Source organism: Neofelis nebulosa, chromosome 5, assembly GCF_028018385.1.
Source record: "Neofelis nebulosa isolate mNeoNeb1 chromosome 5, mNeoNeb1.pri, whole genome shotgun sequence".
Taxonomy (NCBI): Eukaryota; Metazoa; Chordata; class Mammalia; order Carnivora; family Felidae; genus Neofelis; species Neofelis nebulosa.
The window spans coordinates 85201384-85323279 of NC_080786.1; the positions used below are offsets into that span (position 1 = coordinate 85201384).

The 121896-nt window shown below is 39.4% G+C and overlaps 2 protein-coding genes across 12 annotated transcripts; both read right to left on the bottom strand.

Moving 5' to 3' along the window:
• Positions 1-14015: 14015 nt before the first annotated feature.
• GP5 (glycoprotein V platelet) lies at positions 14016-18996 on the bottom strand. 3 transcript variants are annotated; one of them, XM_058730880.1, is made up of 3 exons: positions 18880-18996; positions 18197-18341; positions 14016-17912 (listed from the first exon to the last, which is right to left on the bottom strand). In XM_058730880.1, the coding sequence occupies exons 2-3, from the start codon at positions 18322-18324 to the stop codon at positions 16199-16201; spliced, it is 1842 nt and encodes a 613-aa protein (XP_058586863.1). In that variant the 5' UTR covers positions 18325-18341; positions 18880-18996; the 3' UTR covers positions 14016-16198. The 3 variants fall into 3 exon arrangements, with proteins under 3 accessions (XP_058586863.1, XP_058586865.1, XP_058586864.1); XM_058730882.1 differs by lacking the exon at positions 18880-18996 and having other exon boundaries at positions 18243-18347; XM_058730881.1 differs by lacking the exon at positions 18880-18996 and having other exon boundaries at positions 18226-18347.
• Positions 18997-22523: 3527 nt separating this feature from the next.
• Positions 22524-113747, bottom strand: ATP13A3 (ATPase 13A3). Of its 9 annotated transcripts, none has more exons than XM_058730889.1 (35): positions 111820-112324; positions 111011-111054; positions 86117-86215; positions 84537-84710; positions 83391-83573; positions 83032-83102; positions 81288-81368; positions 80043-80112; positions 77683-77817; positions 77153-77225; positions 74302-74433; positions 72840-73019; positions 72550-72707; positions 71430-71618; positions 69424-69485; positions 65768-65918; positions 62442-62558; positions 61797-61814; positions 61551-61704; positions 61336-61456; positions 52121-52245; positions 50381-50556; positions 49299-49421; positions 49136-49215; positions 48281-48323; positions 48084-48193; positions 47690-47786; positions 46697-46769; positions 44694-44871; positions 42890-43077; positions 37886-37974; positions 34415-34495; positions 32826-32915; positions 28410-28429; positions 22524-25994 (listed from the first exon to the last, which is right to left on the bottom strand). In XM_058730889.1, the coding sequence occupies exons 3-35, from the start codon at positions 86165-86167 to the stop codon at positions 25838-25840; spliced, it is 3750 nt and encodes a 1249-aa protein (XP_058586872.1). In that variant the 5' UTR covers positions 86168-86215; positions 111011-111054; positions 111820-112324; the 3' UTR covers positions 22524-25837. The 9 variants fall into 9 exon arrangements, with proteins under 9 accessions (XP_058586872.1, XP_058586869.1, XP_058586868.1 ...); XM_058730886.1 differs by lacking the exon at positions 28410-28429 and adding an exon at positions 93428-93487 and having other exon boundaries at positions 111820-112323; XM_058730885.1 differs by lacking the exons at positions 28410-28429; positions 111820-112324 and adding an exon at positions 113654-113726.
• Positions 113748-121896: the final 8149 nt, after the last annotated feature.

Below are 121896 nucleotides of genomic sequence, written 5' to 3' on the forward strand. Positions count from 1 at the left end.
TATAAAATCAAGTTGCCTAAAAAGAAGTGCCCAACAAAGAAACCACCTGGTTAACCTGAGCGAAAACAAGAATTCCTCCAAAAGAAAGGAAGATGCAAGAATTGGTTTTCAACTGGGCATTTCAGTGATATCCCAAAACTCAACCTATAAACCAAGTCCAAAAGGCTGGGCTGTTTAAGAGGCTGACACTGCCGGGGCACCTGGGTGGTTCAGTCAGTTAAGCGACTTCAACTCAGGTCATGATCTCGCGGTTCATGAGTTTGAGCCCCGCATCGGGCTCTGTGCTGACAGCTCAGAGCCTGGGTTCTGCTTCGGATTCTGTGTCTTCTTCTCTCTCTGCCCCTCCCCTGCTTGCGTTCTGTCTCTCTCTTTCAAAAATAAATAAAAACATTTTAAAAATTAAAAAAATAAAAAGAGTCCAGCACTGCAGGCCTGTCAGGAGGATGACATTCTCGGGAAGATGTGACATTTCACAGGCATGTGGAGCAGCCCCACTTTCCTCACAGGCACCTCGGGAAGGGAGGCTTGGGGGCAGCTCAAGCAGGGGTGTCCATGGCCCTTCTGGCCGCTCATCCACTCACTGCTCAGACCACCCTAGTCTCCCTGCTGCCTCAGCCTCAGCCACAACTCCAGGGCAGTGTGGACCAGGAGTCCCAGGTAGGCAGAGAAGATCCTTGAGTTCACAGAATCTCACCCACACTAAGGATGTGTGGGTGTCTATGGCATCGAAAGGAAACTTCTCAACTTACAGGAAACTGAAGAAACTGAGTCCAGAGGGGAGGAGAACTTGCCCAGGGTCATACAGTGAGGGGCACAGCCAAGTCAGGAGTCCACAGGCTTTCTCTCTGTCTCTCTGTCTCTGTCTCTGTCTCTGTCTCTCTCTCTCTCTGTGTCTCTCCAGGAAGCACCTGAACTCAACACTTCTGACCCCAGGTACAATACACCTGCTGACATGACACACCTGTGCAGATGTTACTAAGGAGAGACCAAGTCCAGGGGAGGACCTGCCCCCGGGGGAGGACCAGGGGTGCCCAGTGGACCTTTTGGATTCAGTAATTGCTCACACAGAGTTTTGTTGGTCACAGAGCACTTTCTCACCCGGGTCTCACCATGATTGTTCCAAGAACGCCTATTCCCGGCCATCCGTGGGGGTTAAGAGCAGGGTTGCAGCAACCGGGACGTTTCCTGCTGTCGCAGTAGGAAAAGTGACACTCCATGCTCAATGGCAGAGGATGCGTCTTCTCTCCCAGGCAGCAGGGAGCCTTGGGCCCAGCCCCAGCACAGACTGAGTGAGTGACTCCGACAGAACCTCGCCAGGGTTCCCCACAACAAGGAGTCATGAGAACCAGCCAAAGTGCATTCCTGCAAAGCATGGTGAGGGCAGTGGGAATGCGTGCGTATGGGGACAGGGACACAGGAGTGGGCGCTTACCCTGATTTCCCATGTCCCAGGAAAGGCCCTTTCGATAGCCGCTTAAGTGTTAGGTGATGAGCAAGGTCAGCCATTCAAGTGCGGCCTGAGGGTGGGAGGGAGGGTCAGGTGACAGGGATATGTCTTTGAAAGGACAGAGGTAGATGGATGGACAAGGGAGGGAAAGCGATTTGATTCAAGACGTAGATTTGGGGTTCTGTAGCATCAGAGTGGGAAGGACTTTCTGGTCCAGACCTCCATTTTATGGATGGGGGTCTAAGGCCCAAGGAGGGGGAAAAATGGACTCAAAACTACGCAAGCTGGTCAAGAGCAGAGCGAAGATTTGATCCCTGGGAAGGCAATCCTGGCTATCTTGAGGGAGGGCAAAAGGAGATGTGAGAAAGCCAGACACATGCTTTGGCTAGGGGCCAGCCCTGCACAGGATCATGTGGGAACCCAAGATTGAGATTTTTCAAAGCAATCTGGGAATACAAAACCCAAGGAAGCCTCTGTGGGCCAGTGAGAAGCCCCCTTCCCAGAGCAGCCAGCTGCAAAAAGCCTGCTGTTGGGGCAGCTGGTTTTACATGTTTGTTTGAGAACATGGATGGATCCCAGGGTACTAAGCACCCACGCCAACACAATGCCTCCAAATTGGTCTTCCACTCAGCACAGGTCAGCTCAACAAGGCCGTGACCAACGTCTCCAGTGGCCAGTGCCCGGGCAGAGGGTTACACCCATATCCACCCAGTTCAACCCAGGGCTGGGTCGATTAATCACAGACCGTGTGAGGGAAAAGGGACCTTAATGAGCATTTACCAGCCTCACACCTATCTCTATCAAACACTGGGATTCCTTCCATCTTGGGGTTGCTCAGACACCGTCTGAACTCCTCCAAAGACAGCTCACAGCCCCAGGTGGCGGGCCACTCCAACCCTTGATGGCAGCCGGCCAAGTTCTTGGACTCACCCCAAATCTCCTCCCCTGCTCACTCTGTATTTCCTAATCGATCCTCATCCTATCCCTTGAAACCATATGGAACACATCCCTTCCTCTTCCCTATACCAACCCTCTAATTGGTTAAACACAGTGACCAGGACCCCCAAATCCTCCCCTTTCCAGGCTGAATCCCCTTGGCTCTCTAAACCAGTTCCCACAGGACTGCGTTCAGCCCTTCTTCCAGCCCCTCTCCATCCTACTTATTTCCGACTCTACTCTCTCCACTCGACGGATTGTGGATCCCCAGGATTGAACATGACGTTGAAGTTGAAGGCCAGCATCTCAAAGCATTACACACGTGCCCGTTCTGCTTTCTGTTATCTGGTGTTTAAACTCCCTGATCCAAGCTTCCGAGACCCAGACGGGGAGGCCATACTTGCTCAGAGAAAGCAGAGTTACGGGCACCCCGTAGCTCATACTTGCACACGTGTGGCAAACCCTGATTTTCCAAAACACCAGTAAGGAAGAGTATATAACTCTGCAAAAGGCCGTGAGGTCCGGGGTGAAATCCCCCAATAGCACAGTGTGTGCTGAGGCTAATCTGTCAGGTCCCATTCTGGAGGCCAGCTGATGCCTGCACCCAGAGCTCCAGGGTAGAAAGACTATTTAGTATATAACTTTTATCCCAAGGAGCCCAACTGGGGAGATCAGCACATGTAGAAGTCCAATAAAGTGTGCTAGAAGCTATCGTGGAGGCATGAGAACCGCGAGAGGTCAATCTTATTACTGCTATAACAAATGACCACAAACCCAAAATGGGTCTCACTGACCTCAAATCAAGGTGTGAGCGGGACTGGGTTCTTTCCAGAGACGCGCGGATCTTCTTTGCCAGCTTCTGGAGGCTGCCTGCCTTTCTTGGCTCATGGCACTTTCTCCACGTTCAAAGCCAGCAGTGTTGCTACTTCTTCGAATCTCTCTCTCTCTAACCTCCTGCCCCTTCCTTTCACTTAGGAGGGCCCTTGTGATTACATTGGGCTCCCCTGGGTAATTCATGATAACCTTCCCATCCCAAGGGTCTTAACCCGACCACTTCTGCAAAGTCCCTTTGCCCTGTTAGGTAAAATGTATTCGTGGCTTCTGGGGACTAGGACCTGGACATCTTTGCAGCCCCAGAAACAACTAACTCCACCTGGGGGAAGACGTGTTACACTTGAATGGATCCTTTAAGGCTCTTCAAGGACAACCCTGGCACAAAAGGAAAAAGGGACTTACACAAAGAATGTGCTCCTACAAAGCCTGGAGACAAGAAAGCACAGAGAGTTTTTTCCTTTATTTGATTTATTTTCTGAAAGACCCAGCCTCTGCCTGATTGCCACTAAGGTTTAGAGACTCACTCATTACCCTTCAAGGCAGCTCCTGTCTTCCCGTTGACAGCTCCAGAGAAGAACCTTCCTTAAATTGAACCCTCCTGTCTTTGTCATCACTGGAAACATTAATAGATCTCTCAGTGCCCAAGAGTTACCTTAGTTGGACCAGAAATGGGTACTGGGCAGTGGGAGGGTCATGGTACACAGGGGTCGGATACATCCAGAAGATTCTCTGAGGTTCATCCTTGTTCCACCTAAATGCCTCAGAACAGGTCATGAGGCCAATAGCTTATTAGAACAATATCAGTCCCAAAGATGGATGGTCTCCAGAATTCCACTGAGGCCACCTCCTCTACTCCTGTGCTACAAGTCAACTGAGAAGAATTTGAGCTGAGGCTGAATTGGAACTTGAGTGTGAAAAGACAATAACGCAGAAGTGCTGACATATTCCGCTTCTCTTTCGGTGTCCCTGCAAACGTAAATTGCTAGAGGTTTGCAGCCAGGAAGGAAGCCCAGCTTTCTGCCTTCTGCCTGAGGCGACCTTGAGTTCTGGCAGCCTCCATCCAGGTAGTCTTTGCTGTGGCCATTGAGGGGATAGGGGTGGGCAGGAGCTCCGGGCTGTGGGGCCTGTGGAGGGAGGACAGTGCCACAAAGAGGCTGGCTGACAAGACACATCCTATATCCTTGGTATCTTTCTACATCCTCTGTTCATGTCCTTTGTCCCTGGGTCTCCTCTATGTCAGGCACTACTGTTCCTGGTGATGCTCTGGGGTGTGAGACAATGGAGCAGCGGCCACCTTGCCCTCAGTGCTGAACAGAGCTTTAGTTTACAGTGCATTTATATATCCATTATCGTCTCTGACTGTTGTAACACCCCAGTGAGGGAAACTGAGTCGGTGGCATGGCTGGGACCCACATCTGAGACCAACTCTCCTCTGTTCCCACCACATGTGGATGCCTCCTGTGGACTCTGGATCGCTCCTGCTGGGTCAGGGCCAGGCCTGCAGCAACTGTCAACAATGGCCTACACTTAAGGTTTCCCGCTCCTGGGGCGCCTGGGTGGCTCAGTCACTTGAGTGTCAGACTTCTGATTTTGGCTCAGGTCATGATGTCATGGTTTGTGGGAACAAGCCCCGTATCAGGCTCTGCACTGACAGCGCGGAGCCTGCTTGGGATCCTCTCTCTTCCTCTCTCTGCCCCTTCCCCAAGCACATGAGCTCTCTGTCTCTCTCAAAATGAATAAATAAACTTAAAAAGGAAAAGGAAAAGATTTCCAGTTCCTTTCTCTCATTCCTCCCCTCTCCTCCACCTCTCTCCCCATGCCTTTTTCTTCTGTATCTGTATTCCTCTCTTCATTTTCTCTTTTTTTCTCCTTCTCACCAGCCAAGAGTGCCACAAACGATGTTCAGTTCTCAGGGGCCCCTGCTAGGTTGGAGGGACTAGAACCCCTGAATCAGGATGCCTACAACCACGAACTTGAGTGTGCTCCCAGTGCCTGCGTCCCCAAGTCAACAGGTTCCTGTTGAGTAGCTGAGCCCATCCCTACCAGAAGCAGCGGTAGGGTCAGGATCTTGGAAAGCTCTAGGCCTGAAGCCAGGAGAGGGGTTCACATGACAGATCTGCCAGTCATAACCTCAGATATGTTACTGCCCCACCCTGGACCTCAGTTTCCTCATCAGTAAAGTAGGATAATAATACCTACCTCCCAAGGCAGTGTGAGGGCTTGAAAAATTGATTTCATGGTGCCGGGAATGTATTCGATATTTAATAAAGGTTGGTAGAATGCGTCAGTAGCTGAAGTACAGAAGTCTCCTGAGGGACTTGGAAATATCAATATCTGTGTTGGGGTAATAAGAGCCAGGAAGGACCAACAGAGGGATAGAAAGTGATGGAGGGAAGGGTGTCACGAAGCAGAGGCTGTTCATTGCTCTTCCCCGAAGGCATCTCAGGCTCCCGGTACTCTGGATCCAGCCACTGAATGCAATTAATGCTTGTCTCTTTATGATGTTGATGAAATCATCTTGTAACATTCCAGATGCCTAATGAGGGTGTGTGCAGCTACTGGGCAGTGAGTCCTGGAATCTCCCTGCCTTCAGCACGCCCTAGCAGTAATGGTGATTTTTAAAGGCTGGGAAGCCCAGAGTGACTTCTCCCCAAACAGACTTGGTCAGTCCCAATGTCAGCAGAGATTCAGAGCCCAACCTGCAATGGTTCCAGGAAGAGAAGCCAATGATAACGGGGGGGGGGGGGGGATGGGAGGGATTATGGGACCCCAAAGTATAGGAGGAACCCAGGACCCAGGACAAGGAAGACCCAGTTTTGCCCAGGGGCAGTCAAAGAAGCTCCAGGGCTAGAAACTTATAAACTAGAAATGGATGGGCTTTCAGTTAAATGTGTGAATTTATCATACCCAGTTGTCTCCTCTCCCTCCTTGGATCCTACTTAGATGGGAGTAAAGGAGTTGAAATGGTATAAACCCACAACATCAGAGAGAATGGGAGAGGAGTATCAGTGGACTGGAGAACTCAGCAAGTTTATTGAACTGAACAGTTGTAGGTGAGGAGGAGGAAGCCACGGCCAGCGTGAGCCATTTTCCTTAACAGAGCCCCATGGAGGCCTAAAGACTGACCACACCAGGTACAGTGCAGGACAGGTGAGATGAACTGTGGAAGTAAAAACCAGGAAGTTATTTGAAAGCTAGTATGTGGAACAGTTGCCTCTACTCCCATCCCTATGAAAACAAACAAAAAAGTTATTTAAAGAATAAGGTCCTGGAGAAAACAACCCTCCACAAACATCCCTGCTTGTAGAGATTCCCAGCATAGTACTCAGCTTGCTACCCCAGGGCCCTAAAGTGAAGCTTGCCAGTCAACAACACTTGCCTGTGTGTACAAAAGTCTCAAAGTTGGCTACCCCTATTGCCTCACTTTTAAAATATGAACCAACAAACAAGGATTTAAGGGAAGCAAACAACAAAGAAGTGCAACAACAAATCCCAGAGAAAACATACAGTTCAGAAAATAAAAGGGAACTTTAAAAACTATAAAATGTAAGCTCTAGTATCCTAAGAAAAACCCAAAAGAGACTGCATTCATAAAACAAGAATATGAGTCTATGAAAAGGAACAATTAAAGAATAAGAATCATGGAAATTAAGAATACAATTGCAGAACTTAAAATTTTAATTAAAGTGTTAGAAGATAGAGTTGAGAAGTTTCCAGAAAGTACAAGAGAGATTAAAAACAGAAGGAAGAAATAAAAGAAGAAAAATTAAAAGAGAGGACAAAAAATTATAGATAATATAATTAGTAGATAGAAATATTAGAAAAGAATTTCACAAAACTTAAGGACACCAGTCTCCCGAGAACCTGGATGTTTCCAGCAGTGTGAATGAAATAAAGAGCAACACATGGCACATGATACTGAAGCCAGAACATAAAGGACATAGAGAAGATACTAAAGTCTTCTAAAAAGAAACAATGAGTCAACTATAAATAACAACAAATGCTCACCAGCAACCTTGGGGGAAGAAGATAATTTGAATTCAGAATTCTATTTCCAGCTAAACTAGCAATCAAATGTGAATGGAGAATAAAGTTTTACACAAGGATTCAGAAAAGAGGATACTCTCTGTATCCCCTTTCTTAAGAAGTTACAAAATAAGGGAGTAAACTTGAAAGAGGAAGATATGGAATTTAGGAAACAGTGGAAGCAACTGAGGAAAGCCATGAAGAGGAGCTCCAGGAAACAGCTGGGTAGCAGGCCTAAAGTGATTTCTCGAAATTCGAGAAAAACGAAGGAATTGCTAGAAAGGAAGTGTAATTACGATGTACTACCTGACACCGTAGTAAACAATCTTTACAAAGAAGCAATAACATCAATTCTTTTTTATTCATGTTCAAGTTTTTTAACAGACAGCAAAAATTTAATTAAAATAAGAGAATATAAAAGTCATCACTTTTTAAAAAAATGTTTATTTATTTATTTTGAATTGGGGGTGGAGGGACAGAGAGAGAGGGAGACAGAGAATCCCAAGAAGGCTCCTTGGGGTCAGCTCAGAGCCCCACGCAGAACTTGAATTCATAAACTGTGAGATCATGACTTGAGCCAAAATCAAGAGTTGGACACTTAACCAACTGAGCCACCCAGGCACCCCTAAAAGTCACCACTCTTAACAGCAATTGGCAGGCGGAAGGAAGAAGTCGACGTGGGACAAGTTGGAGCACTGATGGCGACTTACGGGAAGAGGTGTCAAGAGAGACTGTAGCTGATGGACCAAGACGGGAAAGTTGCAATGTAAGTACAAAAGTAACCTTTGGAACAACTACATGGTGCTGGAACTATACAGCTGAATCACACAAAGCTGTGTGTGTGGTTTTTTTTTAAAGCTAAAATGGTTGAATATCAGAAATTTCATTTGTTTCACACTAATGTATATGAGCATAAATGCATAATGCATCAGAAGATTAAGTTCAATTACAAAAAAAAAAAAGCATAATACATCAGAAGGTTAAGTTCAATTACACACACACAAAAAAAGCCTTCAGGGTGCCTGGGTGGCTTAGTTGGTTAAGCGTCTGACTTCAGCTCATGATCTTGCGGTTTGTGGGTTCGAGCCCCACATCAGGCTCTGTGCTGACAGCTCGGAACCTGGAGCCTGCTTCGGATTCTGTGTCTTCCTCTCTCTCTGTCCCTCCCCCGCTTGCACTCTGCCTCTCTCTTGCTCTTTCAAAAATAAATAAACATTAAAAAAAATTTTTTTTAAAGCTTTAATCAAGTTTGTAAAGGTCAAACCCAAAGTTAAATTGTGTGTTCACTGGGGAGCGAAGACAGTAAAATCCACGCCATGTTTAGAAAGAGAAAAGAAAGACTGAATACTTTAAAATTTGTTGGAAAATTTTATAATTTATATAATTTAATTTTATAATTGATTACGCATATTAAAATAACCACTAAAAGAAAGACAGCAAACAAACAAAAAAACCCCCAATGTATATGAGAGAGAGAGAGGGAGTAATATAAATTTATCAATCCACCAGAGGGTGTGAAGAGAGGGGACAATAAAGCAAAGAGAGAAAATGGGAAATAGAAAACACAGAATAACTCCTTAGTAACAATACATCAGTGAGAAGCTAAAAAAAATGTAAACAGATCAGCTTCAGTTATGGACAGAAAGATATTATCTAAATAAAATTTAGAAAAATCCAACTATATGCTGCCTACAAAATTTACACCTAAAGTAAAACCAAAGAGAAAAGGTAAAAATAAAGAATGAAAAAACATGTGTCATAGAGATGGTAACCAAAATAAACTGCTATGGCTAAAAAACCAAACAAATCCCACATAAAATAGTCTTTAAAAGGAAAATGCTATAGGGACAAAAACTAACACTACATAATAAAACATTTTTTAAAACCTAATAACGTTAGAACCTTAAAAAGACAAAACAACATAAATAACCTTACAAAATATTAAGTTAACCAGGAATTTAAAATTTCCATGTGGCTATATACTGTTAGATGATAGATAGATGATAGACAGATACATGATAGAATTGTAATAGGAACTTAAGAAATTCACAAACTTTTTTCTGTAGGTAAGCAAACTAAAACTTAGTAAGGTTATAGAAGTGTCAAACAACACAATTAATAAGCTTTATTTAAGGGATGTTTAATAACCTGAACCCTATTTATTTATTTATTTATTTATTTATTTTAAGTAATCTCTACAACCAACATGGGGCTTGAACCCAGGACCCCAAGATCAACAGTCACATACTCCACCGACTAAGCCAGCCAGGCACTCCATGAACCTGATTTAAAAGAGAATTTTTTTTTCTCAAGCACATAGAAACATTTACAAAAACTGCCTATGTACTAGGCCAGAAAATGAGTCTCAAAAACGTTCAAAGAACTGAGATCATAGGGGCGCTTGGCTGGCTCAGTAGAGGGAGCGTGTGACCCTTGATCTCAGGTCACGAGTTTGAGTCCCACATTAGACATAGAGACTACTTAACAATAAAACCTCCAAGGACGCCTGGGTGGCTCAGTCGGTTAAACAATTGACTCTTGATTTAGGCTCAGGTGATGATCTGAGGGTAGTAAGATAGAGCCCCACATCGAGCCCTCCGCAGCCTCCATGCTGAGCATAGAGCCTGCTTAAGATTCTCTCCCTCTCTCTCTGCCCCTTCCCTGCTCATACATGCATGTGCACGCACTCTCTCTCTCAAATAAATAAATAAGAAAAAATATCTTAAAAAAACAACAACTCGACACAAAGAATTGGCATCATACAGACCACAAGTGAGTTAGAAATCAATACAGGAAAGTTATTTAAATATTGGAATAAAAAGCACACTTTTAAATAACTCCGTTCGAAGAGCAACTCATAATGGAAATGAGAAAATGCAGAAGTGGACGAAAATGGAGGCCAAGTGTTAATAATACCCCAGCCTAAAACAGGAGCTGCTGCTAAAGCGGTACTTGGGGGGGGGGGGGGGGTGGAGAGCCGAGGAAGAAAGGATGAAAACGAATGGGCTGAGAATCCGACCTACAGAGTCATGAAGAAGAAAAAACTAAGCAGACCCAAAGAAAACAGAAGAAGGACATAATAAAGATGAACGCCGCCAACGAATGTGATAGGAAACAATCAGACCATAGAGGGCTGTCCCGAAGCCCAGTTTGTTCTTAGGAAAAGCTAATAAAATAGAAAAAATATTGCAGTTTGGATCAAGAAAGAGGAAGGTGGATATAAACAATAGTAGGCATGAAAAAAAAAAAAAAAAGAGAGAGAACAGGGGCGCCTGGGTAGCTCAATCAGTTAAGCGGCCGACTTCAGCTCAGGTCACGATCTCGCACTCCGTGAGTTCGAGCCCCGCGTCGGGCTCTGTGCTGACTGCTCAGAGCCTGGAGCCTGTTTCCAATTCTGTGTCTCTCTCTCTCTGCCCCTCCCCCGTTCATGCTCTGTCTCTCTCTGTCTCAAAAATAAATAAACGTTAAAAAAAAAATTAAAAAAAAAAAAGAGGACAATCGCAGATACAACAGTTTTTTTTTTTAAAGTATATTTTTGAGAGAGTGAACGCACAAATGGGGAGGGGCAGAGAGAGAGAGAGGGAGAGAGAGGGAGACACAGAATCCGAAGCAGGCTGCAGGCTCTGAGCTGTCAGCACAGAGCCCATGGCAGGGCTGGAACTCACAAACGGCGAGGTCATGACTTTAGCCTAAGTTGTGCACTTAACCCACTGAGCCACCTAGGTGCCCTGAAATGTAATCTTATTTTCTACAAACTGTTCCCAGGGAGACTGTCCCCACCCACTTTATGAGGCTGTATAATTTGGATTATACAGTCAAAATCAGTCCAAGATATTATTTTTTTTTAATTTTTTTTAATGTTTATTTTTGAGACAGAGAGAGACAGAGCATGAATGGGGGAGGGGCAGAGAGAGAGAGGGAGACACAGAATCGGAAGCAGGCTCCAGGCTCCGAGCCATCAGCCCAGAGTTATTTTTTAAAATTTTACAAGGGAATCTCATTAATGAACAGATAATAAAAGTCATTAGCAAACTGAATCCAACATGTATTTTTTAAATGCATGACTTGGCTTGGGTTTACTTTATAGGATTGTAAGGGTGAATTTATTTTTCAAAATCTATAAATTTTATTCACCACTTTAACACATTGGTGGAGAAAAACTATATGAGATCTTAATCGATGAAAAAATTAAAATTCAACACCTACTCACAATTAAAAAAAAACTTCTTAGTAAACTAAAGCTATAAAAGTCACATTTATTGATGAAACATTCAAAGTATTCCAATTGCAGGCGCCTGGGTGGCTCAGTCCATTAAGCATCTGATTTCAACTCAGGTCATGATCTCACAGCTCGTGAGTTCAAGCCCCGCGTTGGGCTCTGTGCTGACAGCTCAGAGCCTGGAGCCTGCTTCAGATTCTGTGTCTCCCTCTCTCTCTGCCCCTCCCCCATTCATGCTCTGTCTCTCTCTGTCTCAAAAATAAATAAACGTTAAAAAAATTTTTAAAACAAAACAAGGGGAGAAGAATTAGGAATAAATCTAACAAAATCTGTGCAAGTTTTTTTGTTTGTTTGTTTGTTTGTTTGTTTGTTTGTTTGAGAGAGAGAGAGCAGGGTGGCAGGATAGAGGGAGAGAGAGAATCCTAAGCAGACTCCGTGCCTGATGTGGGGTTCAATCTCACAACCATGAGATCATGACCTGAGCTGAAATCAAGAGTCACATGCTTAACAGACTGACCCACGTGGGTGCCCTGTGCAGGATTCTTATGCAAAACATTCTGAAACCTCATTGAAAGATTAGAAAAGACCCAAATAAATAGAAAGACAAACCATGTTTACAGACAATTGCACTAGACCATGTACAGAATGCAAATCCTCCCCCAGACTGGTTTACAAATTAATTCACTGCTATCCCTATCAGAATTCCAGCAGGTGTCTCAGTGGAGCTTGGCATGCTAATCTCAAAATGTGTTTAGAATTGCAAAGGGTCCAGAATGGATGAGACTTTTTCTAAGGAAGAACAGGGTGGAGTGGTGACCCCGTACCAAGAATTATGAAAGCTATGATGATAAATACAGTGAGTATAAGATGAGATCCATAGGCCAGTGGTTGATCCATGCAAAAGCCAGGGACCAACCCATGCACATCGGGAAACTTGACAAATGACAGAGGTAGCTTTGCAAACCGGCGCGGAAAGGATGGATTATGTGACAAATGGGCTGGGGCAATGGCGTGCATGTTTGGAAAAAATACAGTTCGTTCCCTATGTCACACCATATAAAAAAACACAAATTCCCGGGTGCCTGGCTGGCTTAGTTGGTTAAGCATCAGACTCTTGATACAGGCTCAGGTCATGATCTTATGGTTGTGAGACTGAGCCTCATGGCACGCCCTGCATGGGGATCCTCGCTGAGCAAGGAACTGAGAACCTGCTTGGGATTCTCTCTCTCCCTGTCTCTCTGTCCCTCTCCCGTGCTCTCTCTCTCTCTCTCTCTTTCTGTCTCTCAAAATAAATAAGTAAACATTAAAAAAAAAAATCCACGTGGACTAAAGACCTGAATGTGAAAAGCAAACCTTTACAACTTTTAGAAGAAAATATAGGAGGCTACTTTTATGACTTGAGAGTAGGAAGAATTTCTTAAACAATTTCTTTTAAAAGCACAAACCATAAAGTTATACTGCTAAGTTTGACTAGATTAGAATTAAAGCTTCTGTTCCACAAAAGACAACATAACTACTGTGAAATAAGCCAAAAACCGCAAAAGGAGAATTCCAAAGCATACAATTTACAGAGGATTAGTGCCCAGAATATGTAAAGAATCCTACAAATCAATTAAAAAAAAGAGACAAAATGCCCCATTATAAATTGGTCAATGTATATGCACAGATAATTTTCAGAAGAAGGAATCTAAATATTTAAGTTTAAACATTTAAAAATAAGTTCAACTTCTCGGGCACCAGGGTGGCTCAGTCAGTTACGCATCTGGCTTCGGCTCAGGTCATGATCTCACAGTTCTTGGGTTCAAGCCCTGTGTCAGGCCCTGCGCTGAGAGCTCAGAGCCTGGAGCCTGCTTCAGATTCTGTGTCTCCCCCTCTCTCTGCCCCTCCCCTGCTTGTGCTCTCTCTCTCTCAAAAATAAATAAACATTAAAAAAAGTTAACTTCACCAGTTATCAGGGAAATGTAAGATAAATCAACAATGAGATAACATTCCACACCTATCAGATTTACAAAAATTCAAAATTATGGTATTATCATGAGTTGAGGAGGATGTGGAATAATGGGGAATAAAAGAAAAAAGAAAACACAATGGGAATACATGTCCATCAAAGATAGAACAAGTAAGTTGTGGAAAATTCATTCAACAGAATATTATGCATTTATTAAGATGAATGAACGAAAGCCAAATGTTTCTTATGGATAAATCTCAGAAATACGTGAGGGGCGCCTGGTTGGCTCAGTCAGAAGAGCATGCGACTGTTGATCTCAGGGTCATGAGCTTGAGCCCCAGGTTGGGTGTAGAGATTAAATAAACAAACTTGTTTAAAAAACTGTGAGCCCAGAGGAAAAAGGTTTGAAGAATGCAACATGCCGAGTCGCATCATTTATAGAAAACTTTTTAAAAAGGCAAAGCATTACTTTCCGCTGTTCAAGGTTGTAGACAGGTGTAAAGAGTATAAAAACATCACTGAGAATGTAAAACACCAAATGTATTAAGTAGCTTACCTCTAAGGAGGGTAGAGGAACAAGCACAGAGAAGAGATACAGGCAGGCACTTGCAACTTTGTCATATTTTATTGTGTTAAAAAAAATATCTGAAGCAAATATAGCAGCTTTTTATAAAGCTGGTTGAGGTATCCAAAGTTGCTCTCCATACTCTTCTGAATGTTTGAAGGTAATGGCCAGGAGTTCCAGGGAGATGTTTTCGTTGGAGGGGACACCGAAATGTAAAGCGTGTACTTTGCTCTACGCTCTGCTCTCTCCCTGCACTTAGAAGAGTGCCTGGTGCAGAGGAGGTACTCCACAAATAGCTGCTGAATGAATGAACATATGCAAAGGCCCTGAGGCATGTTAGAACACTGTGTGTTCTGAAAGAGCTAATCATAAGGATAGCCAACTTCTGTTGAGCTCCATACGCACCAGTCACTGGCTTTACTATTTGGTTAGGTCATTTCATCCTTGCCACAATGGTATGGGCCATAATTATCCTCACTCCCCAGGTGAAGAAACAGAGGCTTTGAGAGCTAGGTAGCTTGCCCAAGAACACAGTGGTTAGGACTAGAGTTCACATTCCATCAAAAAGTCTGGGTTTCATGATTTGGATAAGTTTCAGTTTTTGGAGCAGTCGAAATAAATAAGACAAGGTTGGGCCAAGAAGCCTACAGTGCAGGGGTCACATTAACACACACATGCCCTAGAGGGAAGAGTGAGCCAGGCCGGACAGGGGTGCTGAGGGTGCTTAGTGCATGGTAGTCCGGGAGGAGAGTACACGACACAACAGGGAACACTTGAGTCTGCCTGAGCAGTCATGGAAGGCTTTACCAGTTGAACTTGGTCTTGAAGGAGAAGTCTGCCTACCAACGCCAGGAACCCAGCCCTTCCGGCTCCACAACAGTTGGTGTTCAGAGGACCTACTGCTCGGGACTGTGAGCACAGAGCCCGACTACCCAGGGCCAAGACCAACTAAGGGGAAGACAAAGTGATTGAATGTAATCTCCCATCTGAGAAAGTTTGCTCTCACCTTTAAATGCACAGAGAAGAAACCAGCTCATAGCTTTTCTTTAGCGATCATGACAGCAGTAATAATTGCTTGCTCTTTAATAATAAGAGCTAACATTTATTGAGCATTGACTGTATGCGGGGCACTGGGCGAAGTCAGCACACACTGTATTGCCCTTAACTCTCACAACAACTCTGTGAGGCAGGCACTATTTACCCCTTGCCAGGCAGGAGGACACCGGAGGCTTAGGGAGTTTAGGTGTCTTGCCCAAAGCCCTGTGCAGATGGTGGGGGTGGGATTTGACACCACGATTGTCCACTGTCCAGCCCATGTTTAAACCACTGCTTCTCAAGAGCACAGACATCCAATTAAAGCAATAAGAGCTTTATGGCCCTCAGTTGGAAGACTAATTGAGAACGTGATGCCACCATAATAAACTAGAAACCAAGCTTATCATTAAAATTCATGAACACCTGTCACATGTTAGGTGTTCCATAAATGCTTATGAAATGAGGTAGCATTTAGTGCCAGGAAATGGAAACCAACCCAGTGTCACAATGACACGCTTCACCCATGCAGGAAGCAAGGAGAAACAGAGAAGGGAAACAGGCGGGCAGAGCAGTGGTCACCGGGCACGGACAGGGACTCCGAGGATCCAGGGCCCCTACTCCCTGGGCACTTAGACCTCTGGGGAGCTGCTCCTCCTCCTCCTGCAACCCTCAGCTCCAGTCCCCTCCTCCTGCCGGTTTCGGTTTCTCCTGCTGCCCCTCACTTAGCCCGCACCACTGACCCTCGAGGCTTCTGTCCCTGGGGGCCGAGCTCCTGGTGGGAAGGCTTTGTGTTCTTTGTCTCCCGCCTATCACAGAGGAGGCCTCCTCCGAAAATAAACGCTGAAGGAAGGAAACCCAGCGCTCCCCCAAATAGTGCACGGGTCTGAGACACACAACGTGAGAAAAAGACAGGACAAAGGAAAGAACTGCAAGAGTTCTGTTTTTCAAAAGTAGCTTAAGAGAACAATCCACCCTGTAAGGCAGACAAGGATGCCTGCTGAGGGGAGGGACGGAGGAGGGAGACGGGGAGGTGGGATTGAGGCGAGAGGGGGGAAGAAGGAAGGGAGGAGGGGAGGAGGGGAGGGAGAGGGGAGAGGAAGACAGCAGCAGCCCGTCCGGATTCTCCCCCGAGCCACCTCTGACAGTACTCTGGCCACGTTTTAATTAGCGGCGAGGTTGTCCCATTGACTCAAACAAAAGCTCGCTCGCTCGCTCCCTCTCTCATTAATTTTCGAAAGAGCCCGCCGAGTTTAATCATAGCAAACACAATGACCCCCGTTATTACGGCCTGAGCAGCCAAAAGCAGGAAGTAAAGACCCCAGAACAGGCTGTGGTCTTGGCGACTGCCGTCGGCCACGAGCTGCGCCGGGGCCCGGGGTTTCCAGCTGTCGGGCACCGAGGCCGTGTGGCCCGGGGCCGCGGGGGCTGCGGCGGAGCGGGGAGGCGGGCCGCGGGCGCTCCGGCACTCGGGGTAGTCGTCGGGCAGGGCCCAGAGCGGCAGGCCGGCGCGGGGTCCGGGGCCGCGGCACCGCGGGGGCTCGGCTCGGCCCACGAGGCCCGGGTGCTGCCGCAGCCACGCCAGGAACGGCCCCAGTTCGCAGTCGCAGCGCCAGGGATTGTGCCCCAGCAGGACCTCCGCCAGCCGGGGCAGATCCGCGAACACGTCTCCGGGCAGGGTCTCCAGCAGGTTGTGCTCGAGCCGGACTCCCTCCAGGCTGCCGAGGTTGCGGAAGAGCGCTCGGGGCAGGGCCCGCAGCCGGTTGTGGCTCAGCGACACGCGGCGCAGCCGGCCGAGGCCGCGCAGCAAGCCGCCGGGGAGCGCGGCCAGGCTGTTGGAGTGCAGGGCGAGTACCTGGAGCTCGCCCAGGCCCCGGAAGGCGTCCTCGGGGAGCGCGCTCAGACGCGGGCTCAGGGTCGCCCCGAACGCCCGCAGGCGGCTCAGGTTGCGGAAGGCGGCGGCCGGCAGGGTGCGCAGCCGCGTGCAGTTCAGCCACAGCTCCTGCAGGCCGGCCATCTCCCCGAAGAGCACCTCCGGGAGCTCCTCCAGCGGGTTCTCGAACAGGGTCAGGAAAGTCAAATTGTGCGAATAAAGGAAGAGGGCCGGGGGCAGGAACTCCAGGTGGTTTCTGGAAAGCGTCAAGGAGCTCAGGCTCCGGAGCCGGTCGAAGGCCCCCGGTGCGATGGAGCGGATGCGGTTTCTGTCCAGCTGCAGCTCCACCAGGGCACGCAGGCTACTCAACAGCCCCGAATCCAGAGAGACGAGCTGGTTCGAGTGCAGCACGAGTTTCTCCAGCTTAGCCTGTGCGCCAAACAATCCCCGGGGCAGGTGGGTCAAATTATTTCTCGATAAATCCAACACTTTCAAGTTCCCCAGGTTTGTGAAGAGGCGAGCGGGAAGAAAAGCGAGTTGATTTTGGTTCAAAAAGAGCTCCTGCAGGTTAACCAGTTTCTGAAACATGTTTTGGCCAATGTCCTTTAGTTCGTTGCGGTCCAGAAACAACTGTTCCAGGAGCACCGTCTTATCCAACAGCGCACCTGGAAGATGAGTGATCTTGTTGCGCGACAGCCTCAGGGTTTTAAGTTTTATCAGGTCGTCGAAGGTGCCGGGGGCAATGGCGGAAATGTGGCTGTCCGACAGCATCAGGCGCTGCAGGACGGTCATGCCACTGAAGCTGTGATTCTGTAAGGTGCCGCGGCCCATTTGGAAGAGCAGGATGTGCGTGAGGTTGACGGGCAGGCCGAGCTCGGCGATGCGCGCTACGCTGCTCCCGGTGCACTGCGCGGCGTCCCGGAACACACACTTGCAGGCGGGGGGACAGGGGAGAGGCTGGGCGCGCAGGAGCCCCAGCGCCGCGCACAGCAGGGCGCTTCTCAGCATGTCTGCAAGGGCCGCAGCGGGAGGTCTGGAGGCGACACACAAAACGCTCACATTGGATCTTGCAACCCTGCGGAGGCATGAGCCTTCCACCAGGATTATCACTGGCTTTAAGTGTTACCCAGATACAACTAAGTATCCCTCTTTTCTTAGAAATGCAGATTTTCCTGGGGCGGGCGGGGGGGGGGTGGTGGTGAAAAGACTTTCATTCTACACTGCGAGGTCTCATCCTTTTGTTCTACCGATTTTCTACTCTCAGTTTAAAGCCTTAAAATTAAAGCGTTTTCAAAGCCAATACTTTAAAATCCTTACATAGAACTGATGAAAATAATTCTTCTCACATTCAAGAATGTCTCACATGCATCACTGAGCAGTGCCCAAGGCGAAGAGAGCCCTGATCTTCTCGCCTTTACCCAGGGGTGGCTATAACCAGCAGTCATGAAGGGAACGGCAAAGTCTGTAAAAAACAACAGCAACCACCACCTGATTCCTTTTATCACACTCATGCTGTATGCACGGTACTTATTCTACTAAAACAATAACACCCTCGAATAGCGAACACCTCTATTTAGCCACAGTGAGAAAAACAGGTAATATCTATCACGTTATGCCATACATGGTTCTCAGCACTTGATTTACATTGATTCATTCACTCCTTACGTTAACCCTATGAGGTAGCTATTATTCTTAACCCCAGCTAAAGGATGATGAAGCTAAGACACAGAAAGGGTACGTAACTGACCCAGGGTCATAGAGCTAGAATTGTTGACAGGGAGCTATCATTCCTAAGATGCTTAACAAAAAATTAATACCAACTCGTGGCGTTGAAGTACATGTGAAATATGCACAGTAGTACTAATCTGCCAAAACAATGTTTCGCAAGTGGAATTGTACACAAATCATTTCTTGTACTAAATTTTATATATCTTGTGCATATAGAGACTAACCAAGCCCTCCAGTTGCCCATCCCTAATTTTTAAAGTATTTGGCCTTACCTGAAATGGTGCTGCACCCCAAAGCAACTGAAAGGCTTAGGGCTTTGCCTGTGATTCAACACTTTCCAAAGGAAGAGGGAAGTATCCTTGCATCCTGAGGATAAAGAGTTTACCAGAATAAAAGTCATGGAAAGGACTTTATCTCAGAGGGCATATTCTGGTTTTTAATGACAGATATCTTCAAACGGAAGAGACCATTTGTAACCTGAGTCTTACTGTCAAAGGAATGATAAGAGCAGGAGAGAAGTTTCTCCATAAAATAGCACATTATGACTCTGTGATGCTAGGAAAATTTAGTGACATGGTGGGCTCATTGTGGCAGCCATGCCCCAAATGGACCACACTTCGAGTCTTCCTTTTCTTGCCATGTTGTCCCAATTCTTTATTCCAGTTCTTCTCTTCCCCATTTAGGAATAATAAAGCTAAGAACATTCTCCAATGCTCCACTCATTTTTTTCTTCTTCTTAGAAATAATAAGGCTAAAAACATTCTAGAATATGTTAAAAAATGGCATTACTGAGTTGAAGGGTGTTCACATGTTCAATTTAATTTAGGAATGTCCAACTGCATTTCAAAGTAGTTGTACCAATATATGATGCCTAGTGTGTGGCAGTTCCTGTGCTTCATACCTACCTCTGCCCATACCCAGAATTGATTTTTTAAATTTAATTTTTACCATTCATAGGAAGTAATAGTCTCCGGGTGGTTTTTTTCATTTCCCCCATTTAATGATAAACTTAGGCATCTTTTCATATTTTTTTAAAGTTTATTTACTTTTGAGACAGAGAGAGAGACAGAGACAGAACGGGGGGAGGGACACAGAGGGAGAGAGAGGGAATCCCAAGCAGGCTTCCCACTGTCAGCGCAGAGCCTGACACTGGGCTTGATCCCACAAACCATGGGATCATGACCTGAGCGGAGACCAAGAGTCATGCATGTAACCCACTGAGCCACCCAGGTGCCCCATCTTTTCATATTTTTAATGCTCACTTGTGCTTCATCTTCTAAAAAATTTGGGTGCTTTTCTTTTGCCCATTTTCCTATATGCAAATATGTATGTTTATGTCTTTCAGAAAACTGAACTGTAGGCATTCTTTATGTATTCTGGATACTAATCCTTTGTCAGTTATAGATGTCAATTATCTTCAATTAGTTGGTAGTTTGCTTTTTCATCTTCTTCATGATGTCTTTTTATGGATGTTGTCTTTTTTTGTTGTTGTTTATTTTTGAGAGAGAGCGAGCGCGCGCAAGCGCATGAGTGGGGGTGGGGGGCAGAGAGAGAGGGAGTCACAGAATCCAAAGCAGGCTCCAGGCTCCGAGCTGTCAGCACAGAGCCTGATGTGGGGCTTGAACTCACAGACCATGAGATCATGACCTGAGCCAAAGTCAGATGCTTAACCAACTGAGCCACCCAGGTGCCCTGGATATTAAGTCTTAATATAGCCAAAGTTATCAATCTTTTATGATTTTTTTTTGTATTGAAATAAATCCTCCACTTCTCCCCCCCCCACCAAATCTCCTATAATGCCTGAGTTTTATAGTTTTGTCTTTTTAGATCCTTAATCCATCTAGAATTAATTTTTGTGTATGATGTGTGAGTTGAGTCCATTTTTTCCCCCCCACTAAAATAATCTGCTGGCCTAGCCCCATTTATATATAATTAAATCAATTCCTTCTGCCATTAGAACAATAATGTTACCACAGTCATGAACCAACCATCTCATGAATGTGTGGGTCTGTTTCTGGGCTATTTAATAACCCCTGTACCAATACCATACTGAAATAACCTTTTTATGTTTAAAAACTGCAAATACCTAGCACTTTATGAAGTGTGAAGAAACACACATTCTCATACTACAGTGGTAGAACTATAAATTGGAGCAAACTTTTGGGGGAAAATTTAGCGGTATCAGCCAATTACAAATATACATATACATCCTCTGTCCAGCAGTTCTACTGCTAAAAATACACCCTGTGTCTATGCTCATTAAGATTTGTGCACAAAATGGGGCACCTATGGGCTTAGTCAGTAGAGTATGCAACTCTTGATCTCAGGGTCATGAGTTCAAGCCCCACATTGGGTGTGGAGCCTACTTAAAAAAAAAAACTGTGCACAAAAACACTGCAAGGTTGTTTGTAACAGAAAAAGAAAATTAAATGACCATCAACAGGGAAGTAGTCATCCAAATTATGAAAATACCCATGCAATGGAATGCCATGTGGACTTTGAAAAAATCAGAGCTGCAAGTGCTGATGTCTAACAGAATGATGTATAACAAGGGCAACATAGTATATATACACGATTTGTATATATTTTAAACAGCATAAGACTTCGTGTCAAACTCTGGTAGGCTTCTGTGGCCTACTTCCCCAGGAAGCACTCCAGTCAGAATGACCTCCAAGTGTTAATTCTTTGAAGAGAGCAGGACATTCGAATGCCCAAGAAGGGTATGGAAGTTGCAGACGGTAGAGGAAAATTGTGAGTCCATTCGTTGAAAATCTGGATGGGATATTGAGAAGTATTTTTTTAATATTTATTTGGGGAGAGTGCAGGCGGGGGAGGGGACAGAGGATCTGAAGCAGGCTCTGCGATGACAGGCTGACAACAGAGATCCCCCAAGCCATGAGATCATGACCTGAGCTGAAGTCAGACGCTCGACTGAGCCACCCAGATGCCCCGAGAAGTTATTTTGAACAATGAATGAAGTTGATGGCTCGAGTGTTTTGCGTCCTTCGTATTTTGGATTCAGGAACAGGTTAGAAATCTGCTATCCTAAGAGGCAACTCCTGTATAAAAGTCACCCTGGCCTGTAAGATTTGGCCTTTCTGTCTACCTGGATGAGATAGGCTTTTCTCCTCGGTGGATGGTGACTCAGAGACCAGGGCACTCTGAACGCTGACAGTCTCCTCCAGACTCCTACAACTCCCTCCTTCCCTGCAATACATACTCAAAATATGGCAACTGGAAGCAACGCACAGGGAAGATAGAGACATGCAGGACGGTGGTGCCCACACACAGGCTGTGGGGACATGTCATTTGCTACACAAACCATAGTGAATGGAAAGAATGTGGACTCAAACTAAACCTTCACACCATCCATTCAATCCATCACACCGCAGCCAGCCACACGGGCCACAGCAGAGGACGCACACCTCCTGTAGGACCCATGACGTCTGGAGAGACCTCCTGGCCCAGCACAAACCCTGCCTTCTCTGGGGTTTCTAGCACCAAGTAATTAATTCCACAGTTTCTCTCTCCCTGGAATGCTCTTTTTGCACCCACAGCTGCCATTTCGCTTCAAACTTACCATGTTTTACGTGGCATTAGCTCTGGGTTTGATCTTCCCAACTGTTAATAGATTATAAGCCTCCAGTCTTGTATTTCACTATTTCCCTCGGACCTTCTTACGCTGTTAACATTTGATTCTACATTGTATCTGACAGATGGGTTTCCACAGGATGGTCACACACACGATGTGATAAATATGTGGGATGTGGTATTTATTCCCTTCAAAAATCCAAAGTTAAAAAAAAAAGGGGGGGGGCGGGGAATGGAGAAGTATTAAGTAGGAAAGTAGATCCAGAGAGGGCAGTACTTGTATAGCTAAATGGCACACAAATGTAGAAGGACGCAGGAAAAAAAATGTCATTTCAATCATTTAAATTTTTATTTTGAATAGCTTTCAATCCAAAAAAGATTTCATAAGGTTATTTACAGTGCTGAATGTACAATTATGAATGTATGCCTTTTTGACATCAGGGTACCATTCTTGAGCAGCAATACAATTTAAAAAATATAAAGATGCAGTATCATTTCTGATATAAAGTTACTTAAAAAAATCCAAAGTCTTAGGGAATTCACAAATCATAACAGGAAGTAACTATCTTATTAATTTAATGTGCACATAATTACCAAATTTTATTACATTAAAAATATGTGTAAATGCCCACAGACTGTACAAAAATTAACACCCCACATTTTGTCAAAAGTTCCCAACCACCTCCCACCATAAATATACAAAAACCTATTTTCAGATATGTCAAAATTGCATGCGTGAGATCTTATAGAATGTTTTCTAAAGCTTGAATTTTGCTCTTCTCTGGATAGTGGATCTATAGCCAGCTGGGGAACAGAATACATAGACAATGATATGTTATTTACCATGCCTCTGAAACTGTGCAGTATCTTCACAAACACGGGAGACAAAATAAATAAGAGTCAAGACTGCAACAGTTCTGTTTAAATCCAAGTGCAATTTGGAAAGCTCTCAAATGTAAGAATTATAAAACTAATATAAAAAGTATTTCTTTTGTTGTTGGCTTAGCCACTTTTCTTCAAGCATTATTTGCAGCATTGCTTTACAGCAGTTGGTGCTAGAAGATACAAAACATATAGTTACCACTATTTATATTTGAGGGAGGAAAAAAAGAACAAAAACTTTAAACAACCCTGAGGGAGACACACATTAAAAATCTTGTTATTTATTTAAAAAGTTAAAAAGTTACATATCATTATTTAACAATTACCTTCCTGGACATTTCTGTCCTTTAAGTATGTGCATAAATAAAATTTAAATCGGCAATATTTATTAATCTTTAATACATCAAAATAATATATGTACAGATTTTTAAATTTAGGTCTGTATACACTCAAATAATTTAATGTGAAATTCAGAATCAAAATTACTATGTCATGGCGATCTACAGAGAGAGAACTCAGTCTATTGATGGCACTGAGTAGGACCCACACCTGGATTCACAGACATTCTTCAAATAACATTCTGGAAACCATCAATTACAACTTGAGCAACCCACCTTGTCTATGTTGAAATGTAACTTCCTACAAATGCTTTTCCACCTACCTAAAAACCTCATTCCTTTGAAAACAATATGGACAAATGAGATATAAAACCCTTATAAAATCTAAATGTTAAAAAAAAAGGGTGTAAAAAATATAGCTTTTTATGATCATGCTCTTAAAGATGTTAAATACAATCCGATAACTGGATTTTTAAGCTGCTACTTAGCAATTACTTTAATTATATGCTTCAGTATTTAAATCAAATAATAAAATTTACAATTCTGGGAAATCACTTAAGAATAACACTTATACATATCAGAAATGAATGTGGAAATTAAAAAATGATCGAGATAAGTAACTATAGAAAACAGTGCTAAATCACAGCTCAAGAGGTCTAAGATGCATAGCTTCATAGAATCATTCATGGAACAACTGTTCTTACCTAAGGTGTATTAATATCATACTTTTTGATGGAAAACTTCGATTGTATTTTTATAAGAATCATTCATCAGTGGCAATAAGCAATAACAGTGATCCTGAGTGTAACTTACATTTTCCTATAGTTACCAAACATCATTCAGGTCTCTGCAGCATAAGAAATGAGAACCGTGTGGTTCTATAGTTCCAGCTAACATTTGATAAATTGGTACGTATCTATCAGGAAAATAATGATTAGCTAGAAATGGAAAGCACAAGCATGCTACCAGTTAAGGAAGAACATAGGATAACGTCCCACAGTTTTAGCAGTTTAGTGTCCATTTTATAGCAATATCAGTTTCCTTGTTTATTGTAACTGTGGGCTTTTGCCAAGCTGCTGGATCTTACCTAGAAAGGCATTTTTAAAGTTACTTTAATTTTGTTTAAAATTTAAACATTAACCAGATAAAACAGGCGAAAAATCTTTTTCACATTTCTTTTGGCTCAATTAATGTCTAGTCTTAACTTTATTTCAATTTTTCCCCCCAGAAATTTTTACAACCAAAAAATGCTCCTTTGTAAACATCCAATCCAAAATAAGCTCTGACCTCTGGCGCCATCTAATGGCATAAAACAAATTCACCAAGTTCATCCTGCTTTGAAAAAGTAGCAGTCATTCAAAACCACTCATTTTTAAGCCTCATTATTGATAGGAGACTTATATCAACCCTTAAAATTTTTAGGAGGTAAAAGTCTAACTCAAAAAACTCAAAAAAAAAAACCAAACAATTCGCTATTATCTTGTCTTTAAGTAATTAAAAACCTAAAAGAAAAATCTTTAAAATGATAAAACCTGAGAGAAAAAACAGCTATGAAGAGATATTAGAAAGATCTGTATCTATTGCCAAAGGAAATAATCTTTTTTTCCTAGTGAAAATGGTTCTATGGTTCTACAACATTTAACTGAAGTAAATCGTACTATTGACAGCAGGCAGATCACAAGATCCATTCAATAGCTTTGAGGGACATCTGAAGAAGGCAGTGAAGCACCTTGCTGATTAGAAAAATAAAACCCAGGCAGTTTGTACAGAAATTATAAAACCGTAAATGGAAATTACCTGAGTTGTTCTATAAGCAACATCATAAAACTCACCCCTAGGCTATCAAAGGGAACTGGTCTGTGTAATATGGAATTCTTTGGAAGAAATATTGGAATCAAATGAAAACAGGCTTTCTACCTATTTTCACTGGAGGCTAATTAACACCCATTTTATTTATCAATCACAAATTTAGGGGTGGTAAATAAATGAGGGCTTTTTCTGATAAGGGTTTGTGAAAATATATTTAAACGCATTAACCAAGTCTCAGAAGCTGATGTCTAAAAACCTATCAAATATCAACTTTCTTCTGTACCCTATTTAAAGAGCATCACTGAGGGTAACAAGAAAATTCTGGAAATATATGTAATATGTAGTTCCTGAATACAGACATAAGACTTTACAGACTGATTATGAATTTAACTGGCAGGCCAACTGTCTTATTTAAAAAAAAAAAAAACAAAAAAACAAAAAAAAACCCTCTCAAATCAGCTATACTAGAAGAGACATAAATTGAAATGGTGCCATTCTGACGCACAGGATCGGAAAGTCTGGAAATTACATTCTCCTGCTACCAGCATACCACTGAGAGTGACGCAGCGCTACGTTATGGTGATGATTTGACACGATCCATTCTCCTTAACTAAAGCTTTAGCCTCTGTTGTTGTTTGAGGTTTGGGTGGCCATTCTGGATCAACCAAGAGCTCCTGAGCCAGATACATGTACTTTGCCTTTGGTATCTTCTTTCTACAGCCCAGGGCCCAGGACAAGCAGCATTTTCCCCACCGATCCACTGACGCCTAAGAAAATAAGGGGGGGAAAAACACACTAGTAGATTAAGGGCCGCTTGTTTTTAACAAGTTTTTTAAAGCACAGTACATCAACACAGAAAAGTAAGAGGAAATGACTTCTGCATATGACAAATGAAAAAAACTCAAGTAAAAAAGGTCAGCTTTCAATTATTTAGGAACATATTTTTTAAGATTTTTTAAATTATCAATGCAATTTCATTTTATTTAGTTTTATGTACCTATCCTCTTGTGTGCAGATAAATTTTTTTAAAAAATTGCAAATCTGGGTTTTATAATTCTATAACACATAAAACATCAAGTGTATGAAGAATAACTTTAAACTATTCAGAAAGAAAACATTTTTCATATTTAATATAGAGACCCTCATATTCTATCTCAAATTATCTCTTAATACCATTCCTCCTGGCAACTTAGCCCCTGATCATTTTTTGGAAGAAAGCATTGTTAAATATTATTGTTACTGTTAGTGAATGTCACCTTTCAAAAAATGAAGCACGATGAAAATATTGCTAGGTCAAAATTAGAATTTATATCATGGTTATTGTCAATCACTTAACACACTTTCATTAACATAAAAAAAAATTTCATTTTATAATTACAGTGTCCCCTGGTGTTCCACTATGGGAAAGAAGTACGCAGAAAATTACTTCTGAAAAGGTAAACTGAGTACTACTTCTTAGAATTATTTTGTAATTAAAAGCTCTGCTGGCACTGAAATCCTTCTGGATCAATCCTGATGTTTTTAATGAATGTGATCTTAGATAAACAGTCTCTGAAGAACAAGAAAGCAGTCCCTAGTAATTGTACAAAAATGTAAATTCAATATAGGCCCTCAGAACTGGTCTTAATTGAAATTTGAGATAAATAACTAAACCTGAAATCAGGTAACTAAAATGACTATTCAGAGACCTGTGGTCATATTCACCTCTGAAGATCAACAGTCAATTTCTAATTATTTTGGCTGTTGCTTCTCCAAGGCAAAATCTAAATCCCAGGTTGTTTTGTTTTGCCATCAAACTACGAGTAGGTTTAATCTCAACGGAGGTAATCTCACAAAATGCAAGTGTAACATAACCGAGGTAGACAACATTCTAATTTTAACACCCAAATGGCTTCATCATTGAGAGAGGCAAATTTGCTATAACACAGGTTTTGAAACATATGTTTCTAAATTGGCCAGTGGAGAGCAGCAAAAAGACTTTAAAATAAAAATTTTAATGGGGTGCCTGGGTGGCTCAGTCGGTTAAGCGTCCGACTTCGGCTCAGGTCATGATCTCACAGTTCGTGGGTTCGAGCCCCACGTCGGGCTCTGTTCTGACAGCTCAGAGCCTGGAGCCCGTTTCAGATTCTGTGTCTCCTCTCCCTCTCTGCCCCTCCCCTGTTCATGCTCTGTCTCTGTCTCAAAAATAAAAAATAAACAGTAAAAAAAAATTTTTTTAAATAAAAACTTTAAAAACATTTTTAAAGGTCTTCTAGTTTATTTTATCAACAAACATGGTTTGTTGCTGCACTGGTACCAGGAATTCACAGGCACAAACTGTGGTCACAAGTAAGGTGCAGGGGATTGGGGGGCAGGTAGATGCTGGAGATCATTTATGTAGTAGCGTCTTTACTGTCATAGCTAAAAAGAGTTTATCATCATCATCTTAAAACAAGTCTACAAGAAAATATTTGGCATTAAGATACAGAAGAGACTAGATATAGGATTCTCAAGGTGATCCAAATAACAAATACGGATGACCCTTGAACGACATGGGTTTGAACTGTGTAGGTCCAATTATGCACATTTTGATAAATACAGTACTTCCTTATGATTTCTGTAGTCACAAGTTTTATCTAAATATGATACATACAACACACAAAATATATGTTAACTTTATTTTATCAGTAAGGCCAACAGTAGGCTATCTATCAGTAGTTAAGTTTTTGAGAAGTCAAAAGTTATACACAGATTCTGGACCGCGCAGTGAGGGGGGTGGTTAGCACCTCTCACACGTGTGTTGTTAAAGGGTCAACTGTAATTCCTTTCCACATACACATGTCATGCAAGCACATATACAATAACCCTTGACATTTAACCTGAGGTGAGGCTCACTACTTGGATCTATCTTTTCCCAAAGGTGTTTAATTCTTCAATGTAATTGTAGGAAAGATCATTGTTCCTAAATCAATCCAAAAGCTGTCACTTTTTATTTTACAGCCTACAGCACTGTTAAAGGACCACAAGAAAAGACTAAAAAAAAAAAGCAAGAAAAGATAGGCCTTGTCTGTCCAGATGAGCCATCCAGGTTAAAGGGCAATGTGGCAAGCATAGCACGCTGAGTTAAGGAAAATCATAGCCCAGGGTCTCCAAATTTAAGAGACACACACACATACACTACACACAAATAGACACATATATACCTATATCCACTGTTTCCTACCTGCAGAAAGTGTGGCAAGCAATAAAATTAAAACAAATTTCATTGCAAATAGAATCACAATTAAATAGAACTCCTTCCACATTAAGGTGAATATTTTTTTAAAAAAATCCTATTTCCTTATTAAAAACAAGTACGCTTGTTATAATTTAGAAAAAATAAATTAAGTCACAAGAAACACTAGGGGATCCCCCTTCTGCTTAAATTGGAAATATTTTGTTCCTGTACCCTCCCCTCCCCCAAATATCATACGCATGAAGTACACTATAGGCAAGCACAGGTTTGTTAGTTGAAACAAACATACCACATGCATCCTCAAATACAACAGAATTCACTGGTAGAGAAAATAACAGGTGCTACAGGCATGCTAGAATGAGAAATGAACCAAGGGAGAGATGATGGCAGCAAGAAGAGAAAGCAGCTCTGTGCACCAAGAAGGCAGATGTGGAGCAGCACAGGGCTCAGAATGAGCACTCGGGTCTCCCCAAACACCTAGGCATAAGTCCCTGAAGCAGGAGAACACAGTAGCCATAGCAACTGGAAGGAGTGGTTAAACAACCAACTGTATCCCTCAAGGATGGGAAAGAAGCTGCCACAGTCCAACAGAGAAACCACAAGGAACTTGCAAAAAGATCTACAGCTAAAATTCTCCTGCTTCTTAGACCATTCCAAGCTGTTGGTTCTAGAACCCCAATGCCAGTTTACTTTCAGCAGTGTCTTTTACAAAATGTTTTCATGAGTAGCATGTAAAGGAATAAAGCCATGCTTGTGGGAAAAATGCTGTAATGATACTGTGGTTTTCATAATAGTCTTCTTCCATACCAATCCCGAATATAAAAATAAAGACAACCAGAATTAGCATTCTATCTAAGTAAGCTCAAACAATGTTTCAGTGGCATAAGGACTACAACTAATACTTGCTTTCCCCCGCAAAAGGAAAACAATCAGGCACAAATCCTCAGGCGGGATCAAACTACATGATGATGTAATCCTAGTTCCACATCTACCACTAATTGGCCTCAGTTTACCAGACATGGGATATGCACCAATGCTTCTTAGCAAGAGAATGTGCTGCACAGATCTTCCCAAACAGGGTAAAGCTCTATAGAAAACTCTTCTTAAAATCAGAAACCCTGGTTTCAACACCCAACTCTGTCACTCAGTAGATGGCTTAACCATGGCAAGTTGACTGAATGTTGCTTCTTTACGTATATAGTGAAGTGAGAAATACCTTAAGATTTTGGGAGGATCCTGGAGGTGTTGCACAGTACCTTACAGATTATCAGGTATTTTAGAAAAGGTTATCAGAGATTTCCAGATGAGGCTCTTGACTTCCCAATCCAACTGTCTAAGACCCGGAGCCTAGTCCAGGGCCTCTGGTTTTGAAACTTTCAACCTATATGGGTCTATATGGTTAGAAAGACAAAGAAGAAATAGGGCTTTTCATCCCCCAGAAATAATATAGACAGTTGGGACTTGCAGTCTGAGAAGATCTCCTGTGATTCTTGGTAGAAAAGAGCACAGAGCAGGCAGACACGAACAACAGTTTGTGGCACGGGAGAATTACGGCAGCCACAGAAGTCCCTGATGCAGCAGGCCACTCTCACCTCTAGTCTCTTTTCACCTTCAACCTTGACACCAGTGACATCTTGGACTAAAAATTCTCTGTTGGGAGGGGTTTGTCCTGCGTACTACCATAGGATGTTAATTTAGCAGCATCCTTGGCCTCTGCCCACTACATGCCAGTAGCAACCCCTCTTCCCCTCCAATTGTGATAACCAAAAATGTCTCCAGACACCATCAAATGTCTGGGGACGGGGGGTGGCGAGCAACAGAGTGGTCTCTGATTGAGACCTTATGGTAATATAACTAGCTGACTGGTTCTTGAAGGGTCACAAATATGAACAGTGAAGCCACATTACACATTCTGAATGTGTCAGAAGATGAAAGTGTATCATTCTGTGCTAACACATTATAAGAACTCTTTTCTAAAGCCAGCAATTTTAAAAATGCTTTCTTGGGGCGCCTGGGTGGCGCAGTCGGTTGGGCGTCCGACTTCAGCCAGGTCACGATCTCGCGGTCTGTGACTTCGAGCCCCGCGTCAGGCTCTGGGCTGATGGCTCGGAGCCTGGAGCCTGTTTCCGATTCTGTGTCTCCCTCTCTCTCTGCCCCTCCCCCGTTCATGCTCTGTCTCTCTCTGTCCCAAAAATAAAATAAAAAACGTTGAAAAAAAAAAATTAAAAAAAAAAATGCTTTCTTAATCACAATCACAGAAACTGAAGACTAAAATTGTTGTCTGCTCAGTGATTCTCAGAACAAGGTGGCAAACACACAGGGGATGCTGGACTTGTCTATTCTAGACCACTTTCTGCCTTCACTCTCTCCTCTGAACACTTCAGAGATAGGAAGCCACATGAGAGACACAGACTTTTAAAATAAGGAGGAGGGGCCCCTGGGTGGCTCAGTCAGTTAAGTATCCGACTTCGGCTCAGGTCATGATCTCACGGTGAGTTCAAGCCCCACATCAGGCTCTGTGCTGACAGCTCAGAGCCTGGAGCCTACTTCGGATTCTGTGTCTCCCTCTCTCTCTCTCTGCCCCTCTCCTGCTCACACTCAGTCTCTCTCAAAATAAATAAACATTTTAAAAATTCATTAAAAAAAATAATAAAATAAAATAAGGAGGACAGATACTAACAAATTTCTAGGAAACAGAGACTTAGCAAATAATAGAATTGTCTCTCATTTAATTTTGTTTGAAAAGTGAGGAGAAATGTCCAATTCAAATATTTTAAAGGAGGCTTATAACCTCCCCCACTTTTGACTAAATAGGGATATATAATGCCTCCTCAGAATCTGCATTTCTTATTTAAAAAATTTATTTTTTTAAAGTAATCTCTACACCCAATGTGGGGCTTGAACTCATGACCCTGAGATCAAGGGTCGCATACTCCACCAACTGAGCCAGCCAGGCACCCCTGCATTTTCTGGATCAACAGTGAGAGCTGAAAACTCAATGTAAATGTTTTCCTTGGCCTGGGCCTTGCCAATGCAAACATGTCATATGAGGACTGATGATAGGAGCCGAAATCCACCCCTTGAAGTAATGTAGTGAGGTAACCCAAAGGAAAAAAAACCTCAGACACAGAGGAGATTTCGCTAATGGACGTGAGCCCTGATACAGTTCTAGCCATATCACTATACTGTTTTGAGAAAAAGGAACTAAAGGTGAAGCCAGACGCATGCCATTAGTACCAAACTTTCACTCTTCGTCATAAAGCATTAAAAAAGGAAATGGCACTCCACAGGACCTCTTAAAAAGAAAGCAATCTGTGATATTACTCTGGGCATCGAGCCTACTAAACTACCAAAATAAAGTTCAGGAAGTTGCTACTTAGGTAAAAGAAGGCTAAAAATAAGTGAGTGACCCAACTCAGAAATGCCAGGGAATCCTCTTGAACTCTGATAGCTTTCCTCTTGGCTGAGGATAGCAGAAGATTTAGGACTTGGCATATGTAAAAAGCCCATCACGCACCTACAAACAGCAATGGGTCAGATCATGAGGCAAGGAGACACTGTATTGTCAAGTTCTCTACAGCTAAACAAGTGGATCAGAGCTGATTCGATGGTTACCAGTTTAAAAAAACTAAGACGGACCTTATATGTTTCCTTATGTGTTGTAGAAGTACATACATGTGTATTAGTCATATACTACATGACTAGAGGTTACAGTATATGACTACAGCATCCAAACATTAGGAAATGGGTTTTATTCATCTCTTTCTCTTCTCTTTTTACCATGGAGCTTGTGTATCTTTCAAATAGTAAGCTGCTTAATGGATCTAAAAACTCAAAAGTCCTAAGCGATGGTTTATATAAAGATCTGCACAGTCTCTCTGAGATTTTTTCTGAATGAAGAGAGACATACGTCTGGAAAAGCCAAAGAGCTGCCCAAAATTAAGGCACAGTAACTGCTGACAAGCAATCAGAAATAATTCCTCAAAATTTTGTTCTCTGGACTCTGATTCATGAACAATTCCCATTTCATAACTTTGTTTACATGAATCTCATTTAGCTTCTAATGGGACTCATGAAAACTGTAAACATGTAAGCCAGAGAGAAATGGAAAAATGAACTCTCACTACTGAGAAAAAGATCTTCAGACACAGAGAAGATAAGGATTGGAATGGAAAAGAGACTTATGAAATTCCTGAAGTCCTGAAAAGCCTGTAACAAACGTTTGCCAAGAATTTTCTAGGACTCCTTACAGGAAATGGAATGCCAGGCGCAGGGGAAAGGTGGAGGTGACACACAACAGAATACCACCCTACAGAAGGCAGAGCACACAACTAAAGGAGCCTAGATACACGTGAAGAATGGAGAGCAAGTGCTGATTTCCAACCTGTGGCGGCTGTGTGGTGGTGAAGCGGTATTCTCCTTGTTTGTCTCGATTGAACACAACTTTCCAAAGGACCATGTCAAGGAAGAAGTTCTGAGAGATATTCCAGTGAGTTAAGAATTAAAAATGACTAAGTCATTCTTTATTAATGCGCACATTTTTAAAAGGCTCACACAATGCTGCATCATTAGTGAAAAACATGACTTGGTTTTCATACAATTTCAGTTAATATTGAAAAAGGATAAAGTATAATAGAACTTTTTTGTTTTACACAACAGAACTTTTGTAACAAATATAAATCATCATAAAATTCTTGATAAAATGGGACCTCTAAACTTCCCACAAAATATGGCTTTTATTTGAATCCTCAGGCCTTTCCCATATTAAAATAATGGTTATAATCTGAGTTAACAATGAATTATTTTCACTGAGTTAAACATAATATGTATAAATGTGTATGACTTCATCAGAGTCCAACATAAATAATTCTTGACGGTGAGCAAGAATAATAAATTAAGAGAAATTATGAGAGGATTCCCTTAAAAAATTTTTTTAAATTTTATTTTAAATAACATTTATATGAACAGATGAACTTCTATAGAAAAAGGAAAGCTTTTAAAATATAGTATCTTGGATATACTTTCTGGTGTCCATAAAACAGAGAAAATCATTTTCACTGGGCAATTTAAAAAGATCAGTACCATAATATCCATGCTGCCCACTATGGCCCAAATTTAAATACCAAGTCATCTTTTAGAAAGATAACAAATTAAACATAATTTCCAAGTTGAGAACAATTATCACCAAGGCACACACAGTTCCCCACAAATTACCTAATTTTAGTTCAAAAGCCTGCCTCATAAACAAGCCCTTAACTTAAAAATCACAACTGCATCTCCTTCTTCCATTTCACCTATTGCTACTAGAGGAGTGAATTAGAATAGTAGTTCTGAGAACAGACAAAATCTTATTAAAAAGAGCAAATGAGAACTTACTCGCTCCCTTTATAGAAGCCAAATTAAAGGCAATCCTACTAGAAGAGTGACTATAAAATATACAATGGATCAAAGAGGACTTAAGACCTCTAGAGGAAACTTAGAAGTAACTACCAAGTACGAAGTTCCAGCAATCAGTGCTGGTAAGTTCACAGTGGTCGTTATTTTATACTTTTGATAAACTGTTATTAAAATTCACTACAATTCATGGAGAAAGCCCCTCCCTCCTTTCTTTCCTTCAATGGGAGATTTTACTGTATATCGCAGGTCACTGGTGGTACATGCCCACTGTGATTTCATGATCACTGGTTTACTATGAGCACCAATCTTCTCTCCCTTCTAAAGATCACTGCTTTTTGCTATCTCACTGGTTACTTTCTCCTATCTGTATGAGTGCAGCTAAGTTATATCCCTTAACAGGACTACATTCAGTTCATGGAAAAGGTCAAGAAGAAAAACCTAAATGATTTTAACTAAAATGAAACTGAGATTCTTGGTAGATTTCCATGCTGCCACCTGTCCTCTTCCTCCAGGAGTATTAAATCACCAAGAATCCCAAAACAGCAACATAGTCATTTGATCATCTGAAGTGCTTACCTCCACCATGATAGATACAAGGGCATTGACAAGAACAATCATAAGCATAGTTATACGCCACTGATACGGTACACACACTATCTGTAAGACAAAAATTTTTAAGTTAAAATTGTAGTACGCAATTAACATTACTGCATTATATAATAATTTCTACATTTACCGAATTCCTATTATATACCAAGTACCTTCACATACATTATCTACTCTATCCTTAACAATGCCACAAGGTATATCCACTTTTCCGATGACAAAAGTGTAACTCAAGGTTAAAAGAATACAGTAAAGCGGCTGAGCTTAGAGTCAAATCCTAATCACTAAGACTCAAAAGCCCATACTTTCTACTGGTTCATGAACTTCTAACAAGTCCCTATTTTTAAAGTAAAGTCTTGTCTTTAAACAATGAGGCAGATACCAATCTAATAATGAAGTATCATTCAAAACTCTACATATTGATATAAAGACAAATTCATAAAAGGACTATCCAAATCAATTTAACAGTCTACGTTTTCACTTTAAAATCTATGTTTAATTTCTAAGGTCTAAAAAAGAAAAAGAAAAAAAATTCCATTCATGCATTCACCTTTTAGTCAACTAGCAAATATTTACTGAGCACCTAAGATACTATGCTAGGTGCTGTGGAGTTGATACGATCTAAGAGGTTTTAGAAAAACCCCCTATGACTCCAGCAAGAAAGATTTCAGGGGTGGAGACTGCTATAGTGATCAAGGCAAGAGATGATGGAAGCTGAAACTAGTGATGGGGCCAAAAAATAAGAAATATATATGTGGTTTCTGTGTAACACAGAGCTTTTAAAACTCTTTTAATTTCCCAAGTGATGTTGGCAATAGAAATATCTTACCCAGAGCTTCTAAATCTCCTGGAATATCCTGGTATCATGTTTTTTATTCTAATGAGGCTACTCTTGGTGGGCTCTGGATAGCTTGAGGGTGGGGGTTGGTCATCAGAAAGACTAAGCCATGATTAGAAGCTCAGAACTTTCAGCCCCGCTCTCCCATCCTCCACAGAAGGGAGAGGGACTAGAGATTGAGTTAATAATAGACCATGACTACATAATGAAGCCTCCATTTAAAAAAAATGTCCCTCAACTTCAGGGTTTGGAGAGCCTCTGGTTCGGTCAACACATGCATGTGCTGGGAGGGTGGTGCAGCCCCAACTCCACAGGAACAGAAGCTCTTATGCTCGAGACCTTTCTAGACCTCGGCCTATCTGCCTTTTAACCAGGTTGTACATTTGTACCTTTATTATAATCTTTATTATAAACCAATAAACATAAGTGTTTCCCTGAGTTTTACAGCAAATTCTCAAACCTGAGAAGTGGGTTCTGGGAACTCTGGTTCATAGCTAATTAGTCAGAAGTACAGGTGATGACTTGGGACGTGCAATTCGTTGGGGAGCACTCTTGTGGGACACAGCCCTTAACCTGTAGGGTCTGGCTAATTCCAGGTAGTGCCAGAACTGAACTGTAAGATACTGAGTTGGAGTCCAGAGTTGGAGACGAGTGTGGGAACAACCCCCACACAACTGGTGTCAGAAGTTTTGTGAATAGAGGAAACAACGGTTTCTTTTTAGGTGGCAAATGGGATGGATTAAAGCTAAAAGATTCCGAGTAAGAAAATGGAAAGAATCTAGGAAAAGACTGGCTTTGAAAAGAAAAGGAGAAGACAAGGACACATATACACACTTCTGACTTGGATAAATGGTGGTACTAAAAAAACCAAGACAAAGCAGGGTTGAGGAAGAATATGATGATAAGCTTAGTTATAAAAATGCTGAATCAGAGAATTGATGGGTGAACCACGCATATAATATTCAGTATGTCAGTGCATATTCAATCCTAAGGCTCAGTTGTGAGAGCTAGACCAACACAGATGGCACCATGGGTGAAGCTGGCACTATAGAGCAGCTCACCCAAATGTACAGAGTAACACGAGCGAGAAGAACAAGAATGTGTGGAACACTAACATTTAAGGAACAGGAAGAGTCTGAATCCATCACAGAGAATGAGAACTAGTCATAAGGGTAGGAAAAAATCAGAAGGGGGCACAGCATCACAAAACTGTAGAGGGAGTCTCAAGAATAATCACATGGCTAACTTTTCAAATACTGCTGAAGAGTCAAGTAAGGTTGGGAACAAAATAATTAAAAGGACAAGTCCACTGAACTTAAGAAGACAGATGTGAAGCAGCAGAAAGACACATGTGGCGGGAGAAACATAAGTGGTTTTTGTTTTCTTCTTTTGCTTAAAGTGCTTATCTAAATCCCTCCATGAAGCATGTGGGGAAACAGACAGTCATACACTGCTGGTAAGGACTATAAATCGTCAATCTTTTCCAAGTTGAATAACACAGCTGCTTGTACCTGGGATAAACCACTCCATTCCCACTCTGTGGTATGTCAACACTCACTCCCATACACTATGGGACCTGTACTGCACGTTCATACTGGCACTGTTAACACAGGAAAAGACTACAAACAACCTAATTATTTACCAATGGAGAATGGAGAAATGCATGAAAATATATTCCTACAATGGAATTCTATATAGTAGTGAAAATGAAATGCATGTATCAACATGGATGCCTCTTAAAAATAATGCTAATGGGAAAAAGCAAGTCACAGAAAAATACAAATAGTAAGATAACATTGTCATATAGGTCAAAAGCAAGCAAAACTTCTATGGCTTCATACAGTATGGTAATTGTATAATGAAAAGCAAGCCAATGAGACAAAAAATTAGAATAGTGGTTCCCTCAGAATGTTTGGAAAAAGGTACATGATAGTGCCTTACTGATGCTGGTAGTGTTACCTTTTTAGGTTGGATGATGAACTCATGGGTGTTATTTTATTACTATTACGCTTAACAACTTAAATAGGTGTGCATTTTCTTCTATATAAAACAGGTATTTCAGCATTCATAAAGTTTTTAATGAAAAAAAGAACTCAGTGGACAGTGAAGAAGAGGCAGTAGGTATAGACTACTCAAGAAGTGGATCGATAAGGGACAGATCAAATAACAGGGTCAAAGTTTTTTTATTTTTAAAGACCAAGCAACATTTGTTTGTAGACAGGGAAATGGAACCAGAAGCAAAGACTGAAGGAACAGGAAAGAAACATAAAATAACACGTAGAGCAATAAAAGGTGATGTTCCAATTATGTTCTTTATTCTTTCTAGGGTATTTTTGGGTCACTTTAACTGCATTTTAGAAAATTCAGAAAGAAGAGATCCTGGGGCGGGGGGGAAGACCTTCAGAGTTGAGTCTCTGTCCCCAGTAACCCGAGAACAAAGGAGGGGGTAGATCATAAGCCCTAGCAAACATCCAGAAGTCCTATTTGGCCGTGTAACTTTCATGAACTATTAGTGTGTCATCTTCTATTACTGTCTTACTACTGCTATCCTAGATATTATCACCCTCAGACAACCAGTAGTAATTGATGTGCTGAACCCTTACCTGAAGAACCTGGTCAATAGAGGCAACTGGATGCAACATGATGAGTAATATGAAAACATACAAAATAATCACAGACACAACAAAAAAATCTGAAAAAGAAAGTAAAACAATTAAATTAGAAGTTCCTTTAAATAAAAAAGCATATAATAACAACTGGTATACTGGCAATCCTAAATTTGGTTTTGGATACATCTATTTAGGTTGATGAAGTACATAAAATGTGTGTTTTATGTTATTTCTTAGAGTACGGCACAACATTCAGGCCCAAAGGATTCATTATGTGACATAGAAATAATCAGCATTTATAAAAATAGGAGACATTTTGTAGTTCTCCTAGATAGACAGCTAATTTATAAGATAATCAAGTCAATATATAATTCACAGATAGGAGACTAGATTATGTAGAGCAAAATGAAATTATCATTTAAAACATGTATGTAATAATTATTGAATATAAAAATACTGAATAACATTTATTCCCAGTATTAAGTATGTTATAATCCTAAATGGAGACATTCTAATTTGACTGTAAGTATATTTCTGTTAAGTGTATCCCACTTTCTTAATGACTTCCTCCATGAAATATTTCTACAGAATATGTACGCTAAAACCCAGAAACTGAGTATCTACTATTTTAAATGTGGGTTAATCCACTTGCTGCAGTAGCTAGGAGCGGTAAATTCAGTCTCAGAGTACCTTGCATTACTTTCCTAACTCCAAAATAAAACTCCCTGCTTGTGGTCATTTTGTTAACCGTGTACATACATGCATACACCTGCAAATATACAAACATACTCTCATATAATGAGCCTTAAGGCTCAGAACTTTCCCCATTATATTGCTACCCCCCCCCCCCCCCCAACTTTTTCCCCTTGTTTCTTTGGTTTGGATATTTACTTACAAGTTCTTATTTGAGGTCATCTTGAAACTCAAATTTTACTAACACCATGTAAAACCAAAATTTTATCACGAAGCCTTCAGATTGGGTAAAGAAGTTAATATCCTATTTTATGGACTTTAAATGAGGAATCTCGTACTATTTTTAAATGTGGGAGCCATTTACAAACACTGTTAATATGTCAGTTCAAAATTATAAGCCAATATTTATTGTTTTGTAGAAATAACATTATGTTCTATATATATGTATTTATTGTTTGCATGTATTAATATCTAGATTTACTGTTCTAACAACTTGGGCTGGAAGTTTTATTAACATTCATGTCAAAGTGGGGGCACTTTTTTTATTATAAGTCACTGACCAACAGGCTGAAAAATTTGGGTCCATGCTAGATTTAAAAAAAATATTTTTTCTAGATCTTTATTTTTAAAACATACTACTAAGCTATAAACAGGAACTATAACATTCTATTCAATAAACATAGCAACTAAAGTAATATATAAGTTGCACAGTCACTCAAACAGTTATTGTGGTCAGTTAAAGTGTTTGGACAGTACTAATTTCAAGTACAGAAGCACACAAAAGACAAATTCAGAAAAAGGACAAGAAATGGTCAGAATACAAATGCCAGAGAGATATGGAGACAGAAAAGAAAACTGGTTCAAAATAGTAATAGCTCATATTGAATGTTTTCCAAATTCGAATGCATTTTTACAGCCATAAGCAAAACAGATTTGCAATCTACTTCCTGACATGTTGCCAGAAAAAAAAAATTTTTTTTTTGTTTTCCTTTACTCAGGCTCACAAATGTCTTACATCTACCTCAACAGTGTTTCTCAAACGTTCCTGTCTTTCTCCTAGAAAGACACACCTTTGATCACACCTCTAAAAATCTGCCAAGATTTTCCATGTGAAGCAGAAAATGAGCAGGTGAACCTCTCCTCTGTTTAGCCAGGGGAGAAAAAGAGGCACTATTCAAAGAAATGTGACAGGGAGGTGCATGGTTGGCAGATGTATATAACCACCGCAATGGAAAGATCAATAGGGAAACCAAGAACGAGAAAATCAGGTATTCGTTTTTGAGAGGTACAGAGTTTCTAGTAAACTGTGCTCTCTGCGCCTGGACTCCGCTGGCATTGCTACTGAAGTACAAGTAATGCTCTTCACCAGAAGACAGCAATCAAAACAAATTCTGTGTTGGTGGTAACTGGAGATCAGGGAACAATGTTCCGTAAGTTAAAGATTTAGATTCTACCACAAAGCTGTGTGAACAGGGAACAAGTCCTTTGGAGTCAAGGTATTTTAACTAACATGATGAGGATACCATAGGAAAGAGCAGACTTAGTCCTTAAAAGGTAAAGCAATAAGTAAATTAAAGTTATTAAATATGTCCCAGCTTAGGGCATCACAGATTTGTTGTTGATGATACCAGACCATTTTGATGGAATGTGGCAACAAAATCAAGCACCAGAAGGATTTCTTTTATATTCCCCTTGGTATGGTGACTCAAAAATAAACCCTTACATAGGATAAATAAGCCTACAAACTTGTTTACGACTCTGATATATACTTCTCTAGCTGTTCCTTCCTCAAAAAATATGAACTGGGATCTTCTGACCCACAACCACAAATTTCAAGTCTTTTTATTCCTAATTCTCCTCTCCCCCCACCCCCTCGCCCTTTCTTACTCAGTTTCTTATCTTTGAAAGGCCAGCTTATCCTGCAGGGCCTCTAAGTATCTGCTCCAACCAATTCAGGCCTGGCAGATGAACAGGAAAAAATGCATATACCCTGAGGAAGAGAGATCCTGGCAGTTCAGTAGTGATGTCTTCACAGACTGAGAAAGGACTTGGATGTCACAAGCAGGAGTTATAAGGGTCAAGAAACCGGAGCAAAAACTGAAGCCAAATCCCAAGAAATCACATCTAGTTAAATGAGAGTGTAAGAATTAAGTCTGTATCATCATGGCCCTCGAAATGATAGCATGGTCAAAGGAGAAAATATAAGTGGGCTAAGCTAAAGTTGAAAATGGGTCACCACAGACTGAAATTTGGTTTTATTTAGAATCCAACCAGTAGAAGAGAACAAAACAAAAAAACAAAAAAAAAAAAAACAAAAAAAAACCCAACTCTGAAGAGACTGCCTTAAATGCCTAAGACAGATATTAATTTTTAAAAACAGTAATCTCAAGATAGGTTTCATACATTTTACTATTTAGATACAGAGAACAGCAACTAGCAAGTCCTGGCAAAGAACTGTTAACTGTCTATTCTACAGTAAAAAATGAAAAGCTAATGTCAACTCTAGTAAAGCCTTAACCTTTTCTCCATTCATTTCAACTATATTTATACTTTACATTGTATATTCCTTTATAAAGTTAGACTTTATTTCTGTCACTTCTATTTTCTACTTTTCTTTCTTTATTCATCAGTAACTCCAAGATTAGGAGACTCCAATGACAGGGAGACAAGATGTGAAAATTTGCAAAATATGTATATGTTGACTTTAGTGTTCCTATTTTATTTTCTAGCAGGCATGTTTTAAGATAGCATGCACTTCTGTTTATCCACTGACAGACATGCACAAACTGCTTATATTAAGGACAAAAGTTTTGTGGCTATATTTCTGCCAAACCACAATTTTTAATACATGTTCTAACAAAAATAGGCCAGTGATCAACAATTGGGATTATTTTTTATTCACGTGAATTTGAAATTAAATTGGAATATAAAATATCTTAATACAAAATTAAATGGGAATACAAAGCCTTTAAGTTTTTTGAAGTTTTCCAAATAACACAAAAGATGCGTTTAAAATAGGAAAACAATCTTTTTTTTAATTGGAGAAGCATGGATATGGTGGATTTTCTCAGATCTCTAAAATTAACTTTCCTGACACAGCTGTCTTGCTTACCAAACAGTCTGAACACCAGTTTTCTTAATTAAAAAAATGGGGGGGAGGCATTATTCTCTGACAGATGTTTCAGCTAACCTTGGGGGCATGCTAAATATTTCCTTGAAATTTAAAAATATGGAACTAAAACTAAAACACATACATCAACTTTCACTAAGTTCACCTCAACTAAAGCTAACTTTAGTTACCAAGTCCTCTTAGAAGAAGTGATTGACCTTCTACGGAAGGCTTTTTGTCCCAAAGCATGCTTCCAATATGGTCTCAGTAATACACTTTCTACTTATTAGATAATATCAGTTTTTGTGAAAAAAAAAAAAAAAAAAAAGTAAAAACAGATGACAATATTGATACTTGAATCATCTTAACCTGTCCAAATGTATGAAGCAATAAAACTTGACCTACAAACCACATAGGGTAGAAGAATAAAATAATGTGAAAATGCACTGTAAACTAACATGACAGGTATAATTTACTGAAATCTGTGACCAGTTTGCCAAGTAAAACACAGCATTTCTTTACATCTACAACAAAGAATAACTACTATTCATTCTATAATATTGCAAATATCTGAAGTTTTATATGAAAAAAATTAAGTTGTCCCAGATATTAGTATATTCTCAATTTTTAAAAAAATTGGCAATTGATGTTTTTCCCTATAAGCTCCGATTTTGATTAATCAAAATGCTATCTCCTACTGCCATAGGTAGACAAGTTTGACATTGGCACAAGACTCCCTTCTACTGGCCCTTTCGGCAGTGGATGCAGAGGTGACAGAAAGAAAGAACTGCAGGTGAACACTGTCTGCACCAGTGTCAAAAATGACAGGAAGACAGTTGGCACTGTGCAGACCGCCCAGCAGCAGAGAGCAATACCCACTGTTCCAACTGAAGATCCTCTGTTCCTGCTTCTAATTCTAACTCTGTCTGCAACGCGCTGTAAAAATAAAAGCTGGAGCCAGAAGCAATAGGATGTGAAAACCAGGAATGTTTAGAACAGGGTGGCTTCAATTTTAAACTTTAGACTGGCAGCTCCCATGAGAACAAAACAAGACAGTAAACATCTAAATCACTAGGTTCATTCTATTCATGAAGACCTATTTCACATTGAAAGAACAGTTTCAACTCTACTCTTCTTACGTTATTTTTAAAGAAAGGAAGCAGGATAAAAGAAATCACAACAAATGCCAAACTTACAATTCTTGTAGCAAGGTTGCCTGAAGGGTTTTCCTTTTGAAAAGGCAATTGCCACTATGAGGTACTGAAAACTGGAGATAAAAAACACTGTGGTATTTTCATAATTTTGTATATTATGTGTATCAGGTTTGGTTTCATTGTCCAAGTATGAAGAATTCCAATACAGGCTTCTCGTCGTATTACAAGCACTAGAACACAAAAAATGTTTACATTACTAAACACAATACTCACTTCCCAAAAGTAACCCATTTTACCTTCACTGTCCTCAATCACTATCATAACATAAATAGAAATAAGGTGGTGCTTAGAGGAAGAGATCCAACAACATCAAGGTAAAATATATGGAACAGGCAACACCAGCGTTAAGTGTCTCTTCTCTTTAGTCACATTCCAATCAGTTTAAAAAACTAGAAGAAACGTCATAATAAATAAGCCCCACTCATTGTTTAAATTTAAGGATGATACGAATATAACACTGTATGTGGATTATACTGGGGTAAAATTTTTTAAAAAATCAAATTTTGAGAGTAACTTTAACACAGTAAAGGTTAACAGACCTTAGGTCTGACCTTAGCTCTACCAATTTTTTGGCTTAATCGAGGAAATACTACTTTATTTCTGAGCCCATTTCCTGACCTATAAGTGTGGATACCACCTGTGCCATCACAGGGTTACTGTTAAGGAATGAGGGATGACTCTGTCAACGCCTAGGAAAGCACCTGGCACCTAGACGACCCTCAATATTCTCACCGATGTATGGTGCTCTTTGAGCTCTACTCCCAGGTGGGCAGGACAGTCAAACACAGGTAATACCCATTACTAAAACACTAACTACATAAGCACAGGCAAGTAGTAACAAAATGTTAATCTGCCACAAATGAATTCTGGAAAGATACTCCGGAACAATTCCATCTATTTCTTTTTATGTGCAGTGTCCATATGTACATATAAGCAAACAGTAATGTTAAATTTCTTAAAGTTTCCTGAAACTTTAAAAAAAAAATTTTTTTTTAACATTTATTTATTATTGAGAGACAGAGACAGACAGAGCATGAGCATGGGAGGAGCAGAGAGTGGGGGAGACAGAGAATCTGAAGCAGGCTCCAGGCTCCGAGCTGTCAGCACAGAGCCCGACGTGGGACTTGAACTCACAAACCACGAGATCATGACCTGAGCCGAAGTTGGACGCTATACCGACTGAGCCACCCAGGCGCCCCAAGTTTCCTGAAACTTTTAAAGACAATCTCCTTTCATTATAAGCAAACTATAAATAAATGTTTGCATCTAAAAATTTAATTCTACAAAATTACCTTAGTGAATGGCTTACATGTTTGATTAATTAAAATAATGTTATCATAATTTGTCACTGACAGAACACTCTACCTATAAGTAAGAGAAGCACTTGGCACTTTTTTTACGAGTTTTTTTCCATTGTTTGTTTTAAAATGCTATCTCCTAAACTTAGGGTAGAAAAGTTCGATACACAAACATTCTGGGTTTAGGAAAGACTCTAGTGACTAATTTCAACTTTCTCACTTTACAGGTAAGGAAAGCAAAGCTCAGTAGCAAATTAAGAAACTGGTCCAATATCCTCATCTTGGTAGTGACCATGAGGACCTTGCCTGACCATCTTTCTACAGATAAAAGGAGTTACCATAATATTTATAATCAAATATAAGCCAAATAATTTAACTATTAAATCAAGCTGCCTGTGAACTGTTATATAAATTTTAAAACTTATTTTTACATGCATACATGTTACACATATCTTACACACATTTTTTAAATGGATTGACCAACTTACTCTGACTGTGGATGCCATACTTCATACCAAGATTGCTGCTTGACCCAAAAAAACCCCAAAGATTGAAATCCAATGCAGATGATGATCTGAGACAAAACGGAGAAGAGAAGGGCCCCAGATATAAGACCTGAGGGTGGTCTTTGTGCCACAAGTTCCTTCCAAGCAGGATTTAAACTCACTATATTGAGAAGAAAAACAGGAGGAGTTTTTATCTAAATTAGTTGCTATAAAACTCAGATTCATTTAGGAACTTAAATTTATTTCTAACAAATCTTTACTATAAAAATTGTCCAAAACCCAATCCAGATGTCATACAGATTTAAGTAATCTGTAAAAGTAAACAATTTAGGCTTTTTCAAAAGTGTACTATTTTTTTCATGAGTACTTTTACATTACCCCACTGAAATTCAGAGAAACACTAGTATAAGTAAAAAGAATACTAAACATAAACTATAACATACCATCCTTGTATGTTCAACTAAAAATTTATTTATTTCTCAATCTTTAATTGCAAATCTACAGTAATAATACATATTTTCTCCTCTTAAAAATGTCTTAAAAAGACATTAACAAAGGTTGGAAGCTATATAAACATAACTGTAACCAAAAAAGGCTTTGATCACTTATTAAGGTGATGGCCCCCAAGTTTCTCCACAACATTCCTCTTTATAATTGATAAGTAATTTGTAAAAAGATATTGAAACTATGTAAAAATCCTGTTCCTCATTAAACTTTCACTCGCCAGTTTTAGTATCCACTAAAGACGATTTAATCCAGTGGTTCTCAACCAACATGCTTTTGACCCCTGAGAACATCTGGCAATGTCTGGAGATATTCTTGGTTGTCACAACCGTGGCTGTGTTACTGGCATGTAGGGGTAGAGGCCAGAGATGCTGGTCTAATGCACAGGATAGAATTAGCTGTTTTAACAGATCAATCAGATCAGGGTCTTTTCATGGTCTAAGCCCATCATTCCTTCTATATTTATTAGTTTGCATTTTACTCTCAGGAAGAGCTTTCCCTTCTCTCCCTATTTATTTCCAATATGAACTTGTGAATATTCATTTGACTAAATGGGTCATATCCCATTACATCATTACTTATTTTTATATAATCACAAAGACCAGAATAAACCAACATCTTGTGTCTCCTCATATGCTGTACTGAGGATACAACATCACTTCTGCCATGTTCCTGCCAAGAATTCATAGCCCAAGTCTAAAGAGACTACATCAGACATCCATATATTTGGTTTCTCTTCTTTCATAAATGTCAACATCAAGATGCCCAAAAAAGGGCTGATGTAATATTCTGGATTAAAAAAAGACTAAAGAGAAAAGATAATGAAATTTGTGAGCCTGGGTTAGATCCTGGTCTAGAGAACTAGGGGAACAAAATAAGTAGAAAAGATATTATTTGGATATATGACAACACTTGATTATGGGCTGTGGGTTAGATAATATTGTATGAGTGTTAAATTTCCTGATCTTTATAACTATGGTTTGTTTTGTTTTGTTTTTTAATGTTTAGTTTTTGAGAGACAGAGCACGAGCAGGCGAGGAACAGACAGAAAGGGAGACACAGAATCCAAAGCAGGCTCTAGGCTCCGAGCTGTCAGCACGGAACCTGATGCGGGGCTCGAACCCACAAACTGTGAGGTCATGACCTGAGTCGAAATCGGATGCTTAACTGACTGAACCACCCAGGTGCACCATAACTATGTTTAATTATGTCAGAGAATGGCTTTGTTTTACGGCAATATACACAATATTCAGAGACAAAGGGGCATGATAACACAAACTTATTCTCAAATATTTCAGAAAAACATGGACAGAGAACAATAAAATAGAGCAAATGAAAACAATGAGTAGTAAAAGAACATATTTACAGGGAATCTGAAGAAGTATGCACTGTTATAATTATTGATATAAATTTACCAAAGTTTAATGAGTTACATCAGAATTTCATATGCTTTTAAATCGATAGTAAAGCAAAATACTCACTTGTAAATACCACTACCAAAATGATTGCCAGATCAATGAAGAGAAACTGGAAGTCTCCTAGGTTACTTAAGATCTACAGAAGTGATTTTTAAAACATAATTAGTTTTCAGAAATTATTTTTATAGCATTTTCCCTGGCTTTAGATTTTCTTCCCTTGGTTTCAGTTGCCCCCCTCCATGCACTCCCCCTCAACCCCGATAAAGACAACTTTAAAATGACACTTGGACTTGCTTAAAGATTAAAACACATTTGCCTTTGATATTAGTGACATAGAACATACGTTTGCAAACATTCAATTTATTAATATAAAAGGCATCTCCTAAAAATTCATTCAGTATAAATCTTAAACCTTTTGGCAAAAAGGAAACACAAGCTTTTGCTCACAATATTCAACATTCTTGAAAATTAGTATCTCAAAGCTTCCTTAATATCTAACACCATCCCTCCTGATACTTTCTACAAGGTAGAAGGGATATTTTCACAAAGACTCCCTGGCATGTCACTAATGTTAATTTTGAGAAAATTCTAAAGTGATCTCACTTCAATTATAAAATCCAGTGGATTACCTATGGACATCACTGTTTACACTTTTTCTCCAAGTGCATAAAGTCCTACAAACTACTGCTGAAACATCTTTTGTCATTCTGACCTTTTCTGAAAATGTATCGCAAGGTTAACTACAATTCTGAAATATGTCACAGCTTGACATTTTGAAGAGTTCTAAGAAAGACGCCCAATCTGAGCTAAACGCAAAAAAAAGAATACAATCATCTTTTATTCACGAGGCTTTAGCCACAGTTGTCAGCCTTAAAGAAAATGCTATTCTAGATCAATGAGATTTTCAATCTGCTACTCAAAATATAACAAACCAAAGGAAAACTTACAGATGCTAGTTATGTAAGTTTCATAATTAGTAGACGCATACATACTCAATTTTTTAGCTTAAATGCCTTAACACTAAGCAGCATCTCTATAAGCAATGTTGGTACTCACAGAATATAGCAGAGTAACACTGAAGTACTGTATAATGCTGTACAAAGCCATAAATTTAAACACACAGAAAGAAGTCATTAAAGCAGCACGGCCTTCCCTATGAAAACAAATGTTGGCATGTGAATAAAAGCATTTTGAATTCCTCTTCCAAATCACAATTATATCTTGACAGATGAATAGCAACATTCAACAGCTACAACAAAGCACTTTTCTACCAAAAGAACTAAACCAAAGCAGAACTGAAAGAGATGAAAAGTAGCAACCAGTTGGTAACTAAGGTATAGAATATACTAATACACCATTACAACAAATTCATACTCATTTCTATAATTTTTTTCTACATTATTAGAGCAAGCCACAAAGAGATAATGGGAAAATTTTCAATTTGTGCTACCTGATAAGGTTTGGCACACAGGAAATACTAGGAGTTTTGGAGGTAAAGGGAGATGCCACTGAAGCCTCAAGCTCTGATAACGAAATGCCTCCATGCGCCCTCTTCAAAGCCTAATGGTTTGAAGAAGAAAAGGAGTTAAGTTTTGTGAATGGGACTTGGGTAGAGAAAGAATTATAAATCACAAAAACCATACTTACACCACAATCATTTGCCCCATCACCGCACATTCCAACAAAGTAACTGAGAAACAAAAATTATGTCGATTAATTTTTTAAAATAAACAACATTTAACTTAATATTTCTTCAGGGGCACCGGGGTGGCTCAGTCAGTTAAGTGTCTGACTTCAGCTCAGGTCATGATCCGCACTTCATGAGTTTGAGCCCTGAATCGGGCTCTGTGCTGACAGCTCAGAGCCTGGAGCCTGCTTCAGATTCTGTGTCTCCCTCTCTCTCTACCTCTTCTATGCTCACACTCTCTCTCAAAAATAAACAAACATTAAAAATTTTTTCACTAAAAAATTTTTTTAAAAAAGGATTTTCTACTACATTATGAACAGCTAACAGACCAAGACCTCCCCACTGAAACTGACAAATCTTTTTACCACACTGACCACAGGCATTTTGCTTTTGTAAACAGCACCAGCTTGAAAGTCAAATGACCTGGGTTATTGTCCCATTTCTGTCACAAGCTGGGCAAACAGTTTATTATTTGAACAAAGGTCTTGGGCCTGTACAGTCTTTAGTAACCTACTTTTAAAGTTATCAGCAAAGATTTCTCCCTTTAAAACTGGAAACATAATTATTTACAGAAACTATAAAGTCACTTCTAGAAGCTGAGTAAATGAACTCTATCTAAAAGATATTACCTGGAAAAGGAATTGTGGATATTTATTTTCGCTAAATAAATGAGTACATGAGCCTCTTGTAAAGAGGCACTTAGAGTTATCACCTATCTTGCAGGTGACAATTCTATACACATGAAATATCAGTTACTTTTCTGGGTTTGAAAATGAAATTACAATTCATAAAAATAAAACACCACCAATACTTACTCTACATTTTGCAATGCTTCTATTAATTGTGTCTTCTGATCAGGTGCCATACGAGCAAAAACAGTGCCATGCAACATCAACTGAAAAAAATATGAATTTCTTTAAAATACTATTCACAATGTATTCTTGTGAACACAAACATACATAAACCCAAGTCACTAACCTTAGGAGCAAGGTCTTGAAAATGTTCCAATATCACTGAAAATGATTTTCCATTCATTGCAAAATGGTAACGAGTCACTTGAAGATTCTCTAAGCTATTATGGACCAATTTAATTGGAATAGCCTATGTACAAGACATTCAAAACAATATTTAGGCAGCCAAACCGAGTAATACAATCCTATTTTTTAATTAAAAAAAAAATTTTTTTTACATTTATTTATTTATTTTTGAGAGACAGAGACAGAGCACAAGAGGGGGATGGGCAGAGGGAGAAGGAAACACAGAATCCGAAGCAGGGCTTGAACTCACAAACTGTGAGATCATGACCTGAGCCGAAGTCAGATGCTCAACCGACTGAGCCACCCAGGCGCCCCAATCCTATTTTAAATATATCTGATCTATGGGGTGCTTGGATGGCTCAGTTAGTTAAGTGTCCGATTTCAGCTCAGGTCATGATCTCACAGTTCGTGAGTTCAAGCCCTATTTCAGGCTCTCTGCTGGAGCCTGGAGCCTGCTTCTGATTCTGTGTCTCCCTCTCTCTCTGCCCCTCCCCAACTCAGGCTCGCTCTTTCTGTCTCTCTGAAAAATAAACATATAAATAAATAAATAAATAAATAAACAAATAAATAAGATCTAAAACTAAATTCTTTCATTTGATATTTTACATAAAACAACCAAAGTTTAACATTTTTTGAAAGTGAAAAGAAACTCAATGTTAAGGTAATCATCCAGTGATGTTTATTTCAAACAAATAAACAAAGGCTAAATATCAGCTTCAGTTTGAAATAATGCATGAATGAAACATTATGGACCACTTGTATCATTTATCGCTACTTTTAAAATAGGATAAATACCTGGGATTCTCATACTTTAAAATGGTGCTTCTCAGCTTTGGCTAAATATCCACAATTTGAGGTACCTGGGTCTTACCTAGTCCTAATGAATCAATCTCTGAGGAGACAGCCCAGGCGTCTGTTTTCATTTATGTTTTGTTGTGTCGTATTTTAATGCACCACTTTTTATTTCTTCAGACTAAATTCAAACAAGCAAGCTTCAAAAGGAAAAAATCATCTTGACATTACCTCCGAGTCAATGGCTGATGAATTACTGCACTGTGTTAGGGTGTCTGCATAATGCCAGTTTATCTTGGCAACTTTCCCATCCTTCGGAGGTAATGCTTCAGCAATAATAACTTTATCCTGAGGTAGTATCATTCCACAGTCTCTGGCCACAGAGACAGCAGTCAACATGTTGTCACCTAATGTTCAAAATATTGACAATATGTTAAAATTAAAATGGAAACATAAATGTACTTGACAACAATACTTATCCAGAATCTCTATTACCCCCTGACTACGTTTGGCAAAATGAGGATCCTGTACAGTCTTATCCTTGAAGCTTCAAAATACCAAAAATCAAAACATACTTTTCAAAGGAAGCCTCAAATAACTCCAGCACACATATGCTAAACAGACCACTCTTATCCACACTTTTTAAAGTCAGATACATTCTGAATCTTTTTGTCATGCACTGGTAGCACCCACCAATGCCTGGCACCGTGTCACACACACAGCAGGTGCTCAAAAACTATTTGTTGAAATAACTCAAGAGTGACCGGTAGTCTGTACAAGAATGCCTAAGATCACAGGGAAAAAAAAAAAAAAAAAAAAGAATGGATTACAAAAGCAAAAAGATAAAGAAGGTAACAAGAATGCAATCTTTACAAGATATAAAGAGAACCTCTCCCTTGTGAAAAGGCAAGAACTGAAAAGAAGCCCTGTAAGGACAGGCTCAAGAGAAGAAAATATAAACATATGTGAAAAGCCAGCAAAGGTATGAGAAGTTCTTTGCTGCCAGAACGGAAGGGCAATATTACTTCTTCCCCCAATTCCCACACATTATTTCCAAGGACATCCTCCTATGACAAGAGTGACTCCCCTTGGGAACCAAAGCCACAGTTTGTCACAGCAGAGAAAGAGGAAAGTGCTTTCAAGGAGGAATCATTAGAAGCAAGGAATTGCTGGGATGCTAATAAATGTATCTACTTGAGCTACATAGTAATAAGTATACTATTGGATGGATCTCAGAGTCTAAAACAAAACAAAACAAAATGTACACATGCCCTTTCCATATAAGGCTTAGTGAATATATAAAGCCATAAAGTGACTACCTTAATTATGATTATTTACTAAGAAAAAACACTTAGGAGCTGCCAGAGTTTCACAAAGCTAAGGAATGGGAATTACATAATATTTATCAACAGCATAATACCAGGAGAATCACTTAGAATAGTAGTCAAAAATCACAAACAAATCAAACAATGGCTATCTTCACTAGTATGCATTCAAGCAATGATAATGAACATACTCTTATACATCAAAATGTAATTCTAACAAATATCTGTTAATCATTTTTCATGCATCTGGCACAGTTTTAAAAATTGCAGAAGACCCCAAAATGAACAAAACATTGTCTTCACCCTCTAGAATCGTATATTCTAATAGGGAAAACAAACCTGCAAATAGCACAAGATATAATAACTGCTATAATGTATTATTAAAGAGAGGTAACAAAAAAGGAGCAGTATCTAAATTTTTACAGTATGCCCTTCACCATTTTGCTGTTTCTATAAATAGAATTTGCTAGCCCTTAAAAGAGTATTGCAAAGTTATAACTTTGAAGAATATTCTGAGCTGAAATGGGGCATGGGAGGATGAAGCCACTATGTGCTTTTATAAGTATCTGGTCATTCCACCACATTATATAACTTGAACTCTTAGAGTCACACTCAATTTTTCCTGTGTCCTTTTATAAAGTCTAACCTGTGACCATGACCGTGCGAATGTTGGCTTTATGCAAATCTTCAAGTACTCCAGGGGTTTCTTGCTTTAATTTGTTCTGCATTATAATTAATCCCATAAAATCCATGTTGTTTTCAATGACATCTCTGCAGAAAAAGAAATTTTAACACGTAATGAAACAGTATCTGTTCTCTTTATACTGATAAAGCAATGTAAAATACCCATAAATTGTACATCAAACCATTTTGTATGTTGAATAAAGCATAAATATGTTTGAGTTCAATATCTCAAACTTATATCTGGAAAAACAATTCCCAAGAGATATAAATGAAATTAAATTTCATCTTTGGAAATGTGAGAATAAGGATAATTTGGAAATGTTATCTTTGTAAGATACTAAACACTTGTAGTACTAAGGAATGTTCATCTTATATTCCACCTGCAAAATGAATAAGCATAAATAAATCTATGCTTTACTGTCCCCACCTACACGTGACATACCCTAACTTAAATGTCCAGAGAAAAGGAAAAAATTTGACTATAAGCACATTCAATGGTTATATTGTATTATGATCAAGTCTTTGAAGAATTTTAGAAAAGTCTTGATCAAATTCTTTCTTTTTTAAGTTTATTTATTTTGAGAGAGAACGAGATAGCACATGCAAGCAGAGAGAGAGAGAGAGAGAAAGAGAGAGACAGAGAGAGAGACAGAGAGGGAGACAGAGAGGGAGAGAGAGAGAAAGAGAATCCAAAGCAGGCTCCACACTGTGAGCAGAGCCCAACTCAGGGCTCGATTTCATGAACTGTGAGATCATGACCTGAGCCAAAATCAAGAGTCAGATGCTTAACTGATTGAGCCACCCATGTGCCCTTTGATCAAATTCTTGATTCTAGAAGTGTGATATTAAACCTATTAGCAGTCTGACAATGAGATCTATTTGGGCCCCGGAAATGGGTCTCTGAGAATATTTACAAATATTCAATAGTTATCAGGACACAATTCCTTCAAAAGTTGAGTATCCACTCTGTACCAAGTAGTACTACCGGTCATTGGAAGGTCAAAGATGAAAAGGTATGATCTGTACTCTTCAAGGCGTTTTTTTTTTTGTTGTGGTGTGTGTGTGCGCGCGTGTGTGTGTGTGCGCGTGTGTATGAAAGAGAGAGAGAGAGAGAGAGAGAGAGAGAGAGAGAGAGAGAAAACAGACATGCAAGCAAAGAGATGCATGCAAAAATAACATGTGCATTATCATGGAAATGGATGCATTCTTAAGAAATTTCAAACTACCAGAACCGTATCACAGAAATAGGTTTTGTTTTGTTTTTGTTTTTTTTCAATGGAGAAAGAAGGCTGAGATTAGGAACCAAAATTTCAGACTGGCAATAACCAACTGGTTTTTCTACACAAAATTCAATAAAGGTGCTTTAAGCACATAGCTCTAAAACATAAAACACTCTGAAATATAATTTATATTTATCTATGGGTGGTAAAGGTATCAAAGAACAGTTAAGAAGCAATACAAATGACACTGCTGGTGGTGATAGGAAAAATAAGCCTTGAAGCCTGAAAATGCATTTCAAAGAACACAGTTGTACTGACGTGAAAACTCTGGGGTCAAAGCACTACAAGCTGTGTTCCCATGATCTGCTAGGTTCTGGCTGCTACTGGTTTCCTTACTCTCCAACGAATGATACAGGTCATGGCAATATTGTTCTCTAATGAATGAATAATCCAATATTCAACTCAAGATAGAAAGGTTCAAGCTATGAGAGAAATGTCAAAACCTGCTCTTGTAAGATAAGATGGAAATACAGAGAGGGTCTTGGTTGAAGCAAGTGAAAGGAGAATAGAGAAAGAGAAAAACAGGGACAGGATATCCTGGGCAGAAGGAACAGCCTACTCAAGGGCACGCAATGATGTCTGAATATGACAGGCTTAAGAACTACAGACAAATCAGTAGTTTTAAAGGTTCCAGCAAAAGGTGAAGCTGTAGAGAAAGAGCCTAACGTGCCCTTCACCAGAATTAGAACATAACATTGTACATGTGTAGCTCCCAACCATGCATATCTATCAGATCTGGCTAATGCTTTTCTTTTTTTTTTTTGAAACGTTCATGCTTAAACATGCTTCACCCCCAAATATTGTTTCAATAGGCAGAATTCCTAACGCAGTTTTTCCTTTTAGTTATTGGGCTAGCCACTCTACTCCTTAGTTCTCATTCGGTAAAACTGGATTGCACAACAAATATAAACACCATCCTACTCTTTTCACTTAGTGTGCCTGAGATACAGGGATCTCCCACTTTTTCCAAGTTCACATTAGGCCATTTCACTTTTACGAAAGGCCTACGTTACTCATTTTCACTAACCAAAAGAAACCTGAAGATGTTTTGCTTTCGAGAAAAAAAAGTAAGAGGCAAATATAGCGTCCAACATGTGTTTTGCAGCAAGCCATTTTAGAAGCAGCGCACTTCCACGCAGAGAGAGAGGTGCCCCCAGTTCCTTCCCTGGGGATTATAATCTGCATCTCAGCATCAAGCCGCATAGTTTTGAACTGTGTCTGTGAGCTTCTTACTCTACCTTGATTTATTCTGTGCCTGAATTAGCAAGATGTGTCCTACGCTATAAGAAAAGCTTCAAAGAGATTATTTTTGGCGTCTGGAAGCAAAAATTTTTCCACATACATTAATTGTAACTGTTTCTTCACTTTAAGCCATTTCAGCTTAGGAACGATTTTATAGGAATGCTCTACTTTGACAGCAGGAGGAGTTGTTATTAACAGCAATGTTAACAGCCCATAGTTTAGCCATTGCCCTATGGGTATTATGTTATTTGCATTATTTAAACAGGACCCTTATGCACACATAGAAATAGCTCTTTAATCTGGATTCTTAGAACTGCACTTGCTGGGTCAAACTGTATAAGCAAATTCAAATTTTGATAGGTACTACACATGTTTATTATGAATCTACAATAGTGTAGTAGCAGTATGTTGTTAAAATTTTCCCAAGACATCACTAACATTTGGTATTGTCAAAATTTTCAACTTTTCCAACCTTAGGAGAGAAGTGATGTCTCACTGTGGTTTTCTTTTATAGTTCCTCAAAGAACTAAATAAAGTGTACTACCCTTTTCACGTGTTCATCGGCCATTTGTATGCCCTTTTCTGATTCTTATCTGCTTGTGTAATTCATCCTTTTTATTTATTTATTTATTTTTTCAAATTAAGTGTTGCGTGTTTTGTTTTCTTTCTTTCCTGATACATTTTCCTAACAGTAAACTCTTCCAGTAGATGATGGGAAGCCATTTATAAGAATTCCAACTAGAGGAGCACCTGGACAGCTCAGTCAATTAAGTGTCTGACTTCAGCTCAGGATCTCTCGGTTCGTGGGTTTGAGTCCCATGTTGGGCTCTGTGCTGACAGTTCAGAGCCTGCAGCCCACTTTGGAATCTGTGTCTTCCTCTCTCTCTGCCTCTCCCATGCTTGTGCTCTGTCTCTTTCAAAAATAAAATAATATACATTAAAAAAAAAAAAAAAAAAGAATTCCAACTAGAGACCGGTGTGTTAAAAAGCTCTCTGGAGGCACTATGAAACACAAATTAAAGAGTGGAAAAGACTGGAGAAAAGTAAACGTGATGATGGTTATGTCATTCAACCTTTGGAAGCAGGGAGGTGGGGAATGGTGGTAATTAGTTATTAGGACTCATGCTACTCTGGCCAAAATAATACTTGGTTCAAACAACTGGGCAAAACCAAGTATTTTATTTGGGAAAAACAAACTACTATAGAATTATGTTTATGTTTTCAAACAGAATTATGTTCCTAAAACATACCTAACACATAGCAGGCACTAAATAAATATTTAACAAACTGAGAAGGGTTTCAAAGATTTGTACTTGTATCTCAATCACCTAAAACAAACACTGCATAAGGTACAGTTCCATACATTCAATAAATATTTAATAGGGTTTTTGGAAAGATGGCTAAGCAGCATGGAGATCCTCAGCTTGTCTCGTCCCTGAAACACAGCTAGATCAGCACCAAACCATTTTGCACACCCAGGAAATTGATCTGAGGATTAACACAACAATCTGCATAACTTGAGCCACAGAACTCGGCAGGTACACAGTGTGGACAGGCCAACTGAGAAAGAGAAAAGCCACAGAGGGTAGGGAGCTATTTTTGCAGAGAAAGGAAAAAGAAAGGGGGAGTGTGCGGCACATCGAGTGTAGGAAAAACACTCCCCTGAAAGTAGCTGGAGAGAAAGAGAAAGAGTGAAAACACTCACAGGAAACTGAACAAGAAATCTGTCCGCCAAAACCACTGACAGGAAGAAAGGAGAGGGTTTCAATACCACCAGGATTGAACAGTGGAGCTCAGTGCCTGGTGGTGCTCTGGTGAGGAAGCAGGGCAAATCACCAGGAGTAGGCAGCAGGGTCTGAGGGGTCGGTGTGCCACATGGGGAGAAGTGGTTCCCTTGCTTGGAGAGCATTTAGTAGAGGCCATACAACCTTCACAAAGGCAAAGGTCCCAGAGGACCCCAGAGAGCAGTCACATTTGCTGGTACTGAGACAGAGACACCAGAGTACAGCAAACCCTGGTTCTGGCTGTGTGTTCTGATCAGCCACAATCTCCAAACCTCTGCCACTGCACTATCCCACAAATGTTTTCTGGGGCAAGCAGGCACACAGCCATTGCTCAGTGAGACCCTCCCCCAAAGAGTCAGCGTGGCTCCAGGCCAGGGAAGGGCAGGGGTAGGGGTGGGGGTGGTGGTGGTGGTGGTGGTGTATGAAGCGTGGGGTTTTGAAACACAACCCCATCTGAGATAAAACTCTGGAAGGAGGTGCTGCCTGACAGGCAAATGGCTTGGACACAGACAGGGTAGAGGCAGGGAGTGGATGGAGGCCTGAGACAAAGGAGGGGTGCTTGATAGCAGGTCGGTGAGATCTATATACTGCTTACAAGAGACCTATTTTAGACCCAAAGTCACATGAAGTTTGAAAATAAGGAGATGAAGAACCAGCTATCATGCTAATGGTCATCAAAAGAAAGCCAGAGTAGCCATACTTCTATCAGACAAACTAGATTTTAAAATAAAGACTGTAACAAGAGATGAAGAAGGATTATGTCATAATTAAGGGGTCTATCCACCAAGAAGATCTAACAATTGTAAATATTTATGTCCCCAACGTGGAAGCACCCAAATATATAAGTCAATTAATCCCAAACCTAAAGAAACTCATTGATAACAATACCATAATAGTAGGGGACTTCCAACACCCTTCTTACAGCAATGGACAGATCATCTGAGCAGAAAGTCAACAAGGAACAATGGCTTTGAATGACACACTGGACTGAATGGACTTAACAGATATATTCAGAACATTTCATCCTAAAGCAGAATACTTTCTTTTTGAGTGCACGTGGAACATTGTCCAGAATGGATCACATACTGGGACACAAATCAGCCCTCAACAAGTACAAAAAGACAGAGATCACACCTTGCATATTTTCAGACCACAATGCTATGAAACTCGAAATCAACCACAAGAAAAAATTTGGAAAGACTATGAATACTTGGAGACTAAAGAACATCCTACTACAGAATGAATGGGTTAAACAAGAAATTAAAGAGGAAATTAAAAAGTACATAGAAGCCAGGGTGCCTGGGTGGCTCAGTTGGTTAAGCGTCCAACTTTGGCTCAGGTCATGATCACAAGACCCATGAGTTCAAGCCCTGCATTGGGTTCTGTGCTGACAGCTCAGAGCCTGGAGCTTGCTTCGATTCTGTGTCTCAGTCTCTCTGCCCCTCCCCTGCTTGCTCGCTCTCTCTCTCTCTCTCTCCGCCCCCCATCTCTCTCAAAAATAAATAAAGGTTAAAAAAAATTTTTAATTAAAAATAAAAAGTACATGGAAGCCAATGAAAATGAAAACATGACAGCCCAAAATCTCTGGGATGCAGCAAAGGAGATAAGAGGAATGTATATAGCAATCCAGGCCTTCCTAAAGAAGGAAGAAAAGGTCTCAAATACACAATCTACACTTACACCTAAAGGAGCTGGAAAAAGAACAACAGACAAAGCCAAAGTGAGCGCAAGAAGGGAAATAATAAAGATTAAAGCAGAAACCAATGATATTGAAAGAAAAAAAGAAGAAGAATTATAGTAGAACAGAACAATGAAACCAGGAGCTGGTTCTCTAAAAGAATGAACAAAATTGATAAGCCCGTAGCCAGATTGATTAAAAAGGAAAAGGAAAGGACCCAAATAAATAAAATCATGAATGAAAGAATAGAGATCACAACCAACACCTCAGAAATACAAATAACAAGAGAATATTATGAGAAATTATATGCCAACAAACTGGGCAATCTGGAAGAAATGGATAAATTCCTAGAAACATATAAACTACCAAAACTGAAATAGGAAGAAATAGAAAATTGCAACAGACCCATAACCAGTAAAGAAACTGAATCAATAATCAAAAATCTCCCACAAACAAGAGTCCGGGGCCAGATGGCCTCCCAGGGGAATTCTACCAAACATTTAAAGGAGAGTTAATACCTATTCTCCTGAAGCTGTTCCAAAAAATAGAAATGGAAGGAAAACTTCCAAACTCATTCTATGAAACCAGCATTACCTTGATCCAAAACCAGACAAAGACTCCACTAAAAAGGAGAATTACAGACCAATTTCCCTATGAACATGGATGCAAAAATTCTCAAGAAGATACCAGCAAATCAAATCCAACAATATATTAAAAAATTCTTCACCATGATCAAGTGGGATTTATTTCTGGGCTGTAGGGGTGGTTCAATATCTGCAAATCAATCAATGTAATACATCATGATTCTCTCAGTAGATGCAGAGAAAGCATTTTGACAAAATATAGCATCCTTTCTTGATAAAAAAAATCTCAAGAACGTAGGGTTAGAAGGATCATACCTCAACATCATAAAGGCCATATATGAAAGACCACAGCTAATATCATCCTCAATGGGGGAAAAGTGAAAGCTTCCCCCTAAGGTCAGGAACATGACAGGGATGTCCAATCTTACCACTGCTGTTCAACACAGTACTGGAAGTCCTAGCCTCAGCAATCAGACAACAAAAAGAAAAGGCACACACTGGCAAGGAGGAAGTTAAACTTTCTCATCACAGATGACATGACACTCTATTGGAAAACCCAAAAGACTCCACCAAAAAAACTGCTTGAACTGATCCATGAATTCAGCAAAGTTGCAGGATATATTAATAATGCACAGAAATCAGTTGCATTCCCATACACCAATAATGAAGTAGCAGAAAGAGAAATCAAGGAATTGATACTGTTTACAATTGTACCAAAAACCATAAAATACCTAGGAATAAACCTAACCAAAGAGGTGAAAAAGCTATTCACTGAAAACTATAGAAATCTTATGAAAGAAATCAAAGACACAAAAAATGCAAAAAACATTCCATGCTCACAGACTGGAAGAACAAAAAAATATTGTTAAAATATCAATACAACCCAAAGCAATCTACATATTCAATATAATCCCTATCAAAATAACACCCTCATTCTTCACAGAGCTAGAACAAACAATCCTAAAATTTGTATGGAATCAGAAAAGACCCCAAATAGCCAAAGCAATCCTGAAAAAGAAAACCAAAGCTGGAGGCATCACAATCCCAGACTTCAAATGTATTACAAAACTGTAGTCATCAAGACAGTATAACACTGGCACGAAAACAGACACACAGATCAATGAAACACAACAGAGAACCCAGAAATGGACCCACAAACGTATGGCCAACTAATCTTTGACAAAGCAGGAAAGAATATCCAATGGAATAAAAACAGTCTCTTCAGCAAGTGGTGCTGGGAAAACTGGACAGCGACATGCAGAAGAATGAACCCGGACCACTTTCTTACACCATACACAAAAATAAACTCAAAAAGGATGAAAGACTTAAATGTAAGACAGGAAGTCATCAAAATCCTCGAGGAGAAAGCAGGCAAAAACCTCTTTGACTTCAGCCACAGCAACTTCTTACTCAACACATCTCCAGAGGCAAGGGAAACAAAAGCAAAAATGAACTACTGGGACCTCATTAAGATGAAAAGCCTCTGCACATTAAAGGAAACAATCAGCAAAACTAAAAGGCCACCAACTGAATGGGAGAAGATATTTGCAAATGACATATCAGATAAAGTGTCAGTATCTAAAATCTATAAAGAACTTATCAAACTCAACACCCAAAAAACAAATAATCCAGTGAAGAAACAGGCAAAAGACACAAATAGACATTTCTCCAAAGACATCCAGATGGCCAACCGACACATGAAAAAAATGCTCAACATCACTCATCATCAGGGAAATACAAATCCAAACCACAGTGAGATACCAACTCACACCTGTCAGAATGTCTAAAATCAACAACTCAGGCAACAACAGATGTTGGCGAGGATGCGGAGAAAAAGGAAACCTTTGCTGGTGGGAATGCAAACTGGTGCAGCCACTCTGAAAAACAGTATGGAGATTCCTCAAAAAATTACAAATAGAACTACCCTATGATCCAGCACTTGCAGTACTAGGTGTTTATCCAAAGAACACAGGTGTGCTGTTTCAAAGGGGCACATGCACTCCAATGTTTATAGCAGCATTATCGACAATAGCCAAGTATGGAAAGAGCCCAAATGTCCATCAACAGATGAATGGATAAAGAAGATGTAGCATATATATACAATGGAGTATTACTCGGTGATTAAAAAGAATGAAATCATGCCATTTGCAACAATGTGGATAGAACTAGAGTATATTATGCTAAGCGAAATAAGTCAGAGAAAGACAAATATCATGTGACTTCTGCATGTGTGGAATTAAAGATACAAAACAGATGAACATAAGGGAAGGGAAGCAAAAATAATATAAAAACAGGGAGACAAATCATACAAGACTCTTAAATATAAAGAACAAATAGAGGTTGCTGGAGGAGTTGTGGGGGGGGGGTGGACTAAATGCGCGATGGGCATTAAGAAAGGCACTTGTTGGGGTGAGCACTGCGTGTTATATATTAAGTGATGAATCACTAAATTCTATTTATGAAAACACTATTACACTCTATATTAACTAACTTGGATTTAAATAAAAAATAAATATTTAATACCTACTCACAACATATAAATTATTGTACATGACATATAAACTATACATTACCGGAAAAGCTGTAGAATGACTGTTCATCCACCTTACCTGCTAATATTCTGTACTTTATGCCAAGTCAGTTTTGATTCCAATTTTCTGTGTGCAAGAGCAATTACGCGGAAGCCCTGTTTAGTGTAATCTTCCAGAACTTTTTCAAAATCAGTAGGAACTTTTAAAAAGGAAAAAATAAACGTCATTGTTAAAATTGCAACTACAAGCTTACACAAATAACAATTTCATTCAAAGCCTAGTTGATTTCTTACCTGTTTCAGGTTTACAAAGACTAGCAATGATCTCAGGTGCTCCCTTCATGTAGGCATCCATCTTCTTATCCCCTAGCACCCTTGCAACCACACTCATACGTTGCAAAGCAGAAGAAAACGGAAACTGACGAACAATTCCTATCTCATAAATAGCCTGTATGATTTCAAAAGATGCACAAAGCATTTGTTATTTTTTTGGAATTAAAACACATATCCTTAAGTAACAAGTAAACATTCTTCACTTACTGGAAGTTCAAACAGCTCCTAAAAATAAAACAAAGAGAATAAAGAAATAGCACATATTAGATTCATCAACATACTCAAGTTATTAAAAAAAAAAAAACAAAAACTTTATACATGCACAAAACATTATCTAAAAAATAGCAAAGAGCTTTGAGTATTTCAAAGTCAGGTTTCAAGATTGCTTCTCTACTATCTCTTTTTTTAATGTGTGCTTAAATATTTTCAAATACTTTGTTATCCTAAAATATTAACATATTAAGTACTAAAAATAAACTAAGGGGAAACATATTTTAAAATTCACCTAAAAATAAAGCCATTCACATATTCTTTCTGCTAAATCATAGGAATTTAAAGGATTAATCACTGTTTAAATCACAAGGCCTAAGTTGTTCAATAAATAGTAAGGAAAAGTAATGGTAATTAGAATTACATCTCAATGTCTTACACAGAATGCCTGCGACACACACCAGATGTGTAGTTTTGGATAAATGCAGCTAAAATATTCGTATCTGCCTAAGAATTAAATAAAGGACATGTGATTTCATCTTCTAGCAAGAGTTCAAAATGAGGACTGAACATGAACGTTAACAGTTAAGTATTAACTTAAGTATTAAGTTAAGTATTATCCAACTTAACGTGATTTCGCACCATTTCTTGGTTTCCCGCATGTGTAGATTCAGGAAGCAGCTGTTTTGGAGGACGAACCACAGTGGGCATAATTCGATTATGAAGTGCTGTTTCCTCTTCAGTTGCTTCTTCCAGAATCTGAAAGGAAAATATTCAACACATTACTTCATAAAATTCAATTCACTGGTTCTACTTTTAAAAGAAACATTACGGCTATCTTCAGTAATAACGACAACAAAGTCAGTACCCAAAGAATAAACGAGCACTACTAGACCACTAATATATTAGCATACTTATATTTATGTTAGTATAAGTAAACTTGTATGTATTTTAAACAAAGTTAAAGTCCTGGCAATCCATGGGAGATGGGAAGCAGAGATGAGAAGTGGAATAAAGAAACGAGAAAATCTTTCTCATTTTGCTCCTAAAACTAAGACTTGTAGTAGGATTTAAAGACTATTCCTGCAAAAAAATAGAAGATTCTTGCAGTTCCAAAAATGTTCAGTCTATCATCCAAGGGTTCTTTTCTGCTAACAGGAGAGGATTCAAAAGTATATGGAGCTCAGGGGTGCCTGGGTGGCTCAGTTGGTTGAGCATCCGACTTTGGCTCAGGTCATGATCTCACAGTTTGTGTGTTCGAGCCCCGCATCAGGCTCTGTGCTGACCACTTGCTCAGAGCGTGGAGCCTGCTTCAGATTCTGTGTCTCCTTCTCTCTCTGCCCCTCCCCTGCTCACGCTTTGTCTCACTCCGTTTCTCAAAAATAGATAAATGTAAAAAAAAAAAAAAAAAAAAAAAAAATTGTAAAGTATATGGAGCTCAGATACAATTAGGAGAACCACCAGATGAAGCACACACTGAGGTACAAAGACTTGAGTTTAGTGTTTCAGAGTGAACATTTCTGGTTAAGATACTACTAACCCTAAGTGCTTGAAATTTAATTTAAAAACACTTATTTTTGGTGAAATAATTCCAACAAAAACTTGTATGAAGTACACATACCCAAGAAAAAATAAATTAATTAGACTCAAAGTGAAGGAATCGATGGGAAAATGATGGGGAAGGGCACTGTGCCCAATGAGCCAATTTTATACGATTCTAAGGTATGTTTTAACATCTCTGAAATTGGGATGTTCTTATATGGCATCGATCACATCAAATAACAGCAGTGACTGGTTATGTGGAAACATTCCATTGATAGTTTGTGATAAGATCAAGCATCAAGACATCTCAGTGTCAACGGAACATGCTATCATACAAACTTACTTATTTAACCCATTTTTAAAAGATGCACAAACAGAACACTAAGTCTACTGAAAATCTGTTCATCTAGAGAGAAGTTTTAGAGAACATCAAAGATGAACCAGTCCTATTTTGCTTTACTCTCATAAATTATCCTCTAAAGGCCTTTTGGGAATTAGATTTGACAAATATTTATTGTGGGCTATCAGAAGATGGACAAACACTAATGCACACATCCATCTGCCTCTTTCAAAACATTAACAAAACAGGAGCACCTGGGTGGCACAATCAGCTGAGTGTATAGCTCTTGATTTTGGCTCAGGTCACATCTCACAGCTCGTGGGATTGAGCTCCATGTCCCACTGAGAGCGTGGAGTCTGCCTGGGATATTCTCTCTCTCTCAAAATAAATAAACAAACATCCAAAAAAAAAAATCAACAAAATACAAAAAAAGAAAGAATCCTGTCAAAGTAAATAGGAAATTAAAAAAGAAGGATTTCAAACATTAAGATAAAAGGCAAACTGAGGGGCGCCTGGGTGGCGCAGTCGGTTAAGCGTCCGACTTCAGCCAGGTCACGATCTCGCGGTCCGTGAGTTCGAGCCCCGCGTCAGGCTCTGGGCTGATGGCTCAGAGCCTGGAGCCTGTTTCCGCTTCTGTGCCTCCCTCTCTCTCTGCCCCTCCCCCGTTCATGCTCTGTCTCTCTCTGTCCCAAAAGTAAATAAAAAACGTTGAAAAAAAAAAAAATTTAAAAAAAAAAAAAAAAAAAAGGCAAACTGATTACTGTATTGACGAATGCAGCAGTGCAAGAAACAGTAGCCCAGAATAAACACAAGAGGACATACAAGGGAGGGACATTCTTCACCAGCCCGAATAGCTGAGCTAAGCAGAAATAAAAACAAAACACAAGACCAGGGGTGACTGTCTAGAGACATACCTGAGAGGAGGGAAGGCTGCTACCATGAGGGTCAGCAGAGCGGGTGAGGAGGGCAACCTACAAGGCCAGCTCTGCAGCTCTGGGCTGAGGATGCCCCCTGATGAGGACTCACCCTCAGCACACAGCGAGCTCCCCCTGGGTCAGCCTTGCCATTCAGAAGAGACACAGCTCAAGTAAACAGACTTACACACATACGGGCAAGGATAAAAACCTGACTGCAGCTACCCAGAATTATCGAAGCAAACCTTAATTCTTAAATATGAATGTACCATCAAGATATATCATGAAAACAAAAGGCATGAAGGAAAAAGATTTAAGTGTTGGGAGGGAGAAAGAAAACTGACCCAGAGAAAATAATTCAGAAGCCAGAAGGAACTTTAAAAACAACCTTATTATTGCATCTGTAAAAGGACACGATACTGTGAAATGGTAACCAGGAAACACTGCATGCACTCAAAATGATCAATGCCAAAACAAACAAACTGTAAACAAACAAAACTGTGTGTGTGTGTGTGTGTGTGTGTGTGTGTGTGTGTGCGTGTGTGTGTGTGTGGACACAGAAAGTAGAACATGGGGACAAAAGAACAATGAAGACACAGGGCTATACTTTTCACCTATGGTCAACAGATTATTGTTGTTGAAGATCATCTTTCTGACTCGGGCCTATTACCCCAATTGCTAACAGCTGCTTTCTCTTATAAACATAAAGCAGGCACCTGAGAAGATCATCTTCTATTAAGGGTGTTTGAGTGAGTTAATTTAAATAAAACGGACACTTTTTTTTTTTTTTTTAATTTTTTTTTTCAACGTTTTTTATTTATTTTTGGGACAGAGAGAGACAAAGCATGAACGGGGGAGGGGCAGAGAGAGAGGGAGACACAGAATCGGAAACAGGCTCCAGGCTCCGAGCCATCAGCCCAGAGCCTGACGCGGGGCTCGAACTCACGGACCGCGAGATCGTGACCTGGCTGAAGTCGGAGGCTTAACCGACTGCGCCACCCAGGCGCCCCTAAACGGACACTTTTTTACACAATTATAAATGTTTCTCCAATGTTACATAGTTCCTTTATGGTACAAGATGAACTGGTCATCAAAACAACTAGCAGAAACCATCTTTCTGCTGCAAGATTATTTTCCTTCAAGTTACTTGTGCTTTAAAATATTGAACTTACCCATCCAATGGCTTCAAACATTTTCAAATCAAGTGGATCACCAGAAAGCACTCCTTCAATCTTTGTGAGTGAGTGACAGGTAGCCATACAAGCAACAAACTGAGACTTTACCAATACCTCATTGCAAACATTTTCTTCTGGCAAAAGAAAACTAAACAGAAAATACACTGAATTAGATTCATAAATCTAAGACTATAAATATTCTAATCATACTCAGGTTTTATAATTTTAAAAAATGAAATAAAAACGTTTGCATTTCTGTACACATTAATTTTCACTACAGTTTTTAGCATTCAAAAACATTTTCTTCCATGTAAATTACACATTAACTAAAATACCATCTTATCTAAGATTCTGAATACCTATGCCAGACATAACAATATAGAAAATACTAGATACTAAATAATAATTAAAATTCCTGCCTGTAGGCATGTAAGAATACATCTCTTTTGTAAAAACACAAAATGAATGTGTAACACATCATCTTTAAATGCAAAACCAAGCTCATAAGAATGAAAAGGAAATTTTCAAGTGTCAGAAATGGAAGGAAAGGAAAACCAGAGGAATATGAACCTGAGTGATGCTGACTGCCTGCGAGAGAAGGAAAAAGGGAGGGGAGTCATCCCAGTATGCTAAGGACCCAGGCTTTAATTCCCATATAGGAATGGAAGACAAAGTCCTGGCCAGATACAAAGTGGGGAGTTCAAACTGAGAGGATCCCTTTCACCCAAGATAGCCAGTGCTCTTGAAGAGCATCTTTGGAAAAACAATAAACTGAAAATAATTTACCTACATATCCAAACTAAGAATAAGCTGATCTCTTTTTCTCTCACCCAAAGCTCAAGAAAATCATTAATATCTGTAAAATATTTACCGTGCACTAGGCACTGTTCTAATAACTTTAAACATATCTGACTCATGTCCTCCTCACCACAGGAAGAGGTTTTATTATCCTCATTTCATAGAAGAGATACTGAAACAGAGGGTTAGATAACCTGCCAAGGTTACACAGCACACAAGTGGCAGAGCAAAGATTCAAACGCAGGAGGTCTGGTTTTAGGGCGTAAACTCTGAATCACAACACCAGTCAGGATAGGATCTGGGTTTGAATCCATGCTACTGCTGGTCCAGAGATCCTCAAGTTATGAAAGTAATATTAAAGCTCATCTGACACGACTGATACCACTCTAGCCCAAGCACAGTCTAAAGTCTCCAGAGAGGAGCTCCCACAACACAGCCACAAAGAAATCTCACAGAAAATTCCTGCTAAGCATAAGTCCGTAATTTAAAAATGCACTGGGAAACATTCCCATGACTCAACAGACATAACAAAGACAGAATTAGAATCCCATAAATTTGAGATAATAGAATGGCGATCTGAAAGAATGCAAAAAGGGTACTTTTAAATTAAAGACTTAGAAAAAGAACAAGACACTATGGGGGGAGAGGAGGACAGGCTGACTTGGAAAAAAAACAAGTGCAATTTCCTATGTAACCTATGTCTGGGATTCCCAGATGGACAGAAAACAAAGAATGGGGGAAAGGTCATAATTAAAAAAAAAAAAAAAAAAGCTGAAAAATTTCCAGAATTTATGAAAAGCATAAATCTTTGGAATCAAGAAGCAAGTAAGTCCTACACAAATAAAAAGATCATGGTGAAACTGCAGAAATCAAGGATAAAGAAGGATTCTTAAAAAACAGAAAGAAAAAGGAGTCAGGAGGAATGGAATAACACCTTCAAAGCACTAAGAGAACACAAGTGACAGCCTGGAAATCTAGACAGCTACGCCATTCTTCAAAAGTCATAGTGAACTGGGTGTTGTATGGAAACCAATTTGACAATAAATTTCATATTAAAAATAAGTAAATAAACATAAGTAAAAAAACCCAAAAAAAAAGTCATAGTGAAACAAAAGAATCACTAACAAATGTAGCTGCAGAAGATGGCGATTTATTCCAGAAGAATGGGATATATAAGAAGCAATGGTTAGCAAAGATGTTCATAAACCGAGGTAAATCTTAGCATGCAGATGGCATAAAACTCAGATCCTAATCATAAAACACTGTGCAACAAATACATATAAATAAGAGGGGAGGAGAATAATCAAAAAAATATCCTACAGTCCATGGCTTTCTTGGGGGGGGGGGGTGGCTAGAAACCCAGTAAAGACACCCATGAACTTGAAACTCTATGACTTAATAATTTAAGGACAAGCAGTAAAAGATGAAAATGTACAAACTCTGAGAAAATGTACAAAAATATGAGAGAGAAATTTGAGAAAATGTGTGAACTAGGGCGAGAAATGGTAGAAATAATTTCCAATTTACTTGGAATTATAAATGTGAACACAATGGCACAGAAAGATTAAAAAGTAAAGTGATGAAAAAGATACCCTCGGGTAACAGAGGTGGGATGTAACTACAGAAATACAAGATGAAGGGAATTTAAGGCAGGATGCATTAAATAAGGTCACAATGTGACAAACTACCAAGAAGATGTAACAACTGTGAAATTATATGAACCAAACAATACTCTCTCAAACTCTATAAACTTCAATCCCACAGACTTCTGAGGGGGAAAAATGACATAAATACAATTACTAAGCCATCAAAAGGCAACAAGGAAGTAAAATGACAAGACAGACTGCTGGAATATTTTTGCAATGCATAGTACTGAAAAAGATTACCTCCCAATAAATACAAAGGACTTCAACTAAATGAGTAAGACTAAGAACACAACAGAAACACTGTCAATATATAAAGTGACAATACAAGAAGAATGCTAAATGGCCATCCCTCCAAAAATGTGAAAATAAGCTCAGCTTTATAAGTAATGAGGAAACTGCAAAAAGCCACAATGAAAGACCATTTCATATCTGTCCATGGCAAAAATGAGAAGCCTGACAATACCAAGTCTGGCAAGAACTGGAGCAACAGGATCTCATACCCACTGAGGGAGGCAATGGGAGCACCATCACTTAGAGATCAGTACCTGCTACACCTGTAGCCGTACATGTACTATCTAACCCAGCACCAACATTTTCAAGAAGCTGTTTACTGAATTTCAACTACATGGTCACAAGGAGTTGTGTGTAAGAATTATAATTGCAGCACCATTTGTGAAAGTGGAAGGGGAAAGGGAGAAAAAAGATGAAACTGCCCCCTTAGAACAGATATTATGATTTGATCATATCATGGAATACCAAACAATAGTTAAGATTAGTAAATTAGACCCCATACATACCAACCTGGATAAATCTTGAAAACAATGTTAAGAGGCACAAAAAAAAAAAAAAAAAAAAGGCAGCAAAACACATGTACATTGTATCAGTTATATACATTTGTTTACAAATAGGTCCTGTTTAGAGAGAGAGATATGTCTGTACACTAAATATATAAACATGCAAAGACAGTTAACAGAACACAACTTCAGAATGATGGTAGGGCTATGGAAAGGGATAGATTTAAGATGTTAGCAATATCTGTAATATTTTAAATCTTTTAAAAGAGATTTGAAGCAAGTATGACAAGATATCAACCGTTTAATCGTGGTGGTGGGTACAAAGCTGTAATATTACTCAGTATATGTTTGCATATCTCATACATTAAAATATTAGGAAGTAACTAATAAATTATCAACTCTAGCTAATATTTACCGTGTATTTTCCACTCGTTGAATCCCCCACAGATCTAAACCATCTTCAGTAAGAGTTCCAGTCTTAAAAAAATTAATTAATTAATTAATTAAAGTACATATATACAAAGTATAATGCCTCCAAAAAAAAAAAAGAAAAACATGAAAAGCTATGCTACATATACATAATAAAAGCAGTATATAGTTATAAATAAAGAAAACTAGTAAGATCTCTGTATATTGATAAAAAATAACTTCCAGGAAAAATAGTTAAAGTGGGGAAAGGGTACAGAACATTCCTTGTGATATGGTTCCTCTGTGGGGGGGCGGAGGGCATATACGTAGAAGTATATGTTTATGGACTTGTATTATGAAAAAAACCAGAACAATGCAACAATTAATCAAGGATCCCTACAAAGGAAGGAGACATTAGGACACAGGGAACCAAAAAAGGAAGAGGAACACGTTAAATGACACCAGGAGGAAGCAATCAGCCAAATCCAAGATGTACATGACCTGGTTTCTTCAACAAGATGATTCAGGGTAAGGGGCAAGAAAAACAATTGTTACAGATTAATTGTAACCAATGCAATCATTATTTGGATTCTGACAGAAAAAGCAAACTGTAAAATTTTGAGATACTTTTGAGAAAGGCAGGGAAAGCTGAATATGAACTGGATATTAGATAATACTAAAGAACTGTTAATTTGTTAAGTGGAATAAGATAATGGTACTGCAGTTAATTTTTTTTTTAACACCTTCTAGAGATAAAACTGAGGTATATTGGGTGAAAGAATGTCTGATGCTGCCATCTTCAAAGTGAGGGGACAGATGAAGTGAAGAATGACAAAATGCTGATTAACTGACAAAGCTGAGTGATGGGTAAATGAGGACTTTTTTTTTTTTTTTTTTTTTTCAACGTTTTTTATTTACTTTTGGGACGAGAGAGACAGAGCATGAACGGGGGGAGGGGCAGAGAGAGAGGGAGACACAGAATCGGAAACAGGCTCCAGGCTCCGAGCCATCAGCCCAGAGCCTGACGCGGGGCTCGAACTCACGGACCGCGAGATCGTGACCTGGCTGAAGTCGGACGCTTAACCGACTGCGCCACCCAGGTGCCCCAATGAGGACTTTTTATACTTGTATCTTTCCTCTACTTTTGTTATCTGCTTAAAAATTTTAATTGTAAGGTTTCCAAAAAAGACAAGCATAAGTGAAATTTTCCAAACAGATAAATAGAAAATGTAGTCATGGGATAGGACCTTTTTTTTTTTTTTTTAAGTAATTCCATGCCTAATGTGGGGCTCAATTCACGACCCCAAGATCAAGAGTCGCACACTCTGCCCAATGAGCCAGCCAGTTGCCCCAGGATATGACTTTTTTTTAAAAACAAAAGTACGTCTCACATTTTTTCCTTTAATAGTGATCATGCACAAAAATCTTATTCCTATCCTATCAGTTACCAACAAGAGCTTGATGGAAGGTTTTTTGGTCAAGATTTAATTCCTAAAACTCTTAGGAAAACTAATTTCAGCAGAGGAAAGGAAAACTCTCTATAGGACAAAGCAAGGAATATTTCATATGTGTACAAAACTGGTCATTTTCACATAAAATTGTGAAATCAGTGACCTTAATAATTTTGAAAAATATTCAATAAAATCATAGAGCAAACTTTAACTAAACATATATACTTAATAGCAATAAAATTCCAGTAAATACATCTGTATGGAGCTTACTCTGTTAAAAACAAGAAAGATCAGATCATCTTTATTACTATTATAAGGTATAATTCTGGATATGAATGATAAGACAATTGCAGATTTGGGCAATCCCAAAGTATTAAAAATTGAAAAAGCAATGAGAATGTACAAAAATGATTCATGTGTCAAATAAGCTGAAAAAGAGGAATATTCAAAGAACATTATACAATGTGTACAAATTTGTTGATAGAGAATACAGAAAACCTTAATCTAAATATTTAAAAGCTACCAAAGTAACCTTTGAGAATGATTATAAAACTGAACCAACCTTGTCAAAGCAAACAAGATTCAGCTGTCCACAGATATTTATCCTTTGAGGACTGATACAGAAAATACCAATTTTTTTCAGTCTTCTTTGGGCATACACAATACCAGCTGTCATTGCAGCTGGAAGTGCAGGTGGCACAGTAATGGTAATGATATCCAGAGACTCGATAATTATGACCCCAATTTCTACCTACAATAAACACAAAAATAAATGTCAGACTCCCCAATATCAAATATTTACTAATCTAATGTGTGTATTTCTTTAGTGAAGAATCTATAAACCATTTTCAATTTTATATATAAGTGTGTATGTATGTATTTACATCCAAAAAGTATTTACAATTTTTTTCCCTTTTGAGTCTGCAAAATAGAAAGCTCAATTTATTGTCAATGGACTATGGAATGTAAGCTACTTTTTTTTATTAAATTTTTTTTAATTTTTTACATTTATTTATTTTTGAGAGACAGAGCACAAATGGCGGAGGGGCAGAGAGAAGGAGACAGAAAATCCAAAGCAGGATCCGGGCTCTGAGGTGTCAGCACAGAGCCCGACATGGGGCTCGAACTCACAAACCACGAGATCATGACCTGAGCTGAAGTCAGATGCCTAACCGACTGAGCCACCCAGGCGCCCCGAACGTAAGCTACTTTTAAAGGAAATCTTCATTTTAAGAGCTCTACACGCTTCACACACCACACACTTCAACACTTCAAAATTCAACCAATATCTATCAAATACTGACTTGCTACAAGCACTGTACTGTGCCCATCTCCAAAAGGGATGGAAAAGAGAAGTTTGACAAGGGCTCACAAATAACTTGAATGCTATATATCCCAAAAGTTACAAAAAAAGAAAATAAAGGTTTTGGTAAGTTTGTGGTCACCCTCCCTTTTTTAAGTCACAAGAGAGCAAGAAAAAGATCGCCTAAACCAGAGCTATCCCAAAGAACTTTCTATGATGAAAATGTTCTATATCTGTACTCTCTAAAGTAACAGCTACTAGGGTCATATAATTAAATTAAATTAAAAGTTAAGTTCTTCATCTCATTTCAAATCCTTAGCAGCCATTAAGAATTGTGATCATTAAGAATCAAACCCTATTAAGAGTCCCATTTACATACCTTGTTTAAAATGCTATTGATAATAGTGTAGATAAACCCAATGCCAGCCACTGCCACAAGACACAGTAGAAACAAGTAGGCATCTCTGTAGAGTTTAAAATCAGTTGGTTTGGGATATAATATAGAACGAACAAGCTGTCCTTTGGAAGTACTAAATCCTTTAAAAAAAATTTAAAGAAGAAAATGTATTTTTATAAGAAAATGAGAATTATTTCCCAAAATCTCTTTTTAAACATTCAGTAGGCATCAAATATGCTAAACCATGCAAGAAGAGATGAAATGTTTTCTACCTGTTCTAACTACTACAGCTTTGACAAGTTCTCCAGTGTAGAAACGAGTTTGAATTACAGTAGTCCCACAAAACAAAGTATGTCGTTTATGTATTTCTGGACTATAGAATTCATCTCCCATTCCTTTTATGTCCACTGAAGGATTTGGCAAATTAGTCTTTGTTACTGGAACACTCTCTCCTTTAAAAAATAAATAAATAAATAAATAAATAAATAAATAAATAAATAAATAAATAAAGCATAGACATTACCATCAAACACACAAATCTTGAATTGTTAAATAAGTTAAATGTTATCATACTACTGTTTCAATAGTTATTAAGAGTTCTCATATGCGTGGCATGCCGGGCTGGCTCAGGCAGTAGAACATGCAACTCTTGATCTCATGGTTGTGAGTTCAAGCCCCATGTAGGGGTGTAAGAACTACTTAAAAAAAACAAAATTAAAAACGAGTTACCTTATGTGGATAACAAAGCTTATTCAATTAGCTTTCTATCTACCAATTTCCTTGTTGAAAAATATCAAGTCCTGTCTCCCACAATAATTCCTCAAAGTCAGTTATGAGTCATAATAATTTGGAAACGATTTTGTAATGTTTCGGATAAGAAAACCAGGTAGCTGCCATAGCCCAGCATCTGCTCTCTTATCCTTAAAAAATGAATTGGAAAGCACTCTGCAACCTAAAGCACAAAGATGTGAGGACCTACTCCTAACCTCCACCACACACACACACACACACACACACACGCGCGCGCGCGGAAGAAAAAAAGACCTCTGGGGAAGGGAGAAAAGAAGCTGGTAGTTCTCTCAAACAACAACAAACTGCCAATTCTTTTTCACATTAAAACTTAATTCTCTGTACCACTCACATTTCTTGTTTCAAAGGTGTCAAGTATGTAGGGATATTTGTGCAACTATGTTTTAAGATAAAACTCTTAACAGTTTGAAAACATATAGGAATCACTTCTTTCCAGGAAAAAAAAAAGGTAAAGTGATAAAAAGATATAAAGTTCTACCTTCAGATTTTGAATTTCCAAAGTGAAGTCATTTCAAGGTCTACTTCCCCTCCCTGACCCCGCCCCAACCAGCTTAAGGAAAATATAAAATCTTCATTCCCACTTATTACACATCAAATAGGGAAGTAAATATGCTGCCATTCTCTGTAGGCAAAGGACTTATTTCCTCTTCCCTTACTGTAAAATATTCCCCCATGTCAAAAGTATGCCAAAAGATGTAGTGAATACCAGCATAATAATTTAGTCTCACAACTGAGTATAATGAAGAATTCAGTTTCCTCCAAATAAAAAAAAAAAATCTTCATTATCCATCACATTCATGACATGAGTAAAGAAAACAATATTTTACAGTTACAGATACAATAAAACAGTTAAATAGCTTAATCGGTAACTACTTAATCCTAAAATCATTATAAACTGATCTGATTTTTACTCATTTCTTTTACCTGTTAACATGCTTTCATTTACAATGCAAGTACCATTAATTAGAACTGCATCACAAGGCATCACTGTCCCATTCAATGGAATGACCATAACATCTCCTGGCACAAGGTCTGTAGAAAAGATCTCTTCTATCTCTGGATTTAAAGAAAGAAGAAGAAAGAAAAGTCTGAATAGAATATTCTTTAACTTGAGGGGTACCTGGGTGGCTCAGTCAGTAAAGCATCTGACTTCAGCTCAGGTCATGATCTCAGTTTGTGAGATCAAGCCTCACACATGGAGCTCTGTACTGACAGTGTGGAGCCTGCTTGGATCCTCTGTGCCCCTCTCTCTCTGCCCCTCCACTGCTCATGTGCGTGCGAGCTCTCTCTCCTCAAAAATAAACATTTAAAAAAATGCAAAAAACAAAAAGGAATATCATTGAACTTGAAATTCAAATACAGTAAATAAAAGATCTGTCTGAAGGTAACCTGACCTCAATAAGTTAAAAATATAATGGAGTTAAATAGGCCAATCTCAATAAAAGAAAATAAGACAAATAAGATTATTATTCCTTGCATGGTGTTTAAGTGTGTCAGGTAGTTTGACCCCTGATAGGATGCCAGCTGCACACATGTGATGCCAAGTCCCCTCTTACTAAACAGGTGGCTAGATTTCAACACTCATAACAACAGCCCTCTTAAAGAACAGATAGTGAGTCAACACATGATATCCCCCACGACAGGTAAATAAGCTCAAATTTCTATTAATTATGCTTTGGAAATAGTAGAAAGCATTGAAATTTTTAAATGTATTTTCTTTTATTTTTATTATTTTTTTAATATTTATTTTTGAGAGACAGACAAAGCATAAGCAAAGGAGGGGCAGAGAGGGAGAGGGAGACAGAATCTGAAGCAGGCTCCAGGCTCTGAGCTGTCAGCACAGAGCCCAATGCGGGGCTCGAACTCACAAACCTCAAGATCATGACCCGAGCTGAAGTCAATGTTTAACCGACTGAGCCACCCAGACAACCCAAGTATATTTTCCATTTTAACAGCATTTTTTACACTATTCTTCTTCTCACTGCCACTACTTATTACTCAACATTTCAATGCCTTCTCAATATTCCTGAAGTAGTCCTAACATTTTAGATAGATTTTAAACAAATTTACAAAATAAACATTGTAATACATTATCGAGTTCATTATTTCCTTAGAAATCTGTACACTATTCAAGTTAGCTAAACGCTTTTTTACAAGATCTTCCCAAGTAAAAGGAGGTTTTTCTAGAAGACTGCCTTACATTTAGACTCCCTTTCATTCTTTCCCTCCCTCTGGTTTAACACTAGGCTCAGGAGAGAGTTATGCTAGTTTGTAAACAAAGACGGGTGAAGAGAAACTACTGTTTGTGATGTTGGTCTGTAGGAAGAAAACTCTTTTCCTTTCTAAAGAAAAATGGAGAGTACTTTACTAAGCCATGAGGAAACAACTTTGTAATAATACTAAGCACATACTAGGCATAATAAACCTGACTCTTCCAAAGCTTTAATGCCACTTGAAATTCTACTCTCAGGTATACCAGAAAACAAACCAGCAATGATCTCTTAGAGTTTACAAAGGGGATAAGGAAGATCCAAGTTGAATGCAATGTCCTAACATCCCAGTGTCTTCAGCAGCAGCAGAGCAGGAAGAGGATGAACACCAATAGAGAAGAGAGATACTCCCGACTAAAGCAACAAGTGACCAGGAAGCACAGGGAAGAAAGCACCTGCCAGGCCAAACTGTGTTTATGCTTGGATGTAGTTAGTATACTGAGCCAAGAGAATGGAAACTGATTTGATACTCTCAATCATCAGAATGGCTATTGCCTCCAAGGCCTGTGCTGCTAGACTGCCACCTCTCCTTTATCTCCTTTACACCTCTTCACATCAGACAAACTAACATGTCCAAACCATTATCCTTCCTTACAATGCTGCTTCTCCTCCAGTGTTCCTTATTTAAGTGGCACCGATGTCCACCCCCTCAAGCTTGACACCACTCTATCGCCTTGTATCCAATGAATCATCAGATCTCTTTCAATGCCCACATTTAAGTATCTTTCAGTCCTATCTCATTTCTATCCATCTCCACAACCCTCACCTTGATCCATTTCGTGTCTTCGATATCACTCCCTTCTGAACCCGTCTGAACACAGCAGCCAAAATGATTTTTTCAAAAATGCAAACATCAGATCACCCCCCTGCTTTTAAGCCCTTCGATGGCTTTCCATTGCCTTTTGGAATGAGGCCAAATTCCTTAACATGCCTTAAATCCATCATCTAGTTGCCATCACGTAGTTGCTGCACTGGTCACACTGAATTTCCTTCAGTTATTACAATGACCAAGCTCCCTCTCATTTCCAGAACGTTGGGCACTTAGAACCCTCTTCTCTCCCTCTCTCACTCCCATCATACCACCTTCTCACCTACCTCTTATCTAATTCAACCACTTAAAAACACTTTTCCCAAGAAGCCCTCCCTGACACCTACAGTAAATGAGCTCTAATATCTAAATTCCCTGACCTCTCCTTATCACAGCATTTATCACACTTTACTGTTACTATTTATCATCTGCCTTTCCAACTAGACTGAAGTTAAATGATGGCAAGGACTATATCCATCTTGGTAACCCCTGCATCTCTGGGGCCTATCACAGTACCTGTTACATTAATAGAAAAAGAAAAATACAATTTTACGTGAATGAATTCGATACAAACTCAGAGATGAGTACAAATCCAAACACTTCTTTTTATTTATAATACATCGTCTTGCTCAGTCATTAGTGCTTAATGGGTATCTTTTATTGATTTATGTGTCTAAGTGTTACCTAAAGTACTTACCTCCATTCGCTCTGCAAACTGAAACTCTCACAGTACTGTGAGCTGCCACCATGTCATGCAACATAACATATTGCTAAAATAGAGGGTAAGACGTGAAAATTAGCTAATATAAACCCACTCTTCAAGGTATTTAAAAGCAAAGGTGTTATAAAATAAGTTAATATGGTAAATGTATGTTACTCTGCCATAAAAAATGTCAAGACTAAAAGGTTCAAAGATTATTCAATTAGCTGTAGACAAAATAAGAAGTATTTTAATGAGACAGTCCTGAAAATGGTAGAATCAACCCTCTAGTATTTCAGTCTGTGATAAGCACATATAGATCCCTATGGCCTCTAAACAGTCAGGTGGTAGTCTAACTCTAAAAAGCATCTGCCTTCCTCTACCACAAAAAGAGAGGGAAAGGAGTACATATTCATATAACTAAAAGAATAACTATATTGAGTATTACTTTGTACCAAGTACTACTCTACACGTTACATGTTACTACAAAATACACAGTTGTAAAAGCCATAATAAACTGGACTTACCTTTCTAATGGAATATAGAGAGCTTACAATTGACACTATAGACATAATCACAATGGCTAGAGCATAATAATAGTATTCATCAGTGCTCCACAGTATAACACTGAACAGCTGGAAAATGTAAAATGGGTTGAGAACCTAAAAAATAAGATTTTTAAGTCAAATTGGATGAGGTATTTATAACCATACAGATGTTCCACCTTTGCATTTAAGAAATAACCAACAAGGGACGCCTGGATGGCTCAGTTGATTAAGTGTCCGACTTCAGCTCAGGTCATGACCTCACAGTTCCATGGCCTCACAGCTCAGGAGTTTAAGCCCCACATCAGGCTCACTGCTCTCAGCACAAAGCCCACTTTGGATCCTTAGTCTCCCTTTCTCTCTCTCTGCCCCTCCCCCACTAGCACTCTGTCTCAAAAATAAAGAAACATTTTTAAAAAAAGAAAGAACCAACAAGATACTTAGAGGATAAGCTCTGTAATACCCCAGGGCAACATATACAACCCAAAGAGTTAGCATAGTACTTTTTTACCATTAAACTACTGGAGTTTGCCTCAAGAAGCTTAATTTAAGTTATTTGCATCCATCTGGACCCATACCAAACCCAAATATAGATTCAGCCAGAAACAGACAAAAATGTGTCTTTAGCTATTCTTCATTCTGCTTCAACAATAAAGTACATTTACTTCCAATAATTACTAGGCAACCAAAGGATATAAAATTTTTAATTAAAAGGAACAAGTGTTTCTTATTATGAACTCCAAATACCAATTTTCTTGTAAGTCAAAGGTTCACTGGAGACTAAAGGGAAGACAAATAGGAAACAGTAACTTATACTATTTTGTATTCTCTAAGGAAATAATTAAGGATTAAAACCTGAATGAAAAGGGGTGCCTGGGTGGCTCAGTCAGTTAAGCATCTGACTCGGATTCAGCTCAGGTCATAATCTCACTGTTTTCATGAATTCAAGACCTGCATCGGGCTCTGCGCTGACGGTGCAGAGCCTGCTTGGGATTCTCTCTCTCTCTCTCTCTCTCTCTCTCTCTCTCTCTCTCCCTCCCTCTCCCTCTCTCTGCCCTTTTCCTGCTCACACTGTCTCTGTCTCTCTCAAAGTAGATAAATAAACCTTAAATAAGTAAATAAATAAATAAAACCTGAATGAAAAAAAAGAGATAAAGCAGTCCTGGCAATAGCCTTCATTTAGTCAAATATCATAGTATTTTACCAATTTCATTAATAACTTCCCCCAAATGTCTTAAAATTGATGCTTGTGAACTTTTCAAAGCACTTTCACATATATAGTCCCATTTTACTTCAAAATTACATGAGATAATTTGAAAGGACTTACTCCAATTTTATAGATAAAGGAGAAGAAAGATTTTCTAATGAGCAAAGCTAGTTACTGACAAAACCATATTATAAACCAGGCTTTCTAACTCCTCCAATCACTACATTCTGCTATGTTTTTGTTTTTTTAATTTTTTACGTTTATTTATTTTTGAGACAGAGAGACATAGCATAAGTCGGGGAGGGGCAGAGAGAGAGGGAGACACAGAATCCAAAGCAGGCTCCAGGCTCCGGGCTATCAGCACAGAGCCTGATGTGGGGCTTAAACCCACAGACTGCGAGATCATGATCCGAGCCGAAGTCGGACGCTCAACCAACTGAGCCACCCAGGGGCCCCACTCTGCTATGTTCTAAAGCAAAATACAGCTGCACTCAGGAACTGAGGGAAAACAATCTGTATATCTATTAAAAGTATTCACCCAACCCTGATCTTTAGCCAAAAATCAAAAGGAAGACTAAAGAGCCTAACTCTGCCAGGCAAAATCCCATGCTCCCTTCCTTTACATGTATAACCTTTATTCACCTCTCTTCAATGGCACTTACAACTGGGCAGTCACTACAACAACTACTGACACACTTCCCTCCTGGGATAAAGTACAAGCTCCTCATGGTCAATCAACAGGTCACGTTTTGTATTCCAAAGTTAGTGTACAATGTCTAGTTCCCAAAAATGCACCACAAAATAATCATGTGAAGAATAAACATGATAAATCATCTAAAAATTGGAGAAAAGAGAAAAGACAGGTGTATATAACTATAAAACAGGTCAACATTTAGATGTGCAACTCACTGAGACTGAAAAAAATGTACAGACAAAAAAAGCAAAACAAGTAATAAAACGGTAATTCATGCCCCCAAATTATTTCTCTAGCAAAGTTACTACCTTTACCTCCCAAGTTAAAAGAAAGAGAGCTAGTGAGAGAGAAATTAAGAAACAGAAAACCAAGAATATCTTATTACTTAAATCATGGCTCTTTTCAAATTGACAACTCTACTGATCACAAATGTTATCTTACCTCCTTAATTAGAAGCTTAAAAACAGAAGGCACTTTCACAGTAATTTCATTTACTCCATAAAGCAATTTTCTACAACAGGAAAACATAATAATAGTGTCACATTATACAATAATAGTATAATTTAGGGATAGCATTTCATTAGATAAAGCTCAAACCACAGATTGCTCTTAAATCTGGAACTTCAACATTCATGTTTCCACATACTTGTCTTCCACAATTCAATTCTCTACCTACAGTATTTAAATCAAAGTAGTCACTACTGGATAACTACACTGTTGTTTCATTCTGTCTCAGATCTTCTTGTGTGACAAGTATCTTTCCCACTAGTTTATAATAACCATGTCGGCAAATGTTTTTTCATCCTTGAACACAATACACCTCAACAATTTTGAATTGCAATTCATTTTTGCAAGAAACTAAATAAACAAATTTGAGGGGTCCTATACTATTTTTCTAATGAGAATACTGTACTAACAGTGTTTATTTCAAAACACTGTACATCTGACTTTTTAAAAAATGCTTTTAAAAACTTGCTTAAATCCTTCCACTTAAACTCCTATTAGTCCTTTCTATGTGATAGAGTAATTCTTGCCTTTAATGAAGTATGGGTCTAAATGAATCAAGTTTTCAATATTCTACTGAAAAAAACATGCTACAGAAGTATAAGAAAACTGCTAATTTAATTTGAAAATAGCATTTATCTTTAAATTTGCAATACACTGGTATAATCTTATACTTCAACAAAGAATAACATGATAAAAAAGGTTATGCATCCCAATTTACAAATATTCATTGTGGTAAATTTTGAGCTCATGCTTACAATTCCCAATACATTTCAGAAAATCTAAGCTGCTATCAATTATAAGACATACCCATCATTTTATGTGCTATCAAGATAAAAATGTTGACAACATTTGTCAAGTAAAGGATGACACTCCACCCACTGCATGACACATCCCCCACTTTAGAAATGTTAAAATGTCGAAAATATGTATCTTAGAATGGGTAAAATATGGTATATTTTCAGGGATACCAACTTCAAAATTCCAGTTTCAACATTTTCATAATTCTTAAACTGAGAGACAGTCTTACTCAATTAAATACCAGTAAGTTGTCAACTACTAGGTCTATAATGTTTAAATACCTATTAATATGTACAACTATATGGTAAGAGGGTGGACTATACATACTACTTTATTTAGGAATTTTGATAACAGATCTAACTTTAGTTGGATAAAAATTACCTGTAGGCATGCATCCCCTTTGTCAGTCCTGCACTATGCTTTTCATAAATTGACGTACAAGAAACACCTTCATCCAGTCCCCTAAATAAATCCAAAGTTTTTACTTTAAACAAAGTTTAAAATATCCAAATGTCTTAATGCCCTATTCTTCTATATTCCTGATTTTAAAGTGACTTCCTTACAAACAGAAACCTAACAAAAACTGAAATAATGAATGAGAATTTTTAAATCTCAAATTCATAAGATAACCAATAATGAAAGTTCTAAGTCTCAAAAGTGCCAAATTCTAAATTAGCCAATGTATCTATCACATGATAAGATGGCTCTAAATATTCAAGTTTGTATGACAATATTATTATCCTTTAAGGCTGTACCAAAGCTGTAAGAGCTACTAATTAAACTAATAAAATTATAGGTAAAGTATGACTAACTTGAGAATCCCAAACTAATTCTTTTTTACTTTTTAATAATTAAATTATAATTATTAAATTATTAAGTTATATAGATATAATTTTCCCTCTTCAATTTTTTAAGCTTCATGCTAACAATCCTATTCACTGATTTTTTTTCTACAAAAGCATCAATGCAAATCTGTCCCTGTTCTAATACAAACCTGGGAGAGAAGTACAGAATTTATGAGTCACAGTCAATGTCCAAAATCTGTAACAATTCTAACTGGATTCAACCAACAGACCTAATTTTCCCCCCAAATGTCTTAATTATGCTTATGTTGACTGAGATACTAGTCAAAGAACTCCAAAGAGAACCCTACACATCATTTATCTCCAATCCTTTTCCATTTTTTTCAGATAGAAAAAAATTAAGCTCCCTAATTAACTGCTATCATTGGGATGCTTAAATTCTAGAAGCTTCTACAGCTGGCAAATGCCACCAGGCAAATAGGTTTGACACTTTTTTCCACTGAAGTTGATGACTTCTCCAAAAGCAGCAAGGATCAGCTCCAAGTCTTTTTAAAAACAAAACAAAACAAAATGGCAGCTCACTGGCAGTGTTCTGTAAGGCAATAGTTCTTAACTAGAAATGGTCTTCTGAACTAGGCATGCGGAAATGCCCAAGTCTATTCCAGATTATTCCAATTCTTTAGTGTCTGAGGAAAAAAATCCAGGCATGAATATTTTAAATGTTCATAAGGCGATTCTCTTTGTATTGCTAATATTAAGAATTCCTTTAGCACTCTCAAGTAATGATACTTAATGAGTGTTTATAATAATCACTTTAACAATAGCAATAAAAATAGAATCCTAATTAATTCAGTACTTAACATAACTTCAAGCCTCCACAAAAAATAAATTTTAAGGGATTCCTCCAATTTGTCCTATTCAAGGCTTAACACATTGGACAATGTCTCAATCTTTACCCACACAGTAAAGTTAAATTTCTGTTTGGGAGATGACAATTCAGATATTCTGACGGACTATCAAGTGTACTCTAAAATTCACTTTGAGATGAACCCACAAAAAGAAAAGAACTCAGACTCAGAGTGGATTTGGAGAATCACATTGTTTCAAACTTTTATGTAAATTTTGCCAAGGTACAAGTTGTAAGTAGGATTTATCCTCAAATGGTTAACAAGTATTCAAATAACACCAGGGAGTTAATAAGTGAATAAAAGTTACGCAATAAATACCTCTTCAGTTTTTTGTAACCCTACAATGAATTCTTTTCCATCTAGAACATTTTCAAGATACTCGTAAAAGAATCCAAACAAAAGAAAAATACTTACTTTAAAAAATCAAAATTGTGAAGGGTATCATTCCAGAAGTATTTTACACTGTGGTGGGTAAAATAACGAATCTGTAGAACACACATAAATGTTACACCAAAAAGCACTATCATCACTTGTTAACCATTAAGTTTACTAACACAAATCTATTATGTATTAAAATTAAAGTGATCACATGCAAATGCAATCTGCTTCTTCTAGTATTACCTAAACTGTGTTATATATAGTAATAAGTATTTTACATGCATATATATTCATCCCAAACAAAAATAACTGCAAGCACAAAATTATAGGCTGCGATAGAATAAAATGTAGTAATTCTGGTTTTTAAAGAAACTATAACACTAAGATCACCATACCTGCTGTGGTTGAGTTTGTGAATATTTGCTCATCTCATGCTTATTCTCTGTAGCCAAATTTTCAGTAAAATGAACAGCATGGCCATTTGCAACTTTATTAGTCATAGATTTTGGACTCAAAAATGGGTGAGTTTCCAGAGAAAGAAAGCGGATTTTTGCACAAAACCACATTCTGAATTCATCCTTACAAGACAGAAAGGGATAAAGATAAAAAGTCGATTCCATGTATTACATAACACCTATACCTATAATGCCTATATAGTTTTGTTTTTTTTAATTTTTTTTTTAACGTTTATTTATTTTTGAGACAGAGAGAGACAGAGCATGAACGGGGGAGGGGCAGAGAGAGAGAGACACAGAATTAGAAACAGGCTCCAGGCTCTGAGCTGTCAGCACAGAGCCCGACGCGGGGCTCACACTCACGGACCATGAAATCATGACCTGAGCCGAAGTCGGATGCTTAACCGACCAAGCCACCCAGGCGCCCCATAGTTTTTAATATATTTTTAAATTCCCATTCTTTACATATTATTTACTCATCTCTAATTAAGAAAGCATCACTTCCTACTAAATGTTAAACCAGCTCATGAAGATGTATAAACTCCAACGTGAAGTGCTTTCCATTGCTCACCATTTTACCACATACTTCACTAATACAATATCCCCTGAAAGATCTTGAGTGATTTTTTAATGTACTCATCAACATACTGAGACTAGAAATTAAAGCCTCTGATGAAATGTTTCCAATCAAACAAAACAAAAACAAAAACAAACAAACAAAACCCTAGATGCAGCAACATCACATAGTAGAAAGGCAGCTGGCCTAGTGAATAACAGATCTGACATAGCCCTTAAACTGGCCGATGACCCTGACAGATAAGCATCTAATCTTAATCTCTCAGTGCATCAAGAACTACAAAAGAAAGGAGTACAAAAGGAAGGGGTTGGCATAATCATCTTTAAGATTCCTTCACATTCTAATCACTGTGGTAAAACTCATTTCTAACACAAATGCTTTTAGGATTAGTATTCCTGATTATATCCTAGCAGTGATGTTCTCCTCATACATTGTTTTGAAGGAAGTACACACAAAAGCGTTTATTTCACTCCTGAAATGATCAGCTACAAGTGAATACGTTGACTTACAGTAGTCCTCAGCAGCACCACTTCACAGTCTTTAATGGCAGCTCTAATACAGGTCGCCTTCACCCGCCATTCGGGCATCCAGTAGAGGAGGAGGAGGAGAAAGCCACCAGTGCAAACCACTCCTAGGGAAACTATGGCAAGCTTCCAGCGACACAAATTATAGCCATATATCTCCTGCAAGGATACAGTGATCACACAATTAAATATCACATGGTGTATGAGAAAAATGCCAAAGTTCTTTGTTTTCCAAATGTATATTCGCTATTTTGTCACATAAAAGGTAGGGTTTTTTTTTTTTTTTTTAATGCCTTATCTATTTTTGAGAGAGAAAGCTTGATGGGGGGACGGGCAGGGGGGAGTGGGGGGTGGCGCAGAGAATCCAAAGCAGGCTCTGCGCTGACAGCAGCAAGCCTGAAGCGGGGCTCGAACTCATGAACCATGAGATCATGACCTGAGCCAAAGTTGGACGCTCAATTGACTGAGCCATCCAGGCACCCTAAAAGATAGGGTTTCTTTAAATAAACTTCTAATTTTGTAATAATTTTAGATTTGCAGAAGAGTTACAAAAACATTAAAAGTTCCTGTATACCCTCCATCTAGTTTCCCATTAACTTGATACATTTGTCAAAATCAAGAGATTGACACTGACCCATTACAATTAACTAAAACTAGTCTCTAATTAGAATTTCACTAGTTTTTCCACTGTCTTATTTCTGTTCCAGGATATAAGCCATAATACCACACTGCATTTAGATACAGTAGGTTTTAACTTTATGTTTCTCCCAAATAATTAGCTAATTGTCTCAATACTGCTGTGACTGATCAATCTGACCTCCTGACCCAAATTATTTAAATTGTTCTAGTTTACTCCCCTCACCACCATAATTAACAAGGGCTGCCAAATTTAGCAAAAGAAAATGCAGAGGGCCTAGTTAAATTTAAATTTCAATAAAAAATTGATGAATTTTTTTGTTTGCCCTATGCAATATTTGGGACACGCTCATATGAAAAATTTATTCCTTAATTTATCTGAAATTCACATTGAACAGTGTCTTATTTTACCTGATAACCTAATCCCATTCCCCACCCCCGCCACACACAAAGAGTTGAAAAGTGCTTTTTATTATTAAGCTGATTTTAAACCTTTTTTTTTTTTTTAAGTAGGCTCCATGCCCAATGTGGGGCTTGAACTCAGGACCCTAAGATCAAGAGTCATATGCTATACTAACTAAGCCAGCCAGGCACCCTAAGAGTGCCTTTTTTATAAATCAAAATTAGAAATCTTATATTTGGGATTATATACAAGTATTAGTAGCTAATGTAGCTTCTTAAATTACTAAATAAAAAAAGCATACTTCTCTAGTATTAACAATCCACAAGTGAAACAGGCATTATACTAAAACCAACAAATAGAGATGTTACATAATCCCAAGTCAAAAGCACATTCAGGATGAGGAAAGCAGGTTGATTTAGCATTGTTTTTTTTTTTCTTCTCTCTAACGTACTTTTCTACTTCCCTGGAATAATAAATTACAGATAAACTCTTCACACTTTACAAGTAAATTATAAAAATTGGTTACCATTTCATCTTCTTGACCTTGGTTGATAGTCTTCCTTTCTTCTTTGTCCATATCTACGGTGGTTTGAGAGGTCTTGTGCTTCAGAACAATTGAAGATAACTGAAGGAAAGGAAAACCAAATGTTGGGGATTCTGCTGTATCTTAAGCAGACTATATAACTTCATACTATAAGATTTTTTGTCATGACACGTGTATCAAAGTTTAGCTGATATTTAAGTACTCACTAAAGTACTAGCTGGTTTTAATGACATTTTCAATAGGGTGCTGGTCCTCGTGATACATATTATCACTAAACCTGGCATATTTCATCAATTAACTTATACTAGCAACAGCCATGGCACAAAACAATTAAGTTCTAGAAGAAATCACTACAGAATCTTTCCATTCCCCAGACTCACAGCACTAATCTAGTTTAACCATCTTCAGCTAAAAGTACTTCACACCAACTCAGTTTATTGCTTCAAGTATAGTGAAGACGTAAAGCATCAGCAGTGAAACCAACCCCAACACCTCCCCAAGATTATTAATCATCCAACAAATATTTATTAAGCACCTATTAAATGAATGGTAATCCCTGGCCAAGAGTCAATTCCTCAGGCAGCTGTACCCCTATCGGAGATCACTCCCTCATTCTGAGTCCAAGTCCACTAGGCAACATTCTGATGATATGACTACTTATGATGCCTGTCTAGGAGAAAATTCATTGAGCTCACTGACAAATTTTTTCCCTGCATGGAGAAAGGATATTAATTTCAAATATCAGACAGTCAGCCACACATTAAAGAGATTTGCAAAATGTAAAACAATGCCAGTTTTCTTGTGATCTTTGTTTCTGGAAAATAAATATTTTTCAGAAAAATGTTACTTAATATGAAATAAGCTTATTACTGTCATGTTTCATTAAGTTATTATTAAAGGTATCAGTTTTAATTAACATGGTATCAGCAGACATAACTCACATAAACAGAAGCTCTTCAGAGTTATTAATTTTCAAAACTGTAAAAATATTTGAGACCAAATAGCCACTGCTTTAGACTAGGCTGAACCCTGGACAGCACAGTGGGAATATTACCTCTATTCCAGATGTCATTTCTCTACTCATCTATTCAATGTGTAAACACAGGCCTCACACATGACAAGCACTCAAAAAATACTTGAATATGATGTAAGGAAGATTTTGTGCTAAGATAGCAACAGCTATTTGATGTTTACATGATATGGATTAAACAGGAAAATTTAAAACAAATCCCATATGTAAAAATAAGAGTAATGAAATCTCTTGATTTATGTCATCAACAAAATGACCAATAAAAAATACTGATGCCTCCTGCACGAGCACTCAGAGTTTCTGTACTTTCTGCTAGCCCTGGAGATGGGGTCAGGGCTAACTAGAGTGGGATTTCTACAGAAATATAACACAGAACTTTTGGTTATAATATACCATTATATACACTATATATAATATATATAATATATACATAATATACTATATATTATGTATAAATTATGTTACATATATTAATGCTATATGTAACATATATACGTGATAATATGTAATATACACAAAAAAGACTCTGCCATCTTGGAAATGAAGTCTTAGAGGTATCTGGCCCAACATCTCCAAAACAAGCCACATTATCATACAAAGCCCTGTGGGCAATTTAGTAACAATTTCTTCTCAGTCTAGGGTGGTGTTACAGCTTTGAAGCATACTACTGGAGTCATTCCACGATGGTAAGACTGATTCATCAAGATGACTTGAGGTGGCAGTTATTCTTAAGGGCCATAACCTACTGCTAATAGACTACTGGGAGAATGAGCAAGCCCAACCTCTTTCCCTGCAGAAAAGATCAACTATTGTTACTGAATGCGTAAGGCATAGTCCAATACTGCAGGGAACCCAGGGGGAGCCCACAGTCTCCCTGAGTTGGGGAGGCATCAAAGGCATCCCCTGAGGATGAGGCAGGTTTGCAGGGCAGATTATCAGTGAAGAGATCTGTACAGAGAAAGAACAATGTAAATCTGTAAGACAGTCCTCCTCAAGTCTTAAGCTGAGTACCGATCAGGTGTGAGGAAACTACTGGAGGCCAGGGAAAGCACCATCCAAAACGATTAAGAGTAAAAAATCATCAGGGTTCACACAGGGCTGAGAAGAGTGCCTGTTCCTCCCAACCACAGTGGAAAACCTCATTACTCACAAGGAATCAGGAAGAGTATTCAGAGGGGTGTTGCTTCAGCAGTGGGATCAAATTAGCCCTAAACTAAAAGCTACTCTGATCTTACCTAACAAAACTCTTAAGACCTAGAGGAATAAAGTGTTTCCAAATAATTTAACAGCTTCACAAAGTTCAAGGGATTGATAAGAATACAAAATATCTAGTCCCAATAAGTTACAATATTCGACATCCAGTTAAAACTTAACAGGTATGCAAAGAAAAAAATATAACCCATAATAAGAAAAATCAATCAGTAGAAAAAGACCAAGAACTGACACAAATAATAGAACTGGAAGACAAGAACAATAAGATGGCTGCTGTAACTCTAGTCCATTATGTTCAAAAAGCAAAAGGAAAGATTGAACACATTAAGTAGAGACATGAAAGATATAAAAAAGAACCAAGCTGACTAGAAGATAGAAAGTAAAGTATCGGAGATGAAAAATTTACTAGATGGGATTAACAGATTAAATGCTGCAAAAGAAAAATCCATGAACCTGAAGACAAAGTAATAGAAATATCCAAAATGAAAAATGAACACACAAAATAGAGAGAAAAAAGCACAAAACAACATCAGTAAGTTATGAGACAACTTCAAGCCCTAATACACATGTAAGGTAGGAGAGACCAAAAATATGTAATGATATAAGGGCAAAAATTTTTCCAAATTAGATGAAAAATTATAAGCCTACAGATCCAAAAGTCCAACTAATACCAAGCAAATAAACACTGAATAATTACAACAAGGCATGTCACTATCAAACTGCTCAAAAGCAGTGATTAAAAAAAATATATATTAAAAGGAGCCAGAGGAAAAAGATCTGTTACATACAAAGAAAAATAGATAAGAATGACACAGATTTCTTACTAAAAATAATACAGGTGAGAACAACTAAGTAACATCTTGAAGTACTGAGAAAAAGAAACCATTCAGAGAATTCTATACCCAGCAAAAATATCTTCCAAAATCAAAGGTGAAATAAGACTTTTAGACACAAAACCTGAAAAAAAAAAGTTAAAGGAAGTCCTCAGGTAGAAAAGTGGAAATGGAAACGTGGATCTCCATGAAGGAATGAAAAGCATCAGACATGAGTTTAATCACTTGAAAGTAAACTGTAATAAGTTAGAGATGTATACTCTAAACTCTAAAGTAACCATTAAAATAAAAGAGTCATAGGGTGCCTAGGTGGCTCAGTCAGTTGAGTGACTAACTTCGGCTCAGATCATGATCTCACAGTTCATGGGTTTCAGCCCTGAAATGGGCTCTGTGCTGACAGCTCAGAGCCTGGAGCCTACTTTGGAATCTGTGTCCCCTCTCTCTCTGCCCTTCCCCTGTTCATGATCTGTGTCTGTCTCTCAAAAATAAATAAACGTTAAAAAAATGTTTTTAATAAATATGGGGCGCCTGGGTGGCTCAGTCAGTTAAGCATCCGACTTGGGCTCAGGTCATGATTTCATGGCTCATGAGTTCAAGCCTCATATCAGGCTCTGCACTGACAACTCAGGGCTTGCAGCCTGCTTCGGATTCTGTGCCTCCCTCGCTCTCTGCCCCTCCCCCACTCACACTCTGTCTCTCTCTCCCTCAAGAATAAACGTAAAAAAAAAAAATTTTAATAAATGAGTCACAAGTAAAAAAAATCAAGAGGTTATTAAGTGGAACCATAAAAAATACTCAACTGATGTAACAGAAAAAGAAAAGGAGGAAAATGGAAACAAGAGGAGAGACAAATAAAAAACAAACAGCAAGATGGTTGATTTAAACCTAACTATATTGGGGCGGCTGGGTGGCTCAGTCAGTTAAGTATCCAACTCTTGATTTTGGCTTAAGTCATGATCTCACACAGTTGTGAGATGGAGCCCTACAAGGGGCTCTATGCTGGGTGTAGAGCCTACTTGAGATTCTCTCTCTCCCTCTGCCCCTCCCCTGCTTGTGTGTACGTACTCTCTCTCTAAAAGTTAAAAAAAAGGGGGGGGGGGCGTGCCTGGGTGGCTGAGTCAGGTAAGCATCCGACTTCAGCTTAGGTCACGTGTTTGAACCCCACATTGAGCTCTGTGCTGACAGCTCAGAGCCTGGAGCCTGCTTGGGATTCTGTTTCTCCTTCTCTCTCTGTTCATCTTTCTCTCTCTCTCTCTCTCTCTCTCTCTCTCTCTCTCTCTCTCAAAAATAAAGGTTAAAAAAATTTTAATAAATAAATTTTAAAAATTGGGGTGCCTGGGTGGCTCAGTTAGTTGACCACCTGACTCCTGATTTTGGCTCAGGTCATGATCCCAGGGTTACGGGATTGAGCCTCCCATCAGGCTCCACGATGAGCATGGAGCCTGCCTAAGATTCTCTCTCCCTCCCTCTGTCCCTCTCCCAACTCACACATGTTCTCTCTCTAAAATAAAAAAATTAAAAAATTTAAACAATGGCAGGGTACCTGGATGACTTAGTTGGTTAAGTGTCCAACTCTTGATTTCGGCTCAGGTTATGATCTCACAGTTGATGAGACTGAGCCCCAAGTCGGGCTCTGCACTAACAGCACGGAGCCTGCTTAAGATTCTCTGTTCCTCTCTTTCTGCCTCTCCCCCATTCATTCTCTCCCTCTCTCTCTCACTCAAAATAAACATTAAAAAAATGATAAACCTAACAATATCAATAGTCACATTAAATATAAATGGTCTAAACAACAATTAAAAGATGGAGATTACGGTTTTATGTTTTAAAAGCAAGGCCATAAGCAAGTATATGTTGCCTAAAAGAAATGCAACCTAAATATAAAGGCATAGTAGACTAAAAGTTAAACTATACCCTGCAAGCACTATTCAAATTAAAGGTGGAATAAGTGTATTAATATCAAAGTAGATCTCAAAGCAAGGAATATTACCAAGGATAAAGTCATTTTGTAATGACAAAGGGGTCAACTGATTAACATAAAACAGTAATCCTAAACATGTATACATTTAACAGATCCTCAAAATACACAAAGGACTTAGAAGATCCGAATAACATTATCAATCAAATTGGTCCCAACTGATATTTACAGAACAGTCTACTCCGCTGCAAAGTATACATTCTTTGAACATGTGCACAGAACATTTACCAAAAAAGACCATATTCCAAGACATAAATTCAAGTCATACAAAATAAATTCTTTAAAAAAATTATATTAAATTAGAAACCAAAAGAGAAAGATAAGTAGAGAAAAAAATCCATGAGGCAGAAATCAATAGGGAAAATATGAAACATCCTGAACAAAAATGAAGATATATCAAAATTTGTGGGATGCAGCTAAAAGAGTATTTAGAAATTATTTATAGCACTAAATTTCAAATTCTGAAAAGAAAGCCCTAAAATCATGACCTCATGTCTACCTTTAGAAAGCAGACAAAGAACAGGGCGTCTGGGTGGCTCAACTGGTTGGTTAAGCATCTGACTCAGGTCATGATCTCACAGTTTATGAGTTTGAGCCCCGTGTCAAGCTCTGTGCTGAGAGCTCTCTCTCTCTCTCTCTCTCTCTCTCTCTCTCTCTCTCTCTCTCTCCCTCTCTCTGTCTCTCGAATATAAATAAACATTAAAAAAGAAGAAGAAGAAGAAAGTAGAAAAAGAACAGCAAATTACACCCACAGTAAGCACTGAAGGGAAATTAATAAAACTGATAGTAGAAATCAATGAAATTGATCATTTTTCTAGTTGGACTCAAAGGGGGAAGGAGGAAGACACAAATTACCAATTTTAGGAATAAGGAGCCATCACTACAGATTCTGCAAATGTCAGAAAGATAATCAAGGAACTTAATGAACAACTTTACACCAATATATCAACTTTTCTGCAGGTTTGAACTCACTTCCAAATTTAAAAAAAGTAAAAATTAAAAAACCTATACTTATTCATCAGGGGATCGCATGAGTTAGTAATTGCTACAGCTGAGTTAAAAGCTGCATAACAGGTACATGAGAGTTCATTATCCTAATCTTCCTACTTTTTTAGTGTGTAGAAAATGTAATAGAAAGTGTTTTTAAATAAATAAAATAAAAGGCACTCATCTGAAGCTTTTAGAAAGAAAAAAAATTTCAGAAGATATTCATTCCTGGAACCAAAGGCCATAAACCTTGAGAACTCTATTTCTATAAATCTCAAATCCACTGACCCGACCAATCAAGTACCAGGCATTATCCATAGTCTCTTACTGCTAAGTTTTGACTCTCACTCTTCTTCATTTTTGTCTTTTATCCATTGCCTAGAAATACAGATGTACTTCCCCACTTTTTGAAATCCTAATTTTTCAATGTAGAATGTATTAGCAGATGCATAAGCATGCTTTTATAATTTTAGAAAAAGAATTATCATTAATATTCAATGTTTTCATTAACTTCACGTACTAACAACTACTCAAAATCTTTTCCCCAAATGGATCTTGACAGACTTCACCTCAATCTAACTCAGCTACATCATCTCATCTTCATACGTTGCCTATAACAATCTAGTTTTCATAATCATCTAAAAATACAATTCTTAACCATTGTATCTCATTATTCTTTTTTATAACTGTTATTGTTCTAAAATTTAGCTTACTTTTTAAGGCAAAATTCTTAAGTCTTACCAATTTTACTGAAGTTGATATTAAAAATAATTTAATTTAAATAAAAAGTTAACCATCAATTATTATTCTCTTTAAACATACTCTCTTAAACATACTTTAAACATACCCACATAGGAAATTATCAAGACTTCACCAAGACTTTCATATAAACTTTTAATAAAATCCAGTGAGAAAATTGCAGCAGCTTACATTTAAAACATATACATATTATAAAATGTATATTTCCATTTTAAAAACAGGTACATAATACAAAGCCTCTAACATTTCTTTGACTCCATGAAAATAAAAATCTATAAATATACTTTAAGTTATATTGCTTACAAGGATGAAAATATATATTAAATACTATTCTACCATATATCTAATTAGAACATTTGAAGCATTAATACCAAACTTCTAAAATCCATTTAACTTACAGAATATAACTTTGGTAGTTTGCAAGAGTGCATACATGGTTTTTAATCAGGTCAATTTTTAGATTACAGAAAACAAATTAAAGAAATTTTTCTTACCAAAAGTACTATATCATTATTCTTCCCAATTGCTGTATCAGCAGCACTTTCAAAATCTGGCTATTAATAATGAAAATAAAATTAAGCATAAAAATCCATTCAGGTGAGAATTTTCTGCCAAATATTGTTTTGATTCTTTCTGAACTGTTTTCAAGATGACTAAGATATTAAAATTTAGGGTTTTTATATTCAGGGACTTTAAATGGACTTTCAGAAGATACACCCTTCTGCCATCTAACTGCCACTGGTAAAGCTCCTCTTGAATTAAGTCATATCTAGCTAGCACATTGAATTCCCAATTCCACAGTGCATGCCTCAGCCTTGATGTTATCTAAATAGCAAGGAGCTTATAGGCTATTGTGCTTAACCAAACCCTTCCTTGCATTTACAATGAACTTGATTTTTTGTGAGTAAAAAGAGCAGCACAGGACAAAGTGAAGCTATCAGGAATAAATCTCACTAAATCAAATGCTAGTTCTTGTAAGTTTACTGATTTTTTTCACATTATATAATTACTAAGAACCATTTGAAGTATAATACTCTAGGATAAGAGTCATATCTCATTTCCTAAAACAAGAGGGGTTGGCCTTAACTGGCATAGAAATCCCCGAACCTCTAAGCCATCTTTGCTTCAAACCTGAATTTATTAGTTGGAACAAAAGTTTTATAATAGTATGTGTGGAGGGTTTGAAGGATATTCCATAGATGTGCCCAGAATTATTAAGTATATAATTTCACAAAGTGACTTAGAAAGTGACCTGTAACGAGTAAAACTTCAAGTGAAGCAATTTTGAAGAACACATTTTTAAATTTCTACTTCAGTATTTGCCAAGTTCAGAGAGATGGAAGTAAAAAAACTAAAGTTAAAAATGTATTATTACTCAAAATTCACAAAACTGAATTACTGTAAAAGAAATGTTTACATAACACTTTTTATAAGTTTGTAATATACACTCTGCAGTTTTAAAAATTAAAAACTGCACTAAGACTAAGACTCAAAAGGGTCACCTTGCATTGTTGAAAGAATGAATCATCCTATTGGCTTTGTACTTATAGGTTTTTTTTTTTCTGAGACTTAAACATACCTACCCATGTTAAATAAAAATTTGATAAACCCATCTTGAAGGCCCACTCAGCAAAAGGTGTTTTAAAGATCCTGAAGTAAAAACAGTTCAGTCAGCACTCTGAATATTATTTCACTGTCAAATCCATAGCATCCACGGCAACTAAGATAACCTTCTGAAACTCAAAAGCAGCTCTCCCTTTACATTTGAAATAAAAAGAGCCTTAATACATATAAGCCCTTACTTTACTCCATTTTAATAGCTACACAAATGTTTGTGTAAAAAGAATTTTTTTTTTAAACTCAATCTCCGAACTACAGGAACCAAAATGCCACAACTCTCTATGAGGGCAAAACCTAACACTTCAAGTCAGCTCTCAACAATAAGAATGACATAATATAATTTAATGAATACGTGGAAATTTTACAAGGATACCAGCTACATTTTAACAAAGCTCTGCTGAACACCCGTTTTATCACTTCCCATCTTGAACTTTCTCTTATAATACATGCTTTTGTTTCTGTGTTTAGGCTCAAGGAAGACCATTGTGTCCAGAACACACCAAACCAAGACTGTATTTACATTTGTCAAGTGCAGTCTTTGTATAATTATATTTTTTGTACGTTACAAAACAATGTGATAGCTAAAACAAAATAAGTTATAATTACGAAAAATAAGGTAATTATCTGCCTTCGGGTTAATATTAGGAACATGAAGAGTTACAGCTTAGCCCACACTACAGCATACCTATGTATGTTTTTATCACTTTCATTAAATACATTAAATCAACCCTTTTATTCGTAGAAATTCCATGTGGTAAGAGTCATCATTAGATAAAATAGTGGCTTTGAGTATTGGTCAACTGCAAAACACTTATTTAGTAAAAATGGGGAAAAGTAGCTTTGGACTGACAATTGATATTTATGCTTTAACTTTTGCTTTGTAAAAAATGGAAATGTGTAAAAATTCTTTTACATACAACATAATAAAGAGCTTACATTTTTTACATGTCTACTTATATGAGAGGTTTTTTTTTTAATTTATTCAAACTGCTTTGATCTTAAAACTTTCAAACCTCCCTTTAAATCTTCACGTATGTGACTTTTCAAAGCTTCACATTCGAGGACTGAGATTTACAAAAGTGTTATAATTGCTAGACTGATTTCAAAATCTTACCATCTATTAGGAAAAATGCTGCAGCAGGCAATAGTAAATAATAGACAAGATCACTGCAATAAGACCAGTCCTACAGAGTGAATATTTAAAATAGGCAGAATCAGTAGGCCTAGAAAGAAAACTGGCATCTACCCCTAACCAAATAGATCGATAAATTGGACACAGTGGCCACCAGTGGTGATACTGTATCGCAGGGTGAGCCAGTGGGAGAGACTTTGGTGCTTTTTTAATGCTTTTACCATCTAAATAGTTAAAGAAAGGAAAGAAGGAAGGCTGAGCGTATGTACAAAGTTCTAATTCTCCAATGCATGGCCACCCTTGGGTGTGAAACTTGTAGAAACCTGCAAAGCACTTCACGGTGCTCTACCAAACCATTCTCCAGATTTTCTGGATCTCTCTTCATCAGGTTTTTTACCCCAGGCAAGAAAAGTAGTCATTTTGAAGGCCCCCTTAACAAGTACATTTCTAGGAAGCTAGAGTTGCTTGTATTTATTTTGATGTCCCCTCCACAATTTGGCTCCACTGAAGCAAAGTAGTAGCCAGTGACACAACATAAACAGCAGCAAATCCTAAATTATTTAATCAAATTAGTCCATCTACAAGCATTAAGTAACCATATATGCCATGTTCATTATTATACTAGGAATTGTAGGAGATATACAACTTTACCCCCTCCCCCCAAAAAAGACAATTAATTCAACATGAACTATTTTGCAAGTTCCTTCACCTATCTTGGTTTCAACTTCTCCACTGAAATGAAGCAGTTGTAATAATCCGAACGATACATTCCAACCATGAAAGCTTTGACCTACACGAGTATTGCCTCCATACGCATCTTGCTGTTGCACTCTTTCACCACTAGGTGATGTTCCGACATTGATAAGGAAAGAGGCTGACAGTTTTCACTAGCCTTAATAGAGAAGCTGCTGATCAAAAGTGATTATGAAAAGTTGTAAGATTTTTTTTTTTTTAGTGCCACTGGAAATACTAATCTGGGAAAGCAGAGTTTTCTATAGATATATAACTTCTGTCTCATGTGTCTCAATGAAAAAATAAGACATAAAACAAATGATAATGGTGGTGAAGGGAAAAGAAGGCAGGTGTATTATTACTGCCTTTACAAAGATGACTCCCGAATTCACAATTGTCTGAAACCAGAATTTAGGGATCTTACAATGTCATGGAGTAAGGGAAGGGACTACAGTAACAATTAAAAAGTACACGGGGGCGCCTGGGTGGCTCAGTCCTGGTTAAGCGTCCGACTTCGGCTCAGGTCACGATCTCGCGGTATGTGAGTTCGAGCCCCGCGTCGGGCTCTGTGCTGACTGCTCTGAGCCTGGAGTCTGTTTCAGATTCTGTCTCCCTCTCTCTCTGACCCTCCCCCGTTCATGCTCTGTCTCTCTCTGTCTCAAAAATAAATAACTGTTAAAAAAATTTTTTTTTAAAAGTACACGAACCTATTAGAGAACAAGGTGAGGTAAAGCATACAATTATGTGGTAAAACACTACTTGCCCGTTAAACTGGCTAAATAAATAAAAACAAGGAGCACCCTATGGACTGCTGTTAAGAGTGAATCTGTACTACTGTTTTGGAAAACCAAGAGTACATCAGAATTTAATATTCCCACACTTGGATCCACCAATCTCAATTAGAAATCCATGTCACATGTACAAGTACATATACATACATGTTACCATTAACAGTTTCTTCAAACTCAGGAAATAGAGTATATGAGTTTTGTGCTTTAGGGGTACTTACAAGCAGAAAAACCTAACTGAAACAAGTATTCTAAAACAAGCACTAAAGAACTTGTTTGGTATTTAATACAATACAAATTGACAAATCTAGAGTTCCAATTACAGTTTGTACACACTAAGTGAGCCTAACTGCCCAAACTAAAAGTTACATTTTTAAATTCAGAGGTAAGATAAGGTCTTTAGTTAAGTAATATATGAATGTTTCTTCCATTTTAATGCAAATTAGTGATTATTTCTTCTAAAATGTAATGCTATTGATCCAAATCCCTAAAAACTTGCATGACATTTCAATCAGCAATGTGAACTTAAAATTTAAACATTCATTCTTTAAAATCTAAACACTGAGGGGCACCTGGCTGACTCAGTCAGTAGAGCATGTGGTTCTCGATCTTGGGGTCATAAGTTCAAGTCCCACACTGGGTGTAGAGCTTACCTTAAAAATAGTAATAATAAAATAAAATTTAAACATTCCTTAATTCTAAGACTCATATTATCTACATTTTTGCACAGAAGCCAACATGTAGCTTAGATAAAACCTTATAGTTGCTATTGGCAGGTAACCATCATTACGCAGTGGTCACTGCATGTACTACTTGAAGTGGGTCTCAACTTTCCATAGTACTATGTCCTTTCAGCTGAGCAAAAGTACATTGTTGGTAGTACAGCACTGAGTTTAAACTGTTGACTGAACCTATTCAAAACAATTACATTGTACCCGCACAATGAAACAAAAAGTAATAGTGTGCACAGACAGGTACCTAAACAGAGCAGAGTGGAGAGGAAGAACTGGGAGGAAAAGAGGCAAGGGTGGGTAGGGAATAGTCAAAAAGTGAAAAACAGAGGGAAGAAAAAGTTCCAGGAAATTACATTCTAAGTCTGTAAGGAGTATGTTAAGGAGTTACACAGACCCCAGAGATGTTCATTTTTCTTATTAACAGCAAACTCCAAAATAATTTTTCTTTATTAACTCAGCGTTGTTCACTTCGAGATTATTGTATTATGTTGGCAAGAAAGCAAAATTAGTTTCACTCATCATCTGTGCAACACTACAGTTCACATTTCATTTTTCCAGACGTTATGAAGACCTGACCACAAAAGAAGCATAAAGTCACTAGGAAACTATTCTGTACAAAAAGTACAATCCTGCTAATTTGCAATTATAATTGGTAAGTACTTGGATCATCTTTTTAAAATAATGTGAATTTGTCTTCTTCCACTTCACTCCTTTTCCCCAACTTGAAACCTGCCCATGTTGACTCAGCATTGAAAGGAAGTGCAAAGCCCTTAACATCTGCACTCAACAAGTATTCCAAAAACACTTTAAATTGCTGTTGAAGAGAATAATGGTCTTACTCATGGTACAACCATCATAGAAATCTGAAATTTCTCATTTCCTATGGTCATTTTGTAATCCACTATTCAGGATTAAAAAAAAAAAAGAAAAAGACCAATGCATTTGGGCACTATGCCAACCATAACAGTAGTAACTGACATCTGTACAGGGATTTTTAGTTTACAAAACACTTTTACAGGCCTTATCTACTTTACTGACCAGTTTTCAGTCAATATCGTCTTTTAAAAACAGGAAAAAAATAAACTTCACTTAACCAAAATCAGCATTTTTTATTTTCCCACAAAGTCAAGCATGGGGTGACTTCTGTCAAAAAACCTTACCAACAAATTAAGGAATTAACATGCAGACAGTATCATCTTTCAAGGGTCTGGTTTCCAAAAATTCATTTCAAAGCCAAATGTACCTGAAATACACTCTTTCATAAGGTAAATACTGACCAGGTTCCCAAGATGGCCAACACCTTTTACTTCCCACAATTCTAAATTATACTTCATATTACACTAGCCTGGGTCATGGGGCAGGTAGCCGGGTTACCAAGTTTCTACTTCCTCTGCTCACTTCTTAATTATTAATATTCCCCGAGGCCCCACTTCCTCTACCCACTTCTTAATTAATATTCTCCGGCCTTCTCTCTTTATAATAACCCAAGGACCAAGGGTGGCAACACTGATCCATCTATGGTGAAAACTACCAAGAGCTGCCAATCAGTATTTTCAGCACTAATCTCTCTCAAGCTCCAGATCCACAGATTTAAACATCAACCATACATGTTTACATACAGCTAAAATTCAGTAACTTTATTCTATCTTTCTACTCCTTAAATGAATATGATTTGCAGGGCGCCTGGGTGGCTCAGTCGGTTAAGCGTCAGACTTCGGCTCAGGTCACGATCTCGCGGTCTGTGAGTTTGAGCCCCGCGTCAGGCTCTGGGCTGATGGCTCAGAGCCTGGAGCCTGCTTCCGATTCTGTGTCTCCCTCTCTCTCTGCCCCTCCCCCCGTTCATGCTCTGTCTCTCTCTGTCTCAAAAATAAATAAACGTTAAAAAAAATTTTAAATAAAAAGAAAAAAATGAATATGATTTGCATAAAGCTCCATGCCAGGATTTTGGAAGTCATCCTAGACTCCTTCCTATTCCATACCTGTATCCAACTAGGCACTAAGTCTTACCATTTCTACCTTTCTCACATCCACCTCACCATGCCCTATCTCCATCGACATTGCCTCAACTCAGGTCCTGATGCCCTCTCTGGTCTTCCTCATTCTTAACAATATACAAACCAGACATGATTATTTCTTTCTGCTTAAAATTTCAATAGCTTCCCATGGTCTGCAGAAGCATTTCCCAAACTGGTTAGAGTCCCTCCAAAATAAAATATTTAAAGAGACATCCCCTGGGAATGCAAACTGGTGCAGCCACTCTGGAAAACAGTATGAAGGTTCCTCAAAACAATAAAAATAGAACTACCCTACGACCCAGCAATTGCACTACTAGGTATTTATTTATCCAAGGGATACAAGTATGCTGTTTTGAAGGGACACATGCACCCCAAGGTTTATAGCAGCACTATCAACAATAGCCAAAGTATGGAAAGAGCCCAAATGTCCATTGATGGATGAATGGATAAACAAGATGTGGTGTGTGTGTGTGTGTACACAACACACACACACACACACACACACACACACACACACACACACTGGAGTATTACTCGGCAATCAAAAAGGATGAAATGTTGCCATCTGCAACTACGTGGATGGAACTAGAAGGTATTATGCTAAATGAAATTAGAGAAAGACAAATATCATATGACTTTACTCATATGAGGACTTTAAGATACAGAACAGATGAACAGAAGAGAAGGGAAGCAAATATAATATAAAAACAGGGAGGGGGACAAAACATAAGAGACTCTTAAATATAAAGAACGAATAAAGGGTTGCTGGAGGGGTTGTGGGAGGGGGGATGGGATAAATGGGTAAGGGGCTTAAGGAATCTACTCCTGAAATCACTATTGCACCATGTGCTAACTTGAATGTAAATTATAAAAAATAAATTATAGAAGAAAAAAAAAAAAAAAAAAAGAGGTATCCCTGTGGTATCTGGGTGGTTTAGCTGGTTTTGCGTTTGACTCTTGATATCATCTCAGGTCTTCATCTCAGGGTCATGAGTTCAAGCCCCACACTGGGCTCTGCCCTGAGCATGGAGCCTACTTTAAAAAAAAAAAAAAAAAAAAAAAAAAAAAAAGGCATCCTCCGCTTGTATCATTTGAAGAAATATACTGGATTAAGAAAGTTGAGTAGTCCTCTCACTAGCAAAAAATTGAAAAGTCTTACAATGCACAATACTATGTGTTTCCCTACCATGGGGAAGTAAAGTAGAGGAGAGAGCCAATTGGGCTCCAAGGACAAAGTCACAACTAAATGGAAAACATGTTAATATCCTTCAGAATCTGGCCCTGCCTAGCCATCAACACCACCTGCCTTTCTTTCACCAAAGGTTATCATTCACCTCTTACAAACCTTACTTTCCATCTATATAGAACACATTTTAATCCCTCAAAGGGCCCGTTTCCTGCCTCCATTCCTTTACATACATTGTTCCTTCTGCCAAGCATGCCCTTTCCTAACAGTTTGGCTAAAGAACTCCTACAAGTTTTTCCAGACCCTGGTCAAGTATGTTCTCCACCATACTTTGAGTGTCCCTTTACCTTCCAGCAGAGGACATCTCCCATCTTTGTCCCTCTGTATGTGTCAGAACATTTGTCCCACAACATTGGACGTACAGACTAAAAACTTAAAGGTTGAGAATGAGGCCAGCACTAAGCAATATAGGTGAATGAATGGGACAGGGCAAGACAAGGGGTGTGAAGAAAGGGTAAAATTTCACAACCAAGTAAATTTTGTCTTTGGCATGCTCCTATACTCATCCCAATGTCCTTTTCCAACTCTCCCAATAACCTCTCCCAGGCCCCTTACCGACTTCATGTAACCCTATACACCTTCCACCCACAGCACCGTGTTCTTCAGTATCAACAACTTCCTCTTCATCAACATTCTGTTCAGAAGTTAATATGTAAATTAGTTATAGCTTCTCAAAGCTGAAAATCTAAGATAAATCTCTAACAAAACTTAAAAAAAAAAAAAGTAGAAGAGAGAGGGAATGGGCATTGTAGTTCTAGCATTCAGAAGCTGGCCCACGCAAAAGTCTAAGAGTATTCCTGACTGGGCTTCCCACAAGTGTTCTCATTTCGTCACCACATCCACTCCCACGGTAGCAGCCATGGGTGCTACCGGCAGAAACAGAGTGCTACTGCAATCCTATGGGTCACCCATTCTTCGATCGAAAAGCTTTGTTTGTGGAATATTACTCAGCAATCAAAAAGAATGAAATCTTGCCAGCTGCAACAGCATGGATGGAACTAGAGTATATTATGCTTAGCGAAATAAGTCAGCCAGAGAAAGAGAAATATAATTTCACTCACATGTGGAATTTAAGATATAAAACAGATGAACATAAGGGAAGAGAAACAAAAATATAAAAACAGAGAGACAGAAACCATGAGACTCTTAAATACAGAGAACAAACTGAGGGCTGCTGTAGGGGTGCTGGGGGGCGGGATGGGCTAAATGGGCAAGGGACCTTAAGGAGGGCACTTGTTGGGATGAGCAATGGGTGCTATATCTAAGTGATGAATCATTAAATTCTACTTCTAAAATCATTATTACACTCTATGTTAACTAACTTGGATTTAACTTAAAAATAATAATAAATTTTAAAAAAAGAAAAGCTTTGCTTGTCTTAGAGACCACTTATGGTCAATTTTTCATTATTCTAGACAGAAAGGCTCACCAACATGTTCTCCAAAGAACTTAAAACAGTGTCTTTATCCTAGCCAGTAGTATCTTGAAATCTACCCTAGACCATTGCTTGATTTAGGAAAAGGCACATTAATTGAAAAAAATCAATGTTGCCCAAGTATCCTAACATTTCAGGATAAATCTCTAAATATTAAAGTAACATTCCAGCACAAATCATTATGGCTTATCACCACTTCTGATTTCATAAAAAGTCATGTTTTAGGATGTCACTGCCCACATGTGCCAAGTACTGTGCTAAATGCTGGAGATTACAAAGATTAAACTCCTAACCTCAAGGAGCCAAGTCTAGTAAACTAGACGATAAGCAAACACGTATCAAACAAAATGGTTATGTGCTGCTATAAAGTAGGTATCGTGGGAGCATGAGGAACAGGGAGAGGAGGGCAAAGGACAGAAAAGACTTCAGAGAACTATCCCTTGATATAAGACCTAAACGGTGTGAAGTTCCTCAAGCAAACAGGCAGTAAAAAGAGGGAAAATAACAGAGGGATGGAATCCAAGCAGAGAAATCACCACATGCAGAAGTACTGAGGTGAGAGGAGGCAGCTGGGGATGGGTTCAACAGGTGATCGCTTGCCATGAGGAGCACTAGGAGGCGTATGGAAGTGCTGAGTCACTACACTGTACACCCAAAACTGACATAACACTGTATGTTACGTAACTGGAATTAAAATAAAAACTTAAAAAAAAAAAAAAGAAGAAGTACTAAGGTGAGAAATCCTAGAAAATGTCAGGAATACAAGTTACCTAAACTGACTGGGGCACAGGGTGGTCTCTATGATGAAGGGCCTTGTCTGATATGATACAGATATGGATTAACTTGCAGGTGATGGAGATTCTGAACTTTTTTCTATAGAAAGAGACCAAAGGCCATGACACAGGGCCCCATTCCCAATACAATGTGAATGGTGTCTTCTGGGCTTGTACCGCACATCAGCACTGTGTTCACTTGCTAGACTGTTCACCTCTAAGATGGCAGAACTCATTCATCAACATATATCCAGCACCTAGCCCTGTGCTTGGCACACACAGGACTAAAACACACTGAATAATCAGATGTGCCAACACAATCCTAAGAGCATAACCAAAAGGCCCTAACCAAGCTTCCTTCCTTCCTTCCTGCCTATAAAAATCACAACACGTAGGTGCTACAGTAATTGGTAATTGCCACAATACTTTTAAGGCAACATGAGGAAGGGTCATTCACTATGGGCTGCATCAGAGATAAGAAAGGATTCAAGAGAAAAACACATTAAGATGCTTTTGAACCTAACTAAGCAGTTTATCCTGTTCTTCTCACCAAAAACTGAACAGAAAACAAGCATGGGTTAGCTCAAAATTATCCATCAATGAACTCTAAGGCAGTAGTAATCACTATAAAAAGCATATTTTCCTATCAAAAGGATCCCTGAAGTAAAAATCGACTTTAACTGAGAACTTGTTAGGTTAGTCTAGTCGTTCAAATAATTAATTGCTCCAGACAAAATTAGGCTACTTGCCTGTAGGACTTTACATTTTATTTAGTAAACTGAAACACATTATTATAATTGGCATGTAAATAAGGATTCTATCTTTTATGCATGGAAAAACAGTAAGGCAAAAAAAAATTTTTTTTTAAGAGAAACTTTAGGAAATCATGGACAAAATAAATTATAAATGAGCTTAGAAAACTGATGGCTTAAGAAGTTACAGCATAATTAGGGCACCTTGATGGCTCACCTCAACTTGATGGCACCTCTTTGGCTCAGGTTACATATGATCTCGCAGTTTGGTTCATGAGTTCGAGACCCTCATCAGGCTCCCTGCAGTCAGCACAGAGCCTGCTTCAGAGCCAGTCTCCCTCTTTTTCTGCCCCTCCCCTGCTTCTGCCCTCTCTCAAAATACGTAAACATTAAAAAGAAAAAAAAAAAGTTAAGGCATAATCTAGAGATGAATGAAAAATCTTTGGTCTTTGAAGAACCAGTGACCCACATTTAAAGAAATCAATCCAAAGGCCACAGAAAGAAAATAAAATTTCAAACCTTCCTTTTAAAGATGTAGACACATTTCACTAATCAGTATTTCTAAATGAAAATAAATCACATAAAATTCCACTAAATAAGCCTAATTAAACATATTTTTAAATTTTATAACATGGCCAGGGACAGACAATGGGTAACAGTAACACAGAGGATAGGGGGAAATGACTGCAAACACACCCAAAGAAAGGGAAAGATAAAAATATACATAAAATGTACATTAGCGATACATGAGATTAACAGCTTGAGCTTTTTAGGATGTTGTTCCCAAAGATGCAAAATCATGGTATTTTACTATGAAAAGCCTGAATACAAAACTATGTCATTATTGCCTGCTGCTCCAGTTAAAATACTAAAGGCAGCAATCCTCAATCCCCCCTCTACGTTCTCTTCTCTTCACTTTTCTCCCTCCCTCCCTCCCTCTCTCTCTCACACACACACACATTTGTTTCAAATATGCTAAATGTTATTAAACCATAACTACATTAAACAAATAATAGTGTGTTACCATTTACTGAGGCTCTTATCCTCACAATTCTCTCCAGTAGCTTTTATTACCTCCACTTGTCAAATGAAGAAACTAAAAAAGGTTAAGTGACTTGAACCCAACCACAGAGCTAATCAGTGATGAGGCTGGAATTTAAAGTCACTTGTACGTGGCTCTGGTGCCCACATTTTAACCCCTATACGTATGTATAACACCCTCTCCCAAGGCATCTTTAGCCATCAGACCGGTATTTTCTTACTGTGCTATCCCAAGAGTAATGTTTAGGTTCAGATACTTTAAATTTCAAGGAAAACATTAACAACTTACCTTGTTTGTTTGTTTATTTTTAAGTTAACTCTGCATCCAACATGGGGCTCAAACTCATAATCCCAAGATCAAGAGTTCCACGCTCTACCAACTGAGCCAGCCAGGTGCATCTACAGTTCTTTTAAAATAATGCAGATTTTACTAGTAGTTAAGGAAGACATTATCTAACACTGAATATAGCTGAATATCAACCCAGAGTTATACAAAGTACAAATGGTCCCCTAATATTTCCAACGTTATTATTGAGCCTTTTAATTATGCTAGGTTCTTTGTGTGCTATAAAACACCCAATATAACCGTGGAGAGAGAACAGATTTTCATAAATATCTAATTTCTTTCTCCATTATTTACATTGTGGACTCACATCATATATGCCTTTAATTACACTCATTCAACTATCTGTGCTATAGGAAAAAAAGAAAAACAAGAGAAAAAATAACTTTAAATAATGGTGGCAGGATGCCTGCCTTTACATCCTTGTCCCAGAGTGAGCATGCAATGGAGACTATAAATTTGCTGTTTCTCAGCCAATCTAAAGTCCCATTCACCTGTCAAAGGTATCTCACATAACCAATTATGACCCAGCTCACACAAAAAAAATAACCTAAAAGCTGGAGAAATAACTGGCTGTTGGAAGTGAAAAACGGTATGTCAGTCAACAATCAGTTTTCAAACTGATTCCTTCCTAAAGGAGTTTTTCGAGGGTAATTTTGACTATATTGGATTTTTACCTTAAATGAGAATTTAGGCCCAAAGCCCCCACATAAAAGGTGATTTCATTTTACTCAGCCCTTTAGATCAGAAAGAATTGGGAACCAAAACATTGGTCTTGTGTATCAAAGTAAGTTAATAACTATGCATTATTCATCCTTTTTCACAAATGGGAAAAAGCAGAGCAACAAGGATGCTGTTAGAAGAAGGCACACTAGACATGTAGTAACTACTCCATGACTTATTTTAAAATAAAATAAAAATAAAATAAAAGCCTGTCAAGTAATCAAAAGCAATCCTTAACGTTGGTTCTCAATAGAAAAAAGAAAAAATGCACATCGAGTTTTGAGATGGGCCGGTAACTAGAACAAAGGAAAGAGTGGAAAGAATACCCTACCTAAAGAAACCGTCTAAGCCCAGATCCTTTACTAGGATGCTATCACTTACTCTCCAGACACGTTTCCTTTTCTATAAAAAGAAGGGACTAGTCTTTGACCTATCTGTGACCATTCAGCATTAATGTTTTCCAATCTCACACTTCATTATTTCATTGTCCAACTCACAAATGCCTTATGAAGAAAACAGAAAAAACTAAATAAAATAATCAATTAATCTAGCTTGCTATCAGAGGTAGAACTGTCTTATACCACCACCCAACAAGAGGTACAATTTTTTTTTTTTTAAGATTTTGTTAAGTAATCTGTATACCCAAGGCAAGGCTTGAACTTACAACCCCAAGATCAAGAGTCACATGCTCCACCAACTGGTGCACCCAAGTATTTTTATTTAAAATTCCCGAGAATGGGGCGCCTGGATGGCTCAGTCAGTTAGGCATCCCACTTTGGCTCAGGTCATGATCTCATGGTTTGAGAGTTTCAGCCCCGCGTCGGGCTCTGTGTTGACAGCTTAGAACATGGAGCCTGCTTCAGATTCTGTGTCTCCCCCTCTCTCTGTCCCTCCCATGCTCATGCTCTGTCTCTCAATAATAAACTTAAAAAAAATTTTTTTTAATAAAAAATAAATAAATAAAGCTGAGAAAAAGACTACATACATCAGCAAATTCCACATCATATAATCAGGAAATTCTACTTTGCGTAGTTAAACTCACTCTTCCCAGAAATTCAATTTCTTACCTAACTAGAATCTGGGTGTCAACAGATCATAGGGAGTAAGTGAAAGAGTCAACAAAAGAGAGAGAAATTTCCATTCAGAGATTGATTACAACTCAGGGGCGCCTGGGTGGCTCAGTCAGTTAAGTGTCCGACTTCAGCTCAGGTCATGATCTCACAGCTCATGAGTTTGAGCCCCGCATCAGGATCTGTGCTCACAGCTCAGAGCCTGGAGGCTGCTTTGGATTCTGTGTCTCCCTCTCTCTCTGCCCCTCCCCTGCTCACACTGTCTGTCTCTCTCTCAAAATAAATAAACATTAAAACAATGTTTTAAAAAAGAGATTGATTACAACTCACTTAATTCATCGCATCCCACACACACAAATCAACTTTAAACACAGGGTACTTCTTCCTGCATTCTCAGTTCATACCAGCATTAGTGGCCTTTGGTGACAGGAAGAGGTAAAAGATGTACCTTCAAAGAAACCTGCTTCTGTGGAGCTCTGTTTTCAAGTCTATATGGCCTCTCTCCTGGGAGAGATGCCTCGTGGTACATAACTCCTTTAATTTGGCAGTCTTAAAGTTTGCTACCTGAGTTAATATTTTACCACTCAGACCTAACAAAGGCCCCATTATGAGCCTTTTGGGTCTAAGATGTTACCAGATCCGGTATTGGGACATTTCTCTCTGGAGAACTGTTCTATGGAAACTCAGCAATCCGCACCCTCAAGTTTCCTTGAACAGCTCTCCCTTTCCTTCACTGCGTTCTTCTCCCTCCTTACTAATTCCATAACATCTTTTAACTCGTGATTACAAAGTGCTCGTTTTTTATTACCATTTATTCATGACATTTCACATCACCTCTCTATTTTTAATCTTACTAACACAAATGTTTTTAACTCATAACTTATATAATCATTAGCTACCATTAAGTTCAGGACATTCTACCCTACAGATACCACCTACTTTTCTCCACATTCAATAAGCCCAGAACCTGTTACTTTTTTAAATAAATCTTAAAAGATGTGTTCTAATTCTGATCTTCTCTTATTTCTCTACTCTTAAAATATGAAGTCAACAAAATTTAAGTAAGACTCTAACAATTATTTCCTTGTTTCTTGCATGTTTCCTGGACTAGTGAGATGGGTTAATTAGAACATGGTTTTGGTGACTACAGATTTATTCTCTCCATAAGCCAGTTAGCTTCATTTCACACAAACTATGTTCCAAAACCAAAGATCAAATCCCATCAGCTATCTCTTGGATGCAGATTTAATTAGATGAGCTCTACAGTACATTCAGAATGCATCCCATCACTGGAACAAACTTTCTGGTGATGTATCAGGTACATGTCAGGCACTGGATTATCTTCTTCTAACATAACACTGTGAATTGGTTTAAGAGTACGGGTCTTCTTGGGGCGCCTGGGTGGCGCAGTCGGTTAAGCGTCCGACTTCAGCCAGGTCACGATCTCACGGTCCGTGAGTTCGAGCCCCGCGTCAGGCTCTGGGCTGATGGCTCAGAGCCTGGAGCCTGTTTCAGATTCTGTGTCTCCCTCTCTCTCTGTCCCTCCCCCGTTCATGCTCTGTCTCTCTCTGTCCCAAAAATAAATAAACGTTGAAAAAAAAAAATTAAAAAAAAAAAAGAGTACGGGTCTTCAACAAGTGATAAGCTGCTAACTGCTATTCAATTTAGGTTCCATTCACAAAGTCTTCCACTTACTACTTATAGTTTAGGTTATCAAGTTTACCAGTGAACAGAATCCAGCATGAGATAAAGCACGTAATCAAGAGCCTTTTAAAATTGTTTTTTAGCAACTACAACCATTTTGCTGTCATTCACAAGTATAAAGTTACTTCCACCATCACCCAGACCATTGGGAAAAAATACAGAACAAAGACAGTTTCACAGGATGCCCCCAGATCACTGATCGTAGCCCATCTCCTAGGACAACTATTAATCTTGGGAATAAGGTATGCTCACATTTTAAAACGTTATATTCACAAGTGGTTACAAAACCATGTTACAGAAGCATAACCTGATTTAGTATATGAAATGCCAAGAGGGAAATGGAGAATACAAGTGCTCAGTTAATCCTCAAAACCTGTTAAGGTAAGTATGAGTATTCATTTTTAATTAAAAAAAAAAAGAAGTAGAAGATGATGATGATGATGAAGATCAGGAAGTTAAGCAACTTAGAATACAAAGGACTTTGAAGACAGCCAGAACCCTAACTCTGTTACTGTATGTAACAAGCAGTTTCTATTTCCAGGTTCACCATACTAGCTGTACCTGACTCTAAGCAACTTAACATCTCTGAATCTCAAGTTTCCTCATCTGTAAGACAGGGTTTAAATGCATTAATTCATGTGAAGTGTTAAATTCAAAGTTTACCATACAATGAGCTTACTCAGTAACTATCAGCACTGGTCAAACAACTAGTTATGAAAAGTCAAAAATCAAACTCCAGTATGATTTCCCATGTCCATGCTTTCTCTACAATATGTTGTAGCTGCCAACACACAGTTATTATCCATCTAAGAATCCATATTCGAACTATAACATAGGCAGGAAACTGATACTACCTAAATGAGAGAACTATTAAAGGTTAACTAAACCAACACAAGTATTTTAGCTCTAACATGTAATAAGCAAAACCAGGTAGAAACTCATCAGAAGATAATGTTTAGACATTCAGGCTTACAGAGCTTTGTTCTAATTACTATAAAACTATTTTTCCTATCTATGTAGTTTATCCTATTTATCTCAAATCAGCTACAAATTAAAATTTTAATTACCTGGCATACCCCAAATAAAGCATCCTGGTTGACCTAGACAAAGAAATCAGCCCTCCTACTACATAATTTGAACACTGCATCAAATCAAAGCCTGTCAACTGTATTTTCAAAATAAACTGCTACTCAATACTTTCATTTATAACTCTACTGCTTATAAATTGAAACAACCAGTGCCATCACTTTTCCTACCCAATGCCTTGTGCAAACACTAGCTTTGCTGTTCTAACTACATTCAAAAATCTCAACTGTCTCACTCTCACCTGATCTAACAGTGGATGATGCAAAGGCAAGGAGAGTAGCAAAAGTAAACTTCCATAACAACAATTATTAATAATAGGCTTACTATCTGAAACTTCCAGTAACTGATCTGCTTTAAAAAAAAAAAAAAAAAAAAAGGATTGCTAAACCAGAATGGGATGCCCACATGCATTTATTTTGGCAACTGTAGCCTATTCCGCAAAGTAACAATCCTCCTGAGAAAAGACTGCCCCATATATTCCAGTGAAACAAAATTAATATATGTGCCTTGGTAAAGAGGCTGAGTTGTAACCAAAGGTAAAACACTTTTAACTATGAAATCACTCTTTAAAAGACAATGAATCAGAACACGTTCACTTTAGCAACAAAGCCTTTAAAAGACAGTATTCATTTTGCAATAATCTTTAACTTTCCTGCATTTCTTGGATTTTTACAAAAGTCTAACTTCCTGACTCATAGATCTAAAATAGTCATCATGTACACAAATGTTCTACTTATTCAGTTCAGAATCATACGTAGGCAACACAGGATTCTGTTTCTAGGTTTACAACTCCATACCCATTCATTTTGCACTAATATAACCACTAAATATAGCTCTAAGACACTGACGATTAAAAGGAGTTAATTACGTGAGTGATTCATACCTCCTATGTCCAGACACCAAGATCCAAGGATGTTCCTGTCAGATCTATGGGAAGAGGAAATGATAAACACCTGTCACAAAAGCTTTCCCAACTGGGAAGCCCCGCACGGACCTGTCAATCTTCAATCCATTCCCTCCGCCACAACCCCCTCAAAAGAGGTCATAACACCTACCAAGCCTAACTATGCGAAGGTAATGGGGGAGATGTTAAGGCCGTAGAGAGCGCGGCCGCACAAGTACTGGACGAGAGGACCCTGGCTTTTTCTGCGGCTCGCTTACAGAGTCAAAGTGAGAAGCCTTGAGCAATTCAGAAGTCACTTTTCCTCTCTGGGCCTCACTGAGTTACCCGTAAAATGCGGTGACTGGCAAGAAGCTCCCACTACTTGGAGGCTAAGGACGAACTCAAGATCCCTTCGGGCAGCACCCGCAGAAACACATGAAGCGCCCGGCCCTTCGACCACACCATCTCCGGGACTTTCGAAAAGGGCTGGACCACCATCCCTCTCCCAAGTCCCAGCACACACTCGCCGGCCCCGCAGGCAGCGTGTCCAACCCAGGCCTTCACACCCACAACGTGGGTGTCTCCTCCTCGCCTCACCTGTCCCAGACACACATTCCGCGGTCTTAGCGCTCCGCTCCCCACCCCACTCACCTCCCCCGGGAAGGGATGCCGGATTCCGGCCCGAGGAGCCGACCAGAAGCCCTCCTTGTACCCGCCACCCCCGACAACACCTTTCACCTCCCTCAACCCCTCGCCATCACCACCACCCACACCCCTAGCCTGCGTCCCGGGAAAGCCCGACCACTCACCCGCCGCCGCTGCGCCGTCTCCTCGCCGGCCTCCCGGCCGAAGCAGCCGAGGGACCGCGGGGAGCCGGGGCCCGGGCCCGCCGCTGTCGCCGCCGCCGCCTCGCCTCAGCCCAGCCCCATCGCCCTCGGCCGGCGCCGGCGGCCGCGGGTCGCTCGGGCTCGAGGCGCCGCCGCCGCCGCGCGCTGCGGCTCGGGGTGAGGGGAGGGAGGCGCCGCGGGCAGGCCCGGGCCGCGCCGGGCACAGGGGCGTCCGCGCTCTCCTCCTCGGCGCCCGCGGCGGCGGCGTGCTGCCGGGGCAGAGCGAGAACAAGGGAGGGCGGCGGGGGAGGCTGGCAGGGGAGGGGGGCGGTCTGCACTCCGAAACGGCCTCCCGCCGCCAGCGACGTCGCGGACCCCCCCTCCCCTCCGCCGTGGCGCCGGGATCACGCTGCGGGGAGAGCCGGCGGGCAGGCGGGCAGGCGGGCAGGCGGGCGGGGGAACGCGCGCTGCGAGCTCGGGACTCCCGCGCCGGATGTGAGGTCACGTGATTGCCTCATCCCCGCGCCGAGGGCGGAGGGGCGCAGAGGGGACGTAAGGGGGCGGGGCCAGCGGAGGCGGGCGGGCCGATGGGGCAGTCCCCGCCCACCTCCCCTTCAGCCCCCTTGGCGGGCGAAGAAAAGAAGGGGAGAAGAGGACCCTTCCAAAGAGCTGGGTGTAGGGGAGAGGAGGCTACCCATAGAGGACGGCGTTTTTTTGGCCTGGAGGAGATGGAATTTGCCACCCTGGCTGTGCAAAAACAAGATCATAGTCCAAATTCCCATTTAATGAACAGGGAAACTGAGGACCAGTGAGGGGCCTGGAATAGACTTGGCCAGAGTCAAGGTCGAGCAGGAAACTTGTGCTAGAATGCAGAGGAAGCCAGATCCTAGCTCTAATCCAGGCCTCTTTCATTCCTTAACAGCAACACCTCCCCATCGAAAAACAAACAAAATACTGTAATTCGCCTTTGACAACCGGCTCGGCGCACCCGGCTTCGGGCGGTGGACTGGGGAGCGTACCCAAGAGAAAGCTCCCACGCGCCCACCCCACAGCCTCCGGCGTGAAGGAGTTTCTTCCGATGGTGCTGGAAGCGAATTAAATACTTCCCTCCGCAGAAGCTTTATCTCGGCGCAGGGCCCCGGCCGGATATACAAATCGCGCGTTTGGTTTTCGCGGCGTCCCTCCGGCGACGCGCGCCGGGAGCGCGCCCCGCCACCTGCTGCCTGGGGCTCCAGCAGTCTCTCGGCCCCCAGCCTACCGCGCCCGCGCCGGGGAAGCTGGGCCATCACTATTGTTACTACGCCCTGCGGCTAACAACTCTTAGGTGCCTAAACGCGAGAAAGGGAAGGGATGGCACACGCCCTACCCCTGGTCCACCGCACTTTCGGGATACGTCGCAGGAAGCATTCAGCCTCTGGTTCGAAGCACATGGTGACACTTCTCAGGGGCTACTTACTACCCGGCTCCCTCCGCGACATATGGTGACACATCATCTGAGACAGCACACTGCCCCCGAGTTTACGGCGCAGATGTCACCTCCCTGGGAGCCAGGAACACGCTACTCCTGGCCCCCTAAATTGGGTGGTGCTGGACAGGTTCCACGAATTTCCTCACGTGGTGTAGAGCGCCCTGGACCTAGTGAGTCCACATCTCTCTTCACAACCCCTGGGCGCAGTCTCGCCGGTGTGTGTGTGTGTGTGTGTGTGTTTCAAACCTCACACTATTCAAATGATTACAGGAGATAAGAGGTGTGGAAGTTGGCAAACTGTAAGAAGCTCGCTAGGTGGGATTGAGCCCTTAAAGCCTCCTCCTTCACCTCTCACGGCTCCTTGGCTCCAGGCTGTTTCCCCTCCGCCTTTAAAAAGTTCGGGTCTCTCAAGTCTAAAAACAAAACCGTGGTGCCAGCACTCCGCTCCAAAGTGCCCTCTCCAGCAGGTAGCTTCTAAGTGCTTCTCTGCCTCTCCTGCTGGCCTCTTAATCAGTGTCGTCGCGGTCCCTCCCCCTGCCCCTCTCCACTTCCTCATTTCTCAACGCGTGGCAGTCTACTTTTTCTCCCCACACACACTCCCTTCCCTAACCCTGCCCAGGCAAGAGTAACCTCTGATCTTCCTTTTCCCAAAGCGGGCAGGTACTCCTCAGGCCTAACTCTCTGGATCTTTCTGCTACGTTTGACACCTCAAGATGACTCTCACCTTCTGGAATCTCAATGCTCCCTCGGGTTCCAAGGGCGTGCCCTCCCCTAATTCTCACATTCTCAGTAAATGAGGCCCCTGCCTCCTCTGATGACATCCTTCGGTGACACCAATTGTGACTCTGCACCTTAAATGAGAGCCTCCCCATAAGCTCCTGTCACTCCACTCTTCTGGGGACTACCTCCATCCTCACCGTTTCAACTGCCCAATCAGCCATCTCCAGCCCAGACCTCTTTCACAAAAACTAGACCCAAATATCCAGCTGCCTGCCTGGCAGCCCATCACACAGGCACCCCAAAGTCAGCACAGCAGGGAGTGAGCCCATCCCACTAGCTCCATCTCAGCCCCTCCCTCAGCTGTCCACACCACCACCTACTGCCATCAGAATTAGAAAGTTGGGCATGAGTCATTCTTGATTCAGCCCTTTGCCTTATCCAGTAACCCAGTTATCCAGTAACCTTATCTATTTCACCTCCTTAATAAGCCTGAACCCCTACCTCCTACAGGCTCCAGCCATCCTTTGTAGCAGCCTCCTTCAGACAAACTTGTCCTCCACTCAGCCTCCAGAGTGAACTATCTGAAATGCGCTTTCACTGAAAATGCTGCAGAGGTTCCCCAGGCTTCTGGCTGCGAGTGTACCTCCAAGGCATCCAGCATGAACCTGTGAACGCATTAAGGCTTTTGAAAGACCCCCAAAGAGCCCCCCCAGACTTCAAGAAGCAGCCAAAATCCCCAGAGCAAGGCCACACACGGCAGGGCAAGGGAAAACTGTAGGAAGAAAAAAAGTAATTGAATATATCAAGAAATTCCCTGCTACAGACCTTCTGGGTATACAAGGAGAGAATTTGGATACTGACTGGAGGAGATGCTGAGTCACTAGGAAAAGCTTGAGTGTGTTTATACGCTGAGGGGAAAGACGGAGCCAGAAAAGGAAGAGAAGCCCAAGAAGAGTCGAAAAAGAGTGGAGCAAGTCCTGAGAAGTTCTGGGAGGCTTGCTGATTTTCCACCCATGATGATTCTGGGCCCAGCAACTGCTCACGAAGGGCCCAGCCCCTCCCTCCTCAATCCTGCTCCTTCTTTAAGCCCCAACCCATGATCACAGCACCAAATAGACAACAGTCCTCCCAGTAAGCTCTAACTTTACCTTCCATAAGGACTGTCTGGCTTCTCCTCCACCCTCAAAACCCCTTTCCTGCTTGCCTCTGGCATTCACCATCACCTCCCCACCAAGATCACCAAGAGGGAACATCCACACATTCACTGCACCCGGTGTCTCTCCCTCATTCCAGCTTTTGGAGAGGGGCAGGGCCTGTTCCTGAGAGAGCCCACCCTTTGTAGGTCCCGTCCTGAGCCTCCCAAAGGTCACACTGTTGCCTACTCCAGCTGATACTTCTCAGACCTTATCTTTCAAGCTGGTTCTTCAGCATTTTTCTCCTGCTCTGGAGACAAGTTTCTCCCAGTTTCCATAGCTTGCTTCTGGAACTACCTTTTGTTTACTCCCTCTCAACTTATGGTGGTGTCTCCTCTATCCTACCTTTCAGTGGTGCTGGGGCCCAGGCTCACGTTCAGGCTCAAGAGTGCACGTGTCTCTCTACACAAATTTTTGTTTGTTTAATTTTTCATCTGTCAACTTCACAAGAATTGTGGGTGGGCTTCACGGGTCTACAAATTCCTTAAACTTCAAAGCAAAAACTTTTATTATAAAAGCAAGAAGTGTAGTTTTCATCAGCTTCTCAAAGGTGTTTGGGACACCCAGAAAGGATAAGAGCACTGACCCACATGCAGTCCCCCGGGGTGACCTCTCCACCATGGCTGTAGCTAACATCTGCATACCTGTAACCCCTGTCTCTCTTCAGAGTCCCTGGGCCATATGTCCCGATCATCTTCGCATGATGTCTCACTCCTACCTCGTAAACTCACTTATCCAAAACTCAACGCTTGCCCTTCTTCCCCAAACCAGGTCTTTTCCCAGGTTTCTTGACTTTAGCAAAAGGCACCCACCCACTGCTCACTCCAGAAACCTGGCAGTCGTTTTTTTCCAATCCAATAACAAACCCATTTCACATCCTTCCACATCTCTCCATTTCAACTGCTATTAGAAAAACCCAAGCCACCTCCATCGCTCACCTGGGATGCTGCCTTAGCCTCCAACTAATTCCCCTACTTTCACCCTTAACTCCTTTCCAATCCATTCTCCCATAGCAGCCAGGGTGTATTACTGTGTGGGACTTGGAGCACAGCTCTTGATGGAGGCTCCCAGTTCACGGAGAATAAAATGTGAGTATCTTTGACCTACAAGGTCCAGTGTTGGAAGTGGCCTGCCTTGCTGTCACTCCTCCACCATCACTCTCCTTTTACCCCAGCTCTCCTTCCCCACCTCACCTCATTCCAACCATAGTTGCACCTTCTTTCAGTTCTGCAAACACACCAAACTCTTTCCTGCCTCTGAGCCTTTGCAAAACCTGTTCTTTCTGCCTCTTCCCTTTTTTCCTTGCCTGGCTAACTCTTACAAATTCAGCTCTTGGTTTAAATGCGTATGCATCAGCTCCTGAGAAAGGCCTTTCCTGGCCATTCTTTCCTTTATTTTCTGATGACCTCCATTTGTTTTCTTTATAACCATTATCACAATTACCTGCAAGTTTATGTATGTATGTAACACCTGTCTCTCCCACCAGACCAGATGAGGACCAGCTGCAGCTCCAGAATTTTTCTAGAAGGAGATTAAAAGTGGCAATCTTTGGGGTGCCTGGGTGGCTCAGTCAGTTAAGCATCTGACCCTTGATATATCACCTCATAGCATGATCTCACAGTTTGTGGAATTGGACCCCGTGTCGGTCTTTGCACTGACAGCACAGAGCCTGCTTGGGATTCTCTCTCTCCCCCCCTCTCTCTACCTCTCTCTGTCTATAAACAAACAAACAAACAAACAAACAAACAAACAAACTGCATTAAAAAAAAAGTGGCAATCTTTTTGGAAGAGGAAATGAAGGTTTGTCCTGAGGCTGTGTTTGCATGGCACTTTATTAAGAGTGAAAAAGTCAGTTGTCAATTTTTGTAAATGGGGGAAGGACTTTTGGAGTTATGGGAAGAGACACATAAAATATCCCCTCACGCCATCTCTTAGTGCTGCTACTGGCACAGACTGAGTCAATTTGGTTTATTAGTACATACCCAGCACTAGATGAAGCCTGGCATATGGTAGACACTCAAATTTTGTAGTTGGATGAATGAATGAACGAATGAATGAGTGGATGAATTTACAATCTCAAAAATCATCTCTTTCAAACGCCCTTCTTGAATCCCGGGCTAAGAATCTCTCTTCTGTGCATCTCATTCATTACACTTACAACGTTAACAAAGTATCTGTTTAGTGTCTCTATCTTCTATTTGTTTATGTTGTACTCATATTTTTGTTTCTGTACTTCTAATATTTTCATGTGTTATTTGATCATCACAACATTGCCAATACTGAAAGTACCAGTTACTGTTTTCTCTATTTTTTATAGGCGAAGGACCTGGGGAAAATTTACATGTATTATCTCATTTAATCTTGAGAATAATCCTAGGAATTAGGTATTATTATCATCTCTATGGTTACAAATGATATTCAGGAAAGCTTAAAATCTCATCTTACAGAATAGGAAAAGATGTGAAATAACTCATTCAGGTTCCCAGAGCTAGTAAACAACAGCACAGCCAGGATTCAACCCAGGAACTTGGCTCCAGAGCCAACTGTTCCCCAAGATGACCAAATGAAGCAATAGTCATTTGTCCTCTAGGATCCAAATTCTTTGGAATATCTATTTAAGCACCAGATTCTGACTTCCTCATGAGCAAGCGCTTAGCTCTGAGGATAAATCATTATCATTGATTTTCACAACCACTATGTCGGACTAGCAATGGAATGGTTATGATTTCCTTTTTATTTTATTTTTTTTATTTTTGAGACAGAGAACAGGGAACAGGGGAGGGGCAGAGAGAGGGGGAGGGGCAGAGAGAGGGAGGTGGAGTATCTGAAGCATTTAACAGCACTGAGTTAAATGGAGAGCTCAGACTCTCCATGAGATCCTGACCTGAGCTGAAGTCAGATGCTTAACAGACTGAGCCACCCAGGAGTCCCATGATTCCCATTTTGTAGAAATGAAAAATGAGTTTCACAACTTCACAAGAGGAAGCGACTTGTTTAATTGTCCTTTTGACTGACTCTCACTCCCTTTTGCATTTCCTCTGCTGCTTCCTTAAAAGGTTGGAGGACATGTGTTTAGATTAGAAAGACTTTACCTTAAGAAAGACTGGGGGGAAAACACCACAGCACTCACTGCCTTCCATAGAAAGAGCAGCCATTAAAAGTTCTTTGATTATGACGTTTGCCTAACAAGCTTTCCTTCCTTTAGCTCCTTCTAAGCTATTCTGTCCCCATTTAGCTTGAACCATGCAGGGGTGTGTGTGTGTGTGTGTTAGAACAGGAACAGGGAGCAGAGCTGTGAGTCAGATGTCTAGAAATCAGAGTCCAGGAACTACCACTGACCTGTTTCTGTTGCTGAGCAAAGTATGTAATCTTTTTTGCCTCTGACATGAAAGAAAAGCCAGGGGCCCCAAATTCTTCTCAGGCCATGGTGCCCTGGAATCTAGTGGGTCACATGACACTGAATATTATTCACCAACTCACTGTTTAAGACATAGGGCCCCTGCTGGAGGAGTGCTCACTGACGGCATAGAGCCAGTCACGTGTTAATAAACCAGTCCTCCAAGAGGAAAACAGTCCAGATTTCTAGCACCTGCCAATTTCCTGGTGTAAATACTCCCACTATGGCCAATTTCAGGCTACCAACAGTTTCAGCTGCTCACAAAATTCCTGAAAATTTAGCAATCTGCTCTAATGAGCCAACACAAACCAACTCCAACACACCGCTGCTTACAGTAACTCCTCATGTGGATGAGGAGAGAGGAAAAATACAAACAGCCCTTTAAACGATGGTTTTAGGGACAAGACCTACCTCATAGGCTGTTACAGAGAATTTCCCTGTATTTAGATATAATGATTTCACCTCTGCTGAGTAAAGAGCAATTGTATTGAAGAGAGGAAAACTGGGTTCAAGACTTAGCCTTCTTAGAAGTAACATATTTATTTCTTTGAATTTCAATTTTAATGTAAATAATACTACCCACTCCACAGGATAGTTAATTATCTAACAAACACTTATATGGCATTTACTATCGGCCGGACACTGTTTAGTACTTTACAAATACACTAATTTAATCTTTAAAATAACAATGTAGGCTATGATCAAATTAGAGATAAAAGGACCAAAGCACAGAGAAGTTAGCTAAGTTCTCTAAGGTCACACAGCTAGCAAATAGTAGAGGCAGGATTTGAATCTGGCTCCAGAGTCCATGCTTTTAGCCTCTAGAACCCCAAGTTGTTTTTATAAACAGAGTTTTATTGGAACACAGCCATGCTCAGTCGCTTACATATTATCTGTGGCTGCTTTTGTGATTCAACAGGAGAGTTGAATAGTCGTGACAGACCCTATATGACCTACAAAGCCCAAAGTATTTACTTTCTGGCCCTTTATAAAAAAAAAAAAAGTTGTCTGTCCCTGCTGTATGATATCCTGCCTCTTTGTATGAGGTGAGACTATAGTCCCCAATCTTGAGCTGGTTCTGAAATTGTATTCTGAGCCAATAAGATCATACAGAAATAATGTCAAGATTGTAACTGTATGGGGGTGCCTGGGGGGCTCAGTCAGTTAAGCATCCGACTTCAGCTCAGGTCATGATCTCACAGTTCATGAGTTCGAGCCCCACATCGGGCGCTATGCTGACAGCTCAGAGCCTGGAGCCTGTTTTGGATTCTGTGTCTCCCCTTCTCTCTGCCCTTCCCATGCTCATGCTCTGTCTCTCTCTGTTTCTCAATAGTAAATAAATGTTAAAAAAAAATTTTTTTTAAAAGATTGTAACTGTACCCCATCATTTGTACTATAACAATTGTATCAGTGAAGTAGCATTAAAATGTAGGCTTCAGAAACAAATGGTCCATGAAAATGTATGTTAATAGAAACATGTATCTCCCTTCATGGGATCCCAACATCTCCAGGTTGGAATTATTTTACAGATTGTTCATCCCAACCCCAACTCTTCACTTGGGGAATGCAGTTTCAGGTTTCTGAACTTAATGCTGGAAATCCCGCATGATCATCCCTGGAGTCCCGCAAGCTGATTCCTCTACACAGACATGGGTTTTTTGCACAGCAGAGTCTCTTTTATGGGACTCGGGCCCCAGGCTCACATCTCCACACCTGTCATTTTGTCTCCGAGGAGTTCCACCACACGGCTGTTTCAAATGCCAAGCAGAGCAGCTCCTCAAAGCCTATCACACTGGTCTTCTGTGTAGTCATTAAAAACTTCCCCCGACCTTTGCAGCTACTTCCTGTGAGTCTCTCAGGGACTAGTCACTTGTGACCTATTTTGAGCTGAAACTTCTGGCTACCAGAGAAAATGAAGACCAAGACTGAGCTACATGTGGTCAACTGTTTCTTTTGCACTCCTGGAACCAAAAAAGACTGGCCCAGTGAAAGGATTGTAGGTCAGATGGGCACCTGGTTGCCCCGCTCAGGTCAGCAGATTTTCATTGCACTCCAAACCATGGGTCAATACCTCAGGATCACTAGAAGGCGGTTTGTTATCTTCCATTTGCTGAAGACAGTTGCTTCCTTAGAGTCATGGAGAAAAAGAACCCGTGTGCTCTCCTTGTTGAGTGTTTTTCCTCAAGGTGGAGATGCCTCCCCAGAATCAGTAAGGTAAGGTGACACCGGCTGAGCTCCTGTGTGCAAGTCCCACTGCCAAAGAATGTCTTTCATAAACATTTCAAAAGTGAGTTGATCCAAAACACACCTCCCCTGTGAGGTTACCTGTAATCTAATCCAGCCTAGGAATCACAGTCCAAACAGCTCGAGGTGCTGCAAATTCCACACAGCTGCGCAAAATGCAAGAGCGCTAGACTTTAAGGTGAAGAACACCAGAAATGTGTCCACATTTCCACACTGTTCTTTGTCACTACACTCCTTGAATGCATTTAAGTAGCCCTTATTACCAGCAAAGACAACCCAAGTGAAACCTCTTGGGGCTTTCCTAAAAAGCCCCTTTACAATTTTTTTAAGTTTACGTGATTACTCTAAGGTATCTTCAAGTAAATTTATGAACTTAATTTCATTTTTATTTTTTATTTTTTTTAAACGTTTGTTTATTTTTGAGACAGAGAGAGACAGAGCATGAACAGGGGAGGGGCAGAGAGAGAGAGGGAGTCACAGAATCTGAAACAGGCTCCCGGCTCTGAGCTGTCAGCACAGAGCCTGACGCGGGGCTCGAACTCACGGACCGTGAGATCATGACCTGAGCCGAAGTCGGATGCTTAACCGACCAAGCCACCCAGGCGCCCCATGAACTTAATTTCATTTTTAAAATACACATACTTTTAAAGAAGTCACAGGGACCTAATGATCTCAACTATTTAAGAAGTACCTAAAGCTCCTTTAGGTTCCTAAAATACTTGATTTTATCTCTCCATAAGAAATTATGTGTTTCTGAGGGGTGCCTGGCTGGCTCGGTCAGTAGAGCATGTGACTCTTGATCTCAGGGTCATGAATTCAAGCCTCAAGTTGGGCGTGGAGCCTACTTAAAATAAAAATTAAAAGAAGAAAGAAAAGAAAAGAAATTATGTGCTCCTAAAAATAAAAATCATGCCCAGTCCATCCTCCTCCATAGCAATCCAGATATTCACAGACTAATTTGCAAGCTCCAAGAGACAAGGTAGGGTCATGTATACACCTTTTTATTGCCCACAACATGTGGCCACAGTAGTAGATGG

Excerpts from the sequence above, each read along its gene's own strand:
- GP5 (XM_058730880.1), bottom strand. The coding sequence starts at position 18,324 with ATGACTGCTGGTTATAGCCACCCCTGGGTAAAGGCGAGAAGATCAGGG. Across the intron at positions 17,913-18,196 it reads ATTATTTTCATCAGTTCTAT|ACCTCCCGCTGCGGCCCTTG; the intron begins GTAAGGATTTTA and ends TGTCGCCTCCAG.
- ATP13A3 (XM_058730887.1), bottom strand. The coding sequence starts at position 86,167 with ATGGACAAAGAAGAAAGGAAGACTATCAACCAAGGTCAAGAAGATGAA. Across the intron at positions 44,872-46,696 it reads TTTGGTAGTGGTATTTACAA|TGAGTTTAAATCCTGCTTGG; the intron begins GTGAGTATTTTG and ends TTCTCAATATAG. Across the intron at positions 37,975-42,889 it reads GCAACCTTGCTACAAGAATT|ATTTTTTTGTTGTGTCTGTG; the intron begins GTAAGTTTGGCA and ends TTTCTTTTTCAG.